Genomic DNA, 144,089 nt, shown 5'->3' with positions numbered 1-144,089 from the left:
GCAGAGGAAGGTGGGAGGGAGAAGGAGAACCAACAGAAGCTTTCTGTAGTGGACACGGAGGCTGGCCTAGCATGGTGGCTTCCGTTTGGGGGCTGCTCCACTTCCAGAAGCCGGGCGGTGGGGAAACCACATACAGGTGGACCATGGCACCTGGGGGAGCAATGTCAGGTTCCCAAAGGTGGTGGCAGTCATGCCTGTAGCAGCACCCATTATCTCACGTTAGCTTCAGTGATGGGTGAGCTGTGGGGTCTCATGTTTGGTGGCAGCAGCAGTAGTGTACTCGTTGGACTGGCTTGGGGTCCGGCCAGCTGCCCAGCCTTCTTTGATTTTGTCTAAGCGTCATCCTCTAACCTTTTCACATGAGTGGGAGCTCCCAAATAGCCTTCTAATAATGTCTTCCTTCCTAAGTCACTGGAGTTGGAATTTGTTACTGGCCAATAAGTGGCAGATACAATTTAGAGAGATTAGAGGCACTCTGATCTAGCTCTCAGGAGGGAGCACACGCCTTCTTCTTTTTTCTTGGGTTTGCCTCATCACATTAGGCTGCTCGGGAAGCCGAGACTTGGACTGAGCTTAGAGGAGAGTGAGCCCCAGAGTCTGTTCAGACCACTGTTAGGATAAAACCCCTTGGGCCTGTCTCTAATCAGGCCAAATGAATCCTTCTCATCATTTAGCCATCTCACAACTCTAGAGGCTTAGAGCAAAAGCCTCTCTCTCTCTCTCTCTCTCTCTCTCTCTCTCTCTCTCTCTCTCTCTCTCTCATCCCCTGATGGTGGGAAACGATTGAAATAATTAGGAGAGTGGCTCTCTCATCCTGTTCTTTGAATCTCAATACCACAGCTCGTCTTATCCCCTCACACCAACCCAGTAGACTATGTATTACATATGAAGGTCTTAGTCCATTTTGTGGAGCTCTTAGGGCCAGAAAAGTGCTGGCTATGCAGGTCTGGAATTAGTATTTATAGATCACAAAAGGACAGAAATTATAGATATGGGATATTCTGAAAGAAAATAAAGCCTTGTGTGGGCTTTGTGGAGGAGGATTAATAAGATAGAAGTTCAAGGCTGGGAATGACAAAAAGAAACTGGGAACAGATTCATAATTGAATATTGAAAATCTATTAAATGGTCCCCACACCCATGTTCAAAGGAACAACCCTCTAAGAATATGAAATGATTTTTAACGATTTTTTTTGTTTGCCTTTTAGAATGTGTACTTCTTTATGGAAGCAAGTATGCTGTATATGAATCTTAAATCCAATATTTTTTATTCCATTAAATAATAAGATGATGAAATAGCAGTTACTTATTGAGCACTTTCTATCACACATAGTGCTAAGTGATTTCCACATATCATCTCATTGAAGCATCGCTCTGTATAAGGCAGGTGCTATAACTAACCTCCTTTGATGTATGACATTGTGTCTTAGAGATATAAATTAACCAGCCCAAAGTCATACTGCTAGTGAATATTTCAGAATGTATACAATGACATTGTGGCCAACACTTCCTTTGTGGAAGCAACAATATGTATGTAACTACTTCGTAAAATCTATAGACTAGCAAAAGGGACAAATGTTCACTCTTTCATTTCCAGTTGCTGGATTAGTGTTTGCTGCCCTGACTGTGTGTTAGAATCATCTGATGAGTTTGTAAGAGTAAGGCTGAGGTCCCACCTCCAGCCAATACAGTCAGAATGCCATGGGTAGATGTCATTATAGAACATGTAAGCTAACTGCGTAGAATGAGATGGGGGAAAAGGGGACAGGCATTATCATTGCCATGAAAATATCATGGTAAGTTCCTGACTAAGAAAATGTGAATTAGAGGGTGTGGGGACAGAGCCAGGAGTGCAGTTTCCAGGCTCTCGGACTCACGTGGAGAGGTGCTGGCTCAGGTAATAAATGGCCATCAACTGTGATTGGATGGCCATCAGCTGTGGCTAGTTGGCCATCAGCTGTAACGAGTGAGCCATTGGCCACTAATATAACTGCCGTGGCAACACTAGCGGAAAATGAGGGCTAGCAAGAAGATGGTGGCTGAGCTAGCAAGAGCGGATTGCAGTTAGCACAGCGGAGTGTGACGGACTGGCTCCTGCCTCCTGTGTCTCCAACCCAGCTGCCAGTGTGACTCCCCTATTTATGGCTCTGTGGGTGTTCCTTTTTAGCCTCACCATGTCCTGCTTCTTATGTGGGGAGCAGGACCAGAGACCCTGTGTGACTCCCTGCATGACATGGAGAAGAGGATAGAACTACACAGTCAGCTTTTAGCCTCAGTGAGTGGCCGGTTAAGTGGAGGGGGTAATGGATAATGAAATAAATGAAGTTGCTGGTTTTCTATTTCATAAAAAGATATATTCTAAAATCCTGAGCCCTGAATTCAGGAGAAAACTATTGAAATGTATAGGAAATTCTCAAAAATAATCTCATTGGGGACAGAGAGTATACAAAAATAGGACATAAAACTAATAAAAATTAGCTAACATTTACCGAGAAAAAAAAACAAAAAAAAAAACCCCGAATACCATAAGGATGGATCCAGGCATCTATATTTTTTAAAGGCTTCCCAAGAGATCCCAATGTGCAGCCAAGGCTGAGAATTATTGACTTGTCTCCTTCCTTTTAATCCAGTCTTCTTTCCCTGCACATCTCTACTTCACTACTTAGCATATGGCATATAGGCTCTGCCTGTGATTTATGTTATTTCCAGACAAGCAAATGGCTTAACCCTACAGAAGAGATGCTGTGTCCAAGCCAGCTTGACATGGCTTCTGGAGGAGGCAGCTGTCTGGAGATGGAGAAGCGGGGAATACTGCCTCTCATTGCAACCATTTCATTCAGCTCATCACTGGTCACGTATTTGCCCCGGTGTTCTTCTCATGACTGAGCTCCTAGGGCATCGCCTGTGCTTGCAGCTGCACATCCCAAATGCTTAGAAAAGCTTTTGGAGACCTAGCGCTTTTTGTTTGTGAATAAACTAGTTATCTCTGTCCTCTCCCAAATTGGGAAGGAAGCACTAGGAGGAGACTCCTTTCATTACGATCAACTTACCACCCTTTGATTTTAAGACAGTATGGTTTTCAGCAACTTTGCCTTTTATCCTTTGATTCAAATCTCAAGTCAATGAATAAAATACATCAACATTGCATTCCTGTTGGAGTAAAAGTTCTGTCTGTTTGTCCGTTGAACAGTGGTTTAAAAGGTAAGATGTGTTGAAATTGCCCCAAGGGATGTTTAGGAAATCTGTGTAGAAGGGAGGACTAGTTATCACAATATTTGGTTAGCACTGTTGGCATGGGACAATTCTGTTAACTTCCATATATCCCATCAGAGACTTGCGTAAGAAAATCAGATAAACCAAGCAACCTACTTGTGATTATCCGAGCTTAGGACTCCATTTACATATAAACACAAAATATCTTTTGCGTGGTTTTAATATGTTGAAGCCCATGAATGCAACTACAATGTAAAAAAAAAAAAAAACAAAACAGGAAGATCATACTTTGTTTTGCTTACTTTACTAAGAGCTTGCTTGCCATTTCAGAAAATCCTATCACCAGTTTGGGACATTTCACTTGCCAATATGAGACACCTGTATTAGCCTTCATTTGTAGCTGTCACTTTCATATGTGATGCCGCAAATAAGGGCAAACATATGTCTACCTCATTATGTCTTCTCTTGTAGAGCCCCCGTATTTTAGTATTATTAATTCCTTTTATTTCTCCTTTATATTTTGGTCAGAGCAGTGTATTGACCTTTTAAAGATTATGTTGTAGGGGTTTATAGGTTTATACAACCTATAAAATGCATTTGTAAGATAGTTAAAGAGTTGTTAAAAATATTTGTTGTAAAAAATGACTATTGGGTCTAATAGGGTTAAGAACTCTTCCTTTAGAAGGTAATGAAGGCTTGCTTTTTAGGCTGGATCCAGAAGAATGTTGAACTTCAACTCTATATTTAAAATAAGAACTTAAGATAAACTTGAAAGTATAGAATGTGCAAGTGTTTTCCAAAGAATACCCACTTGGAAGTACAAAGTTTAAAAATAAATGGACTGCTATATAATTACATTATATATACTATATATTATATGCTTTGTATGCATGTATGTGTATGTGTGTATATATGTGTGTGTATATATGTGTGTGTGTATATATATATACATATGTATATATAAACAAATGGAAGCCAGCCTTGAAAATTCCCTGAGCAGATAAAACCAGTTTAGTTATACAAACAACACTTAATTTAGCTTGTTTTGCAAGATTAACTTGACCTGGGTCATTTCTTGCTTATGCCTCTGAAAATGGAACTGCTTCCTCTGAAAATGGTAAACAAAAGAACTGTTTCCCAAGGTTGATATGCAGTAACCACTGAAAATTCTAATATTATAACCAATCACTCTGAAGAATAAACAGTCACTGCCTTCTCACCATATAAGTTGCTTTATAACAATATACCCCTCATTCCATGAGTCTCATTCCATGTTTTGATTTGAGTGTTCCTGGTTTGCAAACTGTCCTTTTGATGTGTGCACTATAACCTTTCACTAGTTACTACTTTGGTGATTCATTAGTTTTAGTTCTGTTATTTCTGAATTTTTGAATATATATTATGTAGACTATATATAGACTATATAATATAAATAATATCAAGGATAACGCATACAATTGTACGAATATGAACTAAGGTAGAATACTTTCCCTTCATGTTACCGTTTTAAATAAGCATTAATACTGAATTGCAGTATTTCCTTTTAACCCAATGGGTGTGGCACGCTTTGTAAAAATTTCAGCTGAGTTAGCACAATGCAGAACTTATCATGAAAACATTGTCGTCATACTGGCTTTTCTTCAAGGCCTGCTAACCAGGCCCTCCCTTTTCAATCAGTCCTTAAAAGGTAGATCCACGCCCCTAGCTGTGGCGCCTGGCTTTCTTGGGAGGTTTCCTTTCCCCACCCTAGTGGAAGCCTGATCTTGTTTTGTTGCAGTTGCCATAGGAGCGGTTCTTGTTGCACGGGTGACTCCATCACTATAACAAATACACACATAGAGCTGAGAAGCAGATTTCAGCCTTCAGTACTTCAGACACCAAGGAATGAAAACAATCTGTGCAATTTAAATAAAATAAATCCCAGAGGAAGTGGGTGTTTATTTTTAGCCTGTAAGCACCACCACCCAGGCTTAGGAATGACAAATTGAACGTCCTGAACGGTGTGTCCTTTGGTCTGTTGCACTGAGGGTTTAGGGCCCTGAGCTGGGACTGGGGAGCGGGAAAAGCAAACCAGCCCTGCGTGGGGGTTCTGTTTCCAGCCTCCCGGGCCCGCGCGCTCCTGTTAGGGAAGGCCGCCGCTCGCAGCGAGGGGCTCATAGCAGGCCCGCTCGCTCAGTGGCTTCGCGGTCCTGGTGCCCAGGCGTGGTGCAGCGAGCGTTGGTGATACGCGGCGCTGAGTGGGAGGTGGAGCCCGCCTTGTGGGGCGCACCGGCGGGGCGGGATGTCCACAGTGATCCCCAACCCGGTAGAAGAGGCTCGCCAGGACGCCGGAACCGCCGGAGAAGCCGGATTCGGTGGTGGGAACCAGAGGCGCGCGAGGCAACGCTCAGCAAAGCCGCGCAGGCGGCCGAGGACTCACCAAGTCGGCGCCAGCTCCGCGAGAGGGCGGACCTGCGCAGGCCCCAGGACGGCGGTGCACACTACAGAGCCAAGAAAAGCTTCCTTGCGCCTTACCTCGTAAAACGTGGCTTAAAGCATAGTAGTCCTGAGTTGGGTTTGAAATGCTAGTTTTTAATTCTATTATGTTATTACTGGCCTTTTCTTATCACATATAAATATTCTAAAACCGCGTTAAGTTATTTAAAAAAAATTAATAGACTTTTGAAAGGGCAGTTTTCGTTTAACAGAAAAATTGAGCAGAAAGTACAGAGAATTGCCCCTCTCCCCACCTCACTGTTTCCCTGTTATTAACATCTTGCTTTAGTGTAATACATCTGTGATACTGGCCAATCAATACAGATCCATTATTTTTAACTGAGGTCATCGTTTAATTAGGGTCCACTTTTTGTATTGTACTGTTGTGAGTTTTGGCAAATGCATGTCATGATTCGTCATTACAGTATCATACAGAACAGTTCCAAGGCCCTAGAAATCCCCCTTGCTCCCCACAAATTTATCCCTCCCTCCTTCACCTCTCCCCCAACCGCTGGCAACCAACTGATCTTTTTATCCTGGCCAGTTTGCCTTTTCCAGAATGTCATACAGTTGGAATCATACAGTGGGTAGCCTTTTCAGATTGGATCCTTTCACTTAGCGATATGTAAAGTTTTTCCATGTCTTTTCATGGCTTGACAGGTCTTTTTTTTTCATCACTGAATAATATTCCATTGTATGGATGTTCTCCCATTTGTTTATCCATTCACCTATTGAAGGATATTTTGGTTGCTTCCAAATTTTGACAATTATTGATCCTTTTGGTGTATCTGGAAGAGAATACAAATCAGAAGTAATCTTGATACCAGTATTTATTAACCAAACATGATTATTAATGATTTTCTGCATCCAAACACATTTGGGCACTCGGATGTCACTCTCACATTGTTCTAGCACACCTGCATTCTTTCCTTGCACAGATCAGGCATACAGCGAATTATTATTTAAAGTTTAATTATTATAAAAATGATATGCACCTCAGGTGACCTTTTTTTTCAAACATGGAATGTATAAAGTGAGAAGTAAAAACTCACTTCCACACCAGTCTCTAGCACTATCCTCACTCTCTAGAGGTATCCGTTCTTAACATTTTGACATATATCCAACTATTTCCTCTTCACATACAAGCATATGTATATATTATCTTTTTTTGGTAACAAAATATATATGCCTTTTAGAATACATAATTTCTAAATAAATTAGAAATAATTATAAATAATTTCTAAATTATATGTAAATAATTTCTAAAAGTGTTCTGCTTTTGTTTTTAAAAAAGTGCATTTTAAAGTCAAGTCAAATGGGGAGGGGGTGGTAGATGAAGGTAAATGGGATCAAATATATTATGGTGACGGAAGGAGAACTGACTCTGGACGGTGAACACACAATGTGATATATAGATGATTATTATTGAATTGTACACCTGAAATCTATGTAATGTTACTACTCCAATAAACTTTAATTAAAAAATAATAAATAAAAAATAAAGTCAAATGGAGGAATTACTTTAAATTCTCCTTTTGGCATCTTCAATGAGAGAGAGCTTTTTGATTCCTTTTCTCTAAAATGTTACCTAGTTCCAGGGTCCCTAAACTACGCTAAATGAGCAATACATTGATATCACTCCCGAGCTGTAGAGAGTTTGGAAGGTGGCTGAATTTATGTCACGTCCAACTGCAAAGTCTTACATCAGCCATTATTTCTATTCTCTTATTTTCACTATATTCTTCGTGATATCACTCCTTCCCCAGGAAGTGACTTGTCTCTTCCCTGGTAACCAAAGTTTCACTCAGAGTTTTTTGTAGAGTTTAGCAGAATAAACCCTTTAATTTCCCCCTGTACCAATAGCATAAAGGCTGGGTTTTTTTGTTTTTTGTTTTTAAACCTAGGCACTTCCCTCAGATCTCTGTCCTGCCAAGCACATCTGCAATTCTTTGGAAAATGGGAATAAGAAATAATACATGTTCCTAAACTCCATTAGGGGAAATATAACCATAGTAGGGGTTCAAAAGGTAACTAAATGTTCATCGTTTCTATCTAGAAAACCCAGGGGCAAAAAAGCCCTCCCTGTTACAACCTGTTACTTTTGCAGGGATCATTTATAACTGAAAATCTTTTTATAGAGTTAGACATTAGTGTTTTACATTGGATCTTTGAACATGTAGGAGGATTTTTTTTCCTTTTAAAATCTGTCTTGATTTTACAGTGTTTTGATAATACAGTGTTTTGATAATACAGTGTTTGAACATCACTGTATTATTAGACTATTTTGGGAAAAGAATCTCCCTTCAACGTGTGCTCTAAGTAAATGAAAGAGCACACTCATTGGCCTTTGAGTTGGTTTCATGGACAGACCCCTTTCACAGAGTGGGCTTTGCTCTAAGTTTGGTCTATGAGCAAAATCATATGAAAGACTGCTTTATGTAAGAAATTCCTACCTGAGAAATTTGTTCCATTCTTGTTAGTCAATTTCAGTAGGTTCTTGAGCATCAACCAAATAGAAAAGTGGAAATTAAGAGTAGAAAGAAGCCAAACAATGGGCATTAGGAAATATAAACCAGGGATTTAACAGTAAGGGGAGGATGATGGGTTCATCTGATACATATGGAATATTTCATTTCTCTAAATTGTGTAGATAAAATATATAGGTAGGAGAGGTTGGGGTAAATTTATTTTTGTCAGTCATCTATCACTGTTACCAGCAAATAGTCATATTTATTTATTTCTGACCAGTAAATGTGTGATATAAGGGAACTAAAGTGGGAAAAAATACTAAGGCAGCTCATCTTCTATCTGTAAAATTCCTAAACCCACATGAGCTACAAAGATTAGGGCATATGGAAGTGGTGGGGTGACAGAGGAGTAAAGCCAACCTAATACATAATCACATGGTCTTCTTAGATTCCTTAATCCCTAATATCAGGTTAGAGGAGACCACTTCCCAGGGCCAAGTCTGCTATAGTTAAGTTACTAACCACTCCGAATTACTTGGCCAATGCTATATTACTATTTAGGTTATGCTTTGAAATAGTAATTAAACAACGCCTAGGTCACTGAACAGCCAATGTATAAGTACATACAGGGTATTGATGGGTAAAGAAGATATTCTCTATCGTTGATACGCTTAAGTTTTGTCAGGATGTCCACCCACTCGGTACAGGCTGGCCAAGGGAACAGCTAGCCAACTACTCGGACAGTGAGCTCAGAATACCCTAGTAATTCACTCCAATAAACATGAGTAACTTGAAGATTTGTTGCTACTTCTTATTTTGAAATATCTTCAGGTTCAAGAACTCCAGCACTCCTGTAGTCACACAAGGTCATATAAACAAATTCAAACTCCTCGCCTTAGTTAAATGTGTCAGCAGGCTGCTATAGCCAAATGCATGCTAGATTTTTTTTGTTTTTTGTTTTTTTGGTCCATTGGAATGAAACAGACTAATGGTAGAGAAAATTCCTAATTTTATTTTATTTTACTACTTATACTTTTGTTTTGTCAAAAGATAAAAGTGGTTAAAAAAGTTTTCTTTGGGGGGTTTTTCTTTCACTATTTTTTTATGTCTGTCAAGTAGACTTTATATATCTTGTTATGGCAATAAACTGTTATTCGTGAGAAGTTATGCTGTATTTTCTATGTGGCTATTTTGTTATTTAACATTCCACTGAGCATCAGAGATGTGTCACATACCATTATAATTAAATTCAGATATCATTTCTGATGATCCACTTTCAACCACTTAATTCTTTCATGAAGCAAGTTTGAAGGACTATTTGTTCGCTTTAAAATTCTGTACAATAATCTGATAATTCCTTTCAATCTGGCTAATAAAAATGCTGGAGGGGGTTAGATAGTTACAGAAAATATTTCAAGTAATTGGGAACAATTGGTGCTTTCACGTTTTTACACTTTTCGTTTACAGAGAGGATAATAAAACCCTAATTAGTCAAACAGCTCTCCAGCTGTGTCATTCTGCGCACAAAAATCACATGCTGTCAATATTCCATCCGTCAGATGGACCAAATAGCAGCAATATACTTACCAAGTCTGCATAACTAATGAACAAGTAAATCTGAATGGGTTCTCAGACTAGGATGTATTTTCATAAAAGGCAGTACGAATTCCAACAAAGATCAAAAGAGTTTATTTCTTGCCATCCATCATCTCGCAGTCAGCACAGAGGAGAGGTTCATCTCAGTTTTCTTCTGACTGGGCAGCATGACCCCCCAAATGCTGCTGGGGACCATATTTCCTTATGAAAATGTTATAAGTAGCCACCTGTTCATTTTTAGTAGAATCAGAGCCCGTGTCTTGTCAGGGGACAGACAAGGCCAGTGGACACAGCACCCACTACCAGACTAGGTAGCTTTAGGCAAGCTGAGTTTTATTTTCTCAACTGAAGAGCTTTATTCTAGGAAATGAGCGTGCAGATCTTCTCATTAAATACACCACAACTCTATTCATTATTCTGGGATGATAGATTTTGAACCTATTGTTTCTTCTGTTAGTACTTTCAATCTGTTTATTATTTCCAGAAAATGTCTCTAATTACAACCGAACTGATTATGCCTTTCAGCCCAGCTAACGTCGATAAATTCATGGCCCCTTCCATATAAAGAGAACTGTGTTTCTAAAAGTCCCACACTCCTTGATCTTGTGAAATTTTTGTTCTTTTTACAATTCTTTGTTTTTCAGATTCACAACAGCTAAATATACCCAAGACTCTCAGATTGCCACTGTCTTTCAAGTTTTATTTTTGGGACTTGGCTATAATTGATCTGGGGAAAGAGTGTTCATGAACCTTTCCCTCTAAAGTTAAAAGTACATTGACATCTAGAGCATATTCCTGAGACACCTACTTGTGTTCTGGCCAAACCTGTTCTGTGAGGTTTCCCACCTTTCAATAAGAGTCTGGCAGGTGTTGACAGCCCAGGGAGTAGGAGGGAGGCAGGAGGTACAGATGGTGGGCTTTAAGTATTAGGAGAGTGGTGCCTTTGTCATCTCCCTCACCTCTCCAGCCAGGGGCAGCTTCATAGCAGAGATCAACATCTTTTAACACTGTCAAATCTGGAGACTACACAGCTCAGAACAGTGTACCAATTTAACAACAGCTTACTTAGGGCTTATCATATTCCAGCTCTGTCCTTATGTAAAGCACCCCCTCCCCCCCCAGTGAAAAGATCAAAGCGTTGAAATAAATATCACTTAGTAAGTGTATAATAAATATCGGCATAGCCACAGAATTATTTGAAAAGATAAGCTAGAATCACATGTTTTGACAGGAAAGGGTACCCAAGATATGTAGTTGAGGGGAAGAGTTTACAGAAGTGTATGTATACTCTGGTGCCTGTTTTGATTATTTTTAAAGTATAAATAATGACCAGAGTAGGATTTACCGTGGCACTAACCAAGTTTAAGGCTCAGGAGCTCTCACATGCACATTTCTCTTTCAAGACCCTGGACTTAATTGTGTATTTTTGTTAAAAAGATTCTTTAAAGCAGCATAAGTGTGAGATATAAAACCTGACTCATCCCCGGCTATTTTTACACATGACAAATATTGTGACCAAACTAGGTTTTCTTGGACCTTTGGAGTATGAAGACTTATGCTTTTCTATCATCCAAAAGAACTGTCTTCTGCTATTCCATTATAGTCGTGTCTTCCCTCACCCATAAGCCCTGGAAACCCTCCCTGTGTTTCTACACCTTATCCCTGAATGAGGCAATTCATGGGCTTTGTAAACAGAACTGCATTACTCAGGTATAGTCCTGTGCCATTCTGAGAAATGCATCGTTAGGCAATTTCATCATTGTGCGAACACCATGGAGTGCATTTACACAAACCTAAATGGTATAGCCTACTACCATAGTTCTATGTGCTCTACTTTTATACAACTGGCAATGCAATAAGTTTGTTTACACCAGTATCCCCACAAACACGTGAGTAATGTACTGAGCTAGGACATTATGATGGCTGCAATGTCACTAGGTGATAGGAATGTTTCAGCTCCATTATAGTCTTATGTGACCACCAACATACATGCGGTCTGTTGTTGGCAACGTCGTTATGCTGCAAATGGCTGTAGTAGATATTACCACTACCCTATGTCCCAGGCAGCCTATTGGATACCCCCTTATTATTGTCTGCTGCTAAGTTCTGCTTTTCCCAGTTTTCCGACTGACCAATATCATGATCTTGTTCTTCATTGCCTTTAAGCTATATTATCTTAGTCTCCACGCTGTCGCTGTTTCTCTCCCACTCTGCCCTTTTTCCAACAAAAACTTACATGTTTGTTTCTAGGACAGAGACTTTATTTCTTATAAGTGATGAAAATTCTCTAGCACAATACATTTTTCTAAAATCTATTTAAAACTTAAAACAAATGACAATAGCTAGTAAAATCCACAGAACCAATGACAGTGCTTTTCCTTTAACTGGATGAGGGTTTTTTTTTTGCATATGTTTTCCTCAAGGGGTATTCTTTAGTGCCCAGAACCGCTTAGGGCTATTTATTACTATCTAAAATGGGCTTTTTCAATCAGCTACATTTTCTTAAGCAACCTAACATTTTTTTTTTAATTTTGCATTATAAATCAAAATGCTATATTCAGCCAGCAGTTCAGTGCAATTTGTAACCCATAAACTATTTTATCATCGTGGAATCACTGCATGAATTACCTGTGATTAAACCTCATTTATGTGAATTGAATATGAAAGAAACATAACTTAACTACACCTTGTATCAGTTCAACTGCAAATAACAGTTGGCCACTTTCTCTTATAAAGGGATTTTATAATTAGGTATTTTGGGGTTGGTATGGCAAGTTGCCCAAAATTCATTAAGGACTCAATCTCCTTCTGTCAACTCTACAATCTCTAAGGTATGTTCCTTGTACTCATGATCTAAGAAGGTAGCTGATACTCCAGCCATCTCAACCATGTTCCAGGCTGGCAACAGAAGAAAAAGAATAAACACATGTGTTCGATTCCCACATGGGCCAGTGAGCTGTGCCGTCCACAACTGGATTGAAGACAATGAGTTGCCACTGAGCTGCCATGCCAGATGGCTCAGTTGGTTAGAGCAGAAGCTCTCAACAACAAAGTTGCCAGTTCAATTCCTGCATGGGATGGTGAGCTGTGCCCCCTGAAACTAAAGACTGAAAACAGCAACTGGACTTGGAGCTGAGCTGCGCCCTCCACAACTAAATTGAAGGACAATGACTTGGAGCTGATGAGCCCTGATGAAACACACTGTTCCCCAATACTCCACAATAAAATTTTGAAAGAAAAGATAAAAAGAAAAAAGAATAAACACATGACATTTACTTCATAAAAAGACTTACTGCAAAAGTACTACACAATATTCTCACGTCTCTATGGCAAGCACCCAGGCATCCAACCAAGTGAACTGCAAACGATATCAGGGAATATTAATCATCTGTTAACTGAACTGCAGTGCACCAACCAAACATTGGGGATCTGTTACTAAAGAAACGGAGGAGATTAGACCAGGGGAAGACATTTGTATTCCCTGCTACCGTCTTATAAATAATATCATGACGATTTAAAAATGTCCTTTTCACAATACTTTGAATTCTGTGAAAAGGTAAAGCACATAAAATCTCATTAAAAAAAGTAAAACCTGATTCAATCAGTATAGTATATGGTTGGAATAAATAGATTCATGGTGTCAGCAATGCACGATGAGCTGCTCTCCTCCAAGGAGGAGAGGAGTGCAGAATGCACCCCAGAGAGTGCACCACTGCCCCCCGTCTGAATGATTCTGCTTATGGAGATCTGGAACGTGCATATCAGCTCTGTGTGTCTGGCTGCAGAATTCGGTGCTGGAAGACAGAAAGAAGCAGAAGGTGAGGTTCCTGTCCCAACAGACATTGTCATTTGGGCTGGGAAATAAGTTCAATAAATCTTTCAGCTTGTCATGTATTCACTATACAAGAGAGCTTGATAAAATGATAGAAGACAATTCACAAGTCAGTGTGTGATTTGTTTTTTTTGGCAAATCAAGTAGCATAGACCATAAGAGCTATAGCGATTGCACGTAGTTCTAGTAATAAGACAGTAACTAGAGCGTAAGTAAAGGAAGAAAAGGTTTGAAAAGGAAGGAAATCCAGAGCAGGTTGGGAATTAACATTTATTGAGTGCTGCTACGTGTCAGGCACTTTAGCAGGTGCTTTCCATAACGTATGGGATAAATATGGTTGTTCCATCTTCAGATGAGGAGGCTGACGCTCAGATAAGTCATCTCCCAGGGTTGAACATCCAGCCAGGAGAGGGAGCAGAATTTGAAGGCAGGTCTGTTCCAAAATCTTTGCTCTTTCCATTATAGAATTCTACATAGAGGATGACATAAATGCATTGTCATCCCAGCCTCCCCAGCTGGGAGGCTCTGCATGAGATCACATTTATACATTCAGATTTCACTAGCTCAAAGTCCCTGTCATTCGTGTAAGAATTCTAGTTTCAGCCAATGCATCAGTCTGCACCGCAACATGCGTTGGCCTGGAAAAATGTGCCACTGGTGACTTTCACTGCTGCATGCAGACCCCCACTCCCCACCATTACCGTGATTCTCTCAGTCCTCACAGGTTAACAGTCTCTTTCACTGTCAGAAGACTGCTCCCCTTTTCTATATTATGCTTGGTTGGTGTGGGGCCACAAAGTGGGGAAGTGGTTTGGTGGCATAATAGGGTTGATTACCTCGTACATGTGTTTCATTCACTCAAATATTTTTCAAGGGCCCCTGTGAGAGGGAGAGGTGAGTAAGAGCTCTGAACCTGGCTCTGACACAGAGGCAGCTGCTGGTTTAGTGAGAGGAGGTAGACAATAAGCATAATTGTTAATCGTGGTGAACACTATTAAAAATAAACAGAGCACCTTTATAGGAAATAATGACAGGCATGGGAGAGGAGGTGGTAGGGATTTTTGCACTTAAAGTGCTAGGGCTTTTAATAAGGTAGCTCTTTCTTTTAAAAAATATACTTTTTTTTTTAAAGCTCCCTGGAGCAATCACTCATGCCAGGGTTTCTGGGCATATATAAAATAAAGCCACAAATACGATGCCCTCCCTGGAACCACTATTCCCTTCTAATGCCCACACATGGTTGCAAAAGCCATGTCATCCTACCAACCTCCTTTGTCCCTACAGATCAGTGGTTCTGAAACCTGGCTAAGTTATCAGAAAAGCTGGGAGAGCTTTTAAAAATACAGAGGTCTGCGCCCTGCCTCTAGAGACTAGAGTTACTTTAGGATTGGTCTCAGCGTATTGTTAAAGTCCTCAGGTGACCCTAACACGTAGGCAGGGCTGCAAATCACTGTTCTAGGGCACTGGTTCTCAAACTGGACCATGCGTCAGAACGGTCTAGAGGCTTTGTCGTTGCTTTGCTGTCTGGCTCCCGGTGTTTTGCCCAAGCACATGGCCTGGTTGCCTCAGTAGACTCACTGTGGCTCCTGATTTTATTATCTGTGGTTCTCAAACTTAGGGCAGTGCTCCTCCACCTTTAATGGGCATATGAACCACCTGGAGATCTTGTTAAAATGCAGATTCTGGGTGGTTGCCAGAGGCTGGGGGGAGAGGGAAATGGGGAGTTTGGCAAGATGAAAAGAGTTCTGGAGATTGGTTGCACAACAATGCAAATGCACTTAACGTTACCGCACCATACATTTAAAAATAGGTAAGATGGCAAATTTGGGGTTATATGTATTTTAGCACAATTGTTTAAACTTGCAGATTCTGTCGGTATAGGGCAGGGCCTGAGATTCTGCATTTCTTATATGCTTCGAAGTGACGCTGATCCTGTTGACCCCAAAGACCGCACTTCCAGAAGCAAGGGTTTGGGGTACGTTGGGATTACCTGGGGACCTGATTAGTGTTGATTCTCCATCCCCATCTCTGAGATCTTAATTCAACATGGATGAGATGGGGTTCTGATATACATGCTCTAAATTCCCCACTTTGAAAAAACAATCCTGCATGGGCTCCACTTCCAACGGGAAGATAGACTATTTGCAGATGCAAAACTGACTCTGGTTTTTATTTCGCATCTGCAACAAACATCTGTGTGTCTTACAACTCTACCAAGTGCAGCGGCCTTCCCTGCTTTAGAGGGTGAGGAATGGAAAAGATCTTCAACTGGCAGAGAGCGTGGATCCCAGGATCGAACCAGCCAGTGACCTTGGGGGTGCCCTGTGGGTTTATGATTGTCCTGGAGCTCCTGGAACACCATATCCCACAGCAGATCAAATCTAAGGGCTCCATGGTGTGCCATATCTGACGGGGTATCCCCCAGGCCTTGTTTCCTGTGACCAAAGCCACCCCCATCCCTCCCATCTCCAATTCCAAGCATGCCTTAAAAACCCACCCACCCAAACCTACTCCTGGGAAGTCTAGGGAGCCCCAGAGTCATGCAAAGATATACTAGTTCCTACATATGTGCACCTGCTGTGTGATAGGACTTTAATCCTCTCAACAACCTGTGAGGCATTTCCTGTAATTACCATAGATTTACAGGTGAGAAAATAAAGGCTCTGCTAAGTTAGGTAACTTACCCCCAACTCACAGAGCCAGTAGTGACAGAGCCAGGATTTGAAACTAGCTTTGTCTGGCAAGGATGCCTGGACTCTTTACAGAGACTTGCTTTACATGGGCCAAGAATTTGGGCCAAGAATAGATTGCAGCTCAGGAGCACTCATTAGATGGAACTGTGACCTGTATGGCAGGAAAGAACTCTCCATTGAAAGTATGCTTCTCCAGTGCTCAGTGCTCCCAGCATATACACATACCTTTCCCGCCTTATAAACTCCCACAATGTCTCATAACCTCTGTAAGACAATTTCTATTGAAAGCAATTCCCAGGAAAGGGTAAATAAGGCCTTCCTGGCAAGCCATAAAGATTGTAAAAGAGTAACTCATTAACCTAAATGGGTCCATGGTGATAGAAAGTATAAGAGAAATTCATAGTGTGTTGGAGGGGATGTTGATTGTCTTACTAGTTGAGACTTTTGAAATTAAAAGAGACTAGGTCACCCGATCCCTTTTTTCTTTGTTTAAAGATGAATATCCATAAAGCAAATTGAAATACAAACATGGTTTAATATAAATTCCCCCATATCAGTATAAAAAAATTTTTTTTTCATTTAAATCCCCTCCACCTGTTGTAACAGGAATTGAAGATGCAATTATTTGAACGTAGATCTAAATGTGTATTTAGCATTTATGGAGCACCGATCAGTCAGATTCCGTGCTCGAAATACAAAATCGAAAATAAAACTCATGGCCTCAAGAAACTCACCTTGTCCTGTGTGTATGTGATTGCCCTGGGTGCTGAGGTAGCTCACGGCAGGAAGCAGTACAATACCTGGAAGAGACATTTGAGCTGAGTCTTGAAGGATGGCAGGTGTACTAGGCCAACAAGCAGAACGAGTTTACTAGAACCTTCCAGGCAGAGAGCCAGGGGAGGGCACCTAAAAGCCCACAGCAAATCATTTTCTGTGGAGCTAAGGAGGTATGTGAAGAAGCTGGTAAAGCTAGACCAGCAGGCAGGGCCAGAGAGGTTTGAGGGATCAATGAAAGTGTGACTGTCAGAGGGGTTAGCAGGGGTGTGCAGATCAGAAACCTGAGGCCTGAGACTGCAGGAGCCCGAAGAGGAAGGAAGCTGCTGGATGGGAAGGCAGCCTCTGGAGACACAGGGGACTCAACTCACTCTCACTCAGCTCTCATAACAGCACTTTGTAGCTGCCGATCCTCCAATCTGGGATCTTAGAGTCAACAGCGATGCCAGAAAAATTCCAAAGGAGGAGATAAACAGCTATCAGAATTTGAATGTAAAAGGAATATTAGTGCCTTCACAACAAATAATAAAAGTATTACAGTTTATTTTCTTAAAGTATTAATGCACCTGAAGTGGAATTTGAGTGAAAGGGTTTTTTCCCCTCTCAGATTTGAATGAGTGAAAGGGCTGTTTCCCCCTCAGATAACACCACTGGCTATTTCTGAAAGCGCTAATGACAATGAGGTATTAATTCAGCACTTAGCACAGGCCTCACCCTCGCCAAGCACCATGTTCGCCCCTTTACAGGCATTAACTCTCAATGCTGCTCCTTCCAGCTTCCTCTGGGCTCTGCCAAACACGCTGTCTTGGCAGCCCTGGACGGACTTTGCAGGCTTCCTGGCAGTAAGTCTCTGTGGGACCATGAGGCCAGGGTGGCCTGATTCCTGTTTGCCCAAACACAGGACAGCCAACTGTTTTTGCCAACCTGTTTTTAAATGGCTAGCACCACTCCACCGACACACAGACACACATTCATACACACACACGCGCACTGTAACAGCAACAACACAACATTTGGAAAGGACTTTTCTAAGTTATGTGGCCCTCAAAAGGTTACTATGTCACAGGGAAAGGCCTTTGCTTCATATAAAATCACAGAGTGTGTCTGATCTTAGATTCAAGATGATATATCTATCTATCTATCTATCTATCATCTATCTATCTATATATGTATAAAATGGAATATTATTTAGCAATAAAAAAGAATAAAATCTTGCCATTTGTGACAACATGGATGGACCTAGAGGGTACTATGCTAAGTGAAGTAAGTCAGACAGAGACTAACAAATATCCTATGATTTCATTTATATGTGGGGTCTAGAAACAAACAAACAAACAAACAAACAAACAAACAAACCAGAAACAGACTCATAGATACAGGGAAAAACTGATGGCTGCCAGAGGGGATGGGTGAGAAAGATGAAGGAGAATAAGAGGTGTGAACTTCCAGTTATAAAATAAGTCACAGGAATATAGTCAATAATATTGTAATAACTTTGTACGATGACAAGTGGTTAATAGATTTATTATGGTGATCATATTGTAAGGTAGATGAATGTTGAATCACTATGTTATACACCTGAAACTAATATAATAAACTAATATAATATGGTATGTTAACTATAATTTTTTTTAAAGTATTTTGCTTCAACTTTGTAGTTGAAGAAACTGAAGCTCAAATGGGTTATATAATATGGATATGGTAATACAACTAGTTAGTGGCAAAGATGAAACAATAAATCAAATCTAACTCTTAGCTGGTGCTTTTCCATTTTACCTTCCCTTAACTCTCACTCAAGCCATTTAAAAAAGAAGTACCGGGAAAAGCAAATGAGGGAAGTGGAGCTAATCATTTAACAATCAATCACACTGTGTCCTTGATTAACGATATGAGTAATATTCCCCTGAAACATCTGCTAGGGAAAGCTTCTACTGAACCATATTAGCTTGGTCAGATATTTCTTCTTTGATTCCTGCAGCCATCCCTTAAGATATGGCCTAGAAGAAAGCAAAATTTCAATCCAAAAAGGAATCTTTTCGGCAGGGAGAACTCTTGCCAATCTGAGCGTTTAAGCCTCTAAAAATGGTATCAGATAATAGATGTAAAGATCATTTACAGTTCAGGAGTCTAAGAATCTGCATATACTTTATAAATATTAAGAAAATATCTTCAGAAAACTGGAAACAAATTATGAGAAATATATATTTTTTAGTTACCCACATGCAACACAAAATTCACTTTCCTAAATGTAACCTAAAATCTGTAACACACCATCCTTTACCAAAATTACTTTGCTCTGAGTCTAAGCCAATTGGAACAAAGGTGCCTGAAGCCTCAGATGGGAAGAAATTTATCCTCTAAAATCCAGGTCTCTTGTAAATAGAGGATACCAACTCTGGAAAAGAAGACTACCAGGTCTTTGCATTTCATACTCTATCCATCCACATTCCAGAGGATTTTTAGCCATTAGGAGACATGTTCCAGGATAAGAGAAAATTTAACTATTTGCCTTTTGAAAATTTTGATGGTATGTCTTACAGCTACTGATTTGCTACCACCACCAGGATTAGATTTAGTTTTTTTATTTATCTGAATTGTGGTGCAGCATAATTAAATAGTTTTTACTTCTTTTTTGGGGGGGGGGTAATAAGAAGATGTACGTCATCTAAAGAAGAATGTCTCTCTCAGCTCCTATTTAGACCCAGTTCCAGGAATTCATGTTAAGGAAATATTTTAGAAGGGAAAAAATGTTAATTATGCAGCGATGTTTATAATCAACTTTATCTATGATAGCAAAAAGCAAGAATGGTCAACAATTAAACAATGATTAAATAAGCTATGATAACAATGCAGTTAGAATAATATGTGACCATTAAAAATGATACATAGAAAAGCATATGAGCAGCAATCACATGTGAGTGTGATTATACCTCGTAATTATACACTTTAGAGTTTTCAAATTGTTTTTATATTACATTATCTCATTTGCTCTTCACAACAACCCTGTGAAATAGGAGCAGTTCTCTCCATTTGCATAAGAAAACAGGCTACTGGAGCTGAAGTGGTTTGTCTGGGGTCACTCATGGAATATTCAACACATTGATCACAACAATTTAAAAACCAGAGGTACACAGATCATGTACATAGATCACAGATGGGAAAGACTATAACAAGTTGCAAATAGTTACTCTGTTAAAACAAAGTGTTTTCCTCTTATAGGTATATGTGTATGTGTGAATTTTTGTCAAATTCCTTTAAACACTGAATTCTTCTAAGATTATGTATCCTAATCATTTTATTAAAGCTATGTTCTTCAGCTCCATTATTAGACATCAAAATCTTGAGATTACCCATAACATAGATCATCTTTGCTTTTCGCAGATAGGCACAAATCATGTGTCTGGCCTGCATTCCTGTACAGAAGGAAGATTCCTGCCGTGAACAAACAAGTGGCTTTTACATTCGCGTATAGCCTGCCTACTGTGACCCCAATTCCAGCACTGCTATGGCCACAGGGGAACCCATTTTGCTTGAGGCATTCACTTATACACCCACTAAAGCATTCCTCCCTGAAAATCAAGTCGTTGAGTCCTTGATGGTTGGAAGTTTTCTGAGCTGCTTTCAAGAGAGGTGCCCTGCAGTAGCCAGAGTGATTTAATAGATTAATGTGATAAAGCTTTCAGTTTGTACTCCTGTTTTAATAAGACCAATTTCTCATCCCAATAGTTTGTTCCCTCTATTTCCCTTTGTTCTCTTTGAGTTTCTATGTCTTTCCTAGGACATAAGCATTCTGCATTGGGAATGTTTCGCCTAATTCAAACATCTCCAAAGCTGGAACAAGCGGAACATTAAGACAGGATCTTAATTCTCTTTGTCGAAACAGAAACGGGCCTTCACTCTCATGGAGATCATCCCTCCTCTGGTACAGCATGAACAATTTCTGTTCGAAAGTCATTTTTAAAGGATTACTGCCGGGCTGTAACTTGATTATAAACACAAATATAACTGCTGTTGTCATGCAGCTCTTTGATTCTTTTGATCTTTCCCTGCTTGTCTCTTGCCTCAAGACCCCATATGCAGTACCCTCCTAATGCCCCTCTGTCCTTATATTTTCATGTACACTGTCCCCAGCCAGTCCTCTGTCAGTGGCAGATGGGAATTAGTGATGAATACCCCAACTCCCCACATTTCAAATGGGGCAGCTCTCAGATGCTTATTCTTCACTGCTTCCAAGATTTCCCCCAAGAGATTAAACTTCAGTTGCCCGTAATGGTGACTTGCTGAATAACACGTCCTTTTTTTGTTTGTTTTTCTCTTCCCTGTTTCACTTTCTTATTTCCTTACCACCTCCCAAATAAACTACATGCATTCAAATCCTCGTTTCAAGATCTGCTTTTGGAAGAACCCCAAATAAGACACTGCATTTTTTCTGGGAAGTAGCTACTTCTTTGGGATAATGGAGATGTGGGGCCGCTAGTCTTCCTATTGGTTGAACCCAATGAAAAGGCAGGAAACCTTAAATCAAAGTGTAACACAGTGTAGAGAGTTGGCCTCTAAGAGGATAGATCAGCCCAGAGAAGGTTGGGGAGATGGAACTGGAGGAAATGGGGTGCAGCAAATGGAACACAATCAGCACAGCAGTGTTAGAGGCAGACACGCTAGCCTACCATGCTTCTTTGATAGACTTCTGTGTGGTCATTGGACTATGTGGGTCCCTAGGATTTATTAGGCCTACACGTATTTCCTGATTTTTCTATGATAGATATACTTTACTTTTGCAACAAGAAAAAAAAAATTAAAGAAAATGTGTATCAGAAGACAAAACTCATGTTTTTAAGTGAAATGAGTATCCTTTCTAAAAATGATCTATTGTAAGTTTGTGACTCAGGAGACCCTAAAAGTCTAGCATGGTCTGCTTTTGGGGTCCATCATGATTAACCCACGACACTCTAATTTAAATGGCAGTATCTCTATATAATAGTTACTGCAGTATCTCAGTTCAGGGACCAGATGAGAAAACAAGCAACTACGCCATTGTAATAACACCGCTGAACAGGATCGATTATTAAATCCATGTATGATTTGTGAAAGTCCTGCTTAGGGAAGCAATAGCAAAACCTAATTTCAAGTCTAGCTCACTTTTAAATATATTTTGTTTAATTCTTTAGGACAGACAAATTTAAGAAATGTCTGTCCATGGAAGGAAAAGGGCCAACAAAGAACAACACAATACTTGTTAGAATATGTATTGCCAGCCCTTTCTCACCTCAAAAGAGTGATTTTTTCACCTTTTCCCCCCAAACTTTAGTTTTAACAGATGTCAGAATTCCCAGCAAGAATCAGGCAGGATTTTGCTCTTTGGATAATGTGGGTCATTCTTCGGTACATGGGGGCACATTATACAATATCTACAGCAAATTTTTCTCTCTATGTAATTATCTCCCTTTAGAACATTGGAGCACAATGAAAAATCAGAACATTGTTAATAATTAGTCAGGACTAAATAAATACATTTGATTTTTTTATTGTGGTAAAAGATATATGACTGAAATCTATTATTTAACACTTTTTAGGTATACAGTTGATTGGCGTTAACTACAATATTATGCAATTACCACTACTCACTTCCAGAAAATTTTCATCTTCTCCATCTGAAACTTTCTACCCATTAAATAATAACTCTCCATTTCCCACCCTACCCCCAACCTTTGTAACTGCCATTCTTTCTGTCTCTATAAATTTGACATTCTAGATATTTCATACTTTATATAAGCAAAAGCATATAGTATTTGTCCTTTTGTGTCTGGCTTATTTCACTTAGCATAATGTCTTCAAGGTTTATCCATGTTGGAGTATGTGTCAGAATTTTACTTTAGTGTTGAATACTATTTTATGTGTATGACACATTTTGTTTATCTATTCATCTGTTGATGGACACTTGGGTTGTTCTAACTTTTGGATGTTATGAATAATGCTGCTATGAACATTGGTGTACAAATATTCAAGTCACTGCCGATTTGATTTTTAATAGAAATCTCATTTGTAACCCATACAGCATGTGTGATGTGTATTTAAACCTTCTTGAGAGGTTTTCCTCTTGAGAGGTTATAGCTCTGAAGACTTTACAAAGAAATCATGCAGATAAGATTTTTTATGATTTTGAAATATATTAATAGATAGAAAATAGATATAAACGCAAAGAGGGATTTAACACAGAAAATAAAGGTGCAGCTTAATGACAGGATATAAACTCAAATACCACAACCACTGTAACATCCTGCATTTCTCCTTTTATAGATTTTTATCTTAGTTTCTAGGAACTGAACATAAACAGTTGAAAACTTGGTAGGCTGGATTAGAGTTCTTTTGAAATGATGCTTAACTTTAGTGAAAATTATTTTATTTTATTATTATTTTTTAAATTAAAGTTTATTGGGGTAACAATTGTCAGTAAAGTTACATAGATTTCAGGTGTACAATTGTCAGATGACAATTATGTCATCTATATATCACATTGTGTGTTCACCACCAAGAGTCAGTTCTCCTTCCATCACCATATATTTGATCCCCTTTACCCTCGTCTACCACTCCCTTCTCCCCCTACTCTCTGGTAACCACTAATCTATTGTGTGTGTCTATGAGTTTTTGTTTCTCATTTGTTTGTATTGTTTTTTTGTTGTTTTTGGTTCATATACCACATATCAGTGAAATCATATGGTTCTCTGCTTTTTCTGTCTGACTTATTTCGCTTAGCATTATAATCTCAAGATCCATCCATGTTGTCACAAATGGTCCTATTTCATCTTTTCTTACCACTGAATAGTATTCCATTGTGTATATATACCACAATTTCTTTATCCATTCATCTATTGAAGGACATTTTGGTTGTTTCCATGTCTTGGCCACCGTAAACAAAGCTGCAATGAACATTGGAGCACACTTGTCTTTATGTATAAATGTTTTCAAATTTTTGGGGTAGATACCCAGGAGAGGGATTGCTGGGTCATATGGTAATTCTATTCGTAATATTTTGAGAAATCTCCACACTGCCTTCCATAGTGGCTGCACCAGTCTGCATTCCCACCAACAGTGTATGAGGGTTCCTTTTTCTCCACAGCCTCTCCAATACTTGTTACCATTTGTCTTGTTGATGATAGCCATTCTGACTGGGGTGAGGTGATATCTCATTGTGATTTTTATTTGTATTTCTCAGATGATTAGTGATGTTAAGCATTTTTTCATATGTCTATTTGCCATTTGTATGTCCTCTTTGGAGAAATGTCTCTTCAGGTCCTCTGCCTATTTTTCAATTGGGTTGTTTGTTTTTTTGTTGTTGAGCTTCATGAGTTCCTTGTATATTTTGGATATTAGCCCCTTATCGGAGGCACTGTTTGCAAAAATCTTTTCCCATTCAGTTGGTTGCCTCTTTATTTTGTCGATGGTTTCCTTTGCTGTGCAGAAGCTTTTAAGTTTGATATAGTCCCATTCATTTATTTGAGCTTTTACTTCTCTTGCCTTTGGAGTCAAATTCATGAAATGCTCTTTGAACCCAAGGTCTGTAAGTTTAGTACTTATGTTTTCTTCTAACAGTTTATTGTTTGAATTAATTTTGGTACATGGTGACAGATAGTCCAGTTTCATTCTTTTGCACGTGGCTTTCCAATTCTCCTAGCACCATTTATTGAAGAGGCTGTCTTTTCTCCATTGTATGTTTTTTGCTTCTGTGTCAAAAGAAAATTATTTTATTTAATACTGATTTAAACTCTTCAAACTTATTCTGTGAGTTTAAGTAAACTGTTACTTTTCTTACTTAAAAGTGGACTTTTTAAAAAACTTTTTATAATTTTATATAGCTGCTATTCCTGGCATCTAGGAGCTTTGAGAGAGATTTTGTTTTGGCTTCAAACACTATCATATTTTTTCTTCAAAACCGGTGTGGTTTTCTATAAACACAGCTAGCACATTCACTGTCAGAAGATGAGATAAGACGAAACATATGGTCAGTTGCGCATCAGCCCACATGACAGCAAAAGGTGATTCTTATTTTGAAAACCATGCAGATGAGATGTTCAGTGGAACAAGTACGTAGCTCAAGCAAGCTTTTTAATTGTAAGCTGTTGGCATTATACCTTGTAGCTATGGGCTGGAACTGTTGCTAGGTAACTATTTTGAAATGGAAACCTAGCAAATATTGCCATCTTCCTTTTCTGCTCTATCATTCCATGAAGAGACTTGTAATTTCTAAATCCAGTGTAACATCAAATGTCCAGGGGTGAGGAGGAGAGAGGAGGGGGAAAGAGAGAAAGAGAGAGACAGAGAGACAGAGAGAAAATTTTAGACTATTAGTACCTATTTATGGAAATGCTTAAAAGGAAAACAACATGCCATTCACGAGTAACTATTTTCTTAATATTTCCATTGTTTTAGACCCAAAACTTACCACTTCCCAAACCAATGTTAGTGTTTTTATTTTGTGTTACTTTACATTTTTAAAGGTTATGCTTCTTGGCATTTCTCCCAAAATTCAGTAAATGTGTACTTTTCATATAAGTAATCAAAAGCCGAATTTATACTGTTTAGCTCATTTAAATAAAACTTTTGTGAGAATCATGAGTTAATACAAATTATGCTACTGAACAATTATTTTTATTACACGCAAAGGCATAATCTTTTTGCGAACAAAAATCCACTTTTTGCACACCTTTTATTGGCTAGAACTAAGTCCTTAAGAATACCTGAAAATCTTTCATTCAGGGAGAGTTACCTCATGAAAAGTTATGTACCCTCATGTTTTAAGGGATTGAAGAATTGGTGGAGGGTAACAGGCAGGAAGGAAAAAAATACAAGTAAAACTGACACTAGTTGGGATTAGAGTCACTGTGACAGGAAACTCAAAATAAGAGTTCAAGAAGGCAGTGTTTTTTTTTTCATTTTCATGTAAATTCAACTGTATGGTGCTTCACAATTGTGAGAAGAAGACACGTTTCTTCTATCTTTTTGTCCCCATTGTTCTTAACCCTTGTTTTCCACCTTGTGTTCCACCCAAGCATCACGTCCTATCTCACCCAGCATGAAAGAAGTAAAGTGAAAAGACGAGCACACCCCTCCATTTAAGAACACTTAGTGGAAGTTTCACATTCCACTTCCAACTAGAGCACAGGGTTCATGTGCACCTTCTTCTGCCTATAGTTTGACAGATTCCACTCATTTCCAAAGTTACTTAGGTTTACACTTTCCCCAGAGAGGTTGTTTCATACATTTGTAATACAGATAGTTTTATCACATTCTGCATTCCATCCTGGGATCCTTTGATCTCCTCAATGATTTATAAATTTGCATACATTAAGGCTCACTCTTTGTGCCACATAATTCTGTGGATTTTTGTCACATATTATTTTAAAACATTAACGAAATATATCATTTTGTTATTATTTTAATAAATAATATTTAATTATTTAGTATTTTAATAACTATTTAATATAAACAATGGCAAATACTTTGCTTAGGGTTGTACAACTGTTAAGCGGCAGACCTAGGATTCAAACTCAGATGAGTGGATAACCAAAGCCTCCTTTCTTTCTACCGTGCCATTTTATTTTTTCAAGAGTCTTAAACTCCGAATCTTCTCAAGTAATAGAGAAAACTTTAGATTTCCATGGTTAAGTTTACTTGCTCTTTGTATAATACTTCCTAGATATCAGATCAGGCTTAGAGTGGGAGGATGTGTTTTTAGAATTGCCAACTGTTGCTGGAGAAAATAGCACATTGACAACGGATTTGATACTAAATCATTGAAGGGGCACAGACGAGTCAAAGTTGTGAGTGGGGGTCAACTGTAAAAGCCCATCCCATCACCCACATTGCTTTCCCCTTATTGTATTAATATCTCGGCTCAGTCAGCACCTATTTGCAATCTCTGCTACTTTCCCCTGCCCAACAGCTAGCGGACACTTCCAGCCATAAATCCCTCGCTGTTGTGCCCACTCCCCTTGAAGTTTATGATGTACTCACTGAGGTGTCTCCTCTGATTTCTGTGAGTGATGGCTGGTGGCTGTGGAGGCTGGAAGAAGATAGAACTTGGCTGCAAAGGAAGGAAATGAGCTTTGTATCAAAAGGTTGCCGTCTGAAGAAGAAAATAACTGATCTTTCCATAAAAACTCAGCTAAAATTGAAAATAAAACCATTGTATTTTTCTCTTCCTTGGCTGGCACTCCAATGCATTCTGTGGTTGAGACCATTGTTTTCCCTTATTGATTCTTCCCTTGTTCCTTGGTAACAGACTCGAATGATAACAGGCTCCTGGCCATCCAGCATAATGTCTTCATTCTCTCTGGAAAACTACTCTCTTGGTAAAGTTGCCTCTCACAGGCGAACCAGTTCACAACAATTCAGATACTGCTATACATGTATGCTGGAATTGAACAATCAAATAAATGAATAGTGGATGGTGGGAGCCAGGTGTCTCACAATTGGAGCAAGGGAAGGTGATTAGAGTGATCCATGTGGGAATGGGTTAGAGTTACAGACATCTGTATAAATTCATGTTTTGCTTAATATAGATACAAATGATTACATACAGACATGTTTATGCATATATGTAAATACATGGTTTAGTATATACACATATAGTTGCTTCCTCTTTCAGCTGAGAAGAAAAGACAGCCCAGTAACAATGAAAGTATCTATCACCCAGATCTTGATTTCTAATACCATTCTCTAATAAAAGGAACCAGGGCTCCTAAAAGATATGGCTGATTCTAGACCTAGGGTAGGAAACATACAAAATAAGCATTGAGTATATTACAGAGACAGAAATTAAGGAAAAAAAAAATCCGCAATAAAGGAGTATGTCAAATGGACAAGGGGCCAATGGAAAGAACTCCCAGTGGCCAAAGCCAAAAAATTTTGAGCAAGAAAATAAACAAAAAAAGGATTTATTGGATTATAAGACAAAGTATTTTTTAGAATCCTTGAATTCATACTGATACAAATGACTGAATAAATAGGAACTTCAAATAGTTTACATAGATACTCTGCCCTCAAGAAAGTGGATCATAGTTCGCTCCTCCTTAAGTGTGAGTGGTGCACAGTGGTTTCCTCCTGAAGAATACAAAATGGAAAGAAGGAAAAGGGGGAAAAGTCACTATAAAATTACAGTGGAGAAATCTGACAAATTTCCTCTGTCAGGTGATCAAGTTTAATATCAGCAGTCAGGTGATCAAGTTTAATATCCTGATTACCTCAGTCAGGTGATCAAGTTTAATATCAGCAATGATAAGTGGTGTTGAGAGTATATGCCCTTGACATGATGTGATGAAAATGGCCTTCTACCTCTGTGGTCTTCTTCTCAAGAACACTTAACCCTAACCCCAGTCTAGTGAGAAAAACCTTAGACAAATCCCAATTAAGGTGCATTCTATAAAATACCTGACTGGTACTGTCATGTGCAGCAAAAAGAAAGTCTCAGAAATCTGTCATAGTCAAGAGGAGCCTAAGAAGACATGATGATTAAATGAAATGTATCCTGGATGGGATCTTGGAACAGAAAAAGGACACTGGGTAAAATCTAAGGAAATATGAACGAAGCATGGATGCTAGTTCACAATAACACATCAAGACCAACACATCAGTGTATCATTACATTAATTGTAATGAACGTATCATACTAACATAAGATGGGAACAAGAGGGGAGACTGGGTGTGCAACATTTGGAAACTCTACTATCTTTGTAATTTTTCTGTAAATCTAAAACTGCTCTAAAACAAACCTTATTTTTAAAACAATGCCATATGAAAAGTACTTGGCACATTGTAAACATTCAGTACGTGTGTATTGGCCTGAACTAGTTGTATGATTGGTACAATTTTCCTGCCCTGGGGATTCCATACAGGTGCTCTCATTGTGGAAATTTTCTTCAAATTCCTGTGGAGTTACGTTCACTCCTGTGAAGGAGTATAGAACTTGTTTTCAGAAAGTAAACAAAAAGCCTTTTCCAAAAAACATCTAGAGTCTGGAACAACTATAGACTTGAACATCAGAGAGGGGGAGTGACATATGCGCACAAAGCTGATGTTGAGACTGACTCATTTCACAGAAGATAACAGAGATGCAGCGAACTGACTGATTAGTCACACCACCCTGGTGTAATGGTGATTACAAAAGCCAAACTGTTTTTATGGGCAACACCCAATGAGCCAGACTAAACAGGAAGAATTAAGGGAGTTGTTAATAGGGGCGCTGAATGATGATGACACTAGCCTGTTACTTCAGAGAACCTACACCAACAGCAAGCCCAACAGCCTGGAGCAATAGGGAAAATAACTTTCCAAGTGCGTAAGTAATCAAGTGATTAGAAACCCAAGACCCAGGGCCAGTGAAGGAGGGGAGGGACTCAGGAGGAGTGGGTTCTGGAAACAACCAAGAAAAAGTCCAGGATGAATCACGGACAGACGCAGGGTTTCTAGTCCTTGCTTTTAGAGAGCTGAGTTAATGTGTTTTGTTTTGTTTTGTTTTGTTTTCTTGCTGATTTCTTTTTTTAAAGCACTTCTTTTTCAGTAATTCTTTTCTTATTTGATTTTACTTTTCTCTGTTTTCTCTGTTACCATTCGCTATTAAGCAAGCAAGGAAACCAAAAGTACCGAGCATGAGAACTTAATAGAAAACAAATGAAAACCATACTAACTCTCATAATTGTTTGGCTCTGGTGAGAATCTGAATTGTTAAATGTAAAAACTAGTATGTTACAACAGGGTTCTGTTTTACTTTCGGCCTTAGGTATTAGAATGGGTAGAACTTTCAGGCATGAAAAACTAAATTCATTTTCCTGCAAGTGAAAGTGGTTCATGATGAAAGGAAAATGTCTTCACAAGAAAAGTGACACAGTTTGAATGGATTTTGTGTGGAGGTAGTATATATCATACACTGACCACTTTGGTCCTTTGTGGTTCGTGTAGCATGTCAACATTTTGATTAATAATCAGTGTATCTCACATTTTTTATAACTTGTTACATTGTAAGGAATGTTTCATAAACTTTGTCCCTGTTGTCACCTTGACATTCTTTTCATCTTGCCCAATTTAACTTAAATCTTAGATGCATAAAACTAGATCCTTCTAAGAAATAATACCAGGATGAAGAACATAATAAGATACTAACAATATTGAAACAGTTTAAACTATCTGGAATTATAGAGAAATCTAGAAACCATTATATCCATGTCCTCTGGCTTTGTCTCCTTCCTGGACTCCATTGATACTTTGCATCTGGAGGTCCATGACCTGAGTCTCTTCTATGAAAGTCTCTATCTTGACCTCGCTTTCAAAGTTTTTTAAAAAAATCATAATACCCAAGCCATACCCTAGATCAAATAAATCAGTATCTCTGGGGATGGATGGGATCAGTATTTGTAAACTTTCCAGGTGATTCCAAAATGTAGTCGAATTTGAGAACCACTGTCCTTATATAAAAAAAGAGATTTCTCTATGAAAAATGGGGTTGTGTGATCTTTCTGGAATACTAAATGGGGGGAGGGGTCATATCATTTTTAGTAATGTTTGAAGAATCAAAAGTAAATAAGACTTTGAGAGAATCGTTTATAGACCCTGCACAAAGGGTTTCCCCCACGTTTGCAATGGATCTGGGTGGTGTAATCCATTTTAAAAGTAAATGAAGGAGGAGTGTTAATGAAACTAATGGGTATATTATTTACAGACCATTTATTTCTGGTAAGATAGTAACTTACTTTGTGAATTACTGGATACAGATTAAGGAAAAGGTTTTTGAGAGAACATTTATAGTGACTGAGTCACTTGTCACAACAAACTGATTTCTTACCTGAGAGGCTTTCAAAATGAAGAACAGTAAATGCTTTCAAATAAGTTGTACCAAGCACAAGACATACAAGTAAATGATTTTGGAAAGTCAGTTTCTCAAGACTAAATATTCAAAATTCGTCTCTAAACCTATCTCTGACATTGACTCACTCATTGTTCTTCAGGGATGTAGTCTCTTTGGTGCTTTAGTTTTTCCATCTGTGAAATGGAGTATTAGCATCTGTTTCATGGAGCTAGTAAAAGAATTATTTATAATGTGCTTTGAAGATGAAAAATATATGTAATTAAATTCCATGAAATTTTCCATGGAGGTTGCTGAAGATATGACTGAAGTTCATTGTTCTAGCTAGAAGTTAGACTCTCTTTGACCATATGTTCATTTTCAACTCTTTGTCTATTCATTGATTCAACAAATACTCAATTGTGACCTGCCCTGTGCCAAGGCCTAGGCTAGTCAGTGGTGAAAAAAAAATTTTCCTGTCCTCATGAAGTTGTAGTCTTGTAGGGGAAACAGACAACATAGTACAAACAAACAAATAGACATACTCGTATACCAGATAGTGCAAAGCGCTCGGGCAAAGGGTAGGAGGAGATGGGTAAAGGAATAGAGAGTTAAACAAGGTGTAAGTAGTACTCTAATTTAGTTGGGGTGGTTAGAGCAGGTCTCTAGGGAAGAGGCAAACATCTTAGGAGAGAGATTTCCAAACAGAGGGGACCATAAGTGGAATGTGCTACAGATCTTCAAGAAAAATACAAAGGCTATCGCAACTAGGATGAAGATGTTTATTTTAAATTAATATCAATCCATGCATCATAAGAGTCAAAGTAATATAGCTATACTTCTTTTCCAAGTATGTGACAATGATTTACAGGTCAGCATAAGAATTCCAAAAATGGAGTTCTGGTCATCCTTTTCTGAGTCAAATATTTATTAGTATCCATTATTTTCTAGATTTTTTTAAAAAAAGCAAGTTTGGTTCTTAAGAAATATATTGTTTAGAGAATATATACAGAAGTTTACCCTCAGGTTGAATGAGGAAACTAAATTAAATTAGTGTTAAGTTTGCGTTAGTGTTTAGGCAGAGTCTATGGCAATGCTACACCATATTTTTAAAAATCTAGCAAAGTTGCATAGTAAGAAAACAGTGACTCCTGAAAAATAATGACACTGGAATGAGACTCCAAGGGAACAATTTCTATTTTTTCTGTGATCTCACACAAGTCACTAGATTTATTGATTAAGCTGAAAGATCATTCAAAACAACACCGTGAATTCTTTCTAGAAGTTTGTGTCTTATAGACTATAGGCCTGAACAAGGAAAACTTACTAAGATGCTTCTAAGCAAAATAATAAGAACAATTTAAACAAAATATTGAATATTCAGGCAAACCAAAAAGTATAGACAATAATATAATGGATTTTTGATAAAAGAAAAATCTACAATCTACAGTTTGGTTTCATTTAACAGGTTAACAGCAACACATACTTATAGCTTTGCTCTTTTGTTCTCTCTTTCTCTTTTATAAATTTAATCAACACAGGGCCAAAATTGCTTCATCTATACCGAAATAACAGATATCATAGCATTTTATCTGTAAATATTTCATATGTATCTCTAAAAAGATAAACATAGCATTAATAACTCGACCATGAAAAAAGAATAAAATTTTACCTTTTGCAACAACATGGATGGACCTAGAGGATACTATGCCAAGTGAAACAAGTCAGAAAAAAACAAATACCATATGATATCACTTATATGTAGAATCTAAAACACAAAACAGAAAAAAAAGATAGTCTTGAAAACAATACTTCTTTTATGTAGTCAGTGTTCAAATTTCCCTTATTGTCTCATTATTTTTTAAAATTCAGTGGACTTTCAAAAATTGTGGTAAAAATATACATAACATAAAATTTACCATTTTAATCATTTCAAGTGTACAGTTCAGTGGCATTAGTATATTCACACTGTTGTGCAACCATCAGCATCATTCATCTCCAGAATTTTTCATCTTCCCAAATTGAAACTGCATACTCAGTAAACATTAACTTTTAATTCTTCTCCCCTTCTTCCCCGAATGAAGTATGACAACCATCATTCAACTTTCTGTCTCTATGAATTTGATTACTCTAGGTACCTCATATAAATTGAGTTATGTAATATCTATCCTTTTGTGATAGCTTATTTCATGTAGTATAATGGCTTCAAGGTTTAGCTATGTTGTAGTTTGTGTCAGAACTTCATTCCTTTTCAAAACCGAAGAATATTTCATTGTATGTATATATCACATATTGCTTAGCTAATTGTCTCATAATTCTTTTTAACTGATTTATTACAGTCTTTGCTTGCAAATTCACTAAATTTTTGGAGGGCACATCTGCACATAAAATATGTGGTAGTGATAATTTCCAAAATCCAATAGATAAGGAATCTAAGACTCCAATGACAGAAGTTAAACACTTTGTAAGATGTATGTAGGAGCTCCAACGATCCAAAGTTAACCATTTTTAAAATAAAAAACAAACTGCCCTCCACAGTTCCAGGGCCAGCCTGTTCTTCTATTTAGTAGATATAGTATTTGTCATATGGTAAGACATCATTGCAGAGGGCCCAGACCCAGCAAAGTTGGCTCCATATACCCAGCTTGGCAGGTTGGGAAAGAGGACTATGCTCTGGCACGTTGATTCAGTGCCCCTGGCAAAGACACTGCCAGGGTTGATTCCCACACAGAATTTCCCAATACACCTGAAGTCAGCTTCTCTGTAGAGGAACACGATGCAATGCATCATCATCAAGTCACTTCTCATGCAGTCTCTTGAAAGAATAGGTTAATGTCAGAAAGACCAATGTGAATAGATAATTTGATTATTGATGTCAAGTAGGAAGTGAAAATCTGCAGAATCTGAATTTATTACAGTTCATTATATATTGATGGCGTCTTAAAATTACAGTTCTAACTTTTTCCAACTTCTTTTGAACTTCCTCTTTAAAAACATATTAAAGTCAGCATCATGATTGTATAGTGATAACATGGTATAAAATCCTTCTCAACACATATTAATTTTAAATATTTTAATGAGATCTATTAAACTAGCAAATTTCTAATTCCTGTCTAATTTCACAGAATGGCAAAATTTTCATCATCGACATGAAATATACTAGGTGGTTAACTATTTTACTAAGTTTTCTGCATTTTGTAGCTCTTGTGTATGCATACATATACAAATCCCTCCTGTAGCAAAATTCCTTATAGATGAAAGAGGAAATGACGTTTACGTCACATTGGTGCCTGGCCTCACCAACTTCAAGTCTGAGTAAAGCTAATATGGTATAAAATAAAGTTCTTTAATAACGTAAAGCACTACCCAAAATATGCAGAAATGGAGAATCATAGAATATTAAAGTCGAGTGATGTTTAAAGATTACATAATACAGGGGCCATAATTTCTTTGGATTCATGAATTAGGAACCTGATAAAAGCTATGAATCTTCTCACTAGGGGGATAAAAAAAGCACATAAATTTGCTTATAATTTCACATGTTCATTGACTTTCTGATACCTATTGTCAGATTCCAAATGAAGCATCAGGTATAATTCAACTCCTTCCTTTTATGGTTAATGGAATTGAGACTCATGGTAGCTATGTGATATATTTCTAACCACAGAGTGAGGCAGGGTAGAGAGTTCATTCTAGTTGCAAAGTGATTTTTATTGTCACTTGGTTATGAAACTTCTAAGTCAGAGTTCACCTAACTTAGGTGAGAAGCCCCATTGGCCTAAATGTATTTTCCCACCCAACCTCTCACAATGCCTTAAATTCCCATATGGGGGCTATTCTCGTAGCATATTTGCGTTAATGTGAACAAGACATCAAGCACTATCCTCCATTTAAATGCCAGCTGAAGGCAAACTAGAGTATATGATACGGGTCATTAGCCCCGTTCTTTCTCTCATGCTGAATTCTCCTTTGGAACTCTGGGTCTCCTTACCTGCTATTGACCTATTTCTCCAAGACCAGCTTAGTGGAACAAGAAGGAGGGGATGGAAAAAGCCGGTGTTAATAAAAGGGGAGTGGGGCAGAAAATTCTCTTTAGCAAGATTAAAGTTAAGCAAAGGTAGCATTTTCAGAACTTCATCTGGTTCAAATATTTTTTGCAGCTAGAGGTGAGAGTTCTGGAAATGTTTGGAATTGTAATATTAGGCAACCATACTCTCAACATTGTTGGAAAGTACTTAAAACTCCCCAATTTTATGAGTCTCATGCAATTAAGTTGGAGAAAGTGCACGTGTTGGCTAAGTGTTATGTCAAGACCAAGGAGGAAGCTTAGATTGATATTCCAGGAAAGACGGGGATTTCCTTATGAATATATTTGCTCTCAAACAAATCACAAATTGAAATATAAAAATATAACATTAAATGTATCAAGTGCCTTTTTTGATTGCTTGAATAAAATATACGTACTCTTTTGCACAACTTTCTTTTGAAATACAATTTATTCTCATGATAAAGATAATACCTGTTATAGAAAACTTGGAAAACAAAAAAGAAAGGAAAGAAAACTGTTGTTAATTCCAGCAAGCAGAGATAACAACTACTGACTATTTAAAGCATATGTTTTCAGGCTTTTTTCTATGAATGTACATTTGGAACACAGACACAGCCCCCCCCCCCACACACACACACATGCACATACCTAGGCTTGTATCTATTTACATCAAAGGAGGGTCATGCTTTATATGAAGAACTGTATCTTGAGATTTTCATTACATGTTACAACATAGGTATTTTTTTAAGTTATTAAATTTTCTTGGAATACAATTTCTAATAATTACATGGATTCTATCACGTATGCAGGCCAACATTTACTTAACCATTACTCTACTGTTGGAAATCCAGAGTGTTTTCAATTTTCCCCATTAAATATCCTTGTATGTGGATATTTCAGTGCATCTCTATTTCTTTAGAACAATTCCTAGGAGTAAAACATTTCTTTAGGACTTTGCTACATATTAATTGTTATATGCCTTATACAAAGTTGTACCAATGCACTCCTAGTTGTCACACCTGGGAGTACTCTTTTCCTTATTCTTCTATCAATATTATATGTTTATTTCTTCTGCTAGAAACTATTTTCCTTGCCTGTTTTTTTTTTAATTGTGGTACTTATCATTTGCAAACTGATTTGTAGGAATTCTTTATGTAACAAATACAAACCCCATGTTGTATGTATTGAAAATATTTCCTCTGTCATTTTCTTTAGCTTCTGATGACAGTTTTTCCTCTAATGTATCATGAAAGGTCACTTGTGCCCCCGAGTTGATTTGAACTGAACTGCTTTGGGGCAGGCCTCATCACATTTACCCAGTGGGAACACATATGAAGGGTTTGGGGTGTTAAAGTTGAAGTTCTGGAGTTAATGTCCTCAGCACCTCGGGTTTCTCCCAGATAGTTCTATCTGATTGCTGAGATTAAGCGTTTTCTCAACAAAAACCACTTTCAGTTTCAAAAATGGTTGCAATACAGAATCTGGTTGTGTTGACTTGGTGTCTTTTTCGATGCTTTTTAGACTCACTTTCAGCAGGCTTAGGAGGCTGGCTACAGTTAAAAAGCTCCTGGTACATGATTGTATTCTTCCTCTGCTTTTCTCTCTCTAGGCAACCTCGGCCTAAAGCCATTCTCCTTCTTGCTCTCACTTTCTTGAAAAGCTATGAAAACCGAACACACTTTAACCTACTCTTCTTTTTGGTTTCAAAGAAGACAAAGCAATTCAAGGGTGCTCTAGCAAAAGCAGGGGATTTATTATAAGTCTTTAGGGGCTGTGCCTAAGACTCAAGAATACCAGGCAAAAAATCAAAATGATGTTGGAATTCCAGGAAATACACTCTCACCCTCATAGCTGTTATCATTTCATAGCTACCTTTATCTTTCTAGGTGAACTGGATTTCCTCAGCTGCCAAGTCCCTCTGATAATCTAGAGATAGCTACTTATGGTTTCCAATTTAACATCTGGGCCCACAGAAAGACTTTCCTGAAGGGTAGCAGAATACACCACCCCAGAATATGCCACTTTAGTATAAGGATTATTTTGAGCTGAAGGCAATAGAGAAGAAGCAGAAGAAAAGCACCTGCTTTCCTCTTATTTGCCTAAAAGCAGGACATAAATTTGCAAAGTTGTCCCTTCTCCTTCTCTACCAGGAAGAACAAAATTTAATCCCTGGAGAGAACTTTAGACCCTTAACAATGGAGAAAGAACTTTAGACCCTTAACAACTTAAATGTGGGTAACAACCCCTCACCCCTCTCCAAGACTGGCCTCCCCAACACCTTTCTTATGTTTTCCCTTGGTTATCGCCCATGTATACTTGAGGTATGCATGTCAATAAACTTCTGTTTGTTTTTCTCTTATAAATCTGTCTTTTATTACATGAGTCTCAGACAAGAACTCAGAAGGTTAGAGGGGAAATTATTTTCTTTCCCTACAATCCCAAATCCAAAATTCTAACATAGGGACTTTGTCCCAGTTTCAATTAAGTGCCTAACTTGGGTCTAATTAACTGTGGGCAAGAGGGTGGGGGGTCACACTGTAAAAATGGCTGTTGGGAACCCACTGCTTGGGTGAATGGGGGCAGTTAAAGGGACTGTTGTGAATTAACACAGATGCAAAAATGTCGTGTTTCATATTAATTATATTTTTTTAAATTATGCCCTATAACTTCTATCAGATTTAACATCATATAATGGGAAATTTAAAAATAAACTAAAACTATCAATTTTAAGAATATTATCTGCAAGAAAGTAAATACTGAAATGTAAGAAAAAACCTGAGAGTTTGGTCCTAGTTCAATTCAGCTGTTTTGCAGAGAGAAAGCCTTTGATCCAACAATGAAAATCAGAAGCGGGTATGTGAGTAGTCAAGTGCAGCATGGAACCTGAAGGGTAGCAGAATATGCCACCCCAAAATATGCCACTTTGGCATATTAGTTGCTTTGAGTTGTAGGCACCTGAAAAACAGCAAATGCAGGGAGAAGCTTTCTCTGAGTTCCCCTTATTGGCCTAAAGTAAGTTCCTCCAAAAGGATAAATCCCCTACCCAGGCGTGTCATTAACCAGAGAGGATTGACTTATTATAGAAGACTAGAAGTTGCCATCACACCAGACACACTCTGTCACAAATTATCATACTCCGCTTGTCTTCTAAGGACCCTTCGTCTTCCCTAAAAATCATTTACTCTCCCCTATGAAGTCTACACCCTCTCTACCCTTCCCATATTAATGTGGCATTTAACCTGAATTCTAAGTCACCTCGGGGAGTTAGTCATTTTTCCCTGGGTATCTCCCATGTGTACATGAGGTATACATGATAATAAACTTTGTTTTACTCTTGTTAATCTGTCTTTTGTTATAGAGCTCTCAGCCAAGAATTCAAAAGGGTAGACGGAAAATTATTTTTTCTTCTCTATAAACCTAAACTTCTAGTATAAGTCTTCCATAATTTTTGCAGTTTACTTTGGGGCATATTTTCATGTAATTGGTACATCATGTTAAAGGTTGTTGTTGTTTTTTTAATGTATTTTTTAAAAGCCAAAGGAAGTAAAAAGAGTAATAAATTTAATATTCTGTACTAGAACAATACCCAAACTCCTAATATATAAACTTAACTCTTAGTTTTGAAAATGTAAACTAAATGTTACTATAATTGTATTCAAGGGCAGCCGCAACCATGGAACCCTATTACCTTACAGAGGAAGGGAAGGGCTTCCTCAAATTGTTCTTTAACACCTGAAGAGCTATTGTAGTTAGGAAACAAAGGGACAAAGGTGAGTAGTCTGCGCTACTTCATCGGGACCACCATTAAATCTGCTCTGAGAATTTTGAAATGGTATCTTTTTAACTTATGAGAGGGCCACAGCTTATGAAGACTGTCTTCATTGACATCAGACAAGTGCTTTATTTTTATACCTTGAAGAAGAGAACAGAGACAGACACCTTCTCAAGTAATCTTGTATTCAAGCACCCTGCACAGGGCCTTATATAAATATGTATTGGGTTAATAATGAAGTTATGACCAACTGTGATCCTTATATAACAGCACACCATACTCCCTTATTATTTCAAGACATCTCACCATCTCATAGATTGAAGTATAGTAGGTAGGGAATCCAGTTTCGTTGTTCTGTGCTACAGAACAATAAACAGAAGCTATTTTGTTTCTCTTTCTGCTACAAGAGTAATGAATATCAGGAAGAACATAAATGGTTAACTTGGTGTCGTGCAGGGTGTCAGGCGGGGTCTCTGCTCCCACTCCCCACATAAGAACGCAGGACATGGTGAGGCCAAAAAGGAACACCCACGGAGCCATAGATAGGGGAGTCACACCACTACACTCTCGCTGGCGGCTGGGTTGGAGACACAGGAAGCAGGAGCCACACGATCTGCAACCTGCTGTCCACTTCTCTCTGCATCCAATCTCACTTGCTAACTGCAATCCGCTCTTGCTAGCTCAGCCACCATCTTCTTGCTAGCCCCCATCTTTCTGCTAGCGTAGCCACAGCAGTTATATTAGTGGCCAATGGCTCACTGGTTACAGCTGACGGCCAACTAGCCACAACTGATGGCCACTCGATCACAGCTATGGCCATTTACTACCTGAGCCAGCACCTTTCCACGTGAGGCCGAGAGCCTGGAAACTGCACTCCTGGCTCTGTCCCCACACCTGGGCTTTCCTGTCTTTTAATAAATACATGGCTTTATAATAATAATTCTCATCAAAATTATAGTTCTTTAGGAGGACTTCACATTTTTGATGCCATGCTTTATGATGGATGTTATACTACGTCACAGAAGACTTTGTTTTCGTTTTAGAAATTACTTACTCAAGGTTCTGTTTTTATTTTAGACAGGAGGATGCAATATCCCTGTGTCATTAGTTAAAAGCCAACAGTTACCTACATTTGTTTTTAAGAATGGGAAATACTTTTCAAAACAGTACAGATAGAAGGAAAGTCTGAAAACAGTTGTTTCACTGTCATCAAATCTCATGAACAAATATTACATTTCAGAATTGTGGGGACAGAGCCAAGAGTGCAGTTTCCAGGCTCTCGGCCTCATGTGGAAAGGTGCTGGCTCAGGTAGTAAATGTCCATTAGCTGGGGCTAGTTGGCCGTCAGCTGTAACCAGTGAGCCTTTGGCCACTAATATAACTGCCATGGCTTCAAGCGACAAATGGTGCAGTGAGCAGGGTCTCCGCATGACACCCTGCACGACACATGGCGCAGCGAGCAGGGTACGGTGCCGGCCAAAGCTCTCCAAAAGGCAGTGGAGCAGTTTGTGCGAATGAACACTCAATCCCAGGAAGACCAGGAGGAGCAGCTGCCTGAGAGCTGCACCCCCCGTGGAGGGGTGGGAAGACGTGGACGGTTCCCCAACCAGCAGAGGCCAGAGAAAGCGAAGGTTGTTGTGGCCCTGCGGGCTGGGAAGTGCTTGCTGAGGCAGCCCGGATGCAGGATTTACAGTCCCAGGAGGAAACACTTGCTGAGTTTTCCTTGGGAGATGAGGGTGAGGTCAAGGTCGTCCCTCACTGTCAGGACAGCCCTGGCGAATGACTATGGACAGTGGGGAATTGCCTTCTATCCCTAATTTAATGGACAGCTTGACTATTTGGGAACATACCACCATGTAGTGGAACTGGTGGATGTTTGCTTTTGTGTCTTGACCGGCCGCCATCGAGAATATATAAGCACCTTGACTGTGAGCCACTGTTGTTACAGCACGGTGCCCTGAGAGGCCCAGAGAGAGTGGCAGTGCCCTGAGGGCCCTGGCTGAGTCCAGGAAGTCTGGCTGTGCCCAGAGAGAGTGGCAGTGCCTGAGAGCCTTGGCTGTGTCCAGGAAGTCTGGCTGAGCCCAGAGAGAATGGCAGTGCCCTGAGAACCCTGGCTGAGCCCAGGAAGCCTGGCTGTGCCCGGAGAGACTAATGGTACCCTAAGAAACCCAGGAAGTCTGGCCATGTCCAGAAGTACTGGTGGTGCCGAGAAACCCTGGCTGTGCCCAGAAGAGACTGGCTGTGTCCAGGATATTGTATTCACCTCTAGGCTCCTCGCACAGGGCCCCTCGCGGAAGACGCTTGTCCCATAGATTGTGAGGCGAGAGCCTGTAGGGGTGGAGTGTGGGGACAGAGCCAGGAGTGCAGTTTCCAGGTTCTCGGCCTTACATAGAAAGGTGCTGGCTCAGGTAGTAAATGGCCATCAACTGTGATTGGATGGCCATCAGCTGTAACCAGTGAGCCATTGGGCACTAATGTAACTGCCATGGCTTCGCTAGCAGAAAATGGGGGCTTAGCAAGAAGATGGTGGCTGAGCCTGCAAGAGGTACAGTGAGGGTTGCGAACATTGTGAATCCTGCTTCCTGTTTCTCCAACCCAGCCGCCAGCGAGACTATAGTGGTGTGACTCCCCTACCTATGGCTCCATGGGTGTTCCTTTTTGGCCTCACCATATCTGCGTTCTTATGTGGGGAGCGGGACCAGAGACCCTGCACGACACCCTCCCTGCATGACAAGACTAGTGACTAAAAGTCTGCTGCCAGGGCTGCACAGTTTGGGCATGGCATACACCACCCCTGGAGGGTAAAACTACCTGAGCGCCGTTCAGCCTGCCGTGGAGCAGCCTGGTCTGCTGGAGTGGTGCCTCATTCTGCCTTTCACAAAGGCACTCACGGGCACCTTTCACAAAGGCACACCAGGTGGTGGATCCCTGTCTGTGGCTTATGTCCAGCATTAGGCACAAAGGGGTGGAGGCATCCTCTCGGCTCCTCACCCTCCCTGTTCCCTCCTGAACGTGCTTCATCTTGAAGTGCCAAGTGAGCTATAGTTAGCTTCATTTGTTATAACTATTGCACAGATGTTTTCCATTTATGTTTCACTGGAATGATTATCCTTTTTTTTTTTTTCCCAGAAAAAGGATGTTTGCATCAGGATTGGGACTGAGAATGGTCGAGAGTGAGGTGGGGGGCTGAGGGACACTGCTACTTATATACCCCTGGGCAAGTTCTGGAATTCTAGGTAACATTGCGGCCAATCCTTTGGCCTGAAGTGAAATAGCTGGGATCCTGTGGAATAGCTTCAGCTGAAAGTACTTCAATGGATGCTAAAAATACATTGCAGTTTATTTTCCTCAGTAGGGAGCATATGTGTTCCCACTTGACCTGGAAACACAAAGAGATCCAATGTTAAATTTAATGCTGCCCATTCCAACATAAATTTGTTTCCTGTAGAGCAAGGGAAAGCAAAAACAAAAAACAAGAAAACAGACATATTGGTATGATTTTGCCTTTGTTCTCAGAGGGAGTCAGTATCTTGAGCACATTTTTTATGCTCCCTGCTGATAGTTAGTGACCACTCTCAGACTTCTTAGCCAATGCTAATATGAACTGTCTCTTATTCAAATCAGACAGTGAGTCCAAGGCAGATTTATTAAATTTGGGGGACAAAGAGTAAGGAAAGCTTAATTTTTTTGTTTTTCATTCAAACAAAATTATATTATTTGTACCTAATCTTAGTGTGGGGACAGAGCCAGGAGTGCAGTTTCTGGGCTCTCGCCCTCACGTGGAAAGGTGCTCACTCAGGTAGTAAATGGCCATCAACTGATTGTATGACCATCAGCTGTGGCTAGTTGGCCGTCAGCTGTAACCAGTGAGCTATTGGCCACTAATATAACTGCCGTGGCTACACTAGCAGAAAATGGGGGCTGGCGAGAAGATGGTGGCTGAGCTAGCAAGCGCAGATTGCAGTTAGCACGGCGGATTGCAGCTAGCAAGTAAAGCTGGTTGGTTGGCAGAGAAGCGGATGGCAGGTTGCAGATCGTGTGGGTCCTATTTCCTGTGTTTCCAACCCAGCCACCAGTGAGACCATAGTGGTATGACTTCCCTATCTATGGCTTCATGCGTGTTCCTTTTTGGCCTCACCATGTCCTGTGTTCTTATGTGGGGAGCGGGACTAGAGGCCCCGCATGACATCCTGCATGACACTTAGCTTGATAGTTTAGTCTTCCATCTTTTCCTTTTTCATTTTTAATGCTCTTCTTATAAGACAGACTCTGAAATAGCCTCTAACTGAAGTATAGATTTTATGGACACTGTATTTAATCCTTTCTCTGTAAAACAAGTAAACAGAGAAACAAATCAAACACAACTGATCTATAAATGACAGAAAAATTCCATTTCTTTCTGCAACTTTTACTAATAGATGTTAAACCCAGTTGTTGTAGTTTGGGGTATTGTTTCTTTAGAGCTTTTAGTCGCCCAGTATGACATTCTTCAGTATGTATTGTAAGAGCAAAGTTCACTTTCTACTGAAGGCAGGGTGTCAGCCCAGCTCTCCAGTTGGTACCACTTCTCTACAGGTTAAAATCCATCATCTGCTTACGGTGAGCTAAGACCCACCACCCCTTACCCCACCTCCAAGAAACTGCACAATGATTAAAATATGAGCTTTGGACTCTGCCTCGTTTTGAGTCTGGATTCTGCCACGCAATAGTTCTGCCTTCATTCTTCTCCATCCGTAAAATGAGGATATTAATGGAACCTGCTATTGAGAAGAGTAAATGAAATACCGAATGAAAAGCATACAGCACAGTGCCTGCATGCGTAGGAAATCTTTAATACATGTTAGCTACTATTATTGGTGATTGTTCTTAGATACCTCAGTCATCTCCAGTATCAAGCGTTTAGATGACATGACCTTGAAGATCCCCCATGGTTAAACTCTCCTATGTCAAATATTAAGGCTGAATTTCTAATCCTCTTCTTTGGAACAAGCCTAAAACCTTTTAGAGGGATGTCCCTTCCTTCTCCTCTTTTTGTCTTTCCCCTGAGTCCCTCCATTTCTATCTCCAACAAAACCAGGCCAAGAAGGATGTGGCCTGATTAAAATCATGGAGGTAACATTTTTCTCTACTTACCTTTAGTCAGATAGGAAGGAACATTTTTGTTATTATTTACTTAAAGCAAAATATTAGCTGGATCTAAAATTACAAGAAAGGGGAAATGTGGGAATCCCTTTCCCTCTTTTCATGATAAAGGCAGCACATACTCGGCCTCTCCAGACTTCATGGAGAGAACTAAGTAAATTTTCCCATGACATGCTGTAAACCAGCTTTTGGTCTCATGTGCACTGAAGGTGTGGGGGATAGCTACATTTCCTTTCAAGACTAGACAGGTGGTTTCCATACTCCAAGTTAGAACCTTAAGCCCATGCATGTTGTCTCTGGTAAGTAGGTAAGCACTTACTACGTAAATAAAATTCAAACTATTTGGAAAGTCTAAAGCAGCTGAAATAAGAAAGAGTGCTGCATTTCTGGGAAGATGTGCTTTGCTGAACTCCTGAGAGTAAATGGAAAGCAAAATAAAGGGCTCGTTTTAAAGACCAAGGTTAACTAACTGTACTCATTTCCTAAGATGATTGCCCTGGTTTTAAGCTCAAAATGTCTCCTACCCTGGAAAACCCGTTTTATACACACTGGGACATTTGGTCACTCTAAAATAGAGACTTGATTAAGTTGTGGTTGATAAAATAATTCAGTGGGAAAGCATACTCATATGAATTCCCAAATTATGCATCTTTAATATAAATACAATAATATAAATCTAAGTAGAAAAACCATAACGACTAAATGCTTTCATGAGAAGCTATCCATTTCTAGGCAATTTCTGGCCAGTTTGTGTAGTTACAGTGATTCATTTCGTAGCACTTATTCTGATTGCAAACTTGATTCCTACAAGGAAATAATTAGCCTTTGAGGGCTCTTTTGCAAAACACAAACCTTAACGTGATACCAAATATCCTATGGGCCAAGAAAGGAGAAGTTTTCCAAAGGAAGTTGCTTAACATTTTCAATGATGGGAGGTCAAGGAAGGAGAAAGTGTGAGTGGACCTTCTTTTAGACAGCAAGGCTGCTTGCATTGTGGAAATGGAAGCCAGATTACTGGGTCCAAGAAGGGAACCAGTGGAAAGGAACCAGACCGGGCCCACACCATTTATATAAGATATTTGACAGAGAAAGGAATTAAAACCATGAGATAGTAGCTAAAGGGTTAGCAAGGTCAAGAAAAAAAAATCTATTGAGATGAGGAAACTCGAGTATGTTGAAGACAGAGCAAAAGAAATCAGGGATGAAAACTTCCTTGGAGCTTGTTTCTTGCTAGTCTAGCAAGGGGTAAGAGCAGTGTACCCCTGCTGCCTGGGCCATTCAGACTGTATTGACAGATATTTAAGAGGAAAACTCTTTCCCAGAGTGCCCAGGATCCTCCCTTCTTACTAGTCACATCTTTTAAGGCCTAGTTCAAGACTCAGACTCTTAGCCACGTTCTCTCCCATTCTGCTAAGTGACATGTGCCCTAGCAGAGGGTCTGCACTCTGGGAAAAGTCTAAGGTGCATGGAATGTTATTACAATGGTATGGCAGGAGCTAAAACAAAAACAGTCTCAGGGGAAGAAAAACAGGATCAATGAAAAGGTTTGGGAAAGTTTATAGATTAAGTCCATGGCATTGGATAAACATCCAAGGCAAAAAAACTTGGAATAATCAGAATCCCTCTCCTCCAAACTGAGAGGATCGGTGTTTTGCTTTTAGGAATACGCTGACATGTACTGGGCCACCTCTAAAATTTGCAGGGCCTGAAGCAAGAGTATGAATGAAGGCCCATTTATCATATGCCTAAATATTTAAATGTGCTACATCAGGCTAACACATGTGGTACACCCACGATCCCTCTTATCCTAACCTGGGCTCCATCTAGCACAGTGAGGAGCCTGTGGGCACAGAGAGACAGTCAAACTCCATCCACACTCTGGAGGCCTGGAACGTGCACATCAGTAACTCCTGAATAACTGTGATGCCCACCTTTCCAAAACAGGCTTGAGGCTGTTGGCACAAGGATTTCAGGGTCCTTCACACCAACCACGGTCTATCTAGAAGACTGAGGGGGCCCATCCACTCTGCCCCTTGGCCTCTCAGAAACTTTACTACAAGGGGTGGGGTGTGGCAAGAGGAGGACCAGGTTGGCTGTCCAGGGCAGAATCCTTCTTGTCTGGGTTTAAGAGCTACTTTGGACACAATTCTTTTCCTGGACTTTTATTTTATCATTGCATTCTCCTGACCTGCCTTTCAAAGAATTCTTGGACAAAACTTTTTCCAAGGCTTTCTTCAATATTGACTGCAACAGCACATAGCAAGCTGAGGGGATCAAAATGTTCCTGCTGAGCAAACTCATTCACACCAGGCTTTGCTGCTTCATTGAGGGCCAAGAGGCCTCAGATAGGGTGTTGTCTGGTCTTATCCAGCTCTCTCTATCAGATACAGCAAATTACAGATTATCTCCTGACAAAGGAAGAGCACAATTTTCAGACACTTAAAACGGAAGTATAATTTTCTGAGCTCCTAAAGGGGAACAGTTTAGCACAGGTTATTTAGATCTAATCTAAACCACTTTAGGACTTCAGGTTAGCCATTTACTATAGGGTCTTCTCCAGTCTCCTTTCCCAGGCTGAGGTTCAGATTTTGGTTACAAGTAGATGAAGGAGGAAGGATTTGGGGTCTGACCGACCATGAAGGTGATGCCCAAAGGGGAATAACCCCACATGGGGAGTTGGCACACCTGGCTCTACCCTTTATCTGGCTGGCTGGCTGGGAAGTTGCTTAATATTTTTGGTCCGTTTCCTCCTCTATGAAAAAAACGGGTCAGCCTAGATGATTTAGAATTTTTCTTGGGATAGGAGGCCAGGGAACCAACCCTTCAACAATTTGATTTCCCAGGAAGTCTTTCAAGGTGAACACAGCTCAGCTCTCCCTGTTAACATACTCACATTTCACCCCAGGACCCACCTGGGGTTTCGGAGGAGGGAGCAACCTCCAAAGACAGGATGTACTCCCAGGCTTGATAACCATCACTGGGGCAGATTTCCAGCTGAGATGTTCACTCGCTTTTTTTGAAGAGACAAACTATTACTACTGAAATAACTGCAGGGAATATGGGCCCCCAAATAACAGTATAGTCATACGTGGGGGAGAGCCACCATGTGTTAAGTGATGCATTTAACCAATTCCGTTTTGTGTCTCTGCAACCTATTCGCTTCATTGTTAACGAATGTGGAGGCGGTGGTCGGGGAGACTTAATAGGTTTTAAGGTTCTGGTAAATTCTGAAGAAATTATTTACTGAGCATAGATGTGATCTCAAGGAAAACTTCCTCAGAGGAAACAGCTGCCATTTTATTGAACCTACAGCATAACAAGTATTGTACAATTAGGATGTGGTATTTGTTTCACGGTGTTGTTGTGAGGCTACATGGGACATCCCAGATAAAACAGTATGCTTCACCTTGTCCCCCCCACCCCCGCCACCCCCGCCCACTGTCCACCCTCCTTCCCCCAATTAGGCCGGCTGTGAGCCTGCTCAAAAAGCCTTCCCCAGAGGCGCTGAGAACGTGTCTCAGCTGGTCTGGCACAAAATAGGGCCTCAATAAATATTTATCAAATGAATGAATGGTTGTCTGCATTTATCCTTTTGTGTAATCACCCTCTGGCTCTAAGCTCCCACAGTGAAACCTAGGTCCCCGCATCCTGCGCTTTTCCAGTTCCGTTACGGTGTAGATGTAGGGGGAGTCGAAAGGGGAAGGGAGATAAAGAACGGGCAGGGGAAGACCGCGGATCCAACGCACCGGGGAAGAAAAAGAAATCCTTGGAGGCGCCGGCCAACAAAGAGCCAGACGCAGACGAGCCAATCCGGGGAGCCGCAGGTCGGAAGTCAGTACCCACTTCGCCCGCGCCTCCCGCCGAGCGCGGTGCACGGCTCCCGCCCGCACCAGGCGAGGAGCCTCCCGCTCCGCACCCAGCGCCCGCCCCCGGGGCGGTGCCAGGGACACGCGGCGCCTCCGCGGGTCACGTGGGGGCCGCTCCGCCGGGCGGCGCTGCAGCTTCCCGATCGCGCCCTCGCAGCGCCGAGGACGCGGCACTCGCGCTCCCGCCCGGGCCCCGGGAAGCGGAGACAAGGAGGCGCCGCCGCGCCGCCGCCCCCTCCTCCGGGCTGCGCCCGGGCCCTGTGCCCGCAGCATGCCCGCCGCCGAGCCGAGCGCCGCCGTCCTCCCGGAGCTCGCGGAGGCGACGCCGCTGTCCGCCACGGAGCCGCCGCTGCGAGGGTAGCGGGGCCAGAGGTGCGGCGAGGCGGGTGGAGCGGGAGGAGGAGCAGCAGGCATCCTCCGCGGAGCGGCGGGCGGCGGCCCTGCTGCTCGGGCGCGCCCATGGCCCCGGAGGAAGGAGAATGCGAGCCGTCCTCGCCGCCGGCCGCAGCCGCCTACCTCCGCGCCGCGGGCTCGGCGGCCCCCGGAGCTGCTCCAGTCGCCGCCGCCCCCCAGCTGCGGGCGCCTGGCCGCTGGCTGCGCTAGGACGCACCGCCGCTGGTGGCCTGGGGCTAGTGGCGAAGGCGGAGCGACAGGGAGCCGGAGACTGGCGCTCGCCCGGGCGGCACGCGGCATGTAGCGGGGGGCTCCCGCGCCCTCGTGAAGGTGTCGGGCCGCGGCCCCGCCATGGCTGGGAAGGACAGTGGGAACCTGAAGACGGTGAGGCTGTGGCGGGACGCCGCCTTGCGCGCCAGGAAGCTGCGGAGCAACCTGCGCCAGCTCACCCTTAGCGCGGCCGGGGGCTGCCCCGGGGCCGGAGCCGATCAGATCGACGCCTCCGACGCCCCCCAGCTCGTGCTGCCGGCCAACATCGGGGACATTGAGGTGCTGAACCTGGGGAACAACAGCCTGGAGGAGGTGCCCGACGGGCTGGGGTCGGCGCTGGGCAGCCTGCGCGTCCTGGTCCTGCGCAGGAACCGCTTTGCCCGGCTGCCCCCGGCGGTGGCTGACCTGGGCCACCACCTCACCGAGCTGGACGTGAGCCACAACCGACTGACTGCCCTGGGCACGGAGGTGGTGAGCGCCCTGCACGAGCTGCGCAAGCTAAACCTCAGCCACAACCAGCTGCCCGCCCTGCCCGCCCAGCTGGGCGCTCTCGCCCAGCTGGAGGAGCTGGATGTCAGCTTTAATCGGCTGGCGCACCTGCCCGACTCCCTCTCCTGCCTCTACCGCCTGCGCACCCTCGACGTGGACCACAACCAGCTCACTGCTTTTCCCCAGCAGCTGCTGCAGCTGACGGCCCTGGAGGAGCTGGACGTGTCCAGCAACCGGCTGCGGGGCCTGCCTGAGGATATCAGCGCCCTGCGTGCCCTTAAGATCCTCTGGCTGAGTGGGGCCGAGCTTGGCACCTTGCCCGAGGGCTTCTGTGAGCTGGCCAGCCTGGAGAGCCTCATGCTAGATAACAACGGGCTTCAGGCTCTGCCCGCCCAGTTCAGCCGTCTGCAGCGGCTCAAAATGCTCAACCTCTCCTCCAACCACTTTGAGGAGTTCCCTGCTGCGCTGCTGCCCCTGGCTGGTCTGGAGGAGCTCTACCTTAGTCGCAACCAACTCACCTCAGTGCCATCTCTGATCTCGGGCCTGGGCCGGCTCCTCACTCTGTGGCTGGATAATAACCGGATCCGCTACCTGCCGGATTCCATTGTGGAGCTCACCGGCCTGGAGGAGCTAGTGCTGCAAGGGAACCAGATCGCTGTGCTGCCGGACAACTTCGGTCAGCTCTCCCGGGTGGGCCTGTGGAAGATCAAGGACAATCCACTGATCCAGCCCCCTTACGAAGTCTGCATGAAGGGGGTCCCCTACATCGCGGCCTACCAGAAGGAGCTGGCCCATTCCCAGCCTGCGGTGCAGCCCCGCCTCAAGCTGCTCCTGATGGGTCATAAGGCTGCAGGGAAGACCTTGCTCCGTCACTGTCTCACTGAGGACAGAGTGGAGGGAAACGAAGGAGGGGACAAGGAAAAGAACCACCCACCTTCATCTCCTCCCATGAGCAAGGGCATCGAGGTGACCAGCTGGACAGCTGATGCTTCTCGGGGCCTGCGGTTCATTGTGTACGACTTAGCTGGAGATGAAAGTTATGAGGTGATCCAGCCCTTCTTCCTCTCCCCAGGGGCCCTTTATGTGCTGGTGGTGAACTTGGCCACCTATGAGCCACTGCACTTTCCCTCCACAGTGGGCTCCTTCTTGCACCGGGTTGGGGCCCGGGTGCCTCATGCTGTGGTGTGTATTGTGGGCACTCATGCAGACCTGTGTGGGGAGCGGGAGCTGGAGGAGAAATGTCTGGACATTCACCGCCAGATCGCCCTGCAGGAGAAGCATGACGCCGAGGGGCTGAGCCACCTGGCTCAGGTGGTGGATGAGGCGCTGGCCCAAGACTTTGAACTTCGCTCTGCCAGCCCCCATGCAGCCTACTATGGTGTTTCGGACAAGAACCTGCGGCGACGCAAGGCCCATTTTCAGTACCTGCTCAACCACCGGCTGCAGATCCTATCCCCTGTGTTGCCTGTGAGCTGCAGGGATCCCCGCCAGTTGCAGCGTCTTCGGGACAAACTGCTCTCTGTCGCTGAGCACCGGGAAATCTTCCCTAACTTACATAGAGTACTGCCTCGGTCCTGGCAGGTGCTGGAGGAACTGCACTTCCAGCCACCTCAGGCACAACGGCTTTGGCTAAGCTGGTGGGACTCGGCACGCCTGGGCCTGCAGGCGGGTCTCACTGAGGACCGGCTACAGAGCGCCCTTTCCTACCTGCACGAGAGTGGCAAGCTGCTCTACTTTGAGGATAGCCCGGCCCTCAAGGAGCATGTCTTCCACAACCTCACCCGCCTCATTGACATCCTTAATGTCTTTTTCCAGAGGGATCCTGCCTTGTTGCTGCATAAGCTGCTCCTAGGGACCAGCGGAGAGGGCGAGGGGGAGGGGGATAGCTCCCTCATGATGGCACTGCCCACACCGAGCCAGGACCTGCTCCGAGCCACCCAGCTCCATCATTATGTGGAGGGCTTTCTGCTTCATGGGCTCTTGCCGGCCCATGTCATTCGGTTGCTGCTTAAGCCTCATGTCCAGGCCCAGCAAGACTTGCAACTGCTGCTTGAGCTGCTGGAGAAGATGGGACTCTGCTACTGTCTCAATAAACCCAAGGGCAAGCTTTTGAATGGGTCCACGGCCTGGTACAAGTTCCCATGCTATGTGCAGAACGAGGTGCCCCATGCAGAGGCCTGGATTAATGGGACCAACCTAGCTGGACAGTCTTTTGTGGCTGAACAGTTGCAGATTGAATATAGTTTTCCCTTTACCTTTCCACCTGGATTGTTTGCACGTTACAGTGTCCAGATCAACAGCCACGTGGTGCATAGGTCGGATGGGAAACTTCAGATCTTTGCATACAGAGGGAAAGTTCCTGTGGTGGTGAGTTACAGACCGGCCAAGGGGGTCCTGCAGCCAGATACTCTGTCTATTGCCAGCCATGCTTCATTACCAAATATATGGACGGCATGGCAAGCCATAACGCCCTTGGTAGAGGAACTGAATGTCCTACTTCAAGAATGGCCTGGACTGCACTACACCGTGCACATTCTCTGTTCTAAGTGCCTTAAAAGAGGGTCGCCCAATCCACATGCTTTCCCAGGTGAGTTGCGAGAAGGGTGGAATGGGTGACTCTTCTGTATTTATTTTTTCTTTTTCTTTTTTTTTTTTTGTTGAAGATTTTTGTTTCTGATTTGTAATATTATTTGCTTAACCTCACAGGCTCCCCAGGAAAGCTTCTCAAGGTAAATACAGGGGGAATTTGAGGACAAGCAAAAGGCAACAAATACATGAGCAATAGGAAATACGGGCCCCAGTATCACACTCTCCCACAAGAAAGACTCAGACTTCCAAAATGGGTTCCAGTCAAAACATGTGGATCTCCTTTTCCCTCTTCCCAAGTTAGCCCACCTTTCAGGGAAGGACAGTTCAGGGATGTGCATATTAGTCACATCTTGAAGGGCTGGAGGTGCTCTGAGTTTGATATGTCTGTTGTCACATTCTGTCACATGTTTAAATTCAAAGTGTAGTCAGAAAGTAAAACTTATTGCTCACTTTTGTTAAGAAATTCCAGAGAAGAATGTCTTGCAATCGGGATTGGATTAGTCAAGACAATGTTCTTTACTAATGATGGATTAGTAAAGACAAAACTTTCAGTCTGTAATGCGTGACTAAATCCTAAGATCACTGTTCACACTCCTGGGGATAAACGAGAAATTACTGACATCTCTGAGGGGAGTTTTCTCGGGTGCTTTCCTCGGGTACTTCCTGGCCATTTTGTGCTTTAGAGATATGTCTCAAGGTTTGTTTTTGTGATGTTAGAGAGTGGAGCTTTTTGGAAGTACCTTGTGAGAGATGGAAGGGACAAAACTGGCAAAAAAGGTTCCCCCCCCTCTTTTGGGGAGTGTTATGCAACAGACTTTATTTTTTCCTTTTTCTTTCCCCCTTTTTAAACCATTGTAGATGAGTGGATTAATTCTCGGACTAATTGTCTGGGACTTTTTGAGCCTGCTTAATTAGTATCCTGAGTCTTCAGTTTGGAGTATGTTTCCCACACGTGAATGCACTTTTTGAAGCAGTTCTTTAAACTACTCAGATATTGGTGAAGCAGGTTTGGTTAACACCATTCCAAGGGTCCTAGGGACAAACCTAATGATAGTTTTTCATTGCCAGTTTCTCCCGCTGTCCCCCACCCCCAGGGCACCTTGAGGGGTGATGAAATGGAAGACTGCATGCCCCTCTGATCTTTGTCAGAGTCTGAATGCAGCTCGTCAGAGTATCAGGAAGGAATCAGACACCAATGTTTCCGATGGTAACATCTTCCCGTTGCCCTAGATCTAGGCTGAGTTTAATTCTTCAGCTTGAAAAAAGCCACCCTATTCAGTTACCAGTAAACTGAGCCATCCACTCTGTATAATTATCTGGTGTCTTGTCACAGTCTGAGACTTGATAGACTCTTCAGTTCATTTTATATTTGTCATTGTATTTTCTTCATGAAAGCAAATGCTTTTTTATTGTTACTAAGTTGAATAAAGTGGTTGCGAGTTACAGAGTAACTGATTGAAGGAGCTACTTAAAGCTAATTCTTAATCCAGATGGAGCATTAATAAAACTGATGTTATTGACAACAAAGGGAAAGACACAGGTTATTGAACAATTGAAGATCTGTGTAGAGCAATTCCAAGAACTTGGAGTAGTAAACAATGAGGCTGGGGTTCTTTTTTCCTAACCTCAGCTCTTTATTTTTTTAAACAGTCATAAATTGCACAAACAAGCCCATTCTCTTGTTATTGTTTGGCCTATTTACCTGTTAAAGGAAGCTACCTGATTTGCAATCCAGGCTGTAAGGAAGAGAGGATTTCTTGCATGGTAAAAAACAAATGGCTAAAAATGGTAAAATTATCTCATATATTGAATAGGAATAAATCATCAGGTGTTTTGATAATATAGACTGTATATTTCTGTCTATGGTCAGAGAAAGGAGTTATCTTTTTTTGCTTTGTTTAGGATTGTATTTGTTTGAAAAAGTAGCAGGGGACACAAAAGTAGTGGGAAAAGATGATTATAGTATTCATCACATTAAGACAACAAGAAAAAAATGCATTTTCCTCTTTTATAGTTTTCTGTGGTGGCCATCATCTGTTAGTATTTCCCACATTTCTGAAAGATTTGAGAAGAGCTAAAATAAATTAAAAAATCAAGATGATGTAGGAGCAGAATTATGTAGGGTGTTTAATTAGGACATGCGTTTAAAAATATGTTCATTGAGTCCCTAAATTATTAAAATATGTTTTACCTTGGCAGAAATCTTTGAATCTGTTTTTAGGAAGTCATTTTGCTTTTTAGAAACATTTAAAACGTTGTACTTAGTTTTACATTTTATCAAAGTGTCCAATTCCCCGGTAAACTAATGATTTTGGTACAATGTGAAAAAACTGGAATTTAAATTTTTTTCAGTTTTGGGACATTAAAAGTAAATAGCAAATTACTGTCTCCTTTGATTTTATACAGAAGAAATGTAAAGTTGCATTAATATTTTTAAACCTTATTTTGTGAAAAGTCTGTTTTGGCCCTGTCGTTGTCAATGGGCCAAAGAGTTACTGGAATTTTCTTGCCTGAGCTGCACTAATGTAGTTGGCTTGGGGAAGTACAGTGCTAGATTTCTCTTCTTTGATTTTGATGTATGAAAGAAATGCCATGTTTTGGAAAATCCTCAGCCAACAACCACTTGGTTTTTAAAGTTCTTGTAAAAAAGATCAATTCTATTGTCAGAGAGATTACCTATTTGTCTCATTTAAGACGGGTGGGTTGAGTGACAGCAGATGCTTTTGAAATTCGAAGGCAGCCTGTGATGGAGCCTGAATGTCAGGTGTGTGAGTCTTCACCTCCTCTCTGCAGGTACTTCGGAAGCCAGGCTCTCCATGTTACTTGTTTGGATGTTCTAGAGTAAGTTTCTTCTTGTGTGATATTTATTATGCTTTCGTTCTTTTCTACCACTATGACATCTAAACCAGAAAAGCTGACAACTCCTTAGTTTGGATGTGTGGTCTGTGGAATAAGACGTAGTGGCCAGGTCATAGGTCTACAGCAAGATTGTAGTGCTTTGCTGTTCCATTTAAGCGGTTGAACAAATGCTGTGTGTTTTTAAATTGGAAGAGTGTGTCATAGTGAGTAATTGAACTTGGGTTCAATGTAATTTTTCACCAAAGATCCTACTCTCCAAATTCTTAAAGGTCATTTTTTAGGATAATTGCAAAGCAGTCCAAAGGTGTAGACAGAATTGGTACGTGGTATTTCTACTTGGTTTCTTTCATTTGCTAAGTAACTTGATGCCTTTCCACGTTGCCCGTCGAGTGCCTTTTGCACATGTTCAATTTCTTGCACACCTTGTACCTCTCTGAGAGACTCAGCACATTTTCCCTTGTTCTGCTGGTGTTTGTGTATGTTATAGTATCTCTTTGATTAGGTTGTTCACTTCCTCTGAGCAGGACACATGCCTAAGGCTTTCTGGCTTCTTTGAATTTCTATCGTGTTTCTTGGAAAATAAGACTTAGCCAGACCATCAGCTCTAATGTGTCTTTTGGAGCAAAAATTAATATGACTCATTTATTTTACTATATGACCAGGTATAATATAATATAACATAATACCGGGTCTTATATTAACTTTTGCTCCAAAAGACGCATTAGAGCTGATGGTCTGGCTAGGTCTTATTTTCGGGGAAACGGTAGATGTTTGCTGAATGATTGTTTGGTCTTTTGTGAGGGATGACTTTTTTTATTCACATATTTGGTCAAATTCCCAGGTGGTAATCTAGTGATCATCTTGCTTTGTCCTGTGTCCCAACTTTCTTCCCCTGTGCCCCAAATGTCCCTATAGTGTTCCCATTGTCACTGTATTTACTGGTCTTTCCTTTAAATGGGTCCTTCATTTTGACCACTGAAGCAAAGCAAAATTCTTGCCCTATTATAGCACAGTTTTAGAGTTACTGGAATTTGAGCATGACCTAGTTGTTTGGGTTCAATTAGTCATTGTTTTTAATTCCACAAAGGTTATTGAATATCTTTTTAGTTGAGCTTTATTAATGTTGATGCCTCTTGGCTTTTATTTTTCTGAACAGTCCTCTTTGAACTCTCCTGGGCTTTGTTTCACATAAAAATCAAAACCTTAATCATGCAGTAGGAGAAAGAAATACCATGCATGATAGAATTCAAGGCCTAGAAAGGCCTTTGGAAAATAAATTATATTAAATATTAGGTGCCTCTTTTTTAAATTTTAGAGTAGAATCTCAAGTCCATCCCTGAGCAAGTAGCTTAGAATTTCGTAGAGAAAATATTTTTATTTGTTAACAGACATTTTATGCCATACTCTGCCGCCTGCCTATCTTATTTCCAAGTAAGTAAATTTCACCCGACTGTTCTTGCTCATTTATGTCATTTTAACACCTAAAACATTTATAGTGTGCACTTCACAGGGTTGTTTTGGGGATTAGGTGAGAGAATGTATTGAGAAAAACAGTACCCCTGTCTGTAAAGAAGTGAGGGATTTTTGCTTCATTATATGGGGGTGAGGGATGGGAGTTGGGAGCTATTGGAATGAACACTTCTGTTTGCTGTCTCCATCCATCCATCCATCCATCCATCCATCCATCCATCCATCCATCCATCCATCCATCCACTTGCTTCTCTCCATGAGAGCCTATTATAATTAAGGACCTGACCATTAAGGTGCCTTTTGTTTTTTTTTAAAAAAGATTTAAGGGCCATCTTAATCTCTTGCCCTCTCCTATCTCCTGCAGTCTTGGCACTCCTGTACCTGGGAAAAAGAGGAGAGTTGCTTTGTGTTTCCAAGCTCTGAGGAAAGCACACGAATCGGGGTCTGCTTGAGGCAGGCCCAGCCAAGTCTGTTCTCCCTGGTTCAGCTGCTCTGATTGCAAAACCCAGCTGTTGAGTGGGTTTTGTCAGGTTTGCCTTCCTTTGGGTGCTGGTTTCCTTCACTTCAGCGGGGAGGGATGAGGAGGCCCCATGTTGGCCTGCATTCTCCAACCCTGCTCTCGCATTAATGAAGCTGACCCTCCTAGCCCCTTTTGGCTCCTCATGTCTGCACAGCCTGTAGAAACTAGAATGATTGACAGGCATCTCAGATAGCCACAGAATACATATGATGACATGTGTTTGTCAAGCCATTAAGACCTTCTCCTATACAAGGTATGGCAGTATTGCTGTACGGTTATAAACGCTCTTCTCCGAGTTCCGATGTTTCATGGGATGGCAGGACGCTGGCTGGATAGTGCCTGGTGTAGGGCTGAGCAGGTAGAAGGGCTCAAAGTGGACTGGTTATTTTTAAAGAACTCAAGAAACTCTAATGTTTCTTAACTGATTCCTCGGCAGAGTGCTTCTTTGGGTCGTTTATGGTGTTCTTTGTCTTACAGTGTGTACTTTAAGGTAAGCATTTGTAATTTTCCCATGTGATTTTTTTGGGTACATATAATCCTGCCCTCTATATCCATCTCCTGACTCTTCCAGAAACGGGGTGAGGTGGGGGGAGAGTGGGCTAAGGACAGTGTATAGGGATGCCGAGGTGACTGAAGTGCAAGGAGCTGGCTCCAGAAAGCCTTCCCCCTTCTGATCTCACCTTCGCTCTCTTTGGGGTGCTGAACACTCCATTCCCCAGAGCCCGACGTTCCATTGCTCTTTCTTTCTAACTAACCCCAACCCAACCTTGACATTGGCCTCTCGAAGACGGAAGCTATAAATGGTGAGGAGAGTGAAGGTGTGGTGGTGGCGGTGCAGGAAAGATGTTTTTCATGGTGTGTACCAGCTGTTTTCCTTTCTTCCATGTGCTGTTGCTTTCCAGAAGCACCATACAGAGTGAAGGGTGCTGGTTTGAGATCATGGAAGACCCTGCACGAGTGGCTGGCTGTAACGAAGGCAGAGATGGTTCCATGTGTGCTATATACTATGGATAATCACTCCCAGACGCCATTGCCAGCAGGCTGACTGACTTGTGGAGACGGAAGGGGGGACATTTTTAGTTATTATTTTTTGGCACTGAATGCTTGAAAATATTTTCTCATTTTTCCTTCCTCTTAATCTCTTAGCTGAACGTAATCTCTTAGCTGAAAATATTGATGCTTTGTTTCTCAAAGAGTAAATTAGTAAAAAAAAATCAGCAATTTTTTTCTCTTTAGCTGTAGATTTACAGAAGGCAGAGACTACAAAGGCAGAAGGAAAGTTGCAGTGGGGAATTGGAGCAGGATAGGGGTACAGGGGTACTGGGGGGGGGCGGATGGGGAGTTTCCCATGGGCATTGTGAGCCCGAGGCCGGTTCAATGGCCTCAAGAAGGAACTTCCTGTTCTAAACAGGCAGCCTTCGGCACCCAGGCTGTTCCAGCTGTTTCCTTTTGCAAATCTGTGCACTAGGGCACTTGGGAGAAGGGCAAAGAGGAAGGGAAAACTGGCATTGTGTCAGGATTGCTCTTTGGGGTGTGTATACCTTTCTGCTTCTGGGTGGGGTGGCTGACGGAGTCAAGGCTGCTGCGTCTGCTGCTTCTCGCTCTTCCTCCTCCTTGTACGGAAATTCACACAACATGAAATGAACCATTTCTAAGTGAACAGTTCTGTGGCATTTAGTGCAGACACGATGTTGTGCAACCACACCATGAAGTCAAGTGCTTCTCGAGGCAAGGAGCAGATTGGGTTTGTGGCTTCCTGCTTGGGGTGAGGCGACTGGGAATTCTTTGGCAAGGTCTTTGTGACTCCTTGACTTCTAAGGCATGACGTAAGGAGAGAAGGGCTTTTTAGGCTAGGCCTTGAGATACCACATTGATGTACATCTTTTAACCTGGCTGCGGTGGGGATCCTTTTAATGTTGGTGAGAGGACAGGAAGTAGGACATGGGACCTTCTGGTCTATTCTGTGGCATGTGATTTAATGGGGGACTGACACATAAAGAACACACAGAAGAGAAGCACACATCACTGCTGTGTAATTACTACCTTCTGTACAGAGCTTTCCCCAACCCCCCCATGAATTTGAGTAGAGATCTCTAATGATAGGCAAAGCCATAGGCAGATGTGAGGGGTAAGGTGATAGGGTTACAATGATACAAAATTAGGTCATTGCCAAATTAGACCACAAGTGTACGGGATGTTTCTTAGCTGGATTCTGGCATCACTCACTGTTAAATACCTGCTGTATACAAAAGTCTGTACTGAACTGGGTGTTTTAGGAGAATAAAATAAAATACATGGCCTTGGCCTTGGGGAGCTAACTAGAGACTGGTTGATGTAATTGTTGATTCTTATATATATGGAATCTGACCACATATAGAGAAATTCACTTGCATGTGTGAGTAATTACTGAAACAAAATTGACTTTTGATTTTTCCAGAGAAAAATCAGGATCACACTGAGAAAAACTGGCTACAGCTTTGCATTTGCTTGACGTAGACAAGTAGGTGGAAAGCAACGCACAGGTCATGCTTGTCTGTTGATTTTCAGTTGGCATCATTGGTTTGTAAGAAACCCCAGGCAGATCTGAAGAGGATGCTGACAAAGGGAAAATGCATTGTATCTGAGGAGTCATAAAAACTTTTAAAACTACCCAGCTTTTTGAGGGGAGAAACAATGCCTCCTCTTCAGGAATCTTCACATTTCTCTGAGTCGTTTATGGATTTGCTTCCACTTTGAGAGGGATTGAAATCATCAGTGATTTATAAACACCAAAGACTAAGTGAACACAGACTCCGAAGACAGTATAAATTAAACTGGATACTGTCGTCATAAAAAGTACATGGCTGCTACTTACAGAGTTCTTTGTTGAAGGACGTGTTATTGAGGTGGTCAGATGCATGTCAGATGTTGAGAGAATTAAAGAGTTAATTTTCTTAGATCCTCCCCACTGCTAAAATGAAGCATATAAAGTAACATTGCATTAATACAATGTTATAATACTAGTGAATTTTGGGGTAGTAGAACAAGCCTCTCTCCCTTCCTTCCTTTCTTTTCTTTCTTTTTTATTTTTGAAGAGGAAGTTTAAAAAAAGGTAATGGAGAAGGAAGAGATAAAATCAGAAAAATGATGTTTCTGCTAGGTACTGTTGTTTGACTTATCAACTTTATTATTATTTCAGTAAGATTCTTATTTTTCGTGCCATAGAGGTTATTATTGTATTAACCGTCATATCAGTCTTTCTGAGAGTATAGGGTTGGGGAAACATATGCGAATCGGTCGCTCTGTTGAGTTACAATGTCCTAGAGACAGTGCTAAGTGGTCGCTCTGTTGAGTTACAATGTCCTAGAGACAGTGCTAAGTGCTTCTTAAGGGAAATCTCTTTTAATCCTCCAAGCAACCTAGGAGGTAGGTCCTCAATTACCATTGTCCTCATTTCCAGGTGGAGAAATTGAGGTTTAGAAACTTAAGTGAATTCCCCTGAGTTAGAGCGCTGTGGGACTTCAGCCCAGACTCTCTGTTCCTACTAGAGTTTCCAGTGGGAATGCCCGCCCATTCTCAGGAATTTTTTTCGCTTTCCTCTTCCCGAATCCTGAGATATAAACTGTTTTCTGTTCTCCATGATGAATCGTTTCTACAAAGCGATGGCCGATGCTACCAACCACCTGGGTTCAAGGAGCTGATTTTCCTGATTTCCCCACCAACTTTTCTTGGGATTCGGGAACAGGAAAGTGAAAAAAATTCCCAAGAACAGGCAGGAATTCCCGCCTGGAAACCCTAGGTCCTACCCACAGTCCTGCCCTGCCCCTCAGTGGTAGGTTGCCCACTGCTTTCCTGCATAACAAACTCACCTCTTTGTCCTGTCTTTCCCAGATGTCCATTGCATGTCACTAAGTACTGGGCACTGAGGTTGCTGCTGGGCATCCAGGGTGTGGTAAAACATGTGGAGGTCAGTGGCGGTCAGGTGTCGGGAGAAGTGGGGGCTCAGAGAGGGCTTCCAGAAAGGGCCGCCCTGTCGCTGAGTGTTAGGAGTGATTTCCAGTGAACTGCATGGAGAAGTGAGGAAGCGTATTTCAAATTAGAAGCTTTTAAAAGGGCAGGGGGGATACAGGTAGTTCAACATGCGCTGCAGGGGGTGGGCGTGTGTGTGCATAAAAGCATGTCGAATTTAGCAATTTAATAAGCATTTAAGTTACATTTATGGACTGGTAAAAGTTTGCCAGCGACCACTGCTGGCCCATGAACTAGAGTTTTGCAAGCACTGTCCTACCCCATTCCTTTTCCTTTAGGCTAGGGGCTCTGTGGAGACCGTGGGAGAGATTTTCGGCTGGGAAAAACAGAAGGGTCATGTCAAATAATGTGCTCAGACTCCCAGTGAAGTTATTATTGGGCTGACAGCACACCTGTCCTGTAGCTCCACGTCTAAGTGTGCCGCTGGTCACTTACCCCATGTCTGAGATGGAGAGAAAAGGAGTGTCGGTTATTCTACCAGCCAGGTGGCCACATGCCTCTGTAATCCCCGGGAATGGATTGAGAACATCACTTTTCCTTCCTCTAAATCTGAACCATAACAGATCATGAGAAAAGGCGAATTTGGCTATAACACAATTAGCATGTTATTGTGGACTAAGTTTCACTTTCCCCTGTGCTTTTTTGTGATACCACAGCCTGACTGAAAATACTGTTTTTTAAAATTCATTTTACACTAACAGTGCACCATGTTTTATGCATTCCGTTTGTTTGGACACTACTTACTACCATATCAGAGGGTTTTCTTGCATCATCTTATCTTCACTTGGGTTTGTCTTCCCTTGCCTCTCAATTTATCAAAATATACTTAGTTACATTGTCATTGAAATTCTAGGAGTTGGAAGACATTGTTAAATTTTAGTTTATATTTTATTTTACTTTGTATTTCATTTGAAACATTTGGAATTTTGTGTTGCATTTTCAAATGGAAGAATTACTATGTAGTTGTTGCAAGGGCTCTTGAGGGAGGCTGCTGGGGTTTAAATCCCTGTTCCATCACTTGTTAGCAATGTGACTTGGGGCATCACAATAGTTTCTATCTCATAGGGTGTCCTGAGGATTGTGTTAATATATGTAAAATGCTTAGAACAATGGCAAGAGCTCAATAGATGTTAGCTGCTGCTGCTGCAGTTACTACACTTATTCCACAAAGCGTAAGTCTAAACATGTATTTGGAAATCTGATAAGTTTATGGACAAAACTTTATTTTTCATAGGAGTGTAACAGAGTGTGATCCCTATTCATAAACACCTTTCCTCTTATTAAAAATGCCTTTCCTCTTATTAAAACACACGAATTTGGAAAGAGAGAAAAAATAAAGAAAAAACCACTCATAGCTGGTATCTAACATAATTACACATTTGCTCTATTTATTTTCAAATTTTCTTCTTAAGCTTAGATTTATTAAAATATATAGCTGTAATCATTGTATAAATAATTAAATATTTTTAGCCTAAACTGTCATGAATATGGTTTCATGTTGTTAGTCTCTACACAGTAATTATAAATGCTTACAAAATAGTACATCAAGGAGATTTTGACCTTTGTTTTTTTAACCATTGGACACTTGAGTTGCTTGACGTTTTTGTTGGTGTGAGTGCTTCCGTGATGACTGCGTTTCTTTATAAAAGCTCTTTCTTATTTGGGCCAATATCCCTGAAATGTAATCACTGAGTCAAAGGCAAAGCCTGTCTAAGGTCCAACACGTGTGTGTTGCTTTCCACGACAAGGACACAGTTCATACACCCACCTTCCGAGGATGCAGGGTGGATTTCACTGCCCTTCCTCAGTACTGGGTATCATCTTAAAAATGCACTAACGATGAATGGAAAACAATATCTCACTGATGGTTCAAATTTTAATTAGGGCATGTGAATGCTTTCCTCTGTGAATATTGCCTAATTGTGTTGCTTCTTTTGTGAATTGTCTGATCAGGTCTTTTGACATGATCATGTTAGTGGTATCTTTTTTTTTAATCACAGTGATTTCTTAAAACCACAGATTTCAGTTTACATGAACACTTTACGTGTTAATGGTGATAACCTTTTGTCTGTCATATTTAAGGTGTTTATTTTCTAGCCTGTCTGCCTTTTTGACGTTTAAAAGACGTTAAATGTTTTGACATTTTATATTTCATTCGATACAATTTATCGGTAGCTTCCTTTGTGATTAAACAAAATACCGTTATTATTTTTCCAAATACAGAGATGTAACAGAAGGGTCACAGTGTACCATAATCACTCTACGCATATAACCTTGACTGACAATAAAAAAGTAATATCTGTATGTGGATGGTATATTCAAAATCAAAGCTCCTATCTCATAGCTCCCTCCCTCCCTAAGTCTCTTTCTCCTCTGTAAAATGTTTCTTGTGAATTTCTTTTAAGGAAAAGAAAACATAGTTGCATATATTTTAATCTGAAAGAGATCATGCATAGTCATTGTTCTGCACGGTGCTGTTGAACTCTTCAAATATGCTTTGGAGATGCTTCCATATGTGTATACACACATGAATATGTACATATAGCGTTATATTCTACCAGCGGATGTACTGCTTAATTAGTTCTGTATTGACAGACCTTTGATTCTTTGCAGATTCTTTTACAGATTTAAGCTAAGTAAATTCTCCACCTTCCAGCATCTTAAATACTCAATTTTATTTCCTTCAGTGTTGATAATCCCTCTTTGTGCTCAGACCACTGTTGAGATGCAATTAGAAAAAGACAAATCTCTGAGTCAGAATGGGGGGGGGACTTAGAAGGGGGTTTGGGAATGATAAAAGCTTAAGTTTGTGATTTCAAATAGGGGTAATGTTTTTAATTGGCTTTTGTGGTGCATATTGGGGAACCATTGTTTTCAGCATAATTATGCATTTCACAGCTTAATTCATCCATTATAATGTGATGTAATGTGTAGACATAGTAATAATTACAAATCTTACATGTCTGCAAATAAATAGACCACTGATTAAAATAAGACAGTGGCAGGCAGATAGAATAATGCTGTGTCTCTGTGAGAAATTAATGAAAAATAACTGATAATGAACTATGCTTCACTGTCCGAAAATACTGCTTCTGCTTTTCTACCCCAACTGCCATGTAAAGGAAAGTCTGCCCTGGAACCAGCCTCCAGATTCCCACATGACTATGTCTTGGATGGATCCCGGTACCAGTAGGGGTTCAAAATTTAAGAGTTTATCTGCACCGTTTGCTCTTCTATTTGTATCATGAATAAAGGACAATTCTAACCCAGGACACGTAGATGTGTGTGACCTGTAAAAACAGTAAACAATTAAATCCTATGAGAGTGCCTTTTGTGACGAAAAGATACTTAATTGTATATTTTGTTTAAAGCTAACAAAATCATCAATCAGGTTCTTAGAGAAAGAGATTTTTTTCACAGGGCTCATTGAAGTGTTTGGTCTTTAAAATCTTCCATCTCATCCTGAATGTCCAGATTGATGCCGGCAGTGGGGAGGAAAAGAACAAGCCACCTTTCTTGAACGTGTTATTAAAAATATGCATTCGCTTCACCTCAGCCGCACGTCGGAATGGCGTAGCTGCAGGGCTTTTCGTTCAGGGGGCTTGTTGCTCATGAATTGCATGGGGAAGAACTAAAAAGAGAAATGTGACTTTTCCAGAACACCACAAGGCCAAAAACGGCTCATGGTCTGCTGAGCGCTGGGCTGTTTGGTGCCTAGGGTATGGTAACAAAAAATGGGATTCACAGCCCCTGTAGGATGGCATCTGTCCCCTTCGCTGACACTGCTCACCTCCAGATGGCCCGGCCCTGGTTGCGTCCCTCTCTAGATTGGGGCAGGTGTTCTTTTGATTTTTTTTTTTCTTTTGTTAAGCCTCTGCAGCTATGTATGCCTTTTCCCCTCCCCAAGAAATACACCCATGTGCAAGTCCTCTGGTTACTCTAATGTAACGTGCATTCTTTCTGGTTCCAGTATTTCCTTTTTTTTTTTTTCTTGGTGAGAGAAAAGGAAACTTCACTTGTTTTCTGACGGTCATTTCAGGAATTTGCCTTCCAGGCTGTTTGGCCAGGCTTTACTGCAGCCAGACAGAGCTTCTTAGGGCTGCTCAGCCTCTCGACCACTTCTTGAGAGCTGCTGCTGCATGTGTGACATGGGGCAGCAGGCAGAGCTTCCCCAAATAGCAGGGGTGATGGCGTCTTGCTGATTACCAGGGCTGTTAAAATTCTTTTCCTGAGCCAAAACAAACAGGTACTGTTTCCAGGAAGCGATAAGGTGCTGCCTAGCAGGCACCAGGTGTTCACCGGAAGGTGGGAATACACCCGCCATCCCTTTCACAGTCCATAAATCTCCTGATTTATCGTGCCGTTTGTGATTCAAGACACAAGACACGTTGATTCAGCAGGGGGGATTTCCACTGAAGTCAGAGCCCACTGGAAGCCAGGAGGAAGAATCAGGAATTAGAACGGTGTACATTGTTCTTTGTTAGAAGAGAAGGCTGCTGCTTCGGTTGTAGACGAACAGTTGCTTTTGAAGAATCTGGTTGTGTGTCAGTGGCTGTGTTCACAGCTGTGCACAGACTCGTGCGCTCTCACCTTGGAAGCATGCAGGTACAGGCATTACACAGATAAGTTTATAATGCTTGGAATCTGGGTGTGTGCTCCTGAACGTATGAATTACTTCCTGCTTCATCCTCCTCCTCTGACTTAGCTCATTTCTGTAATGGGACAAATCTTCATCCCAAGGAGTCTACACTGTTTCAAGGGACAGAGGACAAGTGTCCTTTGAAATACAGCTAGAGATAAATACTGCCATTCTGCCTATGCTAAACCAGCCTCAGAGAAAGAGGCCTTACCTCTTTTATCTTTCCAAGCCAGTGGATTAGGGAGTACAGAAGCTTGGGCCTCTGGGAAGCCACTCTGAGCCTCAGTTTCTTCATCTGTAACCGAGAAGAAATAATTCTGACAGTTCCTAAGCACTTGCTCCTGCTATCACAGCCTCCTTAGATTTGTGAGGACGGAATGAAGGAATGGATGCCAAGTGTCCAGAGTAGTTTATACCATGTAGTAAGTGTTCAACACATGTTAGCTCTGAATACCATGTTCCCAGTTTACAGGTGAGAACGCTGAGGCACAGGAGGGCTGAGTACCTTGGCCCAGGGCACACAGTACATGGCAGCGCCCAGCCATCCTCCTTCAGAACCTACACACTCTGCCACTACCTTGTACTGCTTGTCAGGAAAATGATAGCTTTCCACCTGTCAAAAATGGGTGGTTAGTTGAATGAAAAACAGAATAGCCTATGTGAAAGGCATGTGTAAGTCTGTGTAAACATGAACTAGGAATCTGCAATGACAAGGTACTAGGCAGGCGTTGGAGAGTCGGGTGAACAGGCCCTGGTCCCAGGAAGCTGCATTCGAGGGAAGTAGAACTAGCAGTAAACAGACAATTGCAGGGCTGGGTAATAAATGCTGAGATAAAAAGATCTTCAGGGGCCAGGAGACGCTTGAGGAGGGTAGCCCTCTGGAGCCAGGTTGTTGGGGTTGGATGGATAGGAGCAGGTCTCCAGCAGAGTGGAGGTGATACCAGGGGACTTTCTGCAAACCACAGGGCCATTGAAGTTCTGTAGTCTAGGAGTAGGGGGAAGAGGGTTGTACAGATTACTGGGAGCCAGCTATTTTACTTAAGTGCGCATTCCATGTAAATATCTTAGCTTATCTACCTCATCAGCTAACTTTTTTTTTCTCCACCAGAATAGAACGTTTGGCAGCTCAGTATAAAGCTGAAATGTTTTTATTTGATTTGATAATTTCTTTTTCTAACGTGAGAGGGGAAATGTCAAGTTTACATTTTGTAAGAACACTCTGGGAGATAGCATGGAAGATGGACTTGAATGAGTCTGGGGGGGACCACTCGGAGGTAATTCAGATGGAACATGATACCGGCCCCCAGGCAGGTCCTGAGGAATGAAGGAAACAGTCCAGGATGTTAATGAGGTGGAGACCTGGGCCTCTCTGCTTGGCTGTGAGCTTAGACATGCCAGGCAGCCTCTCTGGGCTTCAGGGTCCTCCTCTGTGAGACTGAAAGCATGTCTTTTTGATTTGGGTGTATGGGATGGGATGAATTTTAACCACAGGGGGAAGAAAACTGTGGTGTTTATTTTTAAAACACAAAGCAGAAGTGATTCGATAAGACTGATTTCAACAAGGCTGATATGTATTGCCTGCAGACTTAATTGGTTTATTAGGGTTGCTTAGACACCCTCCTATGATGGATGGCAAGTGAATTCTGGTAGATTTATAGTCTTAACGTTTGTAAGTAATGTCATTTGCAGGAGAATAAAGTCCCCCATTTGTTCTTAAATTTGGAAGGGTTGCATAGAAATAAGAGACTTTGTAAATACCTAGTTACCTTTCACCACTTTAAAATATCGAAAGGATAAACGATGCTGATGGCAGCTTGCTTTGCATCATGAATTATGTATGCACTGTGCCCTGGAGTTCTTTATGGCTGTGCATATCGAATCATCTTTTGTTCTAGCTTATTTTCAGTGGTGGTGCTTGTAAAAGAAGAGGTCAGAGCAAATACATGAAAGAAATCTGTTTGGTGCAGAATGATTGTTTTTTTGCTGTCCTATTCTGTTAGTTACTTTTGTTTGTGCTTTGTTTATTATCAAATTGGTCCACAGTAGGGTGGGATTGGGGGACAGTGGGAGGAGAAGCCCCTGTGGTGTTAACAGCTGTGGGTTGGGCTAATGACTGAGCCTAGTGCCAGCACACCTCTTCTTGGCTCACTTGCATGTCTAAAAGCAGTTCTCTTCTTGCCCTCTTCCTCTTCCACCCTGCAACCTCTTTCAATTCGTCAAGGCAGTGGGTTCCCATGAAGATCTTTATGCTCTGTGTAAAAGCAGGTTAAGCCTTAACTACTTTATAATCTAATAATATAATAAAATAATTTGGAATAAATTACTAACAATATGTCCATGATCTTTCCTCCCACTAGTTTTCTCTAGACTCTAGCTGTAATTGGGATTAAAAAACATGAAATGCAGCGGAGAATTAGTTTGTAGTTTTGGTCCCCTTTCCCCCTTCCTCAGCAAAGATTCCTTTAGGATCTCCGTGTTTCCCCGAAAATAAGACCTAGCCGGACCATCAGCTCTAATGTGTCTTTTGGAGCAAACATTAATAAAAGACCCGGTCTTAATATAACATAAGCCCAGTATAATATAATATAGTATAGTATAATATAATATAATATAATATAATATAATATAATATAATATAATATAATATAATACCGGGTCTCATGTTAATGTTTGCTCCAAAAGACGCATTAGAGCTGATGGTCTGGCTCGGTCTTATTTTCGGGGAAACAGTGAGTATGATACCAAAGGTACTGTTTAAATTTAATGCATGAAGTAATGGTGACTCTTAAGTGGAAGTCACTTGTAACATTGCTTGTTTTAGTCACTCACAACATTGCTCATTTCTATTGTGACAGTGACTACCTAGTTTCTGAGAGAGGAGCCTCCCAGACAGTTGTCACGCCTGGCTCATTCGGGTTAGTTAGAAAGGGCGTGCACTGTGGGTTGGTGAATTGTCTCCTCTTTCCTAAGAGGATTGTTTGTGGGAATGATTGGAGGCAAAGATCCCAGCAATTGAGAGTGGCTCTAGATCGAGGGGAATCCAAGGCCAATGGCCCCGTCTGTTTGGAAGTGCGTGTCGGTGGAGGACTGCTTCCCATGTAGGAATTAGTCAGGGTTCCAGCTTACAGCCAGTTGAAAATTGTTGTGGCTGTCCTTCTCAGTGGCTACTACGGTTTTAGCTCATAGTAGATTAAAAGAATCTTTGCAAGAAAAATCGTTTAAGTTAGTCTGTCTATATTATTAACTAAAAGATACTACAGAGTGTTCGTGCAATATGGAGAAAGGGGATGATATTTAGTGTTAACACAGGAAAACATTAGTTAGGATATTTATTCACTGAATCCTGTCGTCATTCAACAGGAATTTACTGAGGCCTCCCAGCAAGGTATGGGCACCATGGGAGGTCCCGCAGGACTCTCCCTCCGAGCCTGGCCTCCGAGCCTGCGTCCAGAAAGGGAGATGAGGCTTGTGTGTAGCTGCGGGACATTGTAAAATGAATCTGGACGAAATTCCATGAGAGTTCAGAGAAGAGAGAGACATTCCTTCTCACTGAGTGGATCTTGGAGAAACTAGAATTCCATTTATTAGTGGTGGGAAAGTCATGTTGTGAATCAAGGAAGTTAGAAATAGTCTTGTTTCTTCTAGAGCCTTCATCAAATCCCTGGGCTTTTAACCTTGTTAACTTTAAAAAAAAAAGTGCTCTAATTCATAATTTTTGAATGACCATGAGGCACAGTAAGAGATTAACAACAATAACTAATAATAAAATAGGACAACTATAACAATATACTGTAATAAAAGGTATGTGAATGTGGTCTCTCTCTCTCTAAATAGCTTACCGTACGGTACTCACCTTTTCACTTCAAGGAAGCACTTTATGCCGCCTCTTCGGCATGACTGCATAGCCAGCATCCCTACTCTTGTGCTTTGGGGTCGTTATTAAGTAAAACAAGGGTGACTTGGATACCAGCACAGTGATACCTCAGAGATGAGGGCGCTACTAAGTCACTCGTTGGCGGCAGCATGTAAAGCGTGGATGCTCTACACAAAGGGGTGATTCATGTCCCACGCGGGGTGGAACAGGACGCCGCCCTGAAATTTCATCACACTCCTCAGAAGGGCGTGCAATTGAAAACGTATGAGTTGTTCATTTCTGGAGTTTTCCATTTAATATTTTTGAACCATGACTGACTGCAGGTAACTGAAACTACGGAAAGCTGAACCTAGGCTGGGGGACAGGGGGAGCTACCGTAAACATGTATGTTCTTACTTATACATTACTTATATGTACTGTTAAGTGTGGTGGGGATGACTAGACCATTTGTGGCTGGATGAAAGGAAGATGAAAGTACCTCAGCCCAGAAAGCTCACATATTTATGTCAAAGCAGAAATAGTTGGCATATTTTGGCTTTGAAGATACCTCACTGTGGAGTCAGAGATCTGATAGGGATCTTGAACTAGAAGCAAACCTGCGCTGTATTGGATTGACTGCTTAATAGTTAAACAGCGGGGCCATATCTGGAATTTATTCATTAATCTTTCATGAACTTTCTGTTAAACCTTTATTGCCTTAAATTGAAACAGCGGTGTTTTTTTTGTGTGTTTGTTTCTGTTTTGTTTAATGAGCTGAATTTGGTTTTGGCTTTTTACAATTTTTACAATTTTTTTTTAAGATTTGGCAGTGCTTTCAAAATGTTTCCTTCTGCACTGCCTCCAAAATAAAATTATAAACACGTTGGCTTTTATTCTTTTTTTTTTCTTTTTGCTATATTATGAAAGTGCTTTTACTCTTCTGACTTGTGAAAAGTGTCTTGTTTTGAGTAAGTTTTAATGTTGAGCCTTGAAAGATGAGAATTTGAGGATACTTATTTCACTTTATCTCCTGGAGAATCATGTTGGCTGTTTTGCAAGTGTATAAACAAAACCAGGTGACTGTGAAGTCTTCTGGGTGCAGTAATAAGCTAATGAGGCCCATGGTAGGGAATCTGGCTCATAGGATTGAAACTTCATGGACACCACCCATTAACTCCCCAATTAATCAGACATCATGAGGTGTCTGCTAAGTGCCATGACGGTCCTCAGCGCTGGGGGTGCAAATGTGAAAAGGCTAGGAATGGAGGGACAATTTTATTTTTCAGAGTGGTAGTATTTTAAATACTGGAAAATGAGACCTTGTAAATAAACTATTAAGCTAATTACCCAATTTTAAGTCTTTGAATTATTGTCTTTGATATGCAATATGTTCTAGGTTTCCCACCAGTGGGTCCCACAGCCTTACCTAATGAACTTGGCAATCATCATGCCCTCTTTTCGGTGGCCTAAGGCAATCCCAGTGGGAAATAGAGATGTACCACCTATTTCTTAGCCTCCTTGCTTCCTTTTCGTCCTGCCCTCCTTTTGCTTTCTCTCCTTTGATCTTGAAATCATGGGGAAATGAAGTAGCCCTTCATGAGAAGGTGCAGGTGACGTTTAGGCTAGAGCCGTTTCTGTGCCAGGCTGTACGCATCACGCCTGGCTGAGCACCATGAGGAGAGAAGAACGTGAGCCTGGGGCAGGTCTCTCGGGCACTGGCCTGGCGTGACCCCACCTTTCCAGTCTACTCCGTGCCTTGCCCAGTTCCCTTGGCTGCTGGCTCAAAAAAGGGCTCCAGATATAAAAGGAGAGTTAGTTGTCCAAATATGGGCCCCAAAATCTTACTTTCAGAGCTGTGCACAGGAGCAGTATGTGGGGAATCTCTCCTCTCAGCAGAAATGGTGGACTGTCCTCTAAATTGTGTCAGCAACAGACAAACCTACTTGCTCTCAAAGCATGCAAGTGATGATGTTTATTTGGCAGTGTACACAACTCAGTTTCTTTTCTAACCTGCCTTTTCAAATCTGTTTTATGGCCAGTATTCTCTGACTCCTTTCAGATTACCCTAACAGCCCCTTGCTTCAGATGCAAATAATGACAGAAAGCATAATGAATGTTCTTCACGATGGTTCAGTTTTGGGGGCTACACGTGAACATGGTGTGGCCTTAGTAAAGTTCAGTTTTCTTATCCAGATGACCCTCACTGGATCCTTGCACCCACGGCATGCAAGCCACATTGCTCTCTGCTTTTTATGTGGGTTCTTGTGAGGCGACCAGCATCGCTCTAGGTGAAGGAGAGAGCTCCCTAATGCCCAGAAGTTTCAGAAAAATGCTTCTGCTGTGGAACTTACTCCTGAAGGGGGATTGGTGGATGAGGTCCAGTCGGGGACGAGCACTTAGATCTCTTAGGAAGTGCATGAATCAGGATTCTAAAATCTGGAATATAGAGAATTCTAGAATAAGAAGTTAAATAATGTTGATTTTCATTGTGAAGGATGGAGACGTTAGTGTGCTAAATTAGGATTTGATGGCTCCTTTGCTTGTGTTTTCAAAAACACTGGCACGCACCTCTAATCCTCCAGTGTAACCTGTACTGTTCTTGTTCGCGTCTGGTTTGCACCGAAGAATGAGTTCCTGGGGGTCAGATGCCACATCTTACTCGTCTTTGTTCTCCCAGGTCCTATTGCAGTGTTAGCGTTGCCAGGTGAAATATAGGGTGCTCAGTTACACTGGAATTTCAGATAAACAACTAAGTTTGTGTACATATATTTTTACATTTCAGATAAGCAACAAATAATTTTTTAGTACAAATATGCCCCATGCAATATTCAGATTTAAATGGTTGTCCTGCATTTTTATTTGCTGAAGCAAATAAAGTCCACTCCCTAGAAACTGGTTTTTTTTTAATCCAAATAGGTATAATTCTGTAATATGACCACAACTAAGACAAACCGAGGTTTTCTCTGGGCTTGGTCTCTTCTAGGAAATGTAGGCTAGGAATTGCAAATAGGGGTAATTATCTTCCTTTTACAAACAGTATTAGTGAAGCTGGACCATTTCACCTACAAGGAGATAGTCTTTACAATAGAAATATGCAGAGGACCTGAATCGATGGGTTTGATGGGTTTGCTAGTACTTCTTGCCATCTCTGAGCCAGGCACGCCAAATACACATTTTTCATGTTACTGAGCAGCCATCTTGGGCAACTGTGCATTATTACCTAATAAAATAGTTGCCTGGGACGATGGAACTGTGGCTAAGTCAGGTACTGGCCCTCTTCTCCCATTCCGCTGTTTCTGTTCCTCTCTATACAGTTCTCCGCTGCCCCCTCTCCTTCCTAAAAGGTGAGCAGGGGCAGGCAGGATGGGTCTGCCATCTGCTGAACGAGGAGATAGCTTTAGAGCAAGCGATGGCAGTGTGAGGTTTTTAAAGCCTTTGCTTTTCTGTGGGGTGTATGGGTGTGTATGTGTGGGTCATTGTGTGCACACAGTATAACTAATAAGCATGAGTGAATGGTAATGTCCCCATTTTTATAGTAGGAGGAAATGGAGCAGGTAGGGGTGAAATTGGGGGCTTGAGAGCAGACACACAGGCTGAGGTACACGTCGTGGCTGCTGCTGAGAATAGACTCAGGACCAACCCTCCTTTGGGGTACATTGGTTGGTCATCTTCCCATCCAGAAAGTATTTGGAAGTGAGAACACCTGCCCTTTTCCCAGAACGTAAATTTGACTCATTAGGGCTAACAGCAATTATGGCCTAATTCAAGAAACCATTTAATAGACTTGGTCTGATGTCAGCCAGATTAGAGCTTTGCATGGTGGGGTGCACTCTGTTGGTTGTACCCTGTTAGGGAAAACAAAAATAGAAAGCTTTTTCTCTACACTTGAGAACCAAATCGATGAATGGTTATTAAGAGCATCAGTGGCAAATGGCTACAAAAATTGGAATCTCAGCCTTAGTGAAGGGAGATGGTGTCTCAGCAACAGAGAATATAAAAGAAAGAAAGCGTTTCCATTGGTATTGAAGCCATTGCAACCAGCAGATGCTAGGTATACAACCTCGTGAGGTATGTTTTAAGGAGCATGTTAATGACATGTGGAATGTTCTCGGCACTCCTGAAACCTCAGCTACCCAGAGGAGCGGATATCTGGTAGGGGGTGTTTTGCCCGGAGCTGGAGCTGGTTCTCCTTGAGAAGAAGCTGGTTTCCCATCCCCACTTCTTGCGCCTCTTAAACTGGGCTCTGCAGAGGTTTTTTTGATGAGCTTTCAGTCCTTCACAGGGATGCACTAGGTGACCTAGAATTTACACGGAAGCTTCAGCTGTGCCCAGAGAAAATATTTTCTCTCTATCCGTGAGGACTTACTGAGAATGAAGGGCATGATGAGTCCTGAAGTCTCACTTGCCAGAAAACCTTTGTTTTAGGGGAGGCATCCAAATGTCCTATTTCCCATTTACCTTAGTTCAACATCACTGCTAGCATTTCATTCAGATTAACTTCCTATATTTGTTTTTGCTCTAACTGCATTCTTTGGTGAAAGTGTTCCTTAGTGAATAGAAAGAGAAAAGGAAGGCAAGAAGGAGGGGTAGAATATTAAAGGATTTGTTTCCGTCCGTTTTGCAACAGTAGATTGATACTGTCAACTTTCCATTCCCTGGTCATTTAACAAGACATTAAAACTCCATTTTGTGGTATTACATGATAGTACGAATCTGGTTACACTGCCAAGCAAAGTAGTCGTCTTGTTGCGATAGTAACTGCAGATGTGGAGTTTGCAGAGGCCCTTCTGTGGATTGCAGACCTTTCTCCGGCACGGTTCCTGGGGTGGCTGTCTGCTGATGTCATTGGCCCATGTGAGACTCCAGGTTCTCCCCACTCGCCAGTGTGCTACTCATGTAAATGACAGAAGCTTTGCCGATATGAAGCACTGGATGAGTATTACATATCCATATTAGGGATCGGACCATGCATTACAGTTCCCATTAATCAGACACGCAAGTCTAAATCACAGCACAAATGAAAAGTGTAGACACTTTTTGGCAGAGTTGGGCATCCTGAAAAGAACCGAAGCTTATTAAAAAAAGGGAGAGCAAACTTCGTACTTTTTAATTTTCTGTAATTCATCTAGCCCTGGAAGTTCCTCCTAAGCCCTTGAGGGAAACATACACACATAACTTAGGTAAGACTTCTGGATTATGAAGAAGAGGTTCACTTGAGGAAAAGCTGATTGGCTGTAGGGGATGAGTTCCAAGGGTGGTACAACCATTGAAGGAGCTGTTGGGGTATACATGGAACTCGCCAGAAGAGGGGGTGGCTAGTATGGAAACAGGGAGAGAGAAGGTTCTGTGGACATTACATGAGTGGTGAAGGGTTAGGTAGATTGGTGTTTAGTGCGGTGGCCTGGGAATTCAGGGTCTTCTGATATTATTTCTACTAATAGACACTGTGACTTTAGACATTTCAATTCTCTGGTCCTGTTGCTAATCTTTCAAGTAAGGGGCTGAATTAAGTGATCTCTAAAGTCTCTTCAGTTTAGAAATCCGGCTATAATTTGGAGATACACTTTTAGGAAGATATCAGCACCACAGTCTACCTCCCTGACATGGGAAGTGTTTTCAGGTTACGTATCCCTGAGAGTTACTATTGCTATTAACATTTTATAAAAAGTGGGAAATTATTAGTGTGTATTACTACATCTATGTTAAGCTGTTTGCATTTCAATTATTGAAAGAGAACTTTGTGAACATTTATCAAGGGGTGTAGCTGAGAGTAGTTTGTGAGTGCTAACTAGTTTAATAGCTGGTAGTTGCCACTGGATTTAAAAGTTTACAGTCTGATGTTTAGTTTTTGTTGCCTCAAACCTAGTCAAGTATAGATGACTCACATAAAACTGTTTATTACAACAAGCATAGCTGTCAGGATTGCTCAAGGTAAGGATTACAGATTTTCTGCTGGTTTAAGTAATTTAATTTCCTTTGCATTTCTAAAAATTTCTGCCATCCTGAGAAAGTCCAGTGGCTTCTCCAGAGACCAGGCTGCTTTCTGTCTTAGAGTATTTAAGGAAAGTACATTTTCTCAAAATGGAATTTTCCCTGGGTCATGCCAGGCAATCAGGCTTTGAGCTATAAACTACTTCCCAGGGTTTGGTGCCCTTTGAGATATGGGGAAAAGAGATAACTTTTGCTCTTGCTAGAAAGTAAAGCTTATCTACCCCTACCTGTTTGCAGTTTAAAGAAAGCGTAGTTTATTTACACAAAAGCATGTTTCCCTTGCTCACAGTAAAGGAGCCATTGAGGCTGCTCACTCCTGTCCAGGAGACACAGATGCATTTTCAGCTCATGGGAGGCTCTTTTGGTACCAGATTTGGGCTGAATTCTCAGGGAACTGTATACGGTATAAGTGTGCGACTGGATAAATATCTTTATAATAACCACACATTCTTCTTACTGACAGGAATATATATGTATACTATTTAGCAATGTGTGTTGCTAAGTATATTACTATTACTTTACTATATTACTGTATCATTATAGTAATAAATATTACTGACAGAATATATATACACATCTGTATGTATGTATATACACATACATATGTGGGTGGAGAAGAAATGAAAGTCAGTGAACTGTTAACTTTCAGAATTATTTCAGAGTACCGTACTTTGAGCTATATACCTTTACTATGATATTCGGGGGGAAATGGCAAATTCAGTCAGTTAGCAATTTAAGAGGAAAGTAAGTATAATGGTGGTTTGAAATCAGAAGTAAATCTCCCTCCCACCTTCAGAAATAAAAAGTAAATAAAAAAAGATTGTTTGATTTAACTAGTTTATTCCAAACCAGTTTTGTGTGTGGAAGCCAACATTGCACTGTGTTTGATCAAAGTAATTCTGTGGGCATTTAATTCTAAGTTAATACTTAACGTTGCCTGTGGGCTGGTACAGTAGTCTGCATTTTTCATTTGTTGGCTTTTTAAAAAAGTAAGTTCTGATATAAGGACAAAAAGCTTTCTTAGTTCTCTGTTGAATATTTTACTATTGTTTCAAAATGATTATCCAGCTCTGTTATTAGTCAGAGGGCTTCTTTCATCTCATGAAATATTTTAATATTTCAGTTAAAGATTTAACAATGAGAGGATTTTGAGTTTCCCCTGAGTTCCATTTGCTATTATATTTGTGTCTGTTTATATAATGGCTTTCACTTTATTCTTTGCTTGAGATGGAGAAGGAAATGTAATTGGATGACTTTTTTTTTTCTTTCATTTTAAGCCTGACTGGCTCTTTATAAAATGACGAGTAGAGTCACTCCCTCAAAATGGCTCATGCTCAGCCGTGTGTAAATTGGGGTCATAATCCTTTCTTTGAAGAATAGGAGGAGTGCTGTTATGATAAATGTGCTGGAAATGATTAAAGATAAGAGGACAGCAGGACACAAGTGGCCGTTCAAGCCTTTTGGTATCCGGTGGGACACTCTCTGAGTCCAGCTAAAGAAGACTGAGAAGCAATGGGATTAGCCATTGTGTCACATAGTACGTGTCCCCAGGTGAATTTTTGAGCAGTCCAGTTAAATCCGTGTCTAGGTTGTGCTTTGTCTTTTCTCATCCTTTGTTTTGGGATGGGGGGGAGGAATATCCCAAATAAGAAGGGATCAAAGTATATACTGCTTTATATCTTACCTGCATGTGCCGTAGCAAATATACTCCCCTTCCTAATGTCGGCAGATTTGTTTCTTAAGCACGAATGTGGTGGGAAATTGAGGTTATTCAGCTGTAGGGGCTACCCCAAGTTTTGCTCTACTTAGTATGCTCAGTACACCAAGCACGACATGCCCTCAAAGCGTGATTTGACTTTAGACACCTGCTATTTGACGTGGTTGGGAATGGAAATGTTCCTTTCACTGTTTATGAGAAGATAGAATTGTAGTCAATACATGTTTTCTGAAGGTCTAGAATGTGCAGGGAATTGACTGCAAAACTGGTTATGCATATGCAATAAGTTGTCTCCCTTCAGGTGGTTAATACATGACAATTTTAAATATAGGTTGCTTTTATTTCTTAGTGTAGAACTACTAGCTGTCTTATTAATAATGAATTCCTATCGTAGTCCATGTTTTCTTTCTACAGTTTAAGTGAATTTTGTCTACTTCTGAGAATCTTTATGTCAAGACATTTCTAACAAGTTTATTGGGGGGGAAAAACCAAAAACCCTTTGGCTGTCCCTTCCAGGGGTGATAAAATATGGTTATTGCCAGTGCATAAAAGTAGAAAGAAGAAAATAAGAATCCCTTGTAATCTGACCAACTCGGTGAGAGTTGGAAAGCCAATGTGAGTTTTTGAGCTAAGAAAATTTGAAGCTAAATATTTTTAAAAGCCCCTGAGTGGTGTGTGGTGACTAGGCAAGGGGAAAGTGGAAAGGAGAGGGGTCGGATTTGTGCAGTAATCCAGGCAAGAAACAATGGCCCGTTGGCTGCATACTTGCAGTGGAGCTGGTGAAAAGTTATATCCTAGATCTGTTTGGAAGATAGAACTACAGGGTTTTTTGAAGGATTGGCTCTGGTTTGTGGGAGAAAGGAGGAAAGGAAGACATAAAGGTATTTGGCCTAAGTAACCAGAATGATGGAGTTGCCTTTTACTGAGCTGGCAAAGACAGGGAGAGGAGATTTTGAGGAAAAACTCAAATGCTGAGTGTGGGAACTGTTTAGTTTTTTATTATGATAGTTATTAAAAGCTTTTATTGTCTCTGTTCATCTTCACCAACCCACCCCCCAATGCTTTTCCGTATGGATCAATGTGCTTTTATTAATAAATCTCAGGGCAATACTAACTTTAGATATGGAAACATTAAGTGATGGAAAGAAAAATTCAGGATAAAAACCAGAAAAGGCTAGTTAGGGGAATGTGTTCCCAGGAGGATGATTTGGGCCCCAGCAGAAGGGTCTTTTCCAAGACAATTTAATTAAACTGTAGGTTTCTGAGAATCTTTTTCCAGACAGCCTCATAGGTGTCACTTGCGACCTTTTGTTCCTGCATCTGGCTCTAACTAGGTATGCACCCAGGTTTGGACTTGGCTACCTGATGTGCTGTATGATGACGCTAATACTATTAAAAAGGAATATGATTTTCTGGTGCGTCATAGATAGATTAGTTGTAATCTTGCCAATGTTGGTATTCACTATGAAAGAAACTTTTTTCTTCTCTCTCTCTCTTTTTGTTTTGTGTGGAAATGATTCTGCCTTTCATACAAACTAACCTAGAAAACTTCATTTTTTGTTCAGTTGATTGAGCCTGAGAAAGAATGACAATCGAGACATAATGTTAAAAAAAAAAAATCCACTCTGTTTTCTTTGCCTATGGATGAAAGCAATCAGTTTAAACCTCTGTCCCTAGTTTTAAGGAAAAGGAACATGCCTGTTTTCAAGATACGGAGGGAGGTTAGAGCTCAGTCTATTTTGATAGTCTTCCTCTTATTCCAACTAAAATGAGTTTCTTTTTTTTCTCTCTCTCTTTTCATCTTCATCTTTTGCAGTGGTGGTTGTTCATAATTTTATCCAAGCATTGCTTTGTTCTATTAATAGTATTTGGGTCTTCTTTGTAAACTGAAGCAACAACCTAAGTGACCAGTATTAGAACTTAAATTTGCTTATTTAGCAGTGTTTGTGGAGTGCTTCTAGTGCCAGGCACTATTTGAGGGGCTGGGAATGCAGTAGTGACAGGCAATACCGCTGCTGCCCAGGCGATGAAAATCTAGTGGGGTGGAGACTCAGGGCATCGAGAGTGATGGGCTGTGCATGGGGCTGTCTGAGAAGGAGGCATCTGAAGGTGACATCTGACCTTGCACCAGCCTCCTGGATTATGACAGAGAAGGTGGAGGTCTCTGCAGAACTATAACATCTAAATTGTGTAGTTTTAGATCTTTTCATATAAAAATCTGGTGCAAGAGTCATGCTGATTTTAGACAATGACAGAAGTGATGTATGTGCCTATGCATATTTTATTTGTATTTTCGTAAGGAGACCTGGGTAAGTGTGAATAGTCATATTTTGAAGAAGGCTGTACTGTTTCCTAACGTGAACAAAGAACACATTAGAAACTTGCATCTGGTGAGAAGGTCTGTGGGTTATTTTTTCCATTTTTAAGAGAGGTAGTATAGTAATATTGGGACAGTGATTATATGACTTAGAGTCACACTGTTTTTAGGGCTAAGATGGAGGGACCTTTGGAAATTATCGAGTCTGATTTCTCCCATTTCTTTAAATGACGAAACTGAGGCTGACAATCTAGGCCCAGGGTTTCCCTGCCGGTGAGTGGAAGGGCTGACACAGGCTTTCTGACTTCAGGGTTCTTTTCCTCTGCATCTATCATCCTTTTCCAAATGATTAGAATCTGTGCCTGTATGTCTTTCAGTATGACGTCCAGGCAGTAGAGTCCCAGAGAAGAGCAGATTTTTATTAAATTGATCCTACAATCATTTATAAACTAGGTTCCTGCTATTTATATTTTGTCCTCTTTAGGCAGGTAATTCTGCCCCAGATAATGATAAAACAGAGATAATTCTTCAGTTTCTACCTTTCCATTTTTGGTTCATTATCAGTGACCTTAGTGTAAAAAGCTAAATTCAGGAGGAATGGTAGTCTTTCATTTTCAGTCTGTTCAATATGGATGGATTTGCTAGTGTTTATCGGGAGGGTGAAGTCCAGGGGGTATGGAATCACCACACCTCTATCCTTTTCTCTCTCTCCTCTTTCCCTTCCCTCTTTTCCCTTCCTGCCTTGTTCCATCTACTCTCCACCTACCTTTTGCTTTTTTCTCTCTCACACAGATCCCCCTCTCTTTCTCTCTTACATTCTTACGTGCAAACCAGGCACCTACTCTCTTGTTTTCATATTGGTTAAAACCATCTTAATTTGTAAATCAAAATTTCCAAAATATGAAAGAGAAAGTTGAGAGATAATATAGAATGATACCAGCATCTCTATGTCCTGAAGTGCCAGTTGAGAATAAACAAATACGGGGCAGCATCTTGGAATTTCTTTGAGAAAAGCACCTCGTTACCAGAATAATTCAGTGCTTCTCAGACTTCAGCGTGCACACGGATCACTTGGGTATCTTGTTCCAGTGGCTGCTGCTTCTGCAGGAGGCCCGGGGCAATGCTGAGGGTTCTGCATTCCTCGCAAGCTGCTGGTTCAGACCACACTTGTCAGCAAGGCTGGAGGAGATGGGCTTCGAGTAGGATTTGCACTTCTCTCCCGAGTCATTTTGAAGTTAAATGATTGTGTACTGAGGAAGTGCTAGGATTCAAATCTGATACCTGAGATTACAGTTTCTCACAAAGTGTGGAGGGTGGGCAGTGCTTCTTCCAAGGCAGCCTTTAAAACCTACGTCAGGCAGTCCTGTTACTCAGATCAGGTTATTAAAAGAGAAAAGCCTGTTCACACTCACCTCTCACATTGCTTTGCTCTTCATTTCCTTCTTTCATTGGAGAATCAAGCCCTGATTATTTTTAACTGCACGCCTTGCTGAGACAGAGGAGGGGTTTTAGTTCTAGTACTGATACAGAATACATGGTCGTCTTTCTTTAAGTTCAGGAAATCTTACATAGAGTTGCCAAAATAAGATGGCATGTCGCCCAAAATTATGGAGCAATAGAAGGATATAGTCTAGGGAGAGAGGAGTAAGAGCAAGGCTTTAGTGCTGTTCGCATACAGACTACAAGGTGACCTGGTGTAGTTGGGGTCAGGGAGACTTCGGGGAGCAGTGACAAACAGGACCAGTGACTTCCTACCCCTGTTCAGTCTGCAGCCTAGAGCGAGCTACTTAAAACCCTTTGGGCCTTAGTGTTATTACCATTTCTAAAATAAGGGTTCTCAACTTGACTATCTGACAAAGTCATTGCTAGCTCACGCTGTGTCTTGCATTAGGTGTGTGTGCTTTAGGGGAGTGAGTTAGTGTTTTGTATGTGGTGGGTTCATTCCCACGAAACAAGTATCTGCATGCAGACGTCATTAGTACTTGTTATCAAGTATCCTTAAGGAGATGTTACACATTTAGTTTGATGATCTTTATTAGGGAGCTTTGCTTTGTAATTGCCCTTCATTTTGTTGTTATTACTCTTTGTTATTTAGGGTTAAATTAAGACATTTAAAAGACTACATACAAAAACTATTATATACAATTAAACTTTTTTATTATTGAAGTTTGTGTATAATTTTACCGTCTTCACGCTTTGCTTAAAACCAACCCAGTAAGAAAATACATGTGTACAAGGAGTGGATCAGGTCACACTTCTTGGTGCCATGTAGATGCAGGACCTTGTATCGAAGCCTGAGGATGGTCAGTCAGGGAAGTGGTGAGATGGTGGCTGGGGAGACCAGGACATGTTTGTTTGGCCTATTTAAGGGATTATTCTACATCATGCTGAAATTTGCAAGGCGTTTCACTTGAGAAGCCTAGAAAATTCAGGAGAAAATACATTTTCACAGTATGTTAAGGCGGAACAGACTATGTTGAGCTGAACAGATCCTGGAGATAAACCAGTTCAGCTTCTTCTTTTTGCTGCCGAAGGTTGGAGGCCCAGAGGAGTCAGGGTTTGTTAGGACATTGCGAGAAGTTAGTGCAGCCTGGGGACTAGAACCCGGGACTCAGTGCCTGGTCTTTGCCCTCTCCCTTCCAGCAGGAATACTCATCTGGCCTTTGCATACAGAGAAATAGTTTGTCACTTTTAAAGCCAAGGTTTCAATTTGCTTTTATAATGATGTATTAGCACTACATAAATCATCATTTACAGTCAATGAAAAAAATGGATATGCTCAATAAAAGCCAATTTTTAATCATGTTCTAGTCAGAACTAATTTAAGGGGGGAAAAGCAGGGTTATAGCATGTGGAGAGCAATCTCCAGAATCCAAGGAAAGCAAACCAAGTACAGGTTTCCTTACAGGAATGGGGACTTGGGACTGGTCTATGTCTCGCTCTCCCTCTGGCCCAGGCTCTCTCTGTGACTCCTGCCCCAGATCAGGGGTCTGAGGGTATTCCCCCCGCCAAATCTGTTGATACCTCCTGTCCTGTCTGTCATTCTATTTGTTAGTCACCCTGATTCTCATCTCCATCTGCCTAACTTGATCCCCATTCTCTGTCTCTTGGTCCCCAGTCCCCACCTCAGTCCCTTGTCTCCCATCTTTTGTCCTCCTTCCTCAGAAGTGGTCACCTCTCAGTTCCATCTCTGTCTCTCCCTAAGCACTGGCCCAATTTTTCTTCTCCCCTCAGACCAGCCTCTTTCTGTTTCAGTCACTCCCACAGACTAATTCTGTCTCTCACCCCATTTCCAATTCCAGAGAGCCTTCTGATCTGCCTACTTCAGCTTTTCTCACCAGGCTTTTGTTGCTGCCACACTTAAGAATTGGCTGCTCGTGGCCAGGCGGTTAGCCCTGGTGGTCTCGTTGGGGACCAGGGGTCTCAGGAGTGCTGGGTAAGGCAGCTCGCCATGTGTGGAATGTTGGTGTAATGATATCATTCAGTCCTCACGACGACCCTCTGAGGTGTGCAGCGTCGTCCCCCACAGGGATGTGGGGACTCAGGCCGAGCCCCAGGAAAGTCATTTGCTCCGCATCCCACTGCCAGGAGGTGCTCGAGCTGGGAGCCCGTGTCCGACGTCAGCACTACACCATCCTCCTCCTGAGGTCGAGCTTTCCTGAAGTTAGTCATTCCTAATAAGTCAAAATACTCTGATGCTGAGGGGACTCACCTGTCTTTGACAGGTGTGTGGAAGTTACTGTTGCCGCACCTGGGCTATCAGTACAGACGTGGTATCAATAGGATTTTATGGAAACCTTGTTTGGAACCCTGCATGGTATCTACTAACAGCTTCACATGCTTGGGTTCTGAGGAGGCTCTCTTTGATCTAGGTCAAGTTCATGTAGAAACAGCAAAGGAAGGTTTAACATCGTAGCTAGTTTTAGGGATTAAAAAAATAAAACCCTCCACCCCTTGTAAAGAAAATGTAATGCTCTGGCAGAAATCAAATTTTGATTAATCAGTGGTGATTGACGTATATTTTCATAAGCCCTTGGTGTCAGTAACGATTTTCTATGGACATAAGAAGTGTAACCATATTTGGGAGGGAAGTGATCATTCCTGCGCGACCCTCCTTGCGAACACAGATTGTAAGTACTTTTTTGCATTCCGTGAAATTGGCCGCGCTGAAATCTAAGAACCAAGAAATTCAGCATGGAAATGGGCTTAGTAATCGGTGACCTTCCTTTTCCATTCCCTCCTCCTCATTTTTTGACCTCCTGCCACAGGGGCCTCGCAGGCATACCGTAAGCTTTGCACAGAAGCCGCTAATCCCCTGGCAGTTCATTCTGGCTGCACCCACAGCTGTTCGCCATCACTGCCAAGGCCAGGCCGTGAGTGGCCTCAGACCCCAGTGGGCAGCCTGTGTGAAGGTCTGTGTATCGGAGACCCAGATACTGTCCTGTCTGACTGATGTGCTCTCTCGTTTTTTGCTGGCTTTTAAAGGAAGGGGGTAGGGAAGGATATCAAAACGAGAAGACTTGACTGGCTGGTGAGCTTTTTTTCTCTGTCACTTATGCTATTTTTTTCTTAATCAAGTGTGTGGTGTGTGATTTGGGTTTGTGAAAAGCTTCCAGGGGCTTCTCCTTTTAGATCATTTAATTCTATGATGCAGATGGCACCTGGTCTTGAGTCTGGAATCACATTCGCACTTAGCCAGAGCCCAGTTTCACTGACCGGCCAGCTGGCTACAGTTTGCCCCACAGCATCCCTTGCTCTCAGATGCCCTCGGAGGGCCCCTGGAGGACCAACAGGTCAGGCCAGGAAGTGAGCATTAGACTCACCCTCTCAGAGGACGTGAGGTTGTTGAGGAAATGGGGATGGTAGTAGCAAAAACTAAACAAATACATGGCCTCCATTAAACAAAAAATGAATGTGTGACGTGAGTCCATTTATATAAAATTGTTTGTGTGGGGGTGTGGTTGGGACAGGGAAGAGCAAGTAATTGAGATTAGATGAATAAAGAAATTAGGAACAAATATGGTTCTCACTCTAACATGACTATCAGATAATATACTGTCAGATGAAAGAAAAGACGGCTGCACTTACGCTTGCGGTATGAATCTGCCTGGTAGAAGAGAAATAAAAAAACTGGTATGCATATGTGCTTTCTTAGTATGTCTGAGCAGGAGAAAGGTAAAGAAGGGTACACCAGCTCAACCGTGGACTCTTGGGAGGAGGTAAAGGGGGAAAGTGATTATACCCTCTTCTTTCCACATTTTATATTAATTTACTTGTTAAAATGAGCACACGTTAACTTTTATAATTAAAAAAATAAATTTAAGGTAAGATTAAAAAACAAGAAGGCTTTTCTAGGGAGAAAAAAGGAAAAAAATTGAAATTTACACTGAGGTAGATTATTTTAAGTTTTATATTTAAGAGGTAGTCTATATGAATGGTACAAAATTCAGAAGGTACAAAAGGCTCTAAGGGTAAAAGAAAGACTTCTCTCTGTCCACGGCCATTCATCTTTCTTCCTGGAGGCAGTCAATTTTGCCAGATTCTTGGGTGTCCTTACAGAGATGCTCTATGTTTTAATAAATATATATTTTTATGTATAAACAGAAGAGAGTTTCCTCCCGCCCCCCCCCCCCCAAAATGATAGCGTGATAGAAACACTGTTTTGTATCTTTTTGAAATTGAAAATATATTCTGGTCCTGATATATAGAGAGCTGTCTAGTTCTTTTTTTATTAGTTGTATGATATTCTGTTGCATAAATTGATTTTATTTAACCAGCCTTTTATTGATGAGCATTTGAGTTGTTTGCGGTCTTTTGCTTTAGAAACAATACTGAAGTCAATATTTGCAACTATATCCGTTGACATCTATGGGTGGTAATATCCATAGAATACATATCTTGAAGTGGAATTACCAAATTTCTCTCCAGAGAGGAGGTAAAATTTACACTTCCTTCAGAAATGTATGAAAGTGCTAGTTATTCTTTAGAGAACAGTGCCGCCTTGGCGGTGGGATATAATGTCGTGGTAGTAGCGGGGATTTTAGAGAGCGCATTAGGAATGTCACAGCCTTTTCATTGAGGCACTTCTCTTTCGAGAAGTTACTTTTGTCCTAACCTTGGTTTTTATGTTTCCGATTAACAAGGATGTGAAGAAGAAATTAACATTTAGTGAGCTGCTATTAATACTATGTGCCAAGTGTAGGTCAATTACAAATATCATTTAATTCTTGTGACATTCCTATGGAATGAATAAATATGTACCGTGTTTCCCTGAAAATAAGACCTACTCCAAAAATAAGCTCTAGTTAAGATCATCAGCCAGGCAGACGCATTTAGTACGTTATGACAATGTTCCAGAAGAAGATGACATAACTATATTTGAGTAAATGTAGACTGTTGTACATGAAAAAATAAGACATCCCCTGAAAATACGCCCTAATTCATCTTTTGGGGCAAAAATTAATATAAAACCTGGTCTTATTTTCGGGAAACACAGTACTGTCCACAATTCAAGATGAGAAAAATGCGGCTCAGACTGACTAGGTAACTTCTGCAAGGTCACACAGTGGATAGATGGAGAACCAGATTTCAAACTTTGTCAGAGTACTCGTGTTCTTTGTGACCCCCCCCCCCCCCCACCAGAACCTTAGAAATCTCTGTAGGTCTTGCATTGCAGAAAATCTGGGCCTGGGCCTGGGATGGAACATTTTTCTTCTTGGGCCCTGCCCACAGATCCGAGGATACCCTCCGTCCAGTGTCCTGTCTTCCTCAGTGGCGGGCCCACTCAACCCTGGCCTCACCCACCCTGACCCACCCACCCGAGCCTCACCTTCCTGACCCCTATGTAAATATTGTTCTGCCATCTGGGGGCCCCCACCTAGGTGCCCCTGATGGCAGGCTGCTCTTTAAATAATAAAGATGGTTTTGATTAAAAAAAAAAAAAAAAACAGCAATGAACTAGGTATAAAAGACTGATGTCACCTATGGTTGACCTATAATGTGGGACATTGCTTGTGTCTCAAAAGTCCCCTTTAAACATTTGCAGGGTATCAAGAGAAAATTTGCAATGGGTTTATAAGGATTATTCTGAACCTACAAAGGACTGAATTTCAAGAATTCCTTTTTTGTCTATTGACTGTAAAGGAGAAGACACAGCCCTGAATCAGTGATGCTTTGATTGCTGGTTTGCTTCCAGGCCAAACCACCAAAGCCCATGTAACCTACAGCGTTCTGAAAGAGTACTGGTGGCTGTAACTCTTTGGCACTCTCAGTCCAGAGTGGAATGCATAGGTGAGGAAGTCTGGTTAGAAAAGGGAGCCACAGTGAGGAGGAAAGCTGGAGAGGCCTAAGAGCTCTCATGTGCCTTTAGGTAAATATCTAGGAGTAAGTAAATAGCTGGATCACATGGTAGGTATATGTTTTCAAGAAATGTACCAGCAGTGTATGAGAGTTCCAGTTCCTCCACATCCTCGCCAACACTTGGTGAGGTCAGCTTGTTGCATTTAGACATCAGGGCATGGATGCAGTCAGGAACAAAGATATAGGACAACAGTGGGCTTGCTTAGGTGTCACAAAACATCACTGTTAAGAGGAATGGGGCCATTTATTATTTTTGAAAGTTAGATGTTAGTAGGTTGGCAATTGCCTCTACTTTTTGTTTCAGATGGCTTTATAAAACTAATAACCTCTGATATGAGTAGGCTTCAATTAAAGAGCTTGGATATAATTTGGTATAATTTCTCAGTTCAAGAAATAAGGAGCTTCCCTCCTCCCCGCCATAAAAGCTAGGACAGATTTTCTCATAGAGGATAAGGATTATTATGATAGTTTTCCTTTTTTTTGTTCATTTATATCAGAAGTCAGGCAGTTTCCATTCTACATGGAGAGAAGATGGTGCTATTTTGAGTTAATTTTGTGAGTGGGCCACTAGATTACTTTGTGCTTCTAGACTGCAAGGAACCAGTATCCTTATCTGTTCTCACCCTTAGCCTTGTCTTCTCCTGGAAGTTTGTTAGGATACTGTTGGAAGAACTAAAACTTATCTCTAAGCTCTGAACCTTGCAATAGGCAGAGAGTACTTTCCTGAGGTGGAAGAGGAGGCGGAAGAAGCCAAGCTTACACGTCTCTAGTTGATTAGAGGTGGGTGGGAGTATGTTTACCTTGACTTTCCCTACCACGTGTGTTAACTTGACCTACCCAATATGTCGGCGTTAACATGCCCTTCGTCAGTTAGTTATTGGTGTGTTTAGATGTTATTGCTCATCCTGGAAAGTTCATAACCATCAATTATCTTGACCTACTTTGACCTACTAATTTAGCAGCTATTGGTAGGTAGTGTCACCTACCAATAGTTATTAATTTTAGACAGTATCTAGTATTATTAATATTGGAAGTTTCTACATGATCAAGTATAGCTTCAGCTCGAATTTCATCTAATACATATAGTTTTCTTTTTGTAAATGTCACAGTGGGGCACAAATGAAATAATCATAAGTATAAGCTGAAAAAAAGAATCTTAGTAAAAGATACATGCTTATATAGCGTTTCTGCCCTGTATGGATTGATCTGTGAGATTCCCTGATTTTTTAGCTTGAAGCTCACAGGATGTGGTAAATGAAATTTGTCTTTCCCGAATATCTGTCAAACCTTTCATTTCTTGGGAAGAGTGATCATGCTATAACACCAGTTGGTGTTTCTCAGTAATAGTTTAGGTTTTTGGTTAACAATAGGGTATTATTTTTAATTGAGATATAATTGAGATGTAGTTGAAATATAATTGGAATACGGTAAAATGCACAATTTAAAATTACATAATTTGATGTTTTGACATATGTGCATACCCATGAAACCATCGCCACAATCAAGATAATGGACAAATCTATCTCCCTCAGGAGTTTCCTCTTGTTCACTCCTGTCCCTTCGTACTCCCCACCGTTACCCCAGGCAACCACTGATCTGCTTTCTATCACTATAGCTTAGTTTGCATTTCCTCAAGTTGTATCTAATGAAATCATACAATATGGACCCTTTTTTGCTCTGTCTTCATTTGCTCAACATAATAATTTTCAGATTCATCTATGGTGCATATATTTATGATTCATCCTTTGTATTGCTGAGTAGTATTTCATTGTGTGGATATACCACAATTTATCTGCTCACCTTTAATGGACATTTGGGTTGCTTCTAGTTTTTGGCCACTACAAATGAAGCTGGTATGAACATTCATGTATAAGTCTTTATGTCAGTTAATGCTTTCTTTTGGGTATTTAGGAGTAAATAACTGAATCACATGGTAAGTGTATGTTTCAACTTTTCAGGAAATGCTCCCAGCAGTGTATGAGAGTTCTAGTTTCTCCACTTCCTCACGAACACTTGGTGAGGTCAGCCTTTTCCATTTAGACATCCTCATGGGGTGAAGTGGCAACTCATTGTGGTTTTGTTTGCATTTCCCTAATGATTCATGATGTAGAATATTTTTTCATGTGCTTATTTACCATTGTCATACCTTCTTTGGTGAAATGTCTCTTCAAACTTTTGCCCATCTTTTTTTTTTAATTGGGTTATTTTTTCCTTCTCATTGAGTTTTGAGAATTCGTTGTATATTCTGGCTATCATCCTTTATCCAGTATGTGCTTTGTAAATAGTTCCTCCCAGCCTGTGTCTTGTCTTTTCATTTAGTGTCTTTAAAAGAGTATTAAGTTTTTAACTTTGTTGATGGGCTTACCATTTAGAAAGAAACTATTTTATTCACAGTATGAAAAGTACTTCAAAACCTATAGCGACTCTTCTACTTTCAGCTAAGATAGACTGTATTTACTCTTGCACCTGAAAACGAACAAAACAGCCAAATATATAAAACATTGACTTTCAAGACCCTGAGCACCAGGCAACAAAAGACAATGATCGTGAGCTACAGAAAGCAAATGATCTGAGCCCCACCATGGCCCCAACTCCGTGCCTGGAAAGTGTCCAGGCTGTGGTGCGGAGAAGGGGAAATGAGGCAGAGCCCAGCAGAAGCCCTGGTTAAGGAGACCAAGGTGACTAGTTTGCAAGGCACAGGACTGGAGAGGAGAGAGAACTCCAGAGATCTTCACAGGGTCCCCTGGAGAACCCAGCAGACTGGTGATCAGTGCATGACTGTGAGCAAAACTCCGAGACTGAGGAAAGAAGTGTGTGTGTGTGTGTGGGGGAGGGGTGGGTAAGGGGGGAGTGCTAAGATATTATTTCAGCTGTAATCTACCCCATACCCAGAGCACTAAATAGTCTGTGGTACCTCTGCTTCCCCTACCCCCACCACTGCCACCACCACCACTCTCCAAATAACCCATTTTTAACTGTAATTCAGAAGAGGGCTACATTTGCAGGTTTTCCTAAAGAGTGTCTGAGCCAGGTAATCGTCAAAACTTAAAAAACATTTCAAGATGTTTGCATTAGAATCTCCCCAAATGCATCTTGATTTTCATGTGACTTTCTCTTTAGCTTGTCAAAGATGGAAGGATCAAGTCAGACCGAATAGCATGGTGACTTCCTGCAGTGCTTCTGGTTTTTGTGCTTGGTCTAGTATGTGGGGGAGGCAGTGCTGTGCAGGGGTGTTTGGGAACCTCCCCTGGCTGGGCATTGTGTCCTCTTCAGAAGAAGAGGCTGTAGAGTTTGTCCCTAATGACCTGACTGCGTCCCACACCAGTGTCAGGTTTGGAACCCCAGACCTGAGAGAACCTGAGAGGCCGCCTTGCACAGGTATGGATTCATCGAGTGATGGATCCAGTTATTTGCCATGTCGTAGGGCCTGCTGTGTGCCAGGCATAGTTCTGGGTGCTTGGGATCCAGCAGTGAACAAGAGAAATCCCCGCATCCGAGCTTGTATCCCAGTAGCAGAGACACACTGTTGAGCAATCTATGCCAGGCGGACACATAAACACTGTGAAGAAAACTAAAGCGCGTGACCTGGAGATGGGGGTGCTATTTTGTAGGTGATCAGGGAAGTGTTGTTTGAGGTGATATTTGAGCAGAGACCCGAATGAAATGTGTATGGGGGGTGGGGGCTCGGGTTAGGAGAGGGTCCTGAGGCAGGAGTGTGCTGTGCAAGGAGGCCAGTGAGGCTACAGCAAAACGAAGAAGAAGAGAGGGCGGAAGGTAAGACAGGAACACATCACACAGGACCCTGTGCACTGTTGGCGGTGTCGTTCTGAATGACAAAGGGGGTATTGGAGGGTTCTAACATGAGCCGATCTGCGTTCTACTAGGACCCCTCTGGCTTCAGTGGGGAAGAGACGGGGGCAAGGGATCAGCTAGAAGCAGTTGGTGCTGGTGTAGACTTGGGAGCTGAGGAAGTGGTCAGATGCTGGATGGGTTTGAAGGTAGAGCGACAGATGTGCTGATGGATTCAGTGTGTGTGTGAGAGAAAAAGGGCGGGACACATGACTCCACGTTGTTTTGTCCAAAGTAACCGGAAGAACAGAGGGACATTAATGGGTATGGGGAGCCTGGGAAAGGAGTAACTTTGGGGGATGGGCCAGTTGGGCATCAAGAGTTTGATTTTGGACACATCAGTATCCAAGTGGTGATGTTTAATAGATAGTTCAGTCTTGGTCCGATAGTCAGGCAGGAGCTCGGGACTGGAGGTACACCGAGGCCTTAGCGAGGCAAGTGGCCTAGTTCAGGGGTGGTTTGTTTCCCTGTGGCTTCCAGAAGTGGCTTCTGCACGGTGCTGCTCTTGCCTGTGATGAGGCTGGTTCTATTTGGCGATCCCATACTTTCTAACTAGCTTTAGTGCTGTCATGGTTGTTTTCCTCTTTGTTTATCTGTGTGTAAGCTTCAGTGTGGAAGCCAGCTATATCAGCTTGCAGGTGGAGTGCAACTGAAATATGAAGAATTCTTTCTTGTCTGCAATTACAACTTTTTAAGAGGGTGCAGAGGCTAAGGAGTACTGAGTTTTGATTGTTCGTGCGGTTTAATGCTTTTCAAGTTATCATAGATGCGTTTTGTGTGTTTAAAGTGTCCTCAAGTCCAGGCTGGGGCTTCTGGGAATGAAACTTGGGTAGGGGGAGTAGATAAAGAAAAGCTCTGTTGGGAGAAGACCCAGCTGGAACACATTGACTGGTACAGCTTGTTTATGCATGTGGGAGATATTATTCATGTGCAAAAGAAAGAAGTTGAACCAAGTCAAGATTCTGTCTGGCCTGCAGGCTCTGGGGTCCTGTCCAACTCTTAAGTCTGTGGGATTTCTCTGTCTCCCAGACCCTGCAGGGGCGCCTCAGATCCCCCTTCCCAGCCCGACATTACTCCTCCTTCTTCCCTTCCTCAGAGAAAAATGAATTTGCAGAAATTCTTCTCTTCCTTGTTAGGAGATGAGGAGTCAATCGATGGTTTCTGATCATTTCTAAGGACTTCACATGGTGCCTGGAGTATTTCAGAATCAGGTAGATTTTGATAAGGCTTCTGGGCCAGCATTTCAGATTTCAGTTCAAGTCATAAAAGTTCCTCCCATATTCAGTTGAAAGAAAAACGAATGTGGGAGGGAGACACTTTGAGTCTGGATGCTTTTATGCTGTCTGCATTAACTTCTCTGAGCCGGGAACCATTTCCAGTAAGAAATAGGTGACAGACTATCTAAATAAAGAGTAGCCTTTGGAAAGCACTTCAGTCCAGCAGTGAGGGCTTTTTATAATCCTGACTTGCATTTTGAGAGAGGGAAGGCAGTTGGGTTTGGGCTCTGATCTTCCCTCCTTCTCTCTCCCCCAAACACACTTTGATCTGTGAAGTATGTCTAATCCTCAGCCAAGTCTGCTGGAACTTTATCCAGAGCAGGAAAACGGGAAATATTTTTCCTTTCTTGGGTGGATTTATGTTTATATAAACCCTTAGCAGTGAAAATGGAGCCAAATGGCAGGCACACGAGTCTGAGGGGAGGCGAGGTGGGATGAATGAATGACGGGAAGAGGCTGAGCAGTCTGTCTCTCTGCCCCCACGCAGCTTTGGCTGGGGTCATATTGCATCGGACCTTTTAAGAGTCAGTGAGGAGAGGATGGTAGAAGTTCTCACTTGCATTTTCCTAAGGATGTGCTTGAATATAAAGCCATTATGGAATAGCTTGGGCTGAACCAGCAGCCAATCAATTAACTCCAGATCATGACTCCAGTGAAATATATGTATGTATATGAATGATTCATTCACTTCATGTCTTGGTCATGACTAAGAGAATAGTGTTGTAGAAAGCCTCGCCTGCCCGCCCAGACTCAGCCTCTGACACAAAGCTTGACTTTCTCACAGTATGTCCCACTATGGATTTACTTGCCTGCATTTGTCAACACTTTTTTAGACCAGCCCTTGCCACTTCTCATGGGTAGTGAGTTTTGAAAGTGTGCTTGCCATTGGTACGAATGCTTTCTTGTCCTGAAACCTCATGTAAGCTTCAAGTGGTGTGCCTTGTAGCTCTTTGTTTCTAGCATACAACAGGGTGCTTCATTTTTAGACATTCTAGGGAAATCTGATACAGAATCTGAAGACAGGATCTCTTGTATTTTATGGCAATTTGTGTATTATCTGGGCTAATATGGAACTGACAAAGATGCTGAGAACGGCAAGTATAACGGCAAGTATAAAGAACTATAAAACACTCTTTTATTTTGTTGCTGTTGACTTTTTCTTAGAACCCAAAACAAAGCCCTTCCTGATAGGCAGCTCAGCTTCCTGCGGCTTCCCTGGAATAATTTCTCCTACATATTAATATTAATAGTAATAAATGCCGCATGAGCCAGGTTCACCTGCGGTCCTGGATGTTTATTCTGGCCCCCAGGAATATTCATTTTGTGTCTGTTGGAGCCTCACACTTCAAAGTGGAATCTTCCTGAAGTTTCTACTTGGCATCTTATCTCAATGCTGTGAAGAACACTTGTGAAAGGAGACTTCTCAGGGACCTGAACATTTGGAGACCCTGAGGCTTTTTCAGCAGATGGAGAGAGTCTAGGCAGAAGAGCAGCCTGGAGGAGGTGGCTGGAGCTCTTGTTCCACTGCAGGTGATGGAATGGAGGCTGAAGGGAGGCAATTTCAATGAGGAAGTCGTAGGAAAGGATGGTGCAGAGGATTGGCTGTGTGTATGAATTTTTAAAAAAGAAAGAAAAAGAGACATGAAGAAAGGGAAGTGTCCACTTGTAATGTGAGGGACGTGACTAAACTCAGGCAGAGGTTTGAAAAGAAATTTTGTTAGATTTTTTTTTTTCTTGCTTGAACTTTCGCCAAAGGCTTTGGAAGAGGTGCTGTGATCTGAGGTCATAACTCTTTTAATCCAGAAGACACCTGATGGTTATCTACCAGGGAGGGACCCCATGAGCCAAATGCCGCTCCTCTTGGCATAGCATACCTGAGATACTCAGTCACCTCCTTCTGTCCCTGAAACAAACAAACAAAAAAGCTTTATGTAATTATAAGCAAACATTACCATTAGAACAATCATCTTCTGTCAGGAATTGGGCTAAACAAGGAAAAGCTCAGTTTGTTTGCTCCAGATGCTGTAAAAGGAAAAATTAAAGGTCTCAGTCACTTGTGCCCAGTATGGGGCCTGCCTGGGGCTTCAGTTGCATTATTCATCAGGTGAGTCTGAGGACTTCACAGGTTAGCACCATGGTGTAAGCCACAGAAGTACGTAATCACGAGTGTGATTTTTCATTTCCCTTCCTACCTGTACCTGTCACCACTCCCACAGCTTTGGGGGATGTTGGGAAGAAGTTGAAAAGTACTGAAATTTAGTTTGTTTAGTGCAGTCTGATGACTGGCCATGCCAACTTGCTGAAGATGGGTACTGAGTCGCACCCCTCTTTCAAGGGCAACTCTAAGAACCTTATCGGCCTGCTTCTGATTGTACTGTCACTGGTAAGACTTTACAAATTGTCGCCAAAGCTTCAAGGCACAGAAAGGCATTTCTGAATGTTTTTTAAAAAAGAAGTCCCGGTATTCAGAATTAAAACTAGACTTGAGAATTCAATAAATGGCTGAAGATGGAAATGTCTTTACATTGTTAAATTGCCTAGACCTCAGTGGATTCTCACATTTTGAAGAATTGCAGGGCTATATGGTGAAAATGAAAACACAATTCTAGAAGAGGCTCACAATTTCTGATGGTGTCAGTTTTTGCAGCTGCCTCTGGAATTCATACCTTAGGATGTATCTAGTTATTAATTGGCCGTATCAGTTTGACTCACTTCCAAGAGAAACTAATTGAGCCAAAGCAAATTCTGCTGTCAGGGAGAGTGCAGCAACCCTGCAATTTTGGGGGACCACTCTCTGAATCTTAGAATTTCCTAAGAGTATATATGGCCAAGCGGCCACCCCAGCTGACTTCCCAGTGGCCCAGCAGGAAGATTCCTGCTGAATCTGTGGGTACCCTATCCAGCATCCTGGGGAATGTTGTTGGCACCCAGGGAGGACAGTTCCCTGCTAGCTTCAGTCAGCTAACTGTGCACTGGTGTGGCCTGGAGCAACCCTGCCGACCTCTCCACCATCCAGGCAGCTGCACTATACGCTATCCAACCAGGTCTGACTCTCCCAGCCTTGGGGAGGGCTCCTCCCACATCCAAGTTTTTCTTCCTTAGATAATCTCCCTCTGCTTTCGGTGTTCTTTAGAGTTCTCTTTCCTCTTGGTAGTAAATTCCCTGTAAAAAGTCAATTGTTTATGTGAAACCTCACTCTTGGTTTCTGTTTCTTGACTAGACCCTGAGTGATCATTGCAACCTGTAAATCTTAGCCAGGATTGTAACTACGGTTGTCTGACTCCAGAGGCAAACTACTTTTTATTGTTTCTCTAGGACCAGCAGTTTCATATACATTAAGTTGATTAGTGTGGTTATAGCATTTTTGCCTGCTTTTACATTTTTTGATAAAAATCTATTTTAAAGAGCAAACAGATGTTATTTCACTGTTACTGTTATTTTTTTAATGGAGATATTTACCACACAAATGACTTTCTAATCATGGAGTCCATCACAGAAGAGACTTGCACATTTCCTGTTTATCTTTCCAAAACAGCAGTTCATTGCACGGCGCTCCAGGGCTCCTTTTAAGCCTGTGATCTTTCATTCATTCTTCTGTCCTTTCACTCACTCACTCCTTTGTCTATCCACCCATTCATTTTGGCAGTTCAGACACGGAGCCCTGGAGCTGGAGAAAACTCAGATGAACAAGTCTAGTTCCCTAACTGTTTTCTTGAGATGTGGTGTAACCAGCTCAGAGAGTACAAATGACAGGTACAGCATAATTCACAACTTCTTGAAAAGTTATCTCTGGTTATGGTCTCCACTTCTTCACCTCCCATTCTTTACTCAGGCAAAGACTTCAGTCAGACATCCATCCCCATGTTTCTGCTGAGGGTGCTTCTATCGAAGCCTCTAGGAACCTCCAAGCCCAGCGGTCCCTTCTCTGTTGTTTTCTTGCTTGTCCACTCGACAGAATTTGGCATAGCTGATCACTGCCTTTTCTTGAAGGAGTTTGTTTTCTTTTGTGAGGACACGTTCTTCTCGTTCTCCTTCTGCCTTCTGGGAGTTTCTAACTGGTCTCTCTTGTTCCTTTCAGCCTCTAAATTTTGAGCACCCCAGGACTTTGTCTCTGGTTCCTTTCTCCATCTACTTACTTTCCTTAGTCATGTCATACATTTTTCTGCCTTTGAGTATCACCTATTTGCTCATTACTTTCAAATCTCTATTTCTAGCCTTAACCTTTTACTGCAAATCCAGAATTTCTGTGTTTCCCCGAACATAAGACCTAGCCGGACCATCAGCTCTAATGCGTCTTTTGGAGCAAAACTTAATATAAGACCTGGGTCTTACATTAAAATAAAACCGGGTTGGGTCTTACATTAATTTTTGCTCCAAAAGACGCATTAGAGTTGATGGTCCGGCTAGGTCTTATTTTTGTGGAAACATGATGTATATGTAATTATTAACTTAATATCTATCACCATGTTTATCTTAACAGTCGAAAGTCTAACTTGGCTAGGTCAGAACTCTTGATTTCTCGCCTTCCTACAAGCCACATTTTTAGTCTTGCAAGTAGTACCACCATCCTCCAGTTTCTCCAAGATTTGGAAGTATCCTTAGCTCTTCTCTGCCTCTTACCCCCATATCCAGTTCATTGGCAAGTCCTGTGGACTGTGAACGGGATATGGGGGTAAACACAGTCCAGACTCTCCAGCTCCACCGTCACCTCTTCAGACGAGGTCTCCACCATCTCTTGCCTGGGCTCCTGCATGAACCTCCTAATGGTCTCCCAGTCTCCTTCTTGCCTCCCTATCCAGCAGCCAGAGTGATCTTAAAACAGATCAGATGTCATTACTCCATTTAAAAACCTAGCGCATGGCTCCCTACCACTTAGAATGAAAACCAGATGGTTTTCCCTGGCCTACCAAGTGCCGACGATCTGGCCCTCGCTGCCTTGCTTCCTCTCCTTGTCCCCTTTCCTCTTCACCCATGATCCAGCCATGCCATGCTTTTCGCCGGGCAGCCAAGCATCCTCCTACTTTCAGAACTATGCATTAGTGATTGATTCCCTCTGTCTGGAATGTTTTCCCCATGGCTCACTCCTCCTTATCGTTCACATTTCAGCTTAAATGTCACCTGCTCAGAGAGACCTCCTGTTCTGGACATCCCAGTGTAAGAAGACACCCAGTCACTCTCCATCTTGTTAGCCTATTTTAATGATCTGGGTAACAAGTTTTCATTAGTTATGCGGTTGGTTTCTTACTCTTCCTTCTAGTCCATAAGCTCCGTGAAATCAGGGATCTTTGTGTACTTACTACTTGCTGTTCTCCCAGAGTCTGTGGGGTGCCTATCCAGCACTACTCGGTGGTTGGCTTGCATCTATTGAATGACTGCGTGAACTCCGTGGCAGAGCCAGGCTTGGGAACATGGGATTTTCCTCTTTAGTTTCTCTTGACTTTATACCAGGATGACTTTTGCTGGCTCCGAGTTATTGATATCTCCTATTTACTTAAAGGTTAGGGTAGAATTTCCAAAGGCAACTCCAAAACTGCATTGCCTTTTATTTATTTTCGTTTTAATTTACTTTTAAACTTCACTTTAATTTAAATATGACACAAAATATGCTTAAATGACATTTTATGACCTATTTATTTAAAATTTTTTACACTTATTTCCAAATTGTGCATAGTTTTTACTTATGTTCTATGAAAAAGATGGCTGCCAGAGGTGGGCACAACCTTGGGCTCGGAGACAAAAGGCCCAGATCTGTTTCTGCTCTTTACACAAAGTTGTTCCACTACTTCCTGCACGTCACTTTCTCTTCTAAAAAAGTTATAATTCATAATCAAAGGGCCGAGACCAAAGCCATTTCACACAATGGAATATTTTTTTTTAAATCAAAGCTACCAAAAAGTATAACCCAGTCTATTTTATTTTATTTAGCCGTTGTCCTGAGGTTGGCACAGTGGTGATGGAGTGCAGGCATGGGGGACCCTCCCATGAAACTGGGGAGGAAGTCTACAAACAGTTGGTGATGTTGGAACCAACAAGTGTTGAGATTTCTGCCGCCTTTTCTCAGACTCTTAAGTGTGCACAGTAGCACATTTTTATTTTTATTTATTTTTCTTTTTTTATTAAATTTATTGGGGTGACAATTGTTAGTAAATTTACATAGATTTCAGGTGTACAATTCTGTATTACATCGTCTATAAATCTCATTGTGTGTTCACCACCCAGAGTCAGTTCTCCTTCCATCACCATATATTTGATCCCCTTTACCCTCACCACCCACCCCCCTTACCCTCTGGTAACCACTAAACTATTGTCTGTGTCTATGAGTTTTTCGTTCTCATTTGTTTGTCTTGTTGTTTTTGGTTTATATCAGTGAATTTTTATATCAGTTTTATATCAGTGAATATTTTTCACATATCAGTGAAATCATAGGGTTCTCTGCTTTTTCTGTCTGACTTATTTCACTTAGCATTATACTCTCAAGATCCATCCATGTTGTCACAAATGCTCCTATATCATCTTTCCTTAACGCCGAATAGTATTCCATTGTGTATATGTACCACAACTTCTTTATCCATTCATCTATTGAAGGACATTTTGGTTGTTTCCATGTCTTGGCCACCGTAAACAAAGCTGCAATGAACATTGGAGTACACGTGTCTCTATAGAGAAATGCTTTCAGATTTTTTTGGTAGATACCCAGGAGAGCGATTGCTGGGTCATATGATAATTCTATTCGTAATTTTTTGAGGAACCTCCACACTGCCTTCCATAGCGGCTGCACCAGTCTGCATTCCCACCAACAGTGTGTGAGGGTTCCTTTTTCTCCACAGCCTCTTCAACACTTGTTACTATTTGTCTTGTTGACGAAAGCCATTCTGACTGGGGTGAGGTGATATCTCATTGTGGTTTTCATTTAGTAGCACATTTTTAAATATAACATTTAGTGTTCAGTGTTTACTTCTTCTGTGTATATGCTTTCTGGGCTTTATTTTGTCTGAAGACAAGGTGTCCTTTTATCTCTACCTGGCTTTCCCCTTCCATATGAAAGTGACCAGGCAGTTCACCAATCTTTTCTTTCCCTGATAGTTTGGAGGGCTTGCAAAGTGGGGAACCCTCCTGCTCACTGGTTTCAGAGGCTGCTACCTTGGCCCCAAGGAGATGTGGGAAACATGCATTCATGGATCTCATTGCAGCTACATCCAGAGTCACACTTAACTAAAAGACAGCCGTGGACTGTGGGGCTGCAGGGGTGTGAATTTTAGAATATTAGAGCTGAAAGAGGCCTTGAAGATATCTAGATAATTCCTTCCTAGAACCTATGTAATTGTTTTCATTTCTAGACCACGTTTGCTGGATGTTGAGGGATGTTCATAATTTAGATCTTTATCCTAGATCAGGACGTGGGTTTTATTTGCACTGAAAGGAAATGTTTTGGGCTTCTAATGTGATTTGGCTTGTCAGTATGATAATTTTTTTTATTTTTTTATTTTTATTGGGGAACAATGTGATTTTTCAGGACCCATCAGCTCCGTGTCAAGTCGTTGTTTTCAATCTAGTTGTGGGGGCGCAGCTCACTGGCCCATGTGGGAATCGAACTGGTGACCTTGGTGTTATGCGTTATGCGCACTGATCTCTAACCATTGAGCAAACCAGCCCTACAAGTATGATAAATTTTTAGTATTTTCATTATGTGTCCAATATTTGAAAATTCCAACAATTAACAGAAAAAGTTGATCTCATTTCACTTCTGTTGTGTGTTGTTGTTTTTTTTAAATCATAATAAAACTTGGTATTCTGTTCTTCCACAGAGGGGTAAACAGTTGACAAGAGTTTGCTGCCATTTTAATGCCAGAAATCTTGAGTTAGAGTAATTAAGGATAGTTTTTCACAGCTTTAATGGGCACAAGGAGACAGTTCGTGGCCTGACACAGCTTCAGTAAATGTAGTGTTCTGTTTGTCAGGCCAAATTTCTGCATCTTCAGAAAAAATGAGCTGAAAGAGGCCTTGAAGATATCTAGATAATTCCTTCCAGTATACATTATAATTCCTTCTAGTATACATTATATACTGCAAATGAATGGAAAAATCTCCAGCAGAGGAGAAAGTGTCAGCATTTAGAGCTGGCATCTCCCTTCAGTGTGAGGCATGCTTTAGTTGTTTCTTTTCTTTTTCTTTCTTTCTTTTTTTTTTTTTATTAACTCAAACATAAAAATAAATAAACTGATAACCTCAGGACCCCTTAATCTTGAATGACCTGTTTCACTCTAAAGTCATTTGTGTTCTTTGTCAATTTATGTATCTAAGTAGAATGTACTTCCAAGTCTACATTTCCACATTGAAATGTCAGTCTCATAATTTTTAATGACTACAGATAATTCCTCTTATTAATGTGTCATAGTTTTTAATCATTTCCTCTTTGGTGGACATTTGAGAGAGTTACTAAGTTTTCACCATTTTATAAATAGTGTTGTATGAGTAATCATTGTATAATTTTTGTCAGAAAGCAAGACCTACTTCTCGAAGCAAGTTCCTAAAAAGGAAATATACCAGGTTTCATGTATATTTCTCCTTACTCTACCGATAAGATATTTTCTTTAATATAAAATAAAATTGAATGTCAACTATAAAATAATATATACAGAGAGTGCCAAAAAATATATACACATTTTAAGAAAGGAAAAAAAATGTTAAAATTACACTGATGGTAACCACTTTGAGCACCTCTTGTAATTGCAGAAGTCAAACGTGACTTGTATTCATCTTTTGTTATTGATATATATTGAGTATTACAATTTGAATACAGTTTTTTCCTTTCTTAAAATGTGTATACATCTTTTTGGCACCCACTGTATGTATAGTTACAGAGTGTAAAGTACAACATAGGGACTATAATCACTGGTATTGTAACAGTTATGTATGGAGTCAGATGGGTAGTAGACTTGTAGGGGTTATGATTTTGTGAGATATGTAAGTATATAATCATTATCTTGTTTCATACACCTGAAACTAATAAAAATAAATAAATTTTATAAAAACACATTTTCTGTAAATGTAACTTTTTTTTTTTTAGCTCCCACCAACTTTGGGATTTATCTTTTTTATTTGCTTTTACTAGTGATGACGTGTAATAAATCTAAATTTTTTTCATTTGGTAGTTTTCAAATTTCTGATGGGTGGGTATTTTGCACGTAGTTAATGGTCTAATCCTTGTGTATTGCTTTACTGTGGAGAACCTGGGTACTGTAAATTTTTTATGTATTTGGAAAAGTAAGCTTCTACAAAATTTTATCACTATAATAATAGTGTCAAGAACTTACTAGATGCCAGATACAATGTTGAGCACTTTTCATATGTTATCTAATTTAATCATGACAATATCCTGGCCAGAGGACTGTATTACACAAAGGTTAAAAGTGGAGTCAGGTAGTCCCGGGTTCAAATTCTGGCAATGCCATTTCCTCTTTGTGACTATTGATGAATCCTTAACTCCTCCGAGCCTCACTTCTCTATTATGAGGATGATAGTTGTACCTACTTCATAGGATTGTCCTGAGGACTAAGGGAGATAATAGTTATTGAGCACATAATAAATGTTCAATAAACGTTAGCTGCTTCTGTGATGATTATTTTTTCTTCTGAGGTTAATTTGTGTTTCTTTTGTAGCTTGCCATATATGACATCATGAGGGTAAGGTAGAGCTCATGTATTACTTCCCATTCTGATCATGAATATTACTGGGTCTTTTGAGTCAATGTTCCACACTCTTCAAGGTCTTTTCCAATTCTGCAAATTACTATTAGTCTGTCCTTCTCATTATTCCTGTAGCATCTCATATGACTTTCCTTGGGGGCACCCCTTATGCAGGACTGTGGCTCCGTTTTTGCACACTGGACTTTCTCAGATGCTGAGATCCTCCCCATCACAGGCCTTGCCTTAGGTTCCTATATCCCCTGCGTTCCCTGCAGCTCCTCACACATAGTAGCGTCTCCCTATTTCAATACTCAACTAATGGCTGTACTTTAAACTCAAATTTGTGTTAAAGAAATTTAAGACGATGAGCTTCTATTTTAGTAGGTAACACATGTTATGAACCACTCTTCGTATGTGTGATAAGATAGGTTTTGGGGGAGGAAAAAGCGATTTCTGTTATTTTCTTAATCTAGGATTGGGGCCCATTTCTTAAACCCTAAGCATACTGGCACTTGTTGGAGTGCACAGATGTACTGGAGACTTTGAACCCTACTTGTTGCTCACTTTTCTGTAGCATCAAGTGAATTTTTCGTACACATGAAACATCTCGGTACCCTCAACTATTGTGCTCTTTCAGTGGCTGGCAGTGCTGCTAGATACAAAACCCAGTTGTCTGGTCCTGCATGTTACTGGGAGTCTGATGCGTGGGGGACGGAGTAGTAAAACAGCTGGTTTAATGGCTATTGATAACCAATGCTTAGTAGTCTACTATAAATTGTTTCAAATTATCTGGCAAACTGAAGTTCTGCTCACAAAACCTACAACATACCCAGCAAGGAAGCCAGCTGTGCCAGGCTGATGCCAGGGATGGGTGCTTGGGGTGGGGTTTGCCATCTGCAGTTGTTATCTGGGCACGTAGGCAACTGAAAGCTGAGGCCTACGTGACATTCTAACCAGGAGAGAGTTCTCAGGGGAAACCAGAGTGGCCCAGTCTGTGTTCAACCCTTGTGGTTAATCTTGGGAAAGAAAGTACAAATTGAAATAGCAGGTGAGGGACCAGGGGAGGGCAGTCCAGGGCCAGGGGTGTTAAAGGCCTGGGTGTTCAGAGCACCCTCTTGTTGCAGTTCTAGCCCCGTGGTTCGTGGTGGATTCGTTGGTTGAAAGATGAACAGCTCTCTATGGGGCTTGGAGCAACTCTGTTGAACTGAAAGAGCTTCTGACTTGTAATTTGGACTGGTATTTGGACTGGAAGACTTCCAAGTGTCAGTCTAATTCTAACGTGCTGTTACTGTGGTTCTTTTTATTACGTTGATAACATTTAATGTTTACAGTTTTAACTTGCATTTTTACATTTTGGGCTCTTTTCCTACCTGGTGTCAGAGTATAGTTCTGATACCCAAGTATCTATAGCATAAGCTAATCATGCTACATTAAATTTTGCAGTGATTTGGTGTTTACAGTAGTTTAGCTAAGGAACTCAGAGTACATCCCGTTCCTATTGTGCAAAGGCATGGAAAAAAAGTTCAAACCAGGAAATAAATGTCTTTCATAAAAGTACAAATATGGCAATGCTTATATCCTTATTTCAAAATAGTGTTTTTAGATTGTTCTTCTAGGAGAGATGTGTTCTGGCATAAAGAAGTAGTCCCCACTTTGGGAGGTATTAGAAAGTGATGGTGAAGGGGGGTGCCCCAGAGATGGGTTCCCAAGGTCACATCCCAGGTCTCCCACTTGCCAGCTCTTGTCTTGGGGTATATGCCACAGAACCTCCCTGAGCATAAGCTTCCTCATTTGTAAAATGAGGATAAACTCAGAGGAACATTGTAAAGATGCAGTGCGAAGCACACTTAAAGCTGTTAGCTCGGGGGGCGGGGGGGCACGTGGATGTGCTCTGTCAGTGTGAGTGCTGCTGAAGGTGAGGCCATTAGAGACATGGTATTTGGAGGCAAAGGATTTTAGTCTTAGCTCATGTCGGCGTGTACTTTGGGGTTTTTAGAAAGTCAAATCAGTAACATGAGTGATGGCTACCATAGAGTTGACTTCATTTCAGTAGCATCTTTTCCCGGTTGGCATATGTATCGTGCTCTTGGTTTGGTTTATTAAAGAGGGGGATTTAGGCAAGTATGAGTACATGTACCATCATCAGCCAGGAGCTATGTGTTGAACTCTCTCTGAATGAGAGCACCATGCTGGCCATGGGAGCAGAGAAAGGGTGGGGTGCCACTGGACAAGGGGCAGGAAACGAAGGAATGGAAGTCATCACTGCGCTTAGGGATTTAATGATCTAGTTGGAGATAGATTATATCCAGGGCATGCAGAGTATGCAGATACCCTTGGGGTATTGTGATTATCCATTAAGTTAAATACCTGTTTTTACTGGACCCCATTACCCATAAGATTGTATTTTGTTGGCCTTTTCAAGTCTGTTTCAAACCTACCCAGGAAATCCTCTTGCCAGTATGAAGCTAGGCTCTTTACCTTGATAACACCTTTAGTCTGCTGCGTTTACAGGTCTTTTATGCAGGGCTTTGTTGAAAAATTGCCAAGCCTGCCTGCATTCGCATCTGCCTGCATTCTCATTATGAACACCTACCTTCTTGGTAGCCCCAGCGTCTCTGGGCTCTAGGGATCCTGGCTCAATTTGCTGCCACATGTAGATAAAGATCTCCCGAGTCAGTCTGAAAAGGAAGGGGATGAGAATAGTGGCAGATGCTGTTTTTGTCTGGAAGGGTGGCCTTCCTGCCGCAACCATCAGAACGCTCTCCACAGTGATGCAGATGAGAATTCAGCAGTGCGAGTGGGAGCAGAGCCAGTGCCGACGGTTCTGGTGGTGCTTTTGTTCTTGTCATCCATTCTCTGTGGATCCTTCTCACCTGCCCTTCTCCCTGCCTCCCCATTCCCAAGCAAGTGCTGTATTTCTCCGTCAAGTGGTCCCATCTTTGAAGGCAGATCACATTAATGCGTTTTCCTCTCTCCTGCAGGGGAGCTGCTGAGTCAGCCCAGACCAGAAGGAGTGGCAGAGATCATTTGCCCCAAGAACGGCAGCGAACGAGTGAATGTTGCCTTGGTTTACCCACCTACACCGACTGTGATCAGCCCCTGTTCTAAGTGAGTGCTGACGGGTTAGCCCCGCCCTCGGTTCTGGTCGCGCCTGTCACTGTGATCACAGAAGCTAAGTAAAAGCACATCTCAGCAGACCTCGAAAAGCACCTCGTTATCTGGGTGACATCAACACCATGGCTTATGAAGCAAACTAGGAATTTTTTTTTTCCTGTTTGTGATTATTTTTACACTGTTGTTGAAAAAAGTGAGAGCATTTTTAACAGCTTTACTGGGTTATCGTTCACATACCATACAGTTCACTTTCATTAAAAGTGTATAATTCATTGATTTTTAGTATATTTGCAGATATATGCAACCAAAAGGAACTTTTTTTTTTTTTAATGGATGGGCTTAATTCTGCCATTGCAGAATTAAGTAGGCCCTCACCTCAAAGAACAGCGAGGGCTCATTAAATAAGAAAAGCCTGTAGAAAATCTGTAGTAGATCATTTTTTTCTCTGTCAGTCCTTGATAATCAGAGGCTGTGCCTTTGTTCCCATCTTCCCCAAAACGAACTTAAAGACAGAGAATGCACGTATGTGAGCTAACTTGTGGGTATGACGTGAGCTTAGTAGTATAGCTAGAACTCACCCTGTTTGGGTGCTTTTCTTTGTTTGTTTTTGTGGGGGTTTTTGGTAGTAGTAGTAGTAGTATGAAGAACCAAATAGTGAAAACACTTCTAAACTGAGATGAAATACCTTCTTACTGCAAATCTTGAAAAGCTGCAGCCACGGGTCTTGGAGCAGATCTCGCATCTGGGTTCTTCAGCAAACATGACTGACGCAGCAAAGTACTCATGCAAGGAACTGTCATTTTTCCTTCCTAGTTGACCACATAGAATTTTTTTTGTTTATGTTAAGCTTTTCATAGAGAGGGTGGGAAGTTTGCATTTGAAAATGACCACCTGTCATCTCCTCTTGAGAAACCTGCTATCAGGCTGCATTGGAGAGAGCTGTGCGTGATAGCTCAGCCTCCATCCATGAAGCGTTGGCTTTCCTGCCTCTGGCCTGCTCTCTGCAGAGCGGTGTGTGTAGGGCAGGGGAGGGCGGTGGTGGTGGTGGGGTGGGGTGGGGGTGGTGAGGTGGGGTGGGGGTGGCGGCTCAGGGGCAGTCTCATTCATTAGCAGCTGCAGGAAAAGACTGCTGCCCCTTTTCTCCAAGCCGGGTGACTCAGACAGAACGTCCCTAGGCCCTCTTTGCTAGGAAATATCACTAAACACCCAAGGAAACTCTTATCTAATGCTATTATATTCAGAAAGCTATTTTAGCTAACATAAATATAGTGGAATTCCTCACTAATATAACCCTAAGACATTGTAAAATCTTGAAGTACTTCTTAAATATTAAAGTAGGATTACACAGTCACTTCATATTAACCGTAACATCCCCTGACCTGAACATATCAAACAGAAATGTACTGTTATTTGGGGTACATTGGTGCCTTTCTTTCAGATAACTCGTAGGGTAGGAATAAGGGGATATAGAAACAGCAGGGTATGGAACAGAGGGAACAGAGAGAAACAGTTGTTCAGTATATTTTGCATTGGTGTAGATTTTCCTGAGCCAGGAGAGATGTTAACCTGTTGTTTTGCCATAGCCACGTGGCATTAATAGGCAAGATAGAGATGGGGTTATAATATCCATTTGCACAAGAAACCACAGTGGCGTGGAGCCAGCTTTATCAGTGTTTTCCCATGGGCTTCTTGTTGTACTGCCATGGAAAGATATTTAACTCCAACCTGAACAAAATGTTATCGGCCCCTCTCTCTCACATAGTTTATTGTCCCAAAATGAATAAGTCTGTAAAGTCTCAGGTAATCAGAGCTACATAGCCTCAGATGTGTAGATGCTAGATGGAATACCTTTAGGGATTGAACTACTTTTGACTGAGCTATGTGAATAATTCTGTTTTGAAATGGGTTTTAAAAAGTGTCATCCAATGGATGGCAGGTTTGGAGTGTCAGTCTCAATTCTGAGTGAAGGAAGGAATATCTATGAAAACAAACACGTCCAGGCCAGGCCCAGTGGGAGGTCTAATTTACAAATGGATGTTAGCATATTGGAAGCAGGAGATTTAGGGGGCTGATGAGGAAAGTTGTCATAGGAGGTGGTTGTTACATCAGCACAGCTTAGGTCTGAGTCTGAGTGTAAGACTGGGGGGGGGGGTCCCAGCAGGCCCTGGAAATTGGGAGACTGGGGCTATTTCACTAGCTTTGCAACACCAGCCAACTTAACTTAAGCAGTCCACTGTAGAGTGATCTTTCACTTACCTTTTCAGTCATCCCGTAAAATGTAGGTGGTTGGTCAAGATTGGGCTTTCTTAATCAAGCATGTATATCAGAATTGCCATGTGGAGAGACCAGGCATGAGCCATTACAAAACAAAAATCGGGTGGCCTGTTTGCTCAGTGGTTAGAGCACCGTGCTCGTAACACCAAGGTCGCCGGTTCGAGTCCCCCATGGGCCAGTGAGCTGCGCCCTCCACCACTAGATTGAAAATGACGATTTGACATGGAGCTGATGGGTCTCAGAAAAACACACTGTTCCCCAATATTACCCAATAAGAAAAAAAAAGTCACCCAGATGATTCTAATGTATGTATGCTGGACTTTCTGACCTTTTAGATCTCTTCCAGAGCTCCAAGTGTGGGCTCTCTGGCCAGTGGACCTTCTCTTTGCCTGTGGAGCCTCTCTGGTCCATAACCAGCTGCTAGCACTGAGGCAAAACTCGTGCATGCTGCATGGATCAGCACAATCCATCCGCCCTCAATTCACATTTATAGCTAAACATATAATTTATTGTTCAAGGCAGGAAAGGATTGAGAATGACATGAGGGCTGTTCATAATTATTAACCCAGGACAGTAGGCATCTACCAGAACTGTCTCAGGCCTAACAGAATAATCACCCTCCTCGAAGGTCACTGATCGACATCTTATGGTGGTTGTTAAAAGGACTCTCCAAGCTCTTCTTTGCCCAGTTTACTCCTTTATGGGCCAAATCAGAGACTTGTCAATCAACTGCCTGCCTTGGACCATGTACACAAGAACAGTGCTCATCGTGCTTTATAAAGAAAAACCATTGATTGGATATTCCTTATGAATTCTGAGCTTTTCTAGTTCTCATTTAACATTTTCCCTAGGTGTTTCGTTTGCCTATGGAGAGAGACAGAATAAAGAGTAGGTAGTGATTTTTTTTAAAAGCTTGATTTACTCCCACCACTTATCTCAGTGGTTGGTGGCTGAGGTTTCTACCAGCATTCCTTTGGGAAGAGGTTCCATGTCCTGATGAAATGGCTCTCCTCCTGCACTTCCCCCTCCAGGGAGAAACCGAGGGGCTGAGTGCTTCTGGTCCCCTTTGCTGCTTTATCAAGAATGTGAGTCATTTCACACTTTGGCTATCTTGGGCTGATGTTCAAGGAGATTTACGTTGGAGATTAGATGAAAACTCCCCCAGCAGCAAATTTGCTGGGTTGCTCTGAACAATTCTGACCTTAAGGTTACGGATTCCATCTGATGCATTTTGAAAAGCTTTATTGAAGTATACGTGCATACCACAAAACTTGCCCATTTAATAATTATTAATACGTTTACAGAATTGTGCAACACAATCTACTTGTAGAACATTTTCATCACTCATTCCAAACAGAAACTTCCTGCCCATTTGCAGTCACTTGTGTTTACTACGACACCTAGTTCCCTAGAGTCAATAAATATTTTTAGCGTCACTTTCAGGAATGGTTTTGCTGCCTGCCTGGTGTGATAAACAGATTTGACAGTTTTAAAGAAATTCTTATAAGCACGTTATCCCTGGCCCAGTTCAGCCTAAAGGCAGTGAATTGACCCCCCCTCCCCCCAATTGCTAGCCCTCTGTTTACTGAACAATAGAGGGGAAGAGGAACTGCTTGGAGGGAGACCAACCTTCTCAGTTTTGTTTTGTTTAGTATAGGGAACAATTTTTAAAAATACTGGCTTTATTTTCTTAGAGCCGTTTAGGGTCACAACAAAATTGAGCTGAAGGTAGAGAGATCCCAACACCCTTTGCCTCTACACATGCACAGCCTCTGCCATCACCGACTCCCGCGTCATCAACAGGGCCCCCTCCCCCAACCCAGAGCGGTACATTGTTTACAATTGACGAACCTGCGCTTACCCATCATAATCACCAAATCCATGGTTACGTTTGGATTCACTCTTGGTGGTATACATTCTGTGGGTTTGGAAAAACGTATAATGACATACGTCATGCACATTGCAGTATCACATACTGTATTTTCATTGCCATAAAAGTCCTCCGTACTTCCCCTATTATCCTTCTTTCCCCACTTAACACCTGGCAGCCACTGGCCTTTTTTTTTCTTTCTTTTTTTGTTTTTTTGTTTACTGAGGTAATAATTGACAAATAAATACAATTGTAAGACGTTTAAAGTGTACATCCTAGTGATTTAATACCCATACACATTGTGAAAGGGTTCCCACCACCTAGTTAATTAACACAGCCGTCATCTCATACATTTATCCTTCAGAACTCAATGGCAGCCTGACAGACCCCTAAACGTTACAGGGATGCTGAGCTTTGGACGTAAGGAGTCATAAGGGGCAAAAAGATACATTCAGTGGAAAAAGTAAGGAACAAGTAGAAGGATCATTTTTAATTTTTGTTTAAAATTTTTAATTTGTGAATTCCTATCTTCATCCTGTTGCTTTGCAGGTTGAGACACTTACAACTCCAATTCAGAAGGCAAGCGAGAACTTCTCTGGGCTTGCGTTTCATTTTTAGCTACCCTATAGAATGTTTCTCTTTCTTATTTCCAAAGAGGTTTAAACCAAACCTACCTCTACAAATTAAGCATATATTCTGATAAACTTCCAGGTAACCCAACGTACCTATTGATTTTCATTTAAAAGAGAGAATTCAACAGGTTAGCGTATGAAAATGTTTTACCTTACGGCATCCTGGAATGCAACCCACATTCTTCCATGTGGTTTCTTACTGGACTGATCCTTGAACACACAGGACATGGGAATATATCATTTTTATTTCCTGACAGTTGCCATTTCTCTTGTGGGGGTTCCCTGTCTGTTTGCACTGCATCGTATGTGGGGCGCTGGGACTGAAAAAGGAACTTAATTCTGATTTTGACAGGTCATGTGTTAGAGAATTAGAAAAAAATGAACTGACTTGAAAATTGTTGGGCTAAGCTTTCTCCTTTAACAGAAAGTACTACTACTAATAAAAGGCAAGGCTGAATCACTGTGTTTCAAAACTACCTTTAAATTTGGGTATATACTGTAGTGTTCCCATTTGAGAAAGATCCCAGGAAAACTCCAGTTACTTATTGTTACAAGTGTTCTAAAAAATAATAGTGGTTATTTTGCATAGGGATTTTGGCAGTTGCATTGTTATGGCATAAGGATATTTAAGACCAATTGAAATACCGTTTTATAAAAAGTAGGATGTGGGCAGCCGGTTAGCTCAGTCAAGTAGAGCGCGGTGCTCTTAACAACAAGGTTACCAGTTCGGTCCCCACATGGACCACTGTGAGCTGCACCTTCCACAACTAGATTGAAACAACTACTTGACTTGGAGCTGATGGGTCTTGGAAAAACACACTTAAATAAAAGTTTTTTAAAAAAAGGTAGAATGAAGACTCTGCAGCCTTTATCTCACCAAATAAACAGGCAAATTATCTTTAACTGCACTCAGATTAGTTAATACAGACTTGACAAAAAAAATTTTTTTTAAAGCAATGGAGAAAGGTGAATTTGGCTTTATCGCAATGGAAAATTTTTCACTGACCACCGATTTTTAAAACATGGAAGGTCGGGAAGGCTACCCGTGGAGTTTGCCTGTGGGGTGTAGCACCGTTGATTTGTTTTGTTCTTTGCAAAGGGTGAGGCAGCTCATTGCCTTGCTACGTTTACAGGTGAGGAGGAATCGTGTTTCTTTGATTATTTAGTCTCCCATCAGCCACATTGATACTGGAATTTGTTCCCTCTCTGCTTAGGTATCTGCATACTTTCTTGGAAAATTAAGTGGAAAGGATAGTGCTTCTTTCCCTTATGCCATCACTTTTACTGTACTCAATCTGTGACTTTAGGAGCACCAATTTTTAAGGGTAAGTCTCTGGGAAGCAGAGAGGGTTTCTTAAATAGATAAGGGCTTCCTAAGGACTTGGAGAGTTTAGGGGGGGAAAGTGGGGTGGCGTTTGGGATGAAGGATTCTATAGAACAGGATATTTTAAGGTTACAAATATTTTCCTTATCCAGAATCAAAACTCATTTGGGAATTAAGAATAAGGAAGCTGCTTGATTCTTTCACCTAATTTACTCTAATATCACATATATCAGTAATCAGATCCTTGTTGGAAAAGAGACAGCATCTAAAAAAAATTTACAGGAATATCATGCAAGAATGCAAAATCAGTGAAAGCTCAAGTTGATTAGCACAGCAAATAGCTTTTTAAAAGCAGTGTTTGTGTTTATTTTCTCAAGGCAGTTTGATGGGCTCTGGAGTTTACTTCCTGAGTTTGAATCTTTCTGATTTGTTAGCGCTGTGAGGTAGACATCTGTCAGATCCAGGTTACAGAAACACTCATCTCATGGGGTTATTGTGAGTACTGAGACACTTACAGGGAAAACACGTAGCATTATTCCTTTCACTGAGTAAATAGCATTCAGCAAATTCAGTTGCTATTATTTCACTAGGAGTTACTAGTGGTGTACACTGTAGATGGCATATAAAGATAATAATAAAAAATAAAATTTCCAAGTGCAAATATAGATACTTGAATAGCTTATTGAGGGACCTGCCCAAGTGATTGCTGGGTAGGTAGGTGAGAATGTTGGCTCACCTTCCCCTCCACCAACACACGAAGATCTGTTGGTAAGGCCACCTGCAGTTACTCAGTAAACAGCATTAGCCCATCCTGGTCTTCACGAGATAGAGATGAGTGACATAATTCCTTTCATATTAGTCACAAATGCCTACTGTGCCTGGATAAACGCCTCAGAGAGAAGCCCCCTGACCCATTTGCTCCTTCCAACAAACCCTGGAAGTCCCATGGGGCCAGGAGCACTGAGTCCCCGACCAACCGTGTTCCCACCGTCAGTGACTGAATGCACAGCGGGGCCTGAAATCCACGTCGTGCCTCCCGGGCTCGGTGCTATTTTCACAGCAGGTTCTTCCACATTTGTTTTAAAATATGGAGTATTAATACAACGTCGGAAGTACAGTAAGGCCAACAGATCAGGAGACGACTGCCACTGAAAAGGTCATTTATTACATTTCCTTAGAGGAGGGGCACGCCATGCTGTGGAGGGCTACACTGGGGAACACCGGTCGTTGAGGCAGAAAGAGAGGGAGAAGCTGTGGGCCAGAGCCTGGATTGTGGTTTCTGTGGAAGGGGAGGGGAAAGGCAGGGTGAACAGACTTAGGACTGGCTGGTTTGAATAGTTGCAGCGGGCGCTTGGGCATCGGGACTGCCCCTAATTATCTGGTAGCAGGTCTCTGGGGGTGTTTGTTTAGGGCAGGTGACTAGTGGCCCAGAGTGTGAGAGCCGATAAAGGGGGTGGTTGGGGTGTGGGCTCTGGATCATTTGGCTTATTTTTGAGAAACATACTCACGTTTGAGTTATTAGTTATCTCTAGGAGCTAGCTAATGCTGGGAGGGGCAGTCCCTCCAGGTCAGCAAGGACCCAGATGTCCAAACATCAGAATATAGAAAATAAAAGATCTGGTTAATACAACATGGTATGACTTCAGTTTATAATAAATACCAGTTATAAATACCTTGAATAATTTTGCTCCCAGCACTCTATATGGCAGGCCCCTTGGGTGAGCTGTAGGCTTCGTAGGGTGTGAATTATTTTCTTCCTCCCACAAAGCTCTTCATCAGCCTGTGCTTTGCACCCATCTGTGAAGCTAGGAATCTGTCTGTTTCAACACTGTCCCTCTTCTCCATATGCAGTCTTGCCCTGAGACCTGTTAGCCTGTCTTATCAGTGTGTCTTGACATGAGTGCATTTGGCCCTATGACTTTCTCTTAGGCCCATGTTTTCGTCTATGCCCACCAGTCTGTGCCAAGACCCCTGTGGTTAGGTCTCAACTGGCCTCCTATTTATTCTCTAGTCTTTTTGTCCTTCAAACCAATTTTATCTTTCAACGTCAGACCCTGTCCCTTCTCTCCACTTAAAAGCCTCGCATGGCTTCCTAGTGATAATAGTCTCAAGTTCAAAATCTGGGGCATGACTCACAATCAGACCCCAGCCACACTGCTAACGTACATGACACTCCCTTACTGTGGGAGGGGTCAGCCACACTGTACCCCTGGCTGGCGCTCAGCCCTTAGCTGGCTGCCACTCCTTCTCTCCTACCAGATGAAGGCTCATCATCCGTAAGGCCAAGGTCATGTACCATCCTGAGAAGCCATCCCATCCCTTTTAACTGTAATCAGTCACTTTTTTTAAAAATTAAATTTTATTGGGTGACAATGGTTAGTTAAGTTGTATAGGTTTCAAGTGTACAACTCTGTAATACATCATTTATATATCACATTGAAGTCACTCTTTGCCTCACATTTCCTTAATACTTCTCGCACACCTCCGTTATAGTAATGAGCTCATAATAGCTTGGATATTTTTTACCTGTGCCTTTTTCATCACATCTTATTCATCATTCATTCAGCAGATCTTTGTTGTGTATTTGCCCTCTACTAGGCATTGTGCCAGGTGTTGAGGATGCAGAAATAATTAAGACTATAATAGCCTCCTTGGGGAGAATGGGAATCAAAGATACAACAAGACAATCTTGTGAGTGTCTAATTACAACTAAAATCTGATACCTGCTGTCAACAAAGCTCAGTAGGCACAGAGAAGAAAGAACGCTATCAGCCAGAATTGAGAAAAGTTCTAGGAACTTGACATGGATTTTGAGCGATAGATAAGAAGTTTATGAGATGGGGAAGCAGGGAGAGGTGAGGGAAGGTTGGTGATTTGATGGATTTTTTTTCTCTCTAAGAGCCCAAACATGAAGAGTGCTGTTAATGTGGAGAAATGGTCATACCGGTTTCCCTTTCACTTCCTTCAACACTGGAACATTCCTCGTAGGTGCCCTTGATTAGGTATTCTTGTGTTTCTCAGTCTTAGGTGTGGCCCAGACATAACTGTGTGCATTTCTGAAGGTTCGTTAGATTCAGTGAGAAAAACATCTCCCACGCAAACCCACGTCTCACAGCACCAAAGTTAACTGCTTGGTTGAGACCTGTGTTTTCACACTGTCATCCTCTTTACAGTTAGATGTATTATATGATTACTTGAATTTGAGGCCGTCTCCCAAACTTTACTGGGAAGTTTCCTGTAATAATAGGCCTTCAAAGAGTCCTCATGGTTGAATACCTAGAAACAGGAAACTACTCTTAGGGCCCCAAATATTCCTGTCAAGCATGCTTTGGAGTCAGATAACCCTTTTGGAGTCAAGGGCCTGGCTCTGCAGCTCTCTGGTGTGTACCCTGGGGGAAGTTACATAACTTCTTGGAATCTTGATTTCCTTCTTAATAAAATGCAGGGTGGGATGGGTTGAGGATTCATGAAATAACGTCCTACAGTGAAGGGTGCTATTCCCGGTGTATAGTAAGTAACTCATTAGTAAATGGAAGGTGCATATTTTTGGTGATGTTATTAATATTATGCTCGGCTGTTTCTTGTATAAGCTGGTGAGATGTCTTAGGTAGATACTCATTAGTTCCCATAAAACCAAGTAACATTAGGAGAGATAAGGGGACAGAGAATGAGGGAAGTGGATCATAAGCCTTTCTGTCTTTGTGTGTTTTGTTAAATTGTTGCTACAACTTTTTAAAACATCACACTGCATGTTACAGAAAAGCTGAAATAAGGGATGGGGACATTTGACATTTTTTTCCTCCTACCATTTTTCCTGACTTGAATACCACTTTGTTTAGCTAAAGATGCAGCCGTTTCTTCATTTTTATATTCATCCAACTCCAGATTTTAGTTTGACAGCCTTGCTTACAACACTTTAAGTAAAAGCATGCCTTTTAGTCCAGATAGGCAGCTGTTCTCACTTTTTACTATGGATTCCTACTTCCAGAGGGTTTAGTGTGTATGTACGTGTGTCTGTGTGTTTCATAAAAGGAAGCAGTGCTGGGTGTAGAGTTTGAGGTTCTTAAATAGAAGTCTAGTTAAGCTGTGAGATTATAGTGGAATAATAGGTGGTTATATGTAATTGGTGTAGTCCCCTCTTTAAGTCTGAACTTAATGTCACAAATTGAAATGTTTGGCTAGTTTTCTAGTAAAAGGACTCTTTCCTTTGTAGGAATATTAGTTGCCTGACATTTACATTTTTATAAGGCATTCTAGAAATAGAAATGAAAATTTGTGCAAAACATAGATTTATAATATCGCTTCCTGTTCTTATAATTGAGAGTATCACTACCTCTTGTCATTTCTGTGCTTTCTTCTCATCTATCCGTATAGGAAGAACGTTGGCGAAAAGCACAGAAACCAGTGACTTTTACGGCTGTGGAGTTTCCATGGAGAAAAGAGAGCATCAGAACTCACCTGGACCATCTTTTGTACCTGGTAAACCCTCCTCTCTCCCAAGTGAAGTCCATGCACTTGAGTGCATAGGTGTTTGGGGTGCTTTTCAGTACGACGCCTGGCCTGCAGATGAGGTGGGGAAGGGTGGGGGGAGGATGGGAGAGAATATGGAGCAAATGTTTTACAACCTGAACCTCAGAACTGTGATCCTCCAAGGAGAGCGCTACTTGAAGAAAAGAAAAAAAAAAAGAAAAAAAGTCGAATGGCTTCTCAGGGATTTTGTTTTCTGTGCACATATAAGCCATAGTTCCAGTACAGGTGGCAGTATTGAGAGCACTCAGATTTCAGTTCTATTAAATGTGAAAGAGGGATCGATTGACCATTCATTGCTGTTCCGTAACTAGTGTAAAATATGTATATGTTTATCTTTATTTTTGTAATTGCAAATACATTTAAATTTATACAGTTTGAAGCTTCTAGCGTTAGTTAACACTGGGTGCAATATTCTGCATGAGAACTGTGCCAAGATGGGGCGATTTCTTATTTTAGCATAAGACCTTTTTGTTCATTTCATTCTTTATTCTTTAATCCTTCTCAGATTAAAAAAAAAAAAAAGATATCTATCTGCCCATGAATTAAGTGTTGGTTCGTGAAGATGGTCAGTAATCTGTAAGAACTTTCGGGCAATGTCCCCTCTCCTTCTAATTAAAGTCCCCTGCCTATAAGTGTTGGGCAGGGTGGTGGGATTATTCCCTTCCTTTGTCCATATATCACTAGTGCGAGGCACGGTGCCCTTGCTGCAGGCTTCCATGCCAACTGGGGGTTGTCAGTGGGTGAAGCACTGATGGAGGTCTGGTGTTAGGATTCTTCAGCGGAGCAGGACGGAGGGTTCGACCGGTCCCCGGACAACCTGAGCCTTCCAATAGCTTGAGATAATCTAGTCAATTTGGAAACATGCAAAGAACTCTGTTAATGAGTCCTTTTTTTTTTCTCTCTCTCTTTTCCTAGAACAGTCTGTAAAATTTAGCAGAGCGCTTTGAAAGCCTCCCACATCTGGCTGTCAGGCCTGAAGATAGTAAATGGCCTAATTGGAGAGCATAATCCCACATTATTTATTAATACAGAGCCTCTGATTGCCAGGAACTAGTAAAACTCTTGTTTTAAAGTCTCCAAGAAGCAAAATTTGAAAAGCAAACCAAACAAATTGCTTTCTCTTCTCCTAATTGGGGCCACACAGCTGCAATAGTAAAACATTCTAGTCTTTGAAGAATGGAAAGGACTCTGTCTACATCTGCCGCCTCTGCCTGTTGAGTGGAAATGTGTAAGACTATTTCTCACCAGTGTAAGACAGGAACAGTGAGTCAGCTGGTATCATTCTTTTCCTTCTTTTATAAAGTACTGACTCTTGGAATGCCACAGTGTAGAAAGTCTTGACACATGTTTTAAAAGAAATAACAATCAAGCAAGTGGCTGCATTGCAAAAAATCTATTTTTGTAGAATATTTTGTGCCCCAGGAGTTAACTTTACTAATTGCAGAACCTCCAATTAAACAAGTATGATTTCTTATGATCATAAAATCAAGTGGGATCAGACCATTTCTGCATTTTTAAATAGTCTAATATGATACCTCAAATTTGAGATTTCATTTTCTTTTAGAATACAGTCACAAAGTTAATCCGGTTGATCCTTTTGTCACAGTTCTCATGTGTATGCATGTGTGTGGGGGCGTGTGAGTAAGTGTAAGCTGAATGCTGACATGGCATTGCTTTACGGATCATTGAATCATTGGGCATAAGAGTTTTTCAGTTGGCATGAGACAGTTCCTACACTGTCAGATTAACTGATTTTGATTTTGAAAAGACTCTAGCTTACTCTCCAGGGGACCATATTAAATGGAAAAAAAAAATACTCTTTGGGGTGACATACCCTGCAAAGTGTGTGCTGTTACTATCAACATAAATGCCCACATTCTTAATATCTTGCTATTTTTTGACAAGTGATGTTTTGTGCTGTCATCTGAACCCTAGAGAAGCAGTGTAAGAAGAAATCTTGGTGTCACATATGGTTAAGTAAAAAGGTCATGGTGATAGAGGGTCATGTGACCCAGAGCAGCTCCAGAAAAGCTTGAGAACTTGCTGCAGGGTGAGGGGAGGGTGAGAGACACAGAAAACACTCTGCTCTACAGGAATTTTCGCTGTCCGTGCAGGAAAGTCCATTTCTTCTTTCGCCACCTGGGAAGGCTCGGCCAGCCAGGGCTGACAGGCACTGCACTAAGCACAAGGGGAACCTTCCAGCCAACGAGTCCCTGGCGTCGCAAAAAACACGCCCTCCAAGTTTGTTATGGTTTCTATTCCTGCAACTTGTGGTATCAAAACCACTTCCTGGAATTGTAAAAGTGCTACCAGAATAAATGTTTTTCCCCTTCCAAGAAAAAAATGACAGTGCTCAGATTTGACGCTTGTGCTGTGAACACTTTTGAATGAATAAAATGGAAAGGGTTTGGTGTCACTCCTGGTGGAGCGTGTGTTCTTTTTCATGCCACTGTTTGTGAATTGTAATTGCGGTTTCCCATTTAATTGTCATAACCGGGCAGAAAATTTAAAAAAAAAACTTCAAAAAAGTTCAATAAAAATGCAAATGGTGAAACAGTTACTATTACCAGAGTTTAGTTATTTCTGTTTGAATTTTTTTTTTCAGTTTCAATTGTATCAGTTAATGAATAACTATTGCATCTTTTTAGCTAAGTCACTTTTGAGCGGTGGGAGGTGGGTGGTGGCAGCTCTGTTGGGGATTTAGTCCCCAAGAAGAAAACTGAAGTAGTCTATTAAAACTCTGCCTGTTTTCAGGCTGGAGATTCAACTCTTGACTATCAGCTCTGGTCTCTTAATCAAATCATTTTTTCGATGATCTGCTAACCTCCTAAATCAAAGCTTACGAGTTTGTGATAGGTCTGCAAGTTTCCTTACCCTGATCTCTCTTTTAAGGGCTCTTGGCAGAAGTCCTTGCCACCGCTTTGTAACTATTGTCCAGGGGGCGTCTGTGTCTTCAGGCTGAAAGACTGACCCTGAAGGACCTGGGTCAGAGGTTCTATTCTCCCTGTTGTTTTGTGTGTGTGTGTGTGTGTGTGTGTGTGTGTTGTTTTTTTTAAGGACAGTTGAGAAGATAAGGAAAGGAAAGGAATGTGGTTGCTTCATGCAGAAGCCACAGCCTCTAGGGAAGGACCAAGAGCAGAAAAGCCCTGCCCTGCAATGCTGGGGCACTGGGGGGCACAGGGAAGAAAGAAAGGACCCCCTTAGCCAGACGCCTCCCTGGGAAGGTAGGTTGCCCAGAATTCAAATGTACCCTGCCAGCGGAAAAGCTGAAACCCTGTAATGGTCAGAATTTTCGAAAGAAGAGCTTGGACGGACTTGCTGATACCGCTGAATCCAGGTAAGGCCGCGTGCCCAGTCCTGCTGCCCCTCCTGGTGAACAGAGCAGAGGAGCAGAAGGCATCACTGGGGTCTGCTGTTGCTTTACCAAGAACCTCGGAGTTCTTTAAACTTGGTGAGCAGGTAGCCATGGTGACAACTACAAGTGCCTGATTTATCACGTATATCACTCTCTCCCAACCCTATTTTTTCTACTTAATTGTGAGCTTTTGAAGTAGATTCCAGGGTTGCTTTGAATACACAGGCAGTTGCTCACTCAGGTGCTGAATTCCAAAGCCCAGGGCTTCCTTTGCCCATGGCCACTTATGTCACCCATTGGTGCTTGGAACCAGGAGGGACATCACCTGGTAGAATGTGCTACTGTTGGCAGCGCGTAGGGAGGGGACATGGAGTTACTGGAAGCGCTTTTATAAAGCAGATGCGCCTTTGAAGGTAGTCTGAGTTTGACAGCATGAGAAAATTCACCTGGTAACAGAAACCCTATTTGGATATATAAGCACAAGTAAGAAATACCTTCTTCATCTTTATATACAAGAATTATTGAATGAAATGAATTGCATTCTAGACGCTGAGACTAAGTGTTTCCCAAACTGCTCCATGAAACACTCATGGGTCCTAAGATACTAATACTTGTTCCTCTGTAAAAGGCTTCTGAGATCAAGTAAGTCTGAGAAATGCTGCATTAAAGCTTAGGAAAGTTTTTGCTGCAGAACTCGGAACCTATTAGATGTTGATATAAATTGTGGGGATTGAATGTGCAGCATTTTCACGTGGATCAGAGTGTGGAAGGAAACTTCCCAAGAGTCGTCTGTGGACGTCCTCTGAGACCAGTGTTTCCAAAGTACAGGACACGCCCCGCAGTGCAACGCGAGAGGCAGGCATAGCATCAAATGATAGAGAATCACTTACTTCTCTCTGCAGGGCTTTTATGTTTCCATAAAAACATAAATTGCAGGGTGGTTAAGAACACTCACTCCAGACTGCCTTTGTTTGAAGCCTGGCTATGTCACCTATTTGCCTTGTGCCTCAGTTTCCAGAGTATAAAATGGAGAAAATCGGTCTTATACAGTTATTTGAATATTAAATGGCACACTCTGTGTAAAGTGCTCATGACAGCCTAGCACCGGGAAGCACTGGTCAAATGCAGCTAATCGTATTCTATTTATTTGCGTAGTTCTCTTTTTAACCTAGAAAGCAAACCTCAGGCTCTGAGTCTTGAACAATATCTAGCTACAATTTTTAAGATTTTTGTTTTCATCACGTATGCTTAACTGGTGATTTGCACTGGCGATAAAATGTTTGGTTTAAAAATGAATGTATTTAGAATGAAATCCTTAAAATGTATTCCAAAGAAAAATATTAAGTGAATAAATGCAGGTGGTACACAGAGAAAAAAAATGGTGACTGTATGGCAAAAATTATGAAAATGGTATGTGAATGGGTAATATAATGGAAGTACATACTCTAATGCAACCTACGGAGAGACCAGGCGGTTTCCCTATAAGCCAAAAAGACTCCAAAGCTTTTAAAGTTGCTTCCCCCAGTTCTAAAATTTCTGCCAGAAAAATTTATTGGAAGATTACAAAAGAATTATTATATTATTAGGAAATGATTTTTCTCTTACATTCGAAATTTAAAATAAGCTTTGCATTCTTAAATGTTTTCTTAGTGCAATCTTAGACTTTTCATATAAATGCAATTCTGAAATTGGAGTGGGAAAGCTGATTTGATTTGCGAAGATTTTAATTTTTTGGAAGACCCTTATAGATATAACACTTTTTCTCTGAATCTTTTAGTGAAGCCAGACTTAAAAAGTGAACTCATGTTTCATTCATCAGAAACAAAATCAAAATCTCACTAACTGCTTTGGTACACATAGAACAGAACAAATGGTTTGGCTTTATTTTACAGTCACTCAGTACTTGAGGAATCATGGCATGAAATTAAGTTGGGTACAGGCCACATGCCTGGGGTGTTCCAAGGGGTTGATGTCATGCCCAGCAAACTAGTGATACACTTCCTCTTTTCTCTCCTATCCAAAAAGTATCCCGAGATGGCAGATGAGAGGACTTCCAGAGTAATGGAGTAAAGAGCTTAGTGAAAGTCACCCCAACAAAACAAAACAGGGAAAATTATTTTTAAAAAAAAAAAAAACACAATCATTTAAAATCTCTGGAAATTGTTCTAAGGATATAGCAAATGGAGAAAATCTAGTGAGTATAAGATCAGCCCAGTCTGACATTTGATCCATATCCTTCTCCCCTATGCCCTCCATTTGATTCACACCCCCTCCTTCCCCACAGCTTCATGTTCCGGAAGTGCTGTCATGGGCCCTCTCCTCTGGGCAGAGGCGGCCAAGACGATAAAGATTCTCTCTCTCCTCAGCTCCCTGTTTCATGTTGGGAGAGACAATATCCCCCCCAGCCCTTTATGGCAGAAGTTCTATTCAGGCAAGAGTGGCTTAGAGGACTAGAGCCTCCTTCCACTTCCAGGGCCAAAGCTCCACCACAGGCAGGGTTGGCCAAGAAGAGGGGGCTCGATCGTCCATGCCCCAACTCTCAAATAGGGTGGACATTCCATCCCAGGAGAAGCAAGTCAGAAAGACCAGGGGCACCACTTCTTCCTCCCTCGGTGCCCACTTGTAGAGCAGGGGTGTCATTCTCAGAAAAAAGGGGTCCCCACCCACAGTTTCAGTGCAGGGGCACAGTGGCTTGTCCAGAAGAAAGGCAGACTGTAAGGATGAAGATCTCCCCAGCTCTGCCTGAGGAGAACAGACTTTATTTGGAACAGAACCTAGAGAACTGCATGCCTAAGGGTGTGGTGAAAATAATGGAGATCTCGGTGGAGAGCAAGAGAGAGGAGGCTGGTCGCCTTGTGAGGCAAGTCAAACAGCAGAGCAGCCAGCAGTGAACAGAACAAGAAGAACCCTCCTCTGATCACACTCAATTCTGGGGGTGCTCTAGTCTGCACCCACTCAAGAGTATTCAGAGCAGAACACAGGGCATCCTTAAAAGCATCCACACAACACACACAGACCCCTCATCCCAGGGCAGAAGCCTCACAGCCTGGGGCTCAAACACAACCTGTGAGCAAACACTGAACAGTAAGCTCCTCCTATCCACTTAATGTAAAAGTAAGCAGTAAGGGAGAAATAGAGGAACAAAACGTATGAGCCATATAGAGAACAAGCAATATGGCCAATGTAAATCTAACCACCTCATTAAATGTGAATGGGTTAAACAACTCAATCAAAAGACAGAGATTATGTGATTGGATTTAAAAATTATGCTCTCTATAGGAAGCAGGTTTTAATGTAAAGATACAAATAGGTGGAAAGTAATAGGATGGACAAAGGTATGCCAGGCAAAATACAACCATAACAGATCTGCAGTGGCTGTACTTCTGTCAGACAAAATAGACATTAAAATCAAAAATGTGGCTGGAGATAAAGAAAGACTTCATTATGAAAAAGGGTCAACCCATCAGGAAGGGAAGGAAATTTGGGACATGCACAAAAATACGAGATTCAATGACACGATACTGAATCACCCATGGGTCAAAGAAGAGAACACAAGAATAATTAGAAAATAGGAGGGAAATGTAAATCAATACCTCAGTGAGGTACCACTTTGCACCTATAATGGCTATCATAGAGAATAACAAGCATTGACAAGGAGAAATTGGAACTCTCCTACGCTGCCAGTAAAATGGTAAAGACACTTTGACAGTTTGGCAGTTCTTCCAAATGTTAAAGAAAATGTTACCCATGGCTGGGCAATTCCATTCCTCCAATCCAAGTTTGTACCCAAGAAAAGTAAAAACACATCCATCCAAAAACTTGTCAACAAATGTTTATGGCAGCACAATTCCTAGTAACCAAAAAGTGGAAACAACCCAAGTATGCATCTACTGATGAATGGATAACTAAAATGTGGTATATTCATACAATGCAATATTGTCTGGCAATAAAAAGAAATGAAGTACTGAAGTATCCTATCACTGGAGAAACCGTAAAAACACACTAGGTAAAAGAAGCCAGTCACGGGAGACCACATACTGTGTGCTTCCGTTTGTATGAAATATCCAGTATAGGCAAAGATATAGTGTTTTTTTAGGACTGCCGGGAGGAGAGATAGGGAATGACTGCTAAGGGGTACAAGGCTGCTTTTAGGGAGTGTATTACGATTCTCCAGAGAAACAGAACCAATAGCATACATCAGAAAGAGACTTATAAGAAATTGGCTCAATGATTTTGGCTGACAAGTCCAAAATCTGCAAAGCTGATATCCCAGTTTGCAGGCTATTGGGCAGGAGAATTTTCTTTTACTGGGGGGAAGGGTCAGCCTTTTGTTCTGTTCAGGCTTGTAAAGGATTGGATGAGGCCCACCCATATTATGGAGGGCAATCTGCCATTACAAAAGCTGAGGGCACAGGCATCTATGAGAAAGCCCCAGAGAACAATGACAGAGAGATGGAGCCAAATTGAGATTGGAGTAATGAGTCTTTCAAGTGAAGACACAAAATTGATAGGAAATATTTGGGGACAATGAGTTGTTAGGCTGCTGCCCAGCACTGGTATGGTGGGGTCGGAGGACATGGCAGGACATAGAGCCACAGCCTGTGCCTGGTAAAAGCCTTCCACAACGTGTGCCTATTGCATACCGGTCAAATTCCTTGGTCACTTGGCCTAAATCAAACTTAACTCTGTCCCCTCTACAGGTGTACTTGAGACTATCAGTGCAGCCACATAAAGTTCTAAGGGTAACACCCTTGCCCACAGCTCCCACTGCCCCTCCACCAGTCCAGCATTGCTGGTTGAAGTAGGCGTGTGCATTTGGGTGGCCTGGTATGCAAAAATTGTCCAGGCCAAAAAGTGTCCTGCTCCCAGGACTAGAAATAGGAAAGACCGAGCCAAGCAACAACAGAAGCAGGGGTGACGCTGTGATAGGGAGAGAGGGGTCAGAGTGGCCATCATGGCGACTACTAGACCGAAGTTAAAATGGATCAGAGCCCTGGATAAAGCCGAGGAAGCTGGCAGAAACAGAGTAGAATGTCACAATGCAGAAAAGCAAGCCAGAGACCACACCCCTGGGAGTGGGTCTGGAGACAATCAGGGTCCCTAGCTCTGGTGCTGCCTCCATTGTTCCAGTCCAAATATATTCTTAAAATAACCCAGTTCCCCTGAGTTCCACCCATTGAATGGATCCCTGCATTTGCATCAAAAATACTCCTTGAAGCAGACCTCTTTCCTAGAAGTCCTGCATTCAATTACTGGGGACTCATTATATGCTAAGTGCTGTTTGGGCACTGGAGATTCAGCACTAGATAAGGCAGACGACCTCTGCTGAGAGCTGCTTTTCCTGTGGTCACAGACCACAATGTTCATTCCTCACACTGGATTATTCAGCCCCATGCCCTGCACTTGCACACCCCTAGCCATGTGCCTTTGACTCACACTGTTCAGAATGGTTCCTCTTCATAGAATTCTCTTTACCTGCTACTGTGTTTCCCCGAAAATAAGACCTCGCTGAACCATCAGCTCTAATGTGTCTTTTGGAGCAAAAATTAATATAAGACCCGGTCTTATTTTAATATAATTTAATATAATATTATTTTAATATAAGGCCGGATCTTATATAAGACCAGGTATAATATATAATATAATTAATATAATATAAATCTAATACCAGGTCTTATATTAATTTTTGCTCCAAAAGACGCATTAGAGCTGATGGTCCGGCTGGGGCTTATTTTCAGGGAAACAGGGTAAATACTATCCTCCTTCCAGACGCAGTTCAAATACTGTTTCTTCCGTGCAACCTCTCAGAACCTCTCAGACAAAATTAATTTCCCTCTTTCTTGTGCCAGTTAGCACTTCTGTCACTTTGGCTCAGAGTGTACCGTTCTTTATACACCTAGCTCACCTTCAGGAATTTGAATTGCTTGGGAACAGAAAATGGGCCTCTGCCTAGGGCCTGTTAATGGAACCTTCCACAGGGCCTCCTTTTAATGATATTGGTTCAGCTGAATTAAATTCAACCTATGAGGAGCTAGGGAGGGAGAAATGAGGATATTCCCCCCTTTTCCTTATTCCTGACTCCCACATCCAAGCACATGGTTGTAAGTCCTTCATTTTCACCCTGTCTTCCAGAGTAACATTGAAATGGTGATTTCTATCTAAAATCTTTAGCCCAGCTGCCTTCTTACAGATCCAAATCATCACTAGCTGATGGACAAGCTAGTTATTTTTTTTCAGCCTTGGCATGTGGTCAGTATTAACCATCTAGGAAGAAGGCATAATGAAATGCTTCTAAGTGCTTTGAACTGGCAAAACTGTGTTTATACAATTACGTGCAAACCAGCTAACTTGATGGCATTGCTGAGGTTTAACGATGCTGGGTCAGGGAATTACAGTTCTCTGGTTATATATTTCGCTGCAAACTGGTTTCCCTCTCATTGGAAAAGAATCTTGATTTGGAGCTATTCCTTCATGCATAAGGAGTTTGCTATAAATAAGGGGATGAGGAAATTAATTCTTAAATGAATTTTATTTCTTCCTCCTGAGATATACAGACAAAGATAAGTAGATGACTGTCAGTGGCTGGGCTACACCAGAAAATTCCACTACTTCGGTGCAGGTGGCCGCAACATGAAGAATGTATGTCCAGGCTTCTCTCTCCACGTTTTGCCAAGCCCCCCCTGACCTTGCCGAGACTCCATGGACATGAGCCAGCGATGCAGTTAATGCCATACTGACCTTGCAATCAGAAGACCTGGGTAACGAGCCAGATCGCCACTAACTGGCCAAGGGATCTTGTGCATGTCACTGGACTTCTTTAGGCCTCGGATTGCTCATCTTTATACACAGTGATTGGTGAAGGTCCCTTCCACAGTTTGAATTGAATCTGTGCCAGTGCATAAGGCTATTGTCCCACATCTACAGAATTACTGGAGCTGACCCATCAACATTAGGCTTATTTTTCTAATTGCGCTGATCCGCAGACATGTTCTGACCTGGTTCTCCTGGTGACTCACCCTGCGTCTGTCACACAGTGGCCTCAGGTAATGGGATTTGGCTGGGGCTGTGACACTTTTTCTCTTACTTATACATGGTATTAGGGGACCGGCCGCTAGGACTGCTTGTCTTTGATGCAGAGACAAACAGACCGACTTATGTGGACACTAACCTTCAACAATTTTATCACAGGGTTATTTTTAAACTCAAGTGAAAAGAACTAAATGTTCAAGTTCTGAAGTGGATAGGTTGGATGAGTGATACAATTTCTGTGCAAAGGTGAACCCTTGTAAAAATGAGGAGGACATTCAACAGAGCTAAAGGAAAAGAGTAAATCCGGTTTCACCAGAGGTCTTTGTACTCTGGGTCGCCTGTAGAACACTGTCCTTGGAACCATGTTTTCCTTTATTTATATAAGTTTTATTTTTGTTTGTTTGTTTGTTTATTGGAACCATGTTTTTAAAACATGGACTGACCAGACTATAATGTAAGGCATTGCTAAAGCCAAACTGCCCGGATAGAATCCAAAATGGAATTGTATTTTATTGTTAGGATTGTAAAATAAAGATGCCAAGAGAGAGATGTCAGGAAGCCACCTTGTTTTTGATGTCTTGTGCCATCTAGTGCTCCGACTATTCCCAAACAATGTGCCTTTCAAGTGTTCCTGTTGCACTCCTATGCTGTGGAGGCCATGGCAGTGGAGGGGGGACCACTCCAGGAAGCAGTTAGGAATATCTGTCAATGTGTCCAAATGCAATCCCACTCTCAGGAACATATCTCAATATCATAAAGATATGGTCAAAGGTATATGTATAAGGATGTTTCTGGCAAAAATTTAAAGCAACAAAGAGAACATGATTCACTTCAAGTGTTAAGTATATGATGGGAAATGTCATTAGTGGTGCTTCTGAAGAATGTTGGATAACACACACAAGCTTTTGCTACAATTTTAAGTGGAAAAGTGAGGTTGCAAGTTTTATATATATTTTTAACATATGTGAAAACAGACGCACAGAATGAGACTGTCCCTGAGCCATCACCACCGCCCTCCCCTGCCCTACACACACCGCTCTGCAGAGAGCAGGCCAGAGGCAGGAAAGCCGACGCTTCATGGATGGAGGCTGAGCTATCACGCACAGCTCTCTCCAATGCAGCCTGATAGCAGGTTTCTCAAGAGGAGATGACAGGTGGTCATTCTCAAATGCAAACTTCCCACCCTCCCTGTGAAAAGCTTAAACATGAAAAAAGGAAAATTCTATGTGATCAACTAGGAAGGAAAAATGACAGTTCCTTGCATGAATACATTGCTGCGTCAGTCATGTTTGCTGAAATACCCAGCTGCGAGATCTGCTCCAAGACCCGTGGCTGCAGCTTTTCAAGATTTGCAGTAAGAAGGTATTTCGTCTCAGTTTAGAAGTGTTTTCACCATATGATTCTTAACAATACAAAAACGCCAAAATGCTAACAGAGAGTACTTTAGATTTGGGAGAACGAGTGACTTTTATTTCCTCTCCTTCTTTATTCACTGTTTTCCAAATTGTCCAAAATAAGCTTTACCTTGAAAAAAAAAAGTCATTACCCCAAACTGATGCATGTCCCTTAGATGATCACCACCTCCCTTCCTTGGGGTGGTGTGGGCACAGAGCCAGGAATGCAGTTTCCAGGCTCTCGGCCTGGCATGGGGAGGTGCTGGCTCAGGTAGTAGATGGCCATCAACTGTGATTGCATGGCCATCAGCTGTAGCCGGTTAGCCAATTGGCCACTGATATAAATGCCGCGGCTGCGTTGGTTACTGAGTCGAGAGTCGTCGGTTGGTTGGCAGCAAAGCGGACAGCAAGTTGCACGTCGTGTGAATCCAGCCTCCAGTGAGACTATAGTGGTATGACTCCCCTACCTATGGCTCTGTGAGTGTTCCTTTTTGGCCTGACCATGTCCTGTGTTCTTATGTGGGGAGCGGGAGAAGAGAACCCACAGGCAGCCCCGCATGACAGGTGGCCTTGTCTCCCTGTCCTTTACTGCCATTCCCTTGTCCCTAAAGACACACTACAAATGAGAAAATCAAAGCCACAGAATTCACTTCTGCTGGTGGTGATTACAAATGTCACTAATAACATCAGCACAATTAGCCCCTGCAGAGACTCTTCCAAGTGTAGGCATGGGAGGAAGAAAAGGATCAATATTCACAAGGCGGGAAATGCTAATAAAGCTAATGATGTTGAGTAGAGCCTTTGCTACGGTGCAGTGACCCGATTTAATGACTGTTTTATATGTGCATAATGTAAGCAGTGGCTTGCCCAAGCCTGTGATCATAAAGTGTTATAAAGGGTTGCTATGTTATTAAAATAGTAAGGCCACTTACCAAATGCTTTGTGAATGAAGGTCCAAAACATGATCACAGTGCTCCCTGGGAGGAAATTCAGCTGTGTAGAGACTAAAAGCCAAACAGAATGCCATGAGCTTCATTTTCTGCACCCATGCACACTGTACTTCGTCATCTGGGCCAGAGTTTGCGTGCACCAAGGACTCTAACTCTTTAAAAACATCCATAGAGGAGATCATTTTGCAGTAACATACTTTCTAATTTATAGTTTGCATAAACTTGGTATTTTGCATATTAGATGTTAAGGGTTAGATTTACAATATTGACTATAATAAGTCTGTAAAGGTGAGAGTCAGTATATCACTACATCAATTTTTGGGGGGGTCTTAAATGTGGTTAAGGAATAAATAGGAGAATAGCGTATAGAGGGAAAAATCTGGAGTCAAATTCATGCAGGTGAAATTATTTGTAAATTTCTCTTTTAATCTGGTGAATTTTACTACCTACTTCCTTCCTTCTTTCCCTCTCCTTGCCTTGCAGCTGACCAGAGTTATCTTCCTCTGTATCTGATGAGTGGTCCATTTAAGGATTGGGTAAAAAGAGGAAAACAAGATGCTCAGGAATAACATTGAGAATGCCATCAGGGCGAGTATTTCCCCCAAAGTGCTTCCTTTGGGCTCCAGATGGGTTACCGATATAATGAATTTAAGCCCTCCTAGGTGCATTAATCCAGGGCATCAGGGTTACATATCCTCTTTTCAAAAAGCTTATCTTGCATTGGGAAACTAACTAGCATGGTAGGACATCGGCTAATGTTTTCTATGTGTGATGAAATAATGAGGTGGAAATCATTATACCTACTTTACAGATAGGAAAAGTAGAACAATATAGAAATTCTTATCTTTTAATGGCCGTCTATTCATTAGAAATATCACCAAAATGGTTCTGGGAAACATGTTTTAGTACTTGTAGGGTGAAAAGGTTAGATATTTTTTCTTAGCATACACCTAAATTCCAGAGGGGAATTATGAGATTCAATGTGAACACTGAAATGAAAATGAAACAAACACTAAGAAAAATAGAGTGAACATTTACTTGATTTCGGAATAGGTTGGATTTTCTAACAAGAGCCATGAAGGAAATCACCGCATTTCATTTTATGTATCTTTTAAAAGTTCTATCAGAAAATACCATAGACGAAATAAGAAAGTAAAAGACAAATTTAAATATTTGCAACATACACAAAGAGATAGCATACTGTAAAAAGAAACCTTAAAAGTTAAATTTAGCAAAATGATCAATGAACCCAGACAATTCACATAAGAAGAAATAAAAGTAGCAAGTACACATATAAAAATGTTGGACTACATTATTAATAAAAGGCATGTTAGAACAATCTTATGATTGTGTATACCAAACTAACAAAGATTTTTAAAGGTGCAAAATTCCTGTTAATGACTGTGGAGAAGTGGTTATACACCTGTACTATAGAAAGTATACGATGATGGTACAGCTGACCTGCTGGGCAATTGGCAGTATGAATGGCCTAAATGTGCCTTTAGTCTTTTTCTTCCTGGTCCACTTGGCCATATAGCTTTTTGGTTTTACAATTTTATTGAGGTACAATTGACATAAAATAAACTGCACATATTTGAAGTGCACAATTTGATAAGTTTAACATACATATACACCCATGAAACTACCATCACAATATAAAAAATGACCCCCAATATGTCTGTCCCTTTATAAATCGTCTTTCTACCTTCATCCCCAAGTAACCACTGCTGCGCTTTCTTTCACTATAAATTTACATTTTTTGGCATTTTATATAAATTAAATAATATAGTATATCCCCTTATTTTTGGTCTCTATTTCTTCACTCACCATAATTATTGTGAGATTTATCCATATCGTTACATGTATCTAATGAATTTCTGTTTATTGCTGAGTCGTATTCCATGGTTTGGGTGTACCATCATCTACTTATCCATTCATCTGTCAATTGGCATAAAATTGCCCACTCTTTTTCTAGACATTTATTCTAAGGAAATAATCAGAGATTTGTGTATAAAGATGTACATTACAGCATTATTTACATTATCAAAAATTAGAAGGTATCTATATATCCAACAATAAGAGATAAATCAAGCAATTATATTCAATCCACCAAAGAAAATGCAACATTTCAAAACCATATTTTAAAAGAATTTTTATCAACACAGGAAAGCCTTCATATATGTTACCTTTAAAAAAGGGGGAAACAAAATTCAGATAATGAATTTCGTAAAAACAAAATCATAGAAGTACTAGAAGAAAGCAAGGGTGAATTCTATTATAACATGTTTATGAAGAAAGGTTTTCTAAAACTAAACATCCAGATGCAAAAACAAATTTGCCAAAAAAAAACCTGAACAAAATGAAAATAGAACTGATAAAATGGGAGAAAATATTTGCAACATTTTTCCGACAAAGGGCAAAGGGATAATGTCTCTCTCTCTCTCTCTCTACATATATATGTGTGTGTGTGCACACACACACACACACACACACACACATATGCTTTTTAAAATTAAAGGAAGACCAAAAACTAGGTAGAAAAAAACTAGGTGTAAAAATACTAAGAAGCAATTCATTTCAAAAAATCTAAAAATAGCCTGAACATGTGACAAATGTTCAATCCCACTCATAATTAAGGAAGTGCAAATTACAACTTCATTGAGATGTCATTTCTCACCTGTCAGATTGGTGAAAATTTAAAAGTATGACAACACATTCTCTTACAGAAATTGTGGGAAATAGGCATTTTCATACATTGTTGGGAATGGAAATTGGTACAGAAACTTTGGAGGCGATTTTGGCAATAAATAATAGCTACATATCTATTTAAAGCTACCTTTGGACCCAGCAATTCCACTTCAGAGAATTTACTCTGAAAATATAACTCTAGCAAAACAAAAATATATACACACAAGGTTATTCATTGCATCATCATTTGTAATTTCAAAATATTGGAAATAACCTAAGTACCTATACATAAGAGAAGTTGAATAAATTATGGCATAGCCACATAATGGAATACTATGCAGCTATGAAAAAGAATGAAGACGGTCTTAGTATAAACTAATATGGAAGGATTTTTCAGGATATATTGTTAAATGAAAAAGCAGTGTGCAAAGGAGTATCTATTTTATACCACCTTTTGTGTAACAAAGTGGAGAAATAAGAAAATACTCAATATCTTCTTACCTTTGCAAAAAGAATCACGGGAAGAATAGACTAGAAATAAATGAAATTGGTTACCTTCCGGGTAGGTGGATGGGAATCGGGTAAGACAGTCCAGAGGAGTGACATTCCCTTCAATAAACTTTTTGTGTAGTTTTGACTTTTACAACCATTTTTATGTTTCACATACTCAAAGAATAAGTTAAAAAGCACATTAATTAATAAATAGAATCAATGAGGAAGTGGGATGAAAATTGCAAATAGAACATAAACAGAAACAAAGAATCCTAATAGTACTTAAATAACAACCATAAACAAAGGGAGCATAGGGAACCAGTCAGGTACTTTTTAAATACAATAATTTGATTTTATACCCTCAGGCTAAAGATAAAAACTGTAGGCAATTATTGTAGTTAGTAAGTTTCTTTTTCACAGTAGTATATGTTAGCAATTCTGAAACTGTTTTATGGATACTCTCAGACTGAGCAAAAAGTGGGATCTAGGTTTTTCATTATCATAGAAGAGACTTACAAACGCACGGAGGGAGAAGGCGAAAATGCACCCTGTGGTGTTGTACTGGAATTGGAGTATCAGTATAAACACATGATTTTTAAATATTTAGATAGAGAAGTCAATATACATCTCAGGACACAAACATATTCCTGACTCTGTTTATTGAGAGTGCCGAAAAGCAACGATATGGTTTTTTAAATACTGTGCTCCACTAAAAAGAACTAGAGTTCCCTGGAGGATTGGCTGATTCCAGGGCTGGAGCATGTCGCTGTGTAAGTAAGTAAAGGGTATCCAAAGTAAGTAAAGATGTATCCAAAGACAGAGGAGTCAGATTGTTGGGATTCCTGCTCACCAAGTCTGGGACAGTTTGAGCATCAAAATAGGGAAAGAGAGCAATAGATTTAACTCACACTGAAAAGGAGAATCCATGAGTATCAACACTGCTATAAATAAGTGAATAAAAAAAATGAGGAGGAGAAGCACTTCCTTACAGTAGAATGCAAACCCATAAATGAGGAGTGATGGCATTAGAAAATCCCCACTTAGTAACCATCATAATAATAATTGATTCAGGCAAAAATCATCAAGGATGGTAAAAATCATAGGTAAAAATTGGAAGATACATAGTATTAATGTTATCTCCCCACAAGCTAGTTTTTGAATTACAAAGGATAAAATAGTATTGTTTACAGTGGAGCGTGTTGGCAGACACTCCTTTAACCAACTGTTCAAAGGTAACATCCCCAGTAATGCGTCAAAACCATGGCATGTGCCCTTGGTACAAAGCCCTGAGGAGAACTTGCTGCAAAAGATGCAACATGAATCTCTCATGAAAAAACATCAACAAACTCAAAATTCTCTTACAAGGTAATTGGTCCATACTGTTTAAAAATGTCCAGGCCAGACAAGAAAGACGGAAGAGCTACCCAGAGTAAAGGATACCAAAGAGGCTAAATGCCATAAATGATGTTGGATTGGATCCTGGATCAGAATTGGTTTTCTTTTGCTAAAAGAGCAATAAGGAGACAATTAGTGAAATTAAGTAAATTCTGTTGGTTAAATAATACAATAGTATCATTATTAATTTCCTGATTTTGTTGTCTAGTAAGACTGGTCTTATTTTTAGGGAGTACATGCAGTATTTAGAGGCAAGGGGTAATCAGTTTGCAATTTACTATCAGATGGTTCAGAAATAATATACATGAGAGAGAGAGAGCTATATATCTATATCTATATATCTATATCTATACTTATACCTATATCTATATATCTATATCTATATGTATGTATCTAGCTATAATGGAGTATACTTAGCCTTACACAAGAAGGAAATCCTGCCTTTTGTGACAACGTGGATGGACCTACAGGATATTATGCTAAGTGAAATAAGTCAGAGAAAGACAAATACTGTATGTTCTCACTTATAAATGGAACCTGAAAAAAAGGAACTCATAGAAACAGAGAGTATAATAGTGGTTGTCAGGGGAATAGGGGAAATGGGGAGATGTTTGTCAAAGGGTACAAACTTTCAGTTATAAGGTGAATAAGTTCTTAGGATCTAATGTACAGCATGGAGACTGTAATTAACAACACTGTGTTGTATACTTGATAATTGCTAAGAGAGTAGATCTTAAATGTTTTCATTATAACAGCAACAAGAAAAGGTAATAATTATGGGAGGTGAAGGATGTGTTAACTATCCTAATTCGGTAACCATCTATACTGAATCAAATCATCATGTTGCACACCTTAAACTTACACAATGTAATGTCAATTATATCTCACTAAAGCTGGAGGGGAAATAAAAAATAAAATTAATTGTTTTGCTTTTATATTTTACACAGATTCAACAATAAGCATGTATTTTTATAACACACATGTATTTAAAAATTTTTAAGGCACTAACAAGGCCTGTGGCTCTTGATCTGTCATGATGGCTCTTTGTCAGCGTCAGTTGTCTTGTTCATATCACTACTCTCCTCATGCGTGGTTACACCCATCTGGGCTCTCCCAGCAGCTGTACCAGAACCAAAATAGTTCTGAATGGGATCATGACAGTAAGACAGCTGTAGTCTCAAATGACTTACAGTGTCACATGCTTTTCCCCTGAGGCGATGAGTAGATCGCATAACAGAAGGAATTCTAAAAATGGCAATGTGCATAGTCTGCTGAGGAAACACCCTGTCATTGTCTGGTGGCGTCAGAGTTCCAGAGCGATGAACTTGGAGTGTGTCTGCATTGTTGAAGTGTCATTGATTTTTTTTTTTAAAGCAAATTATTATGTATTACGGATTTATAGAACATCTTGGGTGCCTTGGAAAAGTATTCTTTTTCTTTTAGGTATAGTTCTTAAAATACATTTTGAAATAGCACTGCTCACAGTGTTGGGCATAAATAGTAGAGCCAATAAATACTCGTCCGATTAGCTAATCGAAAAATGAATAAAAAGTATGCGAATGACTGATGTGAGTAGAAAACTCTGCAGTTCGGGTGTGGAAGTTTAGATTGTGCAATGGGTTTGACAGTCTCTTTGGACAATTTATTTCACAATTTTTCAGTTTCTGCCAGTTGGAAATGACTTCAGTGGGTCACTGAATTTTCCTCTGGCGTCAGGCAGGAAGTGTTAGCAGGTGAGGATCTCGGATTGTAGGCTGTACTCCAACATTCTTCAAAACTTCCAGAAAGGGCTTTCACAACTTTATGCCAGCAGACATCCTAAGTTTTGTATCGCTCATAACCCCGACCTAACTGATCAAGCTCTCCATTTCACAAAGCTGGGCATTTAATTTGTGATTTTTGAAGAGAGAATGACATCTATTTATTCTAGATGTTTCTCATTCCCTTCTGTCACTATGAGAGACCATGCTCTGTATTTATTCTCAAAGGCTGCCATCATTCAATATGGAGAAAAATTCTTAACGTCATTAGGGGAATGAGACATGAAGTTTCTATGAACTCAGTTTCTGAGAAACCTCTCAGTTTGACTCAGACAACGCAAGATATACTCATCCATCAAATGGCTCTTTGGGAATACCCAACCTATTTTCTGATATTTATAAAATATTTAAGAAAGCAAGATAAAATTTTTTAAAACTAAATTTTTTAAAACCTGGGAATTTTAAAGTTAATTTTTTAGCTACTGCATTTTGCTGTGTCTGAATTATTATCAGAGACAAGTTGTTATGCAAAACTCCTTTCCCTCTGCCTCCCAGCATAATTTATGGGTGGTCTCCCCTTTTCCTCACCTATTGGTAGTTAGTAAATATTTAACCAGCAGCCCCTGAAGAGCTGATTTGTAGCATCTGCCAATTTCCATGGTCAATCGCCAAGTGGCCAATTTCAGATTATCAATTTAGTGCCACTGAACGCAGAGTTGGGAAGAGATATAGTAGCAACCCATTACATAGGATTTATATCATATAGATACAGTAGATGTATAAATGACTTCAAGAGCACAGAAAACAGTAAAACGTAATAAAAATAATTAGATAAGTGAGATTTGAGTATTATCTTTGTTTAAAATATAATCTAGTTAATTGTAAATTTATATAATCTGAAAAAATTTTCTTAGTTCTTGAAAATGTAACAATTGGCTCTCAAGAGCCAGTTCTATCAGAGAATACATTTCCTGGAAGTACTTTTTAGTGTAAAACTGAGAAAAGGGTGAAATTAAGGTATTGAATTACTCTCTCAACGGGGTCTGATTCTGAACTGTCCTCCAGGCAAATTTCTGGGGTTACCAAACTCCTCTTTCAAAACAGCCCAAGGAATGGGTTTGCCCTCTGCCGCTGAGAGTTTTGCGTTCTGTTGCGCCACCTGGTGGTTGCAATTAGCAATCGCTACATTTCCTGCGGCTGTCTTGCACTCGTGCTTCAGGGCTCTTCTCGGATGGGACGCATTCTTTACTGTACCAACCAGCATTTTCAGCTACTAATAGGACTTCCAATGGATAATTTTAACTCTTGTTAGTTTACAGTCTCTTATACTAAGGCCTTTAAGATAAAGTCCCAGGCATTGGGCCAAAGAGCCCTTGACTAATAAATTAGTAGGATTTTTGTCCTCCTCTAAGCTCACCACCCCAGCTCCAGAGTAATGGGGAGGATCTCCAGGTTTGGCTTCTAAATGTGAATCAGAATATCCAATGTCCTAATAGCCACTCAGTCTAATGAATATGCAATAGTCTATTTCTTGGCTATGCCATCCTTAATTTTTCTCTAATATAATAATATGTATATTAAGTTTCTAAATTTTCATTATATATAAAGTGCCCCACATCTCAAAAGTCTTTCTATAAGTCTTATTTATTTAAAAATGTTTTATTGATATCTGTTATGTGTAAGTCACTGGCCTGAGTAATTTAGAGGGTCCAAAAATGAATCATGATTAGACACTGCCCCCAAGTTTTAGATTTAGTATTCTCTGGATGGAAGTTATGCTTCATTTTACCTTCAGGAGGACCCTGTGAGATGGTCAAGGTGGATGTTACTTCTCTATTGCTTTTATAGTGGGAACACGAGGTTCAGAGAGGTTATGACGCTTGCCTGAGGCCACACAGAATATGTCTTTAGTCTATTAGGTTGGTACAAAAGTAATTGCGGTTTAAAAGGGTGAAAATAATTGCAAAAACCGCAATTACTTTTGCACCACCTAATAGTTTCATGATTGACAGTTTGGCTGGTCTTGATTTCTGCTTAAAAATCACTTTCATTCAGAATTTTAAAGGCATTGTTCCAGTGTTTTGTTGCTTCCAGCATTGCTGTTAAGAAGTTTGATGCCATTTGATTCCTGTTTTTATTTTGTGTGTCCTGGTTGTTCTGGAAAAGTTTAATTTTTTTTTTATCTCCAGTTCTGAAGGTCATGGGGATGTGTCGTGTTGTGAGTCTTTATTGTCATAGGCTCTCAGTGGGTCCAGGATCTGGAGAACTGTGTCTTTAGTTTAGTGAAATTTTCTTCTGTCTGTTACTGATCACTTTGCAGTAATTTCTCCATTCTCTCCTTTTGGAATTATGATTATTTTGTTGTTGCAGCTTCTGCAATGATCTTCTAATTTATTTATCTTTTGCCTCCTATTGTCTTAAAAATATACATATATGATTGATTTTTTTCAACTTTATTTTCAACACTTTTACTTACTGATTTTTTTAATTGAAGTTTATTGGGGTGACAATTGTAAGTAAAGTTACATAGATTTCAGGTGTACAATTCTGTATTACATCATCTATAAATCCCATTGTGTGTTCACCACCCAGAGTCAGTTCTCCTTCCATCACCATATATTTGATCCCCTTTACCCTCTTCTACCACCCCTCTCCCCCCTTACCCTCTGGTAACCACTAAATTATTGTCTGTGTCTATGAGTTTTTGTTTCTCATTTGTTTATCTTGTTCTTTTGTTGTTTTCGGTTTATATACCACATATCAGTGAAATCATATGGTTCTCTACTTTTTCTGTCTTATTTATTTCGCTTAGCATTATAATCTCAAGGTCCATCCATGTTGTCCCAAATGATACTATTTCATATTTTCTTATGGCAGAATAGTATTCCGTTGTGTATATATACCACAACTTCTTTACCCATTCATCTATCAAAGGACATTGGTTGTTTCCATGTCTTGGCCACCGTAAATAAAGCTGCAATGAACATTAGAGCACATGTGCTGTCACGCGGGGTGTCATGCGGGGTCTCAGCTCCCGCTCCCCACACAAGAACACAGGATGTGGCTAGGCCAAAAAGGAAAACCCACGGAGCCATAGGTAGGGGAGTCATACCACTATAGTCTCACTGGAGGCTGGATTCACACGACTTGCGATCTGCCGTCCGCTTTTCTGCCAACCGACCAACTCTCTCTCTCCACCACAGCCATGGCATTTATATCAATGGCTAATTGGCTAACCGGCTACAGCTGATGGCCAACTAGCCACAGCTGACGACCATCTACTACCTGAGCCAGCACCTTTCCACGTGAGGCTGAGAGCCTGGAAACTGTTCTCTGGGGCTCTGTCCCCACACGTGCCTTTATGAATAAATGTTTTCAGATTTTTGGGGTAGATGCCCAGTTTTACTTACTGATTTTTAAAATGTATCGGCTAGCAGATTTTTAATTTCCAAAGCTTTTCTTGCTCTTTGTTCTTTTAAAAGACTTACACTATTCTTGTTTTATAGATGCCATATTTGCTTCTTTCTCTGAACATAGTCATCATTTTTTCTTCTGCTCCCTGCATAATCTCTGTTTCTTTGAAATTTTTGGTTTCCATGTGTTTGTTTTGGTCTCTTTTGCTTTACTTTTATTTTACCTCTACTCCTCAAATATCTGGCAAGCTGTGCCTGACCGTTTAGAGTGGGGCGTACTGTGTCTTAGGAGGCTGGTGTCTGGTGGGGGTTACTGTAGCATGACTGGGAAGGGCCCCCACTGCTTTAGTGGGCAACCTCTAAACATGAACATCTTCCTGAGAAGGGTGCACACCTCCCGTTTCCTGTCAGACGGTGTAAGTCTGGCTGCAGATGTACGGAGCTGGGCAGAGGAAGGGGCTGGGTAGGGTGAGTTTCTGCGTTTAATATGTAGACGTTCACTTTTATTTTTTGATTTGGTATCTCATGCTACCCACCTGGGAGATCTTGCTAATCATCTCTAAAGAAGCTTGTGGCTGTTTTGAGGGTGTTTTGATGACTTACTGGGAAATCAGTCTAAACCTGTTTGCGTCGGTGCCCTTTATTCCCTCATAATCCTCTTCACGGAAGCATCAGAGGGAAAACTGCTGATTCTGTGACCTATCATCAAGGAGCTGAGTTATGGTTCAATTATATTTATACTCTGAGCTACTTAAATTTCAGTCATGATATACAAGGCAAAAAATCAATAAAATGGTCATCTCACTGACAGCTGCTCAAACACTTGTCGGTATAAACTGTCAACAGCTATTATTTATAACTGATGAAATGGAGAGTCTCATGTCACAAATATGTTTATAAATCTTTTTCGGGGATGTGATGTCCAGAATTGGCCAATAAAGTTAGCCCGGCGTCTCCTAGTATTGAAATGAAAGTTTGAAATGATGCCACCACTCATAGTTCAATAACTGAAAAGCATAGGTGAGTAGAGCTACAATGGATCTCAGAGTCCACCTGGTCTCTTTTCCTTTATTTAGCTTCGATTCCCTAACCTAAGGCTCAATGTGGTAATATAATATGGCTATTCTCACCAATTAAACCTTACATACTTTGTACAATATAGATTTTTTCCCCTAAGTTGGGCCTCTCTGCAGCACTTACACTTTGTGTGTCTAGGATTAGCCGTACATTATATGGTGCAATGAGATAGCTTTCCTCGAATACTTGCTGAAGCTTAGAATTCATGTGGCAGAAAGCAGGGTTTTGCGTTCCGCAGTGAAAGATAAAGCTTGCAGAGCAAAATGGCTGAGTTGCCCTCAATTCCTTCACCCTTGTCCTCCCTCTGAAAAAAGCCCTCCAACCGGCACCCCACGGACTGCTCCAGTTAAGCCCAGCCTCTCTGACAGGGTCTGCAATTTGACCCCCACTTGAGCCAATGGTGCAGAGCCCATGCCCACGCCTGCTCTGGAGATCACTCTCTGACTCAGCCCGGCCACATCTAATTCCTTTTGGAACCCAGTCTGACTTCTTCCCTGAAGTCATCTATGTCCTTTCGGACCCACAGCGACTGTAGGATCGGGCTTCTTATAGTAGCTGAGGTCCTCCGAGAAGTAGATAGAATTTGATGTGCAAGAGTTATTGGGGGGCCAGATGCTGTGAAAGATGATGGGGAGTGGGCAAGGGAGCCTGCAGGCCAGATACAGCCCTGACTCCAAAGGGCAGAGGAGGAAGGAGGGGGTGAGGAGGAGGGGCTTCAGACACAGCCCAGCTCCAAGGGCACTTTGCCAGGATGGAGAGGAGTTCCTGAGCCAAGGGCTGTGAGAGGGGTCGTGGTCCCGCTGGCATTGTTCCTTGGCCAGGAGCAGACCTAGAATGGAGACACTGGCTTCTGCTCACCTTGCTGCCTGCAGCAGGGCGTCTGGGCTGTGCATTTCCATGGCTGCCAGGCTTCTGAACCTTTTGTCATTTACTTTCTCATCTTGCCTCACTGAATTGGTATTTAAGCTTCTATTATTATTAATGATCGTCATTAACGTTTATGAAGGATTTATAACAGCCAAGTCCCGTGCTGAGTACTTTAGTGTGAAACTAATTGCTCAGGTCTCAAACACAAACGTATGTCATTAGCTGCTTTATCAATTTTTTTTTACACCTGAATTTATATTTTGGGCCCACGTTCCTCTGATGATAGGAATTAATCTTAGCCAACTTAGGGTTTTTCCTGTATTCACAGGGGTTCTCACTTCCCTCCTTTCGCCTCAGCATTGCATCTGACTTCCAAGGGGGTTTAGAGTGAAGGCACAGGGTGGGGGTGTCTCATCCCTCATGTTTGTGTGTCCACGTGGCATGTCCACTGGCCTCTGAACTTCTCAGAGGAAGCATGAAATAAATACTGGTGTTTACTATGATTATCATTATTATTTCCGTGTGGAGTGACAGTGTGGTCTGGGTGAGGGCTCATCTCAGTCTCTCATCAACTCAGGAGGAAGAAGCATGGTTGACTATTGACTAAGTTGAATTTTCAGACTAGGAAAATTGTGTGACCCTGGGATTCCACACTCAGTGGTCATCACAGGGCCTGGCAAAGGAAACCGTTCCTGGTATGAATTAATCACGTCATTTTCCTCCCTGACGTGTACAAGCTATATGTCTGCAGGTCCTGGATCGGATACTCACCGTATTTGTGGAGGTTTCATATTTGTATTCATTGTGCAACATGTACAACATTGAAGGGACCTTTGGCAAGTGTGAAAATAGCCTTACGGGAACAATGCTGTGCCCAGACTGAGACGGTAGGTGGCAGCAAAAACTCAGGCATGGAAAATAGAGCCAGTTAGCAAAGCAGAAGCTGTACTGCCATGGGTCGTCTACTTAGTTTTAGTGACTTACAAAAAAAAAGCCTGGGAAATTTTAACAGTTATAATTTTGGTGGATTCAACAGACTATTTGAAGCCATCCTATCTGTTCTTCAGCGTGAATGAAGATATCTGAGGTCACTAGTATAAACTCTAAAGGATATATATTCAGGTTCATATATACGCATATATGTGTATGATTTTTACATAAAGGAACATTTTTACATAAAGGATCACATATATGTATATACATACATATATATGATGTTTACATAAAGGAACATGTAAAAATAATTTGAAAACAATTTTACACATATATAATTAGAATATCATTCTCAGCATTAGGGCATTATTGTTATTCAAATTTAATGAGAGATATCTTCGAAATTATGGCCTCTGATAGACAGCAGTAATCATTAATGTTATTTATGCTGGAACAAATTCACCCCTTTGGACTGGGTTGCTAAGGAAACAGTGCAGATCCTAAACAGAAGATAGGGCGATATAAAATGTTTCTTCATTTGTAAACCCAGATGGTTCACCTATAGATGATTTCAAAATTACCGCTTTCGAATTTCATTTCATTGGATATGATTTGGTTTGCATAAGCCTGATTTACTTTTACCTATCCCTTAATGTTCAAACTTTCTGTGAATATGCTTTCTGTAGAGAGTGTATAGCTTGATATTGTTCCTTAATCCAGCCTGAGAGTCCTTGTTATCTGATACTGGAGTGGAACCTGTTCACATATCTTCTGATAGGTTTGATTTCCTACCTTCCTTCTTCCTTTAATATTTACTATTTATTGTATCTGTTATTGTTCATGTTTTTCCTCTTTTCCAATTTCTTCTAGATTAATCAGGACATTAATTTTTTAAATTCTTCCCCCTGCCTTCCTTCTCAAGCGATACACATTCTACTATACCTCTCTTATATTGTAACTCGTGTTTAAAGTTAGAAGTCTCTATCAATATACTAAAATCACAGTCACTTTGACTCTCTAAAGATTTAACATCATCAACCCTACTCTCTCCACCAAACTGAGACTTAGGAATGCTTTGGCTTTCTCACTTATTTATTCTCCCCTTCCTAATACCCATATTGTGTTTATAAAATTAGAATTTGTAGTTATGGATTTAAAATTTTTTGAAAACAATTTTATAATTAGAAAAATAATACAGGAACATTTGTAGTGCCCTTAACTCAGATTTACCTATTATTAGTATTATACCCCAATTCACTCTGTCATTTGCTTTCTCTCTCTGTACACACACACACACACACACACACACACACACACACGCACACACACAATTATTTTCTAAACCACTTGTGGGTAAGTTACACATATACCCTTATGTTACTCTGATCCTTTGTTTAGTGTTTTAAGAAGAATGATATTCCCTTACATATCTATAGCATAGTTATCAATTTAATAAGTTTATATTGCTATGATAGTTTAATCTAATGTATAGTCCATACTCATGTTTTGTCAGTTGACTTAATACCTTTTATAGTGTTTTTCACCCCTCTCTAGTACAGGATCCAGTCTAGGGTTAGGTAACACATTTAGTTGTGTTAGCCTCTTTTAGCCCGGAACTCTCCCCAGCCTTTCTCAGTATTTTATGACATTTAACGTGTTTTAATAATTCAGATCCCCTGATATTCTAAAAATAAAATGTTTATTTTGTGTTTTTCAGATTAGTCCACCATAATTAGATTCAGCTTATGTATGCATTCTCAGCTCATTTTTGTCAATGAGGCTGTGTTTTCCTCAGGATATCTCATCTGCCCTCACACACTATCTCCCAGCACTCCATCGTGATGCTCATGTTGAACCTATGCAGGCTGTTGTCTTGTTCTCCACTCTATAATTACGGTTTTGTTTTTCTCCCTTGAAACTAATAAGCAGTCTGTAATGATATACCTTACTGCCTTGCAACTATCTTTCTCCTTCTCAAAACTCCCCCCAGATTTATCATCTATTGATGATTCTTGCCTGATCCAATCATTACTTAAAATGTTTGCTAAATAGTGATTTGCCAGCTCTATCACTCCCTGCATATTCGCCAATTACCTGTTGATACTCTGCTGTAAACAAGAACCCTCCCTTGTTATCTGTCTATCTATCTAATTTACAGGCATGGCTCATTAATCCCTAGATTTTCAAAGGTTTGTAATTCAGTACTCAACTATTTTGGTGCTCAAATTGTCCCAGATTTGGCAGTGAAAGTCATATTTGTATGTCTCTTCTTCCTCAATAAGAATTTAGCTCCCAACAATATCAACATGCTTAGTCATTTGCTCAATCCTTTAATACATCTAAAGTAGTTTCATAATTATTTTGTCTTTGCTGCTACTACTATAAGCAAACCACTAAAAAGAGTGCAGGGTTTGTTTCCAATTCTTTCCCCATCTCAATGACCCTCACTTTTCTCCCAAAATGGGGCTACATAGGCCAATACTGTGTTCAGACATTACTTGGATTAATTTCTCCCTCCTTCCTTTTATCCAGCTCTCTCATTCTCTCCTCCCTTCCTTTCCCTGCCCTTCTTTCCTGTCTCCCTCCTTAATTTGAAATACAGTTAGGTGTTTTAGTTTCAGTTAGCTTTCAGTTTCTGGTGGGGTTTTGTTGTTGTTGTTATTGTTGCTCTTGTTTCTTCTTTCTCCCCATTCCTCTGGGAGAGATTATGTAGAATCGATAACAAATTCTTAAATATTTGGTAGACTTCACCAGTGAGTACATCTGAGCCTGGAGGTTTTTTTGCTGGGAAGTTTTTAACTACGAAGCCCATCTCTTTATAGATATAGGATGATTCTAATCATCTGGTTTGTTTTTTTTTTTTGAGTGAGTTCTATAGTTTGCGTCTTTTAAGGAATTTGTCCATTTCATCTAAAACATCTTTTTAATGTATGTGAGGCCTACAGGGACTCCCTTCTTCATTCCTGATGTTGGTAATTCGTGTCCTCTTTTTTTTTTCTTGACGAGTCTGGCTAGAATTTTATTATTTTGATGTTGCTGAGCTTTTCAAAGAACCAACTTTTAGTTTCATTGATTTTTCTCTATTATTTTTCCTATTTCCTATTTAATTGATTTATGATCTTCTCTATTATTTTCTTCCTTATGCTTGTTTTGGGTTTAGTTTGCTTTCCTTTCTCTGGTTTGATATAGAAGGTGAGGTATTAACTTGACACCTTTCTTCTTTTCTAAAATAGGCATTTAGTACTATATTTTTTTTCTTAGTGCTATTATTTTCCATCTGAGTACTGTTTCTGACGCATCACACACATTTTGACATGTCATTTTTTCATTTTCAATCAGTTCAAAATATTTTTAAATTTTCCTTTTAATTTCATCTTTAACCCATGGGGTATTTAGAAGTGTGCTGTTTAGTTTCCAAATATGTGGTGTTATATCTTGGTTGTTGTGTGGTCCTAACACGGAGGGGGAAGGTGGAAGGCCCAAAAATGTAGGCTTAACCTGATATTTTCTCAGAATCCCTTTAATATAGGCTTTCAAGAGTGTTTTTAGATGTTTGTACTCTATGTTTTCAGATTTATATGCATAGAATGCTGAAGTTTGAAAGGATCTGAAAGAAGAACAGTTTCCTCCATCTGATTTTATATATAAAGTCTAGAGAGACTAAAAAGCTTCATACATGTCATGGAACTAATAAGCAGCAGGGCAAGAAAAAGAACTCAGGTCTCCTCATTTCTAGATCCCTGCTTTCTTTCTCCTCTTCACTGCTCAGAGCTCAGTGGGAAGTCATTTTTGTTATTGTTATATAAACAAATGAGGACTGATCTTCAAATATTACCAGGACAAACCGAAATCAGAACCAAATCAAAATAACGAAAACAAACACCCCCCAAAATAAATAGAACAGAGGAAGATGAAAAGAAAGGGGCGTGAGCAGGGGCAAGAAGAAATCTGGTAAATGAACTATCCAGCCTTATTTTTAAAAATCTGGTAATA

The 144,089-nt window shown here is 41.1% G+C and overlaps 1 protein-coding gene across 5 annotated transcripts; it reads left to right on the top strand.

Annotated features, from left to right (window-relative positions):
* Positions 1–47,829: 47,829 nt before the first annotated feature.
* Positions 47,830–117,314, top strand: MFHAS1 (multifunctional ROCO family signaling regulator 1; the record flags this gene model as incomplete). Of its 5 annotated transcripts, XR_013993262.1 has the most annotated exons (5): positions 48,458–51,452; positions 103,981–104,107; positions 110,104–110,214; positions 114,588–114,692; positions 115,659–117,314. XR_013993262.1 is itself a non-coding variant. In XM_081047092.1 (3 exons), 3 exons carry the CDS (start codon positions 48,458–48,460, stop codon positions 114,619–114,621), a joined length of 3,156 nt encoding a protein of 1,051 aa, XP_080903218.1. In that variant the 3' UTR covers positions 114,622–117,314. The 5 variants fall into 5 exon arrangements, 2 of the variants coding, with proteins under 2 accessions (XP_080903218.1, XP_080903219.1); XR_013993263.1 differs by lacking the exon at positions 115,659–117,314 and having other exon boundaries at positions 47,867–51,452; positions 114,588–115,250; XR_013993261.1 differs by lacking the exon at positions 110,104–110,214 and having other exon boundaries at positions 116,837–117,314.
* Between the last annotated feature and the right edge of the window lie 26,775 nt (positions 117,315–144,089).

The sequence above is a fragment of the Rhinolophus hipposideros genome (assembly GCF_964194185.1).
Source record: "Rhinolophus hipposideros genome assembly, chromosome: 4".
Lineage (NCBI taxonomy): Eukaryota > Metazoa > Chordata > Mammalia > Chiroptera > Rhinolophidae > Rhinolophus > Rhinolophus hipposideros.
Note: the sequence above shows the minus strand (reverse complement) of the source record. Positions and strands in the feature narration are given on the sequence as shown.